Raw genomic sequence first — 144,179 nt, 5'->3', positions numbered from 1 at the left:
AACCTATTTCCTTTTTAGTCTGTGCCAAAAAGAATGACCACTTTCCTTATTTGGAAACAATTTACCTTTATGCAATGATTTATAACCATACAAAATATATGTGCCTCATTTTACACCACAAGTTCAAAAGTCTTCTCTCTTTTCTTAAACTCCGTGCCCAGTTAAATGAGTTCACATAAATTGAAACGGAGGGAGTATTAGTTATAGAATAAATAGGCTAGCTATACTTATTGAAGATAATTGCCCTACTTGGATTCAACACAATTGGCTTAGTTTCTTGCAAAATTCAGTCCAATACCCGATTTTAATATTACTGGAAATCCCAACAGCGCACGTCTCATCTTAACAAAACAACAAACTTTGTTTCTGTTACTAAAATTTATTTTTGTTTATGAATCAACTAACAAACAAAAAGGGGAATCCAAGTCATAAATATTTTAACTATTTCCCAAAGCAAATAAGCAGAGTATTCAAAATTTAGAATCTAAAGCTGCCAAAACCAAAGAGCAAATTAGTCATACAAGACCATATTAATACAGCCACCTTTTGTTCAAGCTTGACACTAACCAGTACCAGATGAACTGCAAAATGAAGATCCAAATTTAAAAGTTAAAAAAAAACAGACCTTAGTTAAACAAGAATGGAATTTAGCGCTCGGCAGACCATGCACAAGACCTTAACTGAAGCTTCGGCAAACTCGATTGACTCACCAAAAATTCGAGGCTCGTTGGCAAGGAGAACTTCGAATCCCGAAATTTAAAAGCCTCACTCGACTGAGATTTGCGTGTTTTAATGGGTAAAGGCTGTTGTGTTTCTTGGGAGTAGCTTTGGAGCTGAAATAGGGTGGTTTTGGGGTTGTCTTTGAGGTATTGTTTCACTATATTTTTTGGTGTTCGGGGACTGTTTCTATGGCTTTTCCCAGCTGTTTTTGAGGTGTTGTTTCACTGCATTTTTGGACTGTTCGGCAGCTTCTCTAGAAGGTTCTTAAACCTGCTTTTTGGATCGTTTTCAGATTGTTTTAAGGCTATCTTTTAAGCTAGTTTCAATGAGGTTTCTTGGCTGATTCCCCTACCTTTTTCTTTTGTGTCTTCTCTTTCTTTTTTCTCATCCGTGTGTATACGTGAAGGGAAGGGAAATATAGGGGTTGTGAGTGGGGGACAAGGAGTGGATGACATGAGTGGGGGAATGAGTGGGAAAGTGGAGCGGAGACATGCGTGGGGAAAATGAGAGCGGAAAATATGGAGAAGTGAGGTATTAGTGAGATGAGTGAAAATAATTCAAGCATGGTCAAAAATTAGGTGCTCACAGCATGCCCCTCTTTGCTTAGTAACATAAAGAGTTTTCAGGCAAAGAAAAGATGAGCGATATGACTAACTTTTTGCCATACTATTATTCAAAAGGGAAGAGATAGGAGAAAAGAGTGCAACCGAGTCCTAGTTTGGACGGCCTACATATCCCGAGTTATAAGGGAATCAGGTTATGTGTAGTTTAAGAAGAGTGATGGAATGATAAGTTGGAGAGTCGAGTAAGGTTCCGTCGAGGCTCCGGTCTGTTGTCTTGTTATTACATCAAAATCAAAGGAAACTAAACAAACCAATCAGCTATGAGTTACAAGATTCCTATTTATAAGTCTTCCAAAACTGGATCTTGAGTCTTGATTGGTTTCTCATGTAGACTTTTATCTGAAACTTGATGCTTACTAGCTTCATGTGCTAGTTCATTCTTCTACGACTTCTTCTAATCAAAACGAGAAATGCAATGCTCATGACTTCAGTCATGTCTCGAGCAATCCACATCTTTTCATTTGCTTCTGCATTTGGATTCACTTCTTTTTTCTTTTCTTTTATTCTGGATTGAGACTTCTTCTTTTGGTCATCTCGAACCCCGTACCTCGAGGTAAAACCTGCTCAGACACTAAAACAAATAAATGAACGAAATTTTTCTGCCCCAGTTTTCACTATAAAAATTTCGTGAGTTATTGTAACAAAATTCTAAACTACTTCTTTATTGAAAGCAATAAAAGGTCGGGAATGGTGTATCCTGAAAAATATCATGATGATTTTTTTATGTTTTTATTTTATTTTATTATTATTATTTGGATAGTGTTCCCTTATTGTCAAAAAAATATCTCAACTAAGGATTGGTGTACCTTATGTTGGGAAAATGTGGCTAGGGAATGGCATACCCTATATTGGCAATGATATCAAGGAGTGGTGTACCATGTATTTAAGATCAAATCAACTAAAGAGTGGTGTATCCTATGTTAGAAAACACAGTTAGGGATTGGTGTACCCTATACTGGTAAGGAGATCAGGGAGTGGTGTACCCTGTATTTAATCTCACATCAACTAGGGAGTGGAGACCCTATGTTGGAAAACATAGCTAGGGATTGGTGTACCCTATACTGGTAAGGAGACTAGGGAGTGGTGACCCTATGTCGAAAAATAAAACTAGGGATTGGGGTACCCTATATTACTAATATGAAATATAACCAGGATTGGCGCCCTGTATTACTGGAAAAAAAAATATAACCAGGGGTTGGTGCCCTGTATTACTGAAAAGGGAACGTAACCAGGGGTTGAAACCCTGTATTACTGAGAAGGAATGTAACCAGGGGTTGGTATCATGTATTACTGAAAAGGGAACGTAACCAGGGGTTGGAATCCTGTATTACTGATAAGGAATGTAAATAGGGGTTAGTACCCTATATTATTGAAAAAATGTTGAATCATCCTAGGCGAAAAAAAGGTTCTACCTCGTGTTAAACTACGAAAAACAAACTTGGGCGAAGAGTACTTCTACCCGGAAATATGAGCTGAATCCCACTAGGTGAGAAGGTTCTACCTAGGTTAAGCTATGAAAAGCAAGGCCGGGTGAAAAGTACTTCTACCCAGAAATATGAGCTGGATCCCCCTAGGCGAATAGGTTCTACCTGAGTTAAGCTACGTAAAATAACCTGAGCGAAGAGTACTTCTACTAGGAACTATGAGTTGGATCCCCCTAGGCGAAAGGGTTCTACCTGGGTTAAGCTACGTAAAATATCCTGAGCAAAGAGTACTTCTACCCGGAAATATGATCTGGATCCCCTAGGCGAATAGGTTCTACCTGGGTTAAGCTACGTAAAACATCCTGAGCGACGAGTACTTCTACCCGGAACTATGAGATGGATCCCCCTAGGAGAAAAGGTTCTACATGGGTTAAGCTATGTAAAACATCCTAAGTGAAGAGTACTTCTACCCAGAACTATGAGCTGGATCCCCCTAGGCAAAAAGGTTCTACCTGGGTTAAGCTACGTAAAACAAGCCTGAGAGAAGAGTACTTCTACTCGGAACTATGAGCTGGATCCCCCTAGGCGAAAAAGTTCTACCTGGGTTAAGCTACGAAAATTATCTGTATGAACAATAGTGATGCATGCTGAAAATAAAAAAAATAGAGATTTTGCGGAAACTTACCTTTGGTGACATTCGTCTTTTAAGAATCGCCATTCTGCACTACTTTGTTCCTGCTTCAAAATAAAGAAAAATTATGAGTTTTAAAAGTGGTGGTCGGTGTGTGGCCTTGATGTCTTTGGAAGCTTGGCTTTGTGCCCATCTTCTTTTGATGATGATTTCAACCTGCCACTAGATGTTTCCTGAATACCACTTGTATTTATGGCCCCGAAGAGCCTTTGACTTTTCAAACTTTTACATGACGGTTGGTCGCGTGGGACTTAACTTTTTTAACTTTATTTTTTCTTTGTTGCATTTCACTTTCGACTTCTTTCTTCCAAAACTTTCAATTTCTGAGCATTGGGGAACCTTTGGCTTTTCAAACTTTGCCAAAACGGTTAGCCACTTGGAACGTAACTTTTTCAACTTCATTTTTCCCTTGTAGGTACTTTCAATTTGATTTCCTCCTTTCGAGAGTTTTTTATTTCAAAGCATCAGCCACCATGGCCAGGGGGTTGACTTGATTCCCCTGTTGAGGCTGGGTGCCTCTTAAATATTAGATGGTATAACACAAAAACCTTGTAAATCAATCTTTGCATCCCTTCTTCGCCTTAGTTTTGGAACAGAGTTAGACCGAAAGGGATTCAAAGAACAACAAACAATGGAATGGACAATGAATTTAGACAAGAGGTATCCCTTTCGGGGAAAGGAAAGAAGGACTTATCTGGAGTACATGCGAACTTTAATGAACATGACATGCCTTTTGGATTGGATGCTTGATCTGTGTAAACCGTTCGACTCTCAGAAATTCATCACAACTTTTGCCTCAAAATCGAGAAACCTTGCCTAGGACTGTGTTGATGCCAATGGTTGTGAGGATCCTCTTTTAGATTAGCGGCGCCCTTTGTGGGTTTTCACCAGTTGACCTCTCTCATTTCTCCTTTTCTCTACTCGCCATCGCCCTATGGTGCCCGTGAAGGTTTTCACCAATAAGACTCTCTCATTTTATTTCTCTCATTTTGATTGCATCAGATCCAAGTGACTGTATCTTCCAATTTTGAACATTCTCGTTGATTGATCGGAAGGACTTGAAAAGGATTTGGGTAAAATGAATTTGGATTGAATTACAACTTTGGAACCTTTCAGGCAAAATCGTTGCCGAAACATTATAATTTGTGCCCCATTTTCAACTTTTGGGGGAATGTGGATTTTTATTTTGGTGTGACTGAACCCCAGAGAGAGGCTGCCTACGTATCTTTTCGGAATCAAGTCGGACGTAGTTCAATTACATGAAATATTTCGATTTGTTTTCTTCTGTTTTGTTTTGTTTTCTCTTTCTTTTTCTTTTTCTTTTTCTTTTTCCTTTTTTCATTTTTCATTTTATTTTCTTTTTGTCTTTTTTTTTTTTTTCAGGTTCCAAAGAGGGTAATCAAATGAAGGTAACATGCTCAAAGGGTTTGCAAAGGGTTGATAGTACTTGGATAGTGAGAAAGAAAGCCTTCTTCATCCCAACCGGAGAACATTAATGTTATATAGAGGATCAAACATAGTATCTTTTGATTGCACCTGCGTTGACAATTGTTTCAGGGACATTTCCTTCGATGTTTCCCAAGTACAACGCTCTCATTTGGCAGTACTCTCATTACAATGTATGAACCGTTCCAATCTAGAGCCAGTTTTCTTTTAGCTGTTCCAATTCTTTATTTTATTTCCTTAAACTTATCTTCATTGCATTCTGATTTTTGATTCATTATTTCAAAGTCTGACAGCGTTTTAGGATCTGGGCCTGAAGTCCACAAGCATGTCATGTCATTATAATATGCATTTAACAGAACTGAAAAAAGAAAGAAAGGTGACAAGATTAAGAAAAGAAATATTTCTAGACAATGAAATATTAATTTTATTTGATTTTTTTTTAAAATATTAAAGATAAAAGGGTTTACATCGGAAAGTAAGACAACAAAGTTAAACATCCGGATCACACCCAAAAATATCCGAACGCGGAAAGGATAGTAAGACCGGCTACTGAGACTCTCATCTGATAGGGAACTTTCAGGTTTGGTGACCGTTTTTTGGCTTTTCTTCTGCCTCGGAAATGGCTGCAATGGCCTTCAGTGCCGGATCAAATTCCTCATCTTCACAAATCATTCTGACTAATGGCCCAGTGTTGTGAGCAGGCAAGGGATTGTTTGTCACATCATGAGCCTCCTCGTCCTGAAAAACTATTGTCTTGACCTCGATGAGGTCTTCCACTACTCTTTTAAGAGTCCAACAATCTTCAGTATCATGTCCTACTGCTCCGGAGTGGTATTCACATCTAGCATCTACTCGGTGCAAAGGGGACTCAAGGTTTGACCGGTTCATGGCCACTGGCTACAGCAGACCTAGCCTAACTAGCTTTTGGAACATGCTAGAGTATGATTCACCAATAAGGGTGAATTGATTCCTTCTGAGGGGCTCTCTTGGGCGAGGATTGTATTGGGGAACATTTGGTTGGGTATTATATGGAGCTTGGTAGGGATATGCATTTATGGGAGGTGGAGCTCGGTTTTGTGTATAATGTTGTGGCCGCATGTAAGATTGCGCATTCATCACCGCATAGGGAGGCAGTGCCACGACATAAGGAGCATCTTGATAGGGATAATAGTGTTGTGGGACCTCAGGAAGCATATATGTTTGGTTGAATGCCCTGTGGGCCCCCTCAGGCTGGAAGCATCATGACTCTCTCTTCTCTCCCGTTTCTGTTCATCAAACTCCCCTAACTATTCTGAACGGCCTGTGATGCAGCCTTAAAATCAACTTGACAAAAAATTCGGCCCGTTTTCAAACCATTTTCAACCATCTCCCTAATTTTGATAGCCTCAGCGAATGGTCTACCCATAACAAACATCATGTTCTGGAAATAATCAGGCTCTTGCGCCTCTAGAAAAATAGTGATCAACTCATGATTATCCATGGGTGGCTTAACTTTAGCCGCGTGCTCCCTCCACTTGATGGCATACTCCCTAAAGCTTTCCGTCGGCTTTTCTTCATATTAGACAAGGAATTGCTAACTGGTGCAATATCAATGTTGTACTGGAATTGTTTGACGAAGACCTGGGCCAAGTCATCCCAGACATGCCAGTGAGAGATATCTTGGTCAATGAACTATTCAGAGGCTACCCCCACAAGATTTTTCCCAAAATAAGCCATCAACAATTCTTCTTTTACACCTGCACCCCTCAGCTGGTTGCAATATCTTTTCAGTTGGGCGATAGGATCGCCGTGTCCATCATACTTCTCAAATTTTGGGATCTTGAACCCTGGTGGCAAATGGATGTGAGGAAACATGCATAGATCACTGAACGAAACACTTTTGTGACCACCTAGTCCTTGTACGTTCTTTATGTTTTGTTCAAGACTTTTCATTTTCCTGGCCATCTCATCTGGCTCACCTGTCTTGGCAGGCTTTTCATTTTCCACTGGTGACTCGTACTGAGGAGTCTGATTGTATGGAGCCGAGACCCTGAAAGTCATATTTGGAGAGTAGTATTGGCCATCATAATCTTGAGGTGGTGGCTCGTTGTTTGGCCTCATCACAGGAGGTGGTGGCGGGATTGTATTTATCGGTGCGCCAGACACGACGAGAGGGGTGTTCCTGACCGGTGCGACTGGAGGTCGCAAACTAGAGGTACCAGGGGCAACATGGAGGCTGTAGTTTGGCACATACCCTTGTGGTAGAATGTGATCGCTCACTGCATGGCGCGGTAGTTGAGTAGCCCGGGGTACGGTGAAAGTTCCCTCTGAGGGACCCTGGGGTGGAGGCTGACCGGAAACCCAAGCTTGATATACATCAGACAGTTGTTGTCTTAAGTTTCTTATTTCCTCCGACTCTTGCTCAACTGACGGACCCTGGGGATTGTCACTAACCAACTCGATTTCATCACTGTTAACCATTACTACCGTTCCTTTTAATCTGGTGAAGTAATGATGTGTTGCCAGTTTCACCACAAACCAACCACCTTAAGCTTACTATATAAGAGACAGCAAACGCGTTAGAGTTAGACATTTTATAGATATGAATCACACGTAATATGCCAAGCTCCTAACATCATCACCATTGCTAACATGCTTTTGGAAGGCTTCATATTTCATTCCGGCTTATCAGGTTGCTTCTTATTGACGCTCTTATTTTCTTCTCTCCATTTTTTTTTCTTTTTACTCGCGCCTCATTTTTATCCCTCATCTTAGAATCGTTGAAAAATATTTTGATCGAACCTTTTACGGGTTGCCTACGTATCATGTCGCCACATGAATCAGATAATTACGTAGTTCAGGAAGATCGAGAATAGACTAACCCATTTTTTTTATAAAGACTTTTAAATATGTTTTTTTTGAGTTTTTGAATTTTTTCTTTTTTATGGAATTTTTGGATTTTTTTTTTTGAAAGAAGGAATTCTAAAGAAGGAAAATATTTTTGGATTTAGTTTTTTTTTGGATTTTCTAAGAAAAGAATTCTAAAGAGGGAATTAAGGAAAAGGAAAATATTTTTAGATTTTTTGTTTTTTGAAAATTAGGGGCCGGAACCGATGAGGTTTGCCTATGTATCTCACATCCGGTGAGAATCAGACCCACGTAGTTCGGTCCAAGACTTGATAGTTTTTTTTTAATAGTAAAAACAGATTATTTCTTTTAAAGTAAAAACATGACCAGTCAACAATGCAAGCAAGCCTTCCAAATGATGCATCAAGTAGCACCTAAGTGGACATGATGGTCTCAAAAAGGAAACCTGTCTTATACGGACCCGGACCCTGTGCCGAGTTTCGCTAAGTCAAATGCGCATGATGCAACAAAGCGATCCTACTAGGGATAACTAGGCATGTGGCTTGTTCTTCTAGGTTTTTTAAAAATCATAGAGGATGATGTGTATTTAGACTGGCCATAAAACGAGCGGACAACTCGATTTGGGAAGGGGTAGCGTACCGGGAGCAATACTTCTCCGGCTTAACTACTGGACCCTCCCCGTTCTTAAATATGGGTGACTAATAATCCTTCACGGGAGCCCAGGCCCACCGGTTTTATATCAAAAAAGAATGGGGCGCATATACGCGATTCCCAGGGTTATATTCAGAAGACTGAGAGGGGGTGCATGAGAAGACAGTTTATATATACAATTCAACAATATCAAAGCGGTAAAAAGTAGACAAGTAACATATTAGGCCCAAATAAATCACAATATATACAAAAATTAATAAAGTTAATATACAAGCTCGAATTCTTGAAGTCCCCAGCAGAGTCGTCAGAGCTGTCACACCATTTTTTATTACCCCAAAAGATATGTATTATGTTTTATGGATTGTGAGTTAAAGAGTTTTTACAATTAAAGTGACAAACTTGAGTAGGGATTATTTTATTTACAGAGTCTTCACTTGGAATTAATTTTTGGTGTTCCAAGTCACCTATTATTTGAATCCCTATTGGTCTGCAAAAATAAAGTCCGGGTAAGAAATTCTGTTGACCGGGGAGAAGGTGTAAGGCATTCCCAGAATCTCGTGGTTCTAGCACGATCGCTTTACTGACTACAACTTGGCTTGAATTAATTTTGGATAAATTATGATTTATTGGTTTTCATGTTTTATCTGTCCGCTTTTAGTTATTAAAATATGGAATTATCTTTGAAACGAATCACGTGTGTGAATCCGTTTTATTTATTGTGCCAAAATTATGTCACACATACGTGTACACAATTAATAGCATTTTATTATATTAAGATTGTTTTGACCAAAGTTGCGCGAACACATACTTTTGTTTTAATTTTTGAAATCAAAATTATGTCACGCGAACGTATACATAATCGCGATAAACTAATTAAAAGTGCGCCTAAAGCAAGCTACGATGTTCATGAGTTATTCATTCTAAGATTAATTTGAGATGGTTGTAAGGTCATGAATTATAAAATTATGGGATTATGGGAGAACATGGTATTTTTGAGAGATTAAGTTAGCTAGCATTTTAGAAAGTGTATAAACACTTATTAGTTATAGAATAAATAGACTAGCTATACTTATTGAGGCTAATGGCCTTATTTGGATTCAACACAATTGGCCTAGTTTCTTGCAAAATTCAGTCCAACACCCGATTTTAATATTACTTGAAATCCCAACGGCGCACGTCTCATCTTAATGAAACAACAAACTTTGTTTCTGTTACTAAAATTAATTTTTGTTTATGAATTAACTAACAAACAAAAAGGGGAATCCAAGTCATAAATATTTTAACTATTTTCCAAAGCAAATAAGCAGAGTATTCAAAATTTAGAATCTAAAGCTGCCAAAACCAAAGAGCAAATCAGTCATACGAGACCATATTAATACAACCACGTTTTGTTCAAGCTTGACACGAACCAGTACCAGATGAACTGCAAAATGAAGATCCAAATTTAAAAGTTAAAAAAAATATGGACCTTAGTTAAACAGGAATGGAATTTAGTGTTAGGCAGACCATGGACAAGACCTTAACCGAAGCTTCGGTAAACTCGATTGACTCGCCAAAAATTCGAGGCTCATTGGCAAGGCGAACATCGAATCCCGAAATTTAAAAGCCTCACTCGACTGAGATTTGCGTGTTTTAATGGGTAAGGGCTGTTGCGTTTTTGGGAGTAGCTTTGGAGCTGAAACATGGTGGTTTTGGGGCTATCTTTGAAGTTTTGTTTCACTGCATTTTTTGGTGTTTGGGGACTGTTTCTATGGCTTTTCGCAGCTGTTTTTGAAGTGTTGTTTCACTGTATTTTTGGACTGTTCGGCAGCTTCTCTGGGAGGTTCTTAAACCTGCTTTTTGGATCGTTTTCAGATTGTTTTAAGGCTATCTTTTCAGCTAGTTTCAATGGGGTTTCTTGGCTGATTCCCCTTCCTTTTTCTTTTGTGTCTTCTCTTTCTTTTTTCTCGTCCGTGTGTGTACGTGAAGGGAAGGGGGATATAGGGGTTGTGAGTGGGGGACAAGGAGTAGGGATTGTGAGTGGGGGACAAAGAGTGGGGGACATGAGTGGGAGACATGAGTGGGAAAGTGGGGTGAAGACACGCGTGGGGAAAATGGGAGCGGGAAAGATGGAGTGGGAAGTAAGGTATTGGTGAGATAAGTGAAAATAATTCAAGAATGGTCAAAAATTAGGCGTTCACATGAAGATCAAGCCCCCTCAATGGAGGATATTCCTACAGTAGGCACACCCAAGATGGTTCCAACACAACTTCATCCAACACAAAGTCAACCACATTCACTTTCATACAGATATTGTCATCCTCGATTGTGAAAAAGTCGGCATAGAAACTGCGCACCTCTGCCTCATACACCTTAGGGCTCTCATTTGTCAACAGATGTGTCCATTGTTGAAAGTTACAGATATCAACCAGTTGGCGCATCCCAGCCACGTCAAGAATATCAGGGGAAAATGTTCTGCCCCACAATACCTTCTGGTTTTTCAGATTTTCCCTTCCTCGATTCTTGGCCACACCCACCTTGGCCTTTTTGGAGGAACTAGGTTCCTCATTGGCACCAGCCTTCCGTTTCACTGATTTTCGCACACTCTTCTCTTTCTTTGTAGATTTCTCAGATACCTTCTTAGACACAGATTTCTCAAACACTTTCTCAACAGACTCCTCAACCACTTTCTCTCCAGACTCTCTCATTTCAATATTGCTAACCTCCATCACTCTCACAGATGACTCTTTCCCACACATTGGAACAGTAGGTTTCTTGGAGGACTTATGAACTAAGGGACTGGGTTCCTCCTCCACCTCGTCATCAACGTCGACAACAAGTGCTTTAGGAACTACCTCTTTATGTACTAACTTTCCACCATTTACCAACCTTCTCCTCTTCTTTTCTTTCTTACTTTTCTTCAAAGCTGACTAAAGAGCTTCCTTTCTTTGCAGCCTAGTAGTAGGTCTTTTAAGAGTGGGCGTTTTAGGAGTTTCCCTTCTACTCCTAGCACTAATGAAGCTTGCAAGGGCCACATTGTCATAGTCTTCTTCACTACCCTCATTCTCTTCCTCAGACAGAGATCTCATCTCAGGAGTGACAATGGTCAATGGCTCAGTATAGAAATGAGAGGAAGGAGCGGGATCAGTACTGACCTGGGGTTCCTTTGAAGAACAGAGGGTTTTATCCCAAGTAGGAGCAGAGGGCTCCTCTTGGGAGAAGGGATCAGGTCCCTCATGTGGTTCCCTAGTAGTACTTTCAGGTGCCAGATTTTTGGCAGGCACCAGTTCCCTACCCTTTCCCTATAGACTATCACCTCCCCCCTGAGACTCATTGGTTTCAGACACACCTTCATAACCACCAACCAAACATTCCTCAGAAGCTATTGATAACATATTCTCTATGGTCTCTTGTTCTTTTAACCCCAAAGTAAACTCAGAAGGCACAAGAGGAGTATTATCTGTAGGATCTGTAACATTCAAATCGAGACCTGGGTAGTCATTGCTGATTCATCATCAGTGCGAACCACACTTTTTTGTGCCTCAGAACTCTCTTCTAAATGCAGACTGGAAACTTTCTAATTTTCTTCTCCCTTTACTGTTTCTACCTCAGCCATTTTCTTCGGCAAGGCAGAGGGAGAGATTGTAGCCACAAACCTCTTGGGATTCGAAGTTTTACGCCTCCGATGAGAACCAGAACTTGATTGGGTTGGAGAAGAGGCAGTGGGTGATTGGGAATCTTGCTTAGGGTTTGGACTGGGTGGCGTAGGGTACTTAGACTCTGTCACTGGTGCTTCAAGAGATGAAGATACAGTGGGGATGACACTGGGGACATTTGAGGCTTTGAGATTCTCGGACATTATGGAGTGTAATGAGAGTTTATGAAAGAAGAGAGTGTTTAGTTGTTGAGAGGAAAGGGAAATTTTGGCTTTTGATGTGAACAGTTGTGAGAGTGACAGAGTTTGGGTTTATTAAAAGGGGATGAGGGACCAATTGGGAATAGGTATTGATTTTCTAGGTAGATGGGTCGTTTTGTAACGGGTAGGACGCTTGGGTTCCAAAGAAAAGAAACTGACAATTTAATGACGTGGCACCTTTTTTAACCATTTAAAAAGTTACGCATGAGAGTACAGAGGAACTACTAACCTGTGTCAAAGGAACCAGGTCCCCTGACAGATTTTGTAAATGTGAGCCTCATCCTTTTGCCAAAATTCAATACATTAGCTCCTTGTTTGCTCTGTAATCGCCATGCGTGTCTACCTGTAACGGTATAGAAATGAGTTAGACCTTGCCAGAAAATACTTTTTAGTTGTTTTACCTATACATTTATTTCATAGCCAATCATCGAGGGACCAGGTTATCAGCTTCATTTTATCAACCCAAGCGCCAGACGATTATTTTTAAAGTGCTCTCTGCTCGATGCTTTGGTGAAGATGTCTGCAATTTGATATTCTATGCTGCAAAACTTCATGCAGATTAGCCCTTTTTCAACATTGTCTCTGAGAAAATGATGTCGCACGTCAATGTGCTTTGTTCTCTTATGCTGAACTGGGTTCTTTGCCATGTTGAGAGCACTGGTTTTATCACACAATAGTGGCACACCGACCGATACTTTTTAGGTTTGTTTTGGTTTTGAATTTTAAAAACCGATCAAATTTGGTTTGGTTTTGATTTTAATCAAAAATAACCAAAAAACGGAACTAAACCGACTATAGAAAAAGCTATTTAAATTTATTATTACACCTATGTACATGTATATTTTTATATAAAGTTTCTAAAATATTATGGTACATATTAGTCGTTTGTATTTTAAGTCTAGTTTTTTGCTATTACAATAATCTAATTCTTTTCCTTTACATTCTAGTTTGATTGGTAGTTTGCTTCTGCTAAGTACAAGAATTATTTCATGTTAAAAATAATCGATTTTTAATTGAGTACTTAAATTATTCATCATTATTTAATTCAATTATCATCAATATATCATGGTAAATGATAGATTTCTCAAAGACCAATTGGTTTGATAGTGTTACGTTGAAAATGTAGTTGCCGGAATATGTGTTTGGTAGTGTATGTCTCATATTTAAGAAAAAAATAATAAATAACCAAAAAAACCGAAAACCCGATAAAAACCGACAAAAACTGAATCGCTAAAAAAACGACTTAATTGGTTTGGTTTGGTTTGGTTCTAACATTTTAAGAACCGACTTACTTAATTTGGTTTCTTTTAAGGGAAAAACCGATCCAAACCGAACCATGAACACCCCTAATTGTGCCCTTTGGAGTTTGCTTGACTTGTAGGCCTAAGAAGAAATTCAATTCCTCCATCATGCTCATTTCAAACTCACTTCCCATGATCTTTGCAAACTCCTCACACAGAGAATCATTTGTTGCATCAAAGATGATGTCGTCAACATAAACTTGCACAATGAGCAGGTTCCTCCCCCGTTTCTTCAGAAATAAGGTGTTGTCAATTTTTCCTCTTTAAAACTATTTTCTAGGTAAAATTTGGACAACCTTTCATACCATGCGCGAGGAGCCTGCTTCAGCCCATATACGACCTTGTCGAGTTTAAAAACATGCTCAGGATTCTCATGACATTCAAAGCCAGGGGGTTGCTTGACGAAGACTTCTTCTTTTAGAAAGCCATTCAGAAATGCACTTTTGACATCCATTTGGAACAATTTGAATTCCATATGAGATACAAATGCAATAAGGATTCTGATGGCCTCCATTCGAGCAACTGGGGCAAAAGTTTCATCATAGTCAATCTCTTCTTCTTGATTGTACCCTTGAACTACCAGCCTTGCTTTGTTCCTTGTTGTGTTCCCAAACTCATCAAGTTTGTTTCTTAATACCCACTTTGTTCCTATAACAGTTCTGTCAGCAAGTCGAGGAACTAGGTTCCATACGTATTTATTCTCAAATTGATGGAGTTCATCTTGCATAGCAGTAATCCAGTCAGCATCTTTCAATGCTTCCTTGATATTTTTGGGCTCAACTTGAGAGAGAAAGGCTGAGAAGGCAAGTGAGTTTCTCGACTTCGATCTAATTTGAATCCCTGAGTTGAGAGGAGTGATCACATTTTGAATAGGGTGTGAGCTTTTTTGCTTCGAGTTAGACACCTGAATATCATTATGAGAGGGTCCAGGTACTTCTGAATGTGACCCATGGTTGATGTGAGTCCCGCTTCTCAGATCAGCATCTGGGGTTCCTTGCACATCATCAGCAACTTTGCTCCCAGCTTCAGTTATTGTGATCGAGTAATCAGGTTCCTCTATATCAGCTGGAGATAGCGCTGCATCATCATCATTTGATTCCTTGACGTAGCTCATCATGTCAGCCTTTCCATTTTCCATATCAATGACTTCACCGAAGACTGTTGACTGCTCTCCGTCTTGATCAATCTTATCACGTGAATCTTTCCCACGTAGGTGGTGTGGTTCATCAAAGATCACATGTATGCTTTCCTCAACACATTAAGTTCTTTTGTTGTAGACTTTGTATGCTTTGCTTTGTGATGAATTGCCCAAAAAGATTCCTTCATCACTTTTGGCATCAAATATTCCAAGAGCTTCCTTACCATTGTTGAGGACAAAATATTTGCAGCCAAATGTTCTCAAATGTGTTAGCTTGGGTTTCCTTCCGTTCAGCAGTTCATACGGAGTCTTGTTCAGGAGGGACCTGATCATGCACCTATTCACCAAATAGCATGCAGTGTTAACTACTTCTGCCCAGAAGTTTTTAGCAATGCCACTGTCAATCAGCATTGTCCTGGCCATATCTTCAAGAGTCCTATTTTTCCTCTCCACAACACCATTTTGTTGAGGTGTTCTTAGAGCTGAGAAATTATGACTTATGCCATTTTCAGCACAAAATTTGTCAAATTTTGCATTATCGAACTATGTTTCGTGATCAGATCTTATACACGTAACATTGTGGCTCACCTTCACTTGAATCTTCTTTACGAAAGCAACAAACACTAGAAAAGTTTCATCCTTGGTTTTGAGGAATAAGGTCCAGGTGAATCTAGAATAGTCATCCACTATAACAAAAATATACTTCTTTCCTCCTCCACTTGGCACCCTCATAGGTCCACATAGATCCATATGGAGGAGATCGAGTGGCCTTGAGGTGCTAACATCCTTTTTAGGCTTGAAAGAAGACCTAACTTGCTTTCCTTTTACACATGCATCACACACCTTGTGATCTTTGAAACTTGACATCGGCAGGCCACGAACCAGGTCCTTCCTGACCAGTTTGTTCAGCAACGTAAAGCTTGCATGACCCAATATTTTGTGCCAAAGTTTAGCATCATCATCAACAACACTCAGGCAAGTGAGATCCCCATTTTGCAGGGACTCAAAATCAGCAACATAAACGTTCTTGTATCTTTTTGCTATCAGGACCACTTCACCAGTCACAAGGTTTGTAATTGTGCAGACTTTTGACATAAATTTCACTTTGTTTCCTTTGTTTCAGTAGTCTATATTTCAAGCTGTTCACATAGTACACATTTTCAATTGAGTGAGTGAGTGACTTTCCAATTCTTCCTACTCCTAGAATGTATCCCTTTTTGCCATTGCCAAAGGACACACTCCCTCCTTGCAGGGCTTTGAGTGAAAGAAAATCATCGATGCTTCCAGTCATGTGCTTAGAACAACCACTATCCTTGTACCATTTTTGGCTGCTTCCTTTCAGTGCTCCATGCATAAGAAAATCAAGGATTAGACTTAGGAACCCAAACAAGTTTGGGTCCCTTATAGTGAGGAAAGGGTCGAATTAAACTTCTTTTTGTCCAGGCAGGCAGTATACGTTTAAACTTTTTTTCAACAAACACCTTGTTTTTCTGTTGGGACTGAATTCTAGCCTTACAATTTTCTTTAAAGTGACCAGTGTTGCCACAGTGAGTGCAAAACCAGTTATCAGGGACAGTAACATACTTGCTATGTGGATTGTAGGGAGTTTTTTCCCTTTGGAATCCGACTCCCTGCCTGTTCCCACCATTGCTTGTAATATCAGAGGACCAGGTCCACTTTAGAGATTTTTCGAGGTCATTTTTAACTCTGCCTAGATCTTCTTGAAGTTGTCTGTTTCTTTCAAGTTCAGCACACAGACTAGATTTCACAGATTTTAGTGCATTTTCAAGCTTAATGTGTGCCTCACTTGCAACTTTCTTCCCCTTTTGGACAGTCCCAGAACTGTTTCCCCCTTTTAATTACTCTATTGTTTCTTTTAGGTCCATGATGACTACTAACAAGTCATCTCTCTCAGTCTCTATGTTTTCAACCTTTTTAATCAAAACATTTTTTTCTTTCACTAGATTCTCGATGGTTTCTTTTAGGTCGGCTACAACCACTACCAAATCATCTCTCTCATTTTCTACCTCTCCTAACTGTCACGACCCAAACTAACACCCGTCGTGATGGTGCCTATCGTGGAACTAGGCAAGCCGACTCATTTCCAAAACAAACTGATATTTTCATTTCAAAGATAATTTCAATGTTATGTAACACAAAAACCTTCGTAAGGGAATTCAAATCAAAATAAAAGTGCAGAAGGAAAAGCCCAACATCGAGGTGTCACTAGTCATAAGCATCTACTACAATCTGTATAACAATATCAAGGCTAACTCAGCCTGGAAAATAGCTAAATACAACTAGAGGAAGATAAGAGAGAGAAGAGCAGGGGCTGCGATCGCCAAGCAGCTACCTTGCTATCTCCGAGGAAAAATCTGCAACCAGAATAATCAACAACTACTACCGTGTCCAGCTAAACCTGGATCTACACACAAGGTGCAGGGAGTAACGTGAGTACTCCAACTCACTAAGTAACAACAATAAATAAAGACTGAGCAGTAGCGAAGAGCAATCAAGCATATAACGTTCATATCAGGAAAATCTCAGTAGAATATCTCATACTTTTAAAATCAGAATTTGAATCAAAACATCTTGTTTAAACCCAGTTCCAGTAAAATCATTTAAAGATATTTTTCAACAGAGGAAGAAATGCAAATGTGAGCAAAATGATGAAATCATAAACAGCCCCTCGGGCAAAACTCACAGTCACTCGTGTCACTCGGGCATACCTCACAATCACTCTTGCCACTCGGGCATACCTCACAATCACTCTTGCCACTCGGGCATACCTCACAATCACTCATGCCTCCCAGTCACTCAGTACTCGGCACTCGAAACTCGCACTCAGTAGGTACCTGCGCTCACTGGGGGTGTGTACAGACTCCATAGGGGCTCCTTCAACCCAAGCGCTATAATCTGTACGGATAACTCACGTGATGCACGGACAACTTACGTGCTATAATAATAAAGTATGCTGTAGGCGGGCAGCCCTGATCCACACTCATCCTCACAATCAGGCCCTCGGCCGATATCAACATGTTGCGGCGTGTAGCCCGATCCCATAAATATCCTCGCAAATCAGGCCCTCGGCCTCACTCGGTCATAAACCTCTCAAGCCACTCGGGCATTTCAGTAAAACAGGGCATTCGGCCCAAAACATTTATATGCATCAAAATAGAGTCATAAAACTGAGTTACGCGGTAAACAAGTATAAACATGACTGAGTATAGATTTTCAATCGAAACCAATGAGAGGATAGTAAGAAAAATCTCCTAAGGGTCCAAACAGAACTGGCGCAAGGCCCAAACATGGCATTCAGCCCAATTTACAAAAATTCTTTCTAAAATATATAAGTATCATATAATTTCCATAAAATATGCAACTTTACAGTTGCTACGAGACGGACCAAGTCAAAATCCCCAACAGTGCACGCCCACACGCCTGTCATCTAGCATGTGCGTCACTTCAAAATAGTTGGATGATAAGAAATCCGGGGTTTCATACCCTCAGGACTAGATTTACAATCGTTACTTACCTCAAACCGGCCAAATCTCTACCCCGCAATGCTCTTGTCTCTGGACTCGGCCTCCAAATGCTCCAAATCTATTTACAATAAGTACAATACCATCAATATACACTAATGGAATGAATTCCACAAGAAAAACTATCAAATTAGACCAAAACCCGAAATTGGCTCAAACCCGGCCCCCGGGCCCACGTCTCGAAATCCGAAAAATTTATAAAACTAGAAAGCTCATTCACTCACGAGTCTAACCATACCAAATTCATCAATATACGACATCGTTTGGTCCCTCAAATCCTTAAATTAAACTCTTAAGAATTCCAAGCCCTAACCCCCTACTTTCACTTCAAAATCCTACTAATTAATGATGAACAAGGCCATAGATTCACGAAATTTATACCATTATGGGTTAGAATCACCTACCCCAACGTTGCTCCTTGAAAACCTTCAAAAAATTGCCTCTCTCCCGAGTTTCTCAAATCCAAAAATGGAAAAATGAAGACAAAACACACGAGCTGGGGCATTCTGCCCAACACAGTCGCACATGCGGCCATATGTACGCTCCTGTGGGGACCGCACCTGCGAGAACCACTTAAGCCCTCAATCCCTCACTTGCGACCCCAGGTTCTGCACTTGTGGGCGCGCACCTGCGTAACACTTCTGCTTCTGCGGAACTGGCCCAACTCTTCCTTTCCGCATCTGCGCTCAAGGCCTCGCACCTGCGGGCTCGCAGATGCGGCCAATTCTTCGCACCTGCGTTCCCAGCCTTGGCCTTCCATTTCCGCATCTGCGGCTTCCCCAAACGCACCAGCGACCTCGCACCTGCGACTCCTCCTTCCACAGGTGCGGAAATAGCAGTAGCAGCAGCTTCAGCTGCATTTTCCAACTTTGACAAATCCTTTAACCACCCAGAATTACCCCGAGGCCCTCGGAACCTCAACCAAAAATACCAACAAGTCATATAACAACATACAAACTTAGTCGAACCTTTGAATCACTCAAAACAACATCCAAACACCAAATTACCCTCGGATTCAAGCCTAAGAACTTCTAAATTTCCAAATTCGGCAACCGATGCCGAAACCAACCAAACCACATCCGAATGACCTCAAATTTTGCACACACATTAAAAATGACACTACGAACCTACTCCAACTTCTCAAATTCCATTCCGACCCTGATATCAATTTTTCCACTGCCGACCGAAATCGCCGAATTTTCAACTTTCGTCAATTCAAGCCTAATTCTACCACGAGCCTCTAAATTACATTCCGGTCGCTCTCCTAAGTCCAAAATCACCTAACGAAGCTAATGGAACCATCAGAATTCTAATCTGAGGTCAATTGCTAAAGAGTCAAATTTTGGTCAACTCTCCCAATTTAAAGCTTCAACAATGAAATTCTTTCTTCCAATTCGATTCTGAAATACCTGCAACCCAAAACCAACGATTCACACAACTCAAAGTACATCATACGAAGCTACTCATGCCTTCAAACAACCAAACGAAGTGCAAATATTCAAAACGATCGGTTGGGTCGTTACATCCTCCCCCACTTAAACATACGTTCGTCCTCGAACGTGCCCAAAGTTGTTCCAAAAGCCATCAAATCGCTGTGTAACTTTCCCATGCACATACCCGGGGGTGATCCCACGTCACCCTATCCCATACAGGTCTGATAGCACAACATAACTGAAATTTCTAAATTTAACCTAGCCCACAAGCCTTCGAATCAAATTTCCAATATCCGAAATTTCCTATAAGATGCGAAGTTTGCATCTACACACCGTATAAGTCTGAACAATCTATACCAAAAGCCGTAACCATAACTCAAATACTCAAATTCAAATACCGCATAGCTCGAATGCTCAAAGCAATGATTTCTAATCATAGTATCGACTCAAATCAACCCAGTGCCGGTAATAACCTCATATCAGACAAAACCTCATTTCAAAACCTTCATACACTGCCGATGATGAAAGAAACATACCAAATTCATAAACATTCATTAGACCAACAGGTCATGGAGCTCTCGTTCCTTCTACAAGAACTATAGCCAATTTCAAAGCCGACTTCCGATATTATCCTCCCAACTATACCACAATCAAATCTGATAGCATCCATTCTAGGCCCAATGACCTCGTCTCATCCAACACGACCACTCTAGTGACATGACACATCAATACAATCTAAAGCCACAACCCGTGTAATCCGTGTACCAGATAGCAACATTCCAAGTGTACCCAATCGTAACAATGACCCAAATAGGAGAACCGTCCCGCAAGCTTGATGGGTACCACCCCGACGCAATGCTAAGAACCCATCACACACTGCAGACCCATAACACACGAATCTTACACAAAGGATCATATTTCCACATAACTCTGCTGCAATACGTGACCCTATCCAAATACTGGTCCACATGAAACACCTCAAGCCACCCTGCTAAAAACAATAACCATGCGCAATTCGACATCAAGTACCCAAAGTGCATTACCATAACCACGGAGAAGCAAACGACACTATGCCACATAAAACCCGAAAGAACATAACCAATACGTCATCAACCAAGCAATATCCAATACTATTCTTGCTCAATTTCCGCTATAAGGCCACAATAGAACCGCACCATATGTGCATGTAACCAACGAATCACAATAAATAACCTCCGAAAGTCCACAATGACTGAATCATAACACATTCTACCATCTGGCTAGCTCCGGCCACAACTTCACAGTCCACAACCATGAAACAACTTGCTCCTGAGAACTCCCAATCTCCAATTCCATAGAACACACGAATCACCATATTTGATTCCACCTCCACTGCCCAAATACCTAACACCTCTCTCATACACAATCATCCCATGAGAAATACTTTAAAAATTCTTCCATGCCACCTGGCAAAAATTTGAATATCAACAGTCGATCAACCGGGAAAGTGCCGCAATACAAGTGAAGTACCCATAAATCAAAACACACTGCCCCTTCTGAAATGTACACTCTCATCAAGCCATACCAAATAGTAATATCATTTAACTAGTCATCTGAAACTGTCCATGCTGCCTAAGCATTTATGTCCTTCCCTTCAAAACTGAACTGTGACCTTGTACATATAAATCCTATTCTCGCATAACTCACCACATCTATTATGCCATCATGTGACAAGCATAAGAATTCTATTATCAACTCTGAGTCACTAGCAAATTACATACCTTATTAGTCAGAAACCTCTTTCTTGCTTCTTTCTATGAGAAAATCATAACACACAACACGTTCCATACACCGGTAGAAAATATCCGGTTCAAACCATGGTAGAAAACATCATGAACACTTTGAAATCCATTTGCACATAACCAATCTATCTGAACCGAATTCCTCTAACTTTACCAAGCCACACAGGTTGCCAAATACGGGAGCATTGCAACGAAACACCTGTAGATACTAGCCACGTCATAAGTACACAAATAACATATCATACCCATTACTTTGCTACCCCAAACTACTACCAAACTGTCATATTTCTCCAAGTCCTTTCCAAATTGCCTTCAAATTGCTATTTTATTTCCTTGTTAGAACACTACTATCCTTAACTAAAACTTGCCCTACGAACTCTAGCATAGAATCACACTGCCCTAAGGCTTATAAGCCGCTGAATTCCCTTTTTATGTATCCCAAAGATTCCACAACCAAAATGCTTACTCCGATGTGACCTTATGTGAACCTAACACTGTTTCCTTCACCTTCTTGATACTGAAATGCATAATTCGCAATGATATGAAATGCCACGAGTCTCGACACCGTTAATGCAATTCCCAATTTTCTAGCCATATATATAGATCATGAAAATTCCAAATCGCTACATATAAATCTTGAATCTATTAGAACCATTCTTGAGAGTCATTCACTCTACTCAAATCTCGAATTAACCGACCAAACGGACCGAAACGACTTGTGCCCCATTAGCACACCAACACCCAAGGGAAATAAAGAGTAACCCACACTCCTACGCAACCGAGCAAATTTCCACTCCATGTACACTACATTCTTCGTGAATAACCACTCAATTATTTTATGGTCCTCCTATAACCATAGAGTGTAATACAACTTGTGTCCAGAAATTCCTTTACCCGAGTCATCCTCGATATCGACCTCTGCAAGTCATAACTGATTCACCAGTATACCCCAAACCAAAACTAATACGACACATAACTGTGCAATCAACTCGTCGATAGCAGACTCCCCCCACTTAGCCTCAAGCTGCAATTATATAAAATTAGAACCCGCAAGGATTTCTCCTTCTCAATTACCAAGATCTCGCACCTTTAACCCGCCAGACTTCTCGAAGTCTTTTGTTAAGCTTCTCATAAACATTCTGAATCGCCAGCCACAATCACACACGCGACCTCTTACTGAGTAGCTAGTAATATTCCTCACAAAAGCTTCATCAACATCACGCCACCGCTAGCTTCACACAGGAGATAACCCACCTGTGGAATTCCTTACTGACATCTCCCAATGACACTGCACTGAGTGCAACGACCACAAAATTCGTAAATTCTCCTGAGTTCATGCTAACCCACCATTTATATAAGTCTGCACTTTCCCTATTGACATTAACTGTACGTTCAACAATACCTTCGAACTCAAGTCATATTGCACCTGACACGATAATCAAATCTTCACGCCTCTCTTCATTTCAAAGACACTCATTTCTGCCATATTAAATCTTCCTTTGTAAAGTAACCATCACTCCAAATAGAGTCTGCAGGCCAAATCACATACTAACACGTTTCCAAACCATTCTACACTTTCTCAAGGCGCACGACTACCCTACCAGTGAATTCATATGCTAATCTGCCACTCTTACTTCGGTTAAATCATCTCCTTTAAGAAACTTCTCAACCTCTACTTCTCCTACTTGACCCGCTAGTACTTCAACCACCGCGAAATGCTTCCCGTCATGTCTTCCCTCATACTTTGCTGCCCAATTGCTGCATCAACTCGAAATGCATCTCTATCATACCAGAACCAATAGAAGGTTACTGACTCTAAGTCTCTTCAAAGATTATCTTTCCCGAGCTATCAACATCAAAATACCCCTTCGTAACCACCATTACTATACAACCACTTACTCTTCTTGAGTTCAAACTCATTGACAGACATGAGAATTTAATTTGCCCCAAAATTTAACAACGTGAAAGATCCTTCAAAACATTCACGCTAGAGACGGTACGTCGCATCAAAACAAAAATCAAGCACCCAATGGCCTTCCTTTACATTTCAAGAAAACACTTCTCGTGACATTCACAAAGTCTTAACACTTCCCGCAGTTACGTCATACTCACCACAAAGCCGATACACTGCTCATCAAGCCAAAATTCCACTCGTAGGGACATTATCGGACATATGAGTCCAAATGTATAGGTTACAACTGAAGATATCGAGCCTAAGCTGCGGTCTAACCATGGCCTCAAGTCCTCTAGACTGGCCCACCACCACAACACAGAATACACATCTCAACCTTGTTCATAGAATCACAAGCCAGTGATGCACAACTGATACCGAGCGCTCATATGCGCATACGAATGCGTGGAAGGAATTCAAGGAGTTATGTTCCAAGCTGAATAAATTTCGCACGATAGAATACAAGAAAGTGAAATTTTTCCTAAGGGTTCTGCAGCCTCTCAAAGATAAGTACAGACGTCTCTGTACTGATCCGCAAGACTCAACTAAACCCGCTCATGACTCGTGAGACCTATGTAACCTAGGCTCTGATACCAATCTGTCACGACCCAAACTAACCCCTGTCGTGATGATGCCTATCGTAGAACTAGGCAAGCCGACTCATTTCCAAAACAAACCGATACTTTCATTTCAAAGATAATTTCAATGTTATGTAACATAAAAACCTTTGTAAGGGAGTTCAAATCAAAATAAAAGTGCGGAAGGAAAAGCCCGACATCGGGGTGTCACTAGTCATGAGCATCTACTACAATCTGTCTAATAATACCAAGGCTAACTCAGCCTGGAAAATAGCTAAATACAACTAGAGGAAGATAAGAGGGAGAAGAGCAGGGGCTACGATCGCCAAACAACTACCTTGCTATCTACGAGGAAAAATCTGCAACCAGAATAATCAACAACTACTACCGTGTCCAGCTAAACCTGGATCTGCACACAAGGTGCAGGGAGTAACGTGAGTACGCAACTTCAGTAAGTAACAACAATAAATAAAGACTGAGCAGTAGTGACGAGCAATCAAGCATATAACGTTCATATCAAGAAAATCTCAGTAGAATATCTCATACTTTTAAAATCAGAATTTGAATCAAAACATCTTGTTTAAACCCAGTTCCAGTAAAATCATTTAAAGATATTTTTCAACAGTTTTCAATAGAGGAAGAAATGCAAATGTGAGCAAAATGATAAAATCATAAACAACCCCTCGGGCAAACCTCATAGTCACTCGGGCATACCTCACAATCACTCTTGCCACTCGGGCATACCTCACAATCACACTTGCCACTCGGGCATACCTCACAATCACTCATGCCTCCCAGTCACTTAGCACTCGGCACTCGGCACTCGCACTCAGTAGGTACCTGCGCTTACTAGGGGTGTGTACAGACTCCGGAGGGGCTCCTTCAGCCCAAGCGCTATAATCTGCACGGACAACTCACGTGCTGCACGGACAACTCACGTGCTATAATAATAAAGTATATTGCAGGCGGGCAGCCCCGATCCACACTAATCCTCACAATCAGGCCCTCGACCGTTATCAACATGTTGCGGCTTGCAGCCTAATCCCATAAATATCCTCGCAAATTAGGCCCTCGGCCTTACTCAGTCATAAACCTCTCAAGCCACTTGGGCATTTCAGTAAAACAGGGCATTCTGCCCAAAACATTTATATGCATTAAAATAGAGTCATAAAACTGAGTTATGCGGTAAACAAGTATAAACATGACTGAGTTTAGATTTTCAATCGAAAACAATGAGAGGATAGTAAGAAAAAGCCCCTAAGGGTCCAAACTGCACTGGCGCAAGGCCCAAACATGGCATTCAGCCCAATTTACAGAAATTCTTTCTAAAACATATATGTATCATATAATTTCCATAAAATATGCAACTTTACAGTTGCAACGGGATGGACAAGTCAAAATCCCCAACAGTGCATGCCCATACGCCCGTCACCTAGCATGTGCTTCACTTCAAAATAGTAGGATGATACAAAATCCGGGGTTTCATACCCTCAAGACTAGATTTACAATCGTTACTTACCTCAAACCGGCCAAATCTCTATCCCGCAATGCTCTTGTCTCTGGACTCGGCCTCCAAATGCTCCAAATCTATTTACAATCATTACAATACCATCAATATATGCTAATGCAATGAATTCCACAAGAAAAACTATCAAATTAGACCAAAACCCGAAATTGGCTCAAACCTGAACCCCGGGCCCACGTCTCAAAATCCGATGAAATTTATAAAACTAGAAAGCTCATTCACTCACGAGTCTAACCATACCAAATTCATCAAAATCCGACATCGTTTGGTCCCTCAAATCCTTAAATTAAACTCTTAAGAATTCCAAGCCCTAACCCCCTACTTTAACTCCAAAATCCTACTAATTAATGATGAACAAGGCCATAGATTCACGAAATTTATACCATTATGGGTTAGAATCACTTACCCCAACGTTGCTCCTTGAAAACCTTCAAAAAATTGCCTCTCTCCCGAGTTTCTCAAATCCAAAAATGGAAAAATGAAGACAAAACACACGAGCTAGGGCTTTCTGCCCAACACAGTCGCACCTGCGGCCATATGTACGCTCCTGTGGGACCGCACCTGCGGTCGAATCCTCGCACCTGCGAGAACCACTTAAGCCCTTAATTCCGCACCTGCGACCCCAGGTTCCGCACCTGCGGGAACCCACATGCGTAACACTTCTGCTTCTGCGGAACCAGCCCAACTCTTCCTTTCCGCATCTGCGCTCAAGGCCTCGCACCTGCAGGCTCGCATATGCGGCCAATTCTTCGCACCTGCATTCCCAGCCTTGGCCTTCCATTTCCACATCTGCGGCTTCTCCAAATGCACCAGCGACCTCGCACCTGTGACTCCTCCTTCCGCAGGTGCGGAAATAGCAGTAGCGGCAGCTTCAGCTACATTTTCCAACTTTGACAAATCCGTTAACCACCCGGAATCACCCCGAGGCCCTCGGGACCTCAACCAAAAATACCAACAAGTCATATATCAACATACAAACTTAGTCGAGCCTTCGAATCACTCAAAACAACATCCAAACACCAAATTACCCTCGGATTCAAGCCTAAAAACTTCTAAATTTTCAAATTCGGCAACCGATACCGAAACCAACCAAACCACGTCCGAATGACCTCAAATTTTGCACACATGTCAAAAATGACACTACGAACCTACTCTAACTTCTGAAATTCCATTCCAACCCTGATATCAATTTTTCCACTGCCAACCGAAATTGCTGAATTTTCAACTTTCGTCAATTCAAGCTTAATTCTACCACGAGCCTCCAAATTACATTCCGATCGTGCTCCTAAGTCCAAAATCACCTAATAAAGCTAACGAAACCATCAAAATTCCAATTCGAGGTCAAATGCTAAAGAATCAAATTTTGGTCAACTCTCCCAATTTAAAGCTTCAACAATGAAATTCTTTCTTCTAATTTGATTCCGAAATACCTGCAACCCAAAACCGATGATTCACACAAGTCAAAGTACATCATACGGAGCTACTCATGCCCTCAAACAACTGAATGAAGTGCAAATATTCAAAACGACCGGTCGGGTCGTTACACTAACTCTATAGTTAAGGCATTTTTATCGTTTATAAGATTGTGATAAGCGACAATTAAAATATTTCCCAAGGATATAAGATTTTTCTGAGAGTAAGACTTCAGATTTCTCTGAAAGTCTAAAAAGTTTACCTCATCATCATCATTATCTTCAGCATCGTCAGATTTTGCCATCAGGGCAAAGATGGAATCATAATCAGTTGCTTCACTTTCGACTGCCATCATGGAGGTGTCACATTATGCATCATCTTCTCTAGATTCACTGGAAAAGTCTCCCCATGCAGCAAGATCTTGTTTCACAACATTGTCAGCGACTTCTTTTCTTTTAAATCTTTTGTCAGGAACCGGGTTCCTCTTGGTTGCTTTATCTGTGTTGTGCTTGTACTGGTTTTGCTTGAGGAGGGGACAATCCTTGATGAAATGTCCTGGCTTCCCGCACTTATGACATAAGTCATATCCTCTTGGCTTGCTGGAGATGCCATTCTTTGGAATACCTCTGCGGACCATCTTCTAAAATCACTTTGTCAAGTAAGCCATATCAACATCCTCACCACTTGATTCATTGATGTATGTATTGAGGACCAGGTTCTTCTCCCTTTTGGGCTTTCTTTTATCATGATCCTTTTTCTTCTTCATTTCATAAGTTTTCAAATTACTAATGAGTTCATCAATGGTTAGCTTTTGTAGATCCTTTGCCTCCGTGATAGCATTTACTTTGCTTTCCCAGGCACTAGGTAATACGCTGAGTATTTTCCTGACAAGTTTGTTCCTTGGAATGATTTCTCCCAGGAAATGGAGCTCATTGATTATAGAGGTGAAGCGAGTGTACATGTCCTGAATGGACTCATCGTCCTTCATCCTGAAGAGTTCATACTCAGTGGTTAGCATATCAATCTTCGACTGCTTGACTTGAGTTGTCCTTTTGTATGCTATTTGGAGAGCTTCCCAGATCTCCTTGGTAGATTGGCAAGCCGAAATCCTATTGTATTCATCTGGCCCAATGCCATAGACAAGGATTTTCTTTGCTCGAAAGTTCTTCTCTATAGCCTTGCGGTCAGTATCGCTGTATTCCTTCCTAAACTTCGGAATTGTCACTACTGGTTCCCTAATGGTTTTCATAGGAACAAAGGGCCATCGCAGATAACATCCTAGATCTCTGAATCTTCAGTCATGATAAATTCATGCATCCTTGTCTTCCACCATCCTTAGTATTGGCCATTGAATCTTGGTGGTCTGTAGGTGGATTGACCTTCTTCGAAGTTTGGTGGAGCAGCCATGAGGATCCTTTCTAGTTGTTAGCCTGATATAAAGAACCTGCTCTGATACCAATTGATAAAAACTATGGGTCCACCAAACTATATAGAGAACCAGGTTCTCTATTAGTTCCCACAAAACACACACATTAGTTAATAATTTACACAATAGAGTTTTACGTGGAAAACTCCCAACTCACGAGATTAAAAACCACGACCTATACTCGTAGGATTTCAACGTCACTACTGAGCAAACTTTAGATTACAAACTATTGTAACCTAGGAATTAACCTCTTAATCCCTCAATAACTTGTAATAACTCTATTACAAGCCCCTTTGTAATAACTCTATTACAAAGCTTACAACTCGACTAACTTTAGCCAAGACACAAACACAAGGTTTATGGTTTTACAAAAGGTTTCCTACACAATGTTTCTAACTAAGCTAAGTAGAAATTACAAGTAAATCACTTTAACAAAGGTACAACACAACTAAGGTCATATAATGACTCAATGTAGGAAACAAGTCCTTCGTTATATTGTTCTTTGTTCTTGACGCCTTGAATATCACTAACAGATTGGCAACACACTTGAGAGGGAGCTTGATGAATTCTGGAATGTGCAAGTGTGATGCTTTTCCTTTGCTTCATGTTAATATTATATAAGTGACATCACTCGAATGATGTAAGCATGTTTGGTACAAGGGCATTCCCCATAAAGTGACTGGTGCACTGTATGCACTGTTGCGTGTGTGCTGAGGCACAGTTGCAGCCACTTTATAGCTGTGGGGGGTTGACTGGTACAGTAAGCAAGGGAATTGATGTCTATCCGTTCCCTATGTTTTTTCTTTGACTTTGAGTGTTGGAACATGTCCCAGACTTTAGACTTGTTGATCTTGAGCACTTTGAGGATGTGGAGCAAGTTCCTCATCTGGCTCTTGACATTAAGTTTGTTAGATCATCAAAACATAATAGAACACATAACTTATCATGAGAATAAGTAAGTTCAACAGAAGTTGAAATTGACAGAAGGCAAAGAATTAGTAGATTTGCTCAAGTCTAGTAGTCCAAACACAAGGGTAAAATTATAATTCTTGTTTGGGTCATCGGTTTAACCGTTAATAAAATTGGAAAAATCGAGTCCCGAACCGATAACCAATAGTCAAAATTAAAAATACTAAACCGTTACCGAATCATTAACCCAATACCAATAATCCATTAAGTTTTTCTTGTTCGGGCTATCGGTGTTACACGATATATGTGCATCCCTAATCTCAAGTTCCAGCAACAAGAATCTCTAGATATACAATACAGTTACAAACCAATGAATAATGAGACCATTCACCTAGCTTTCTTGAAATAAAAGAGTTGGAAATGAAACAAGTTAGGTGTACACGATGCGAATCTTGATTAGTCGGGCAGTAGGCTCTGAATACCAGATGATATATCCAAGTCAAGTTCATGACCAGTTAACAGTCTAAAGAGTCATGTGATATAGTACAAGTTTGTCACTTATGATTTCTGTAGCTAACGACGTATGTGTATGGAATTCGGAAGCAGAGAAGGTTGACACTTTTAGAGATATCATGTTCAATAAGTTGTCATCTATTTTTTAAATTTTTTTTTGCATGAGAGTTTTCTGTTTAAGATGCTGCTATGGAATGTGATCGTGGAATTTTGCAGCTGTTTGTTGAAGGAGAAAATATTTGCATGCTTTCAGTCAGAGGTTGATTCAAGATTTTAACTTTGTAAGTTCTGGATTTTAGAACGATAACTTCAAGTGTTAATAAAAAAAGTTTTAAATTTAATATTTGTATATACTTAATACATTTCTTAACATAAATACACTCTTTAAACAAAAGCCAATAGCTTTGCCGGATTCATATCAAGGCTTCTACCTTTGCATGCCCTGCTTTTAGTGATGAAGACTTCATAGATCTTATTTCCTCAAATCCATTTGAACATAAGCAACAAGCTATATGGAGATCAACCTATTTTAAACTAGCGAAAGTTTCATAACTATACTACTTAAAAAAGAGTAAAGACCGGAGATGGTGTAATATGTAAAAATTCCTTATTTATTCCTCTAGAAAAAAATAGGAAAATTACAAGAAACATGCTCTGAAAGTTCATGCTCCAAGCGAGAGGATTTATTTACACTTAACCATAGTTTCGAATTCGAATAATAGAAATAGACAACCTTTTGATAGATATTATTCGAATTCGAAACTATGGTTAAGTGTAAATAAATCCTCTCGCATAGACAACCTTTTGATAGATAGTACATTACCTTTTTTTTATACCAAATTCTGGTATCGAGAAGCAATGTAACAGTAATTACGAAGAAGAAAAGAAAGAGAAGAGAAAAAGGAGAAGAGAAGACGAGCTGAGAATAGAGAAGGAGAGAGATCAGAGTTCAATTGTCATTCAAAACATGTGTTCCTCTATTACAATTATCCTATTTATCTATGAAAATGCAAAAAAAAAATGCATAAGCTGAAAATTAGAGCTTAACTAACTTTCCCGCCAAATGAAATTTAAAAACTAGCAACAACAAACACGTGAATAGGCTTAGGTGTGTGCTTCCATGGCATCTGAGCTGGCATCCTAGCTTGCAGCAACTAAAATATGTGTATCAGTACCCCCCGATGTACAACACCCTTGTCCTCAAGGGTGAATGTGGGAAATCTTGTGCGCAGGTCAGAGGCAAGTTCCCATGTAGCTTGCGAAGCATCCAAGTCATTCCATTTAACCAAACATTGTGCAACAACTTTATTGCCTTTCATGATTAACCTTCTACCCAACACAGCTTTTGGGAGGGGGCACAAGGGACTGGCTAAGTTCAAAATTGGAGGATGAACAATATTTGTAGGTAGATCATAACAAAACTTGAGAAATGTGGAACGTGGGATGAATTTGAACCTCTAGGGAAATTAAAAGTTTATAAGCAACAACTCCTACTCTTTAAATAATATGATATGAGCCAAAATACATAGAAGTGAGCTTATGATAAGAAGAAATAGAGAGGGTAGACTGTATATAGGGCTGCAGCTTGACAAAGACCCAATCTCCCACCTGGAATGCTTTATCAGACCTGTGGTTGTTAGCTTGAGCTTGCATTCTCTGCTGAGCTCGACAGAGATAAAATTTAGCCAGCTGGACCTTGAATTCCCTAACCAACATGATGTCCTCAACAACACCAACAGAAGAATCTTCAGGAAGATAGGGAAGGTGTATAGGAGGAGGATAGCCATATAGGAGTTCAAAATGAGAGGTTTGAATAGCAGAATGAGGACAAGAATTGTACCACCATTCTGCTATGGATAAGAAGGCACCCCAATCAGTGGGAGAATCTTTGCAAAAGCATCTCAAGTAGGTCTCTAAACACCTGTTGAGCACTTAACTCTGACCATCTGTTTGAGGATGGTAAGTAGTTGAAGTATGCAATGTGACACCTTGAGCTGACAAGAATTCCTTCCAAAAAGAGTTGATGAATATGGGATCCCTATCACTAGTAATGGAAGCAGAGAACCCATGAAGTTTAAATATAGTATCCAAAAACACATGAGCAAGAGTTTGGGCAGTATAAGGATAAGAAATGGCAATGAAATGACCATACTTAGTGATCCTGTCTATAATGACCCAAATAACAGTCTTCCCTTTAGATTTAGGTAACCCCTCTATGAAATTTATATTAGTGTCAATCCAAGGCAATGAAGGTATTGGTAAAGGTTGCAACAAGCCAGGATATGTAGAAGTGTCATATTTGTTTCTCTGACAGACATCACATTTGTGAATGAAGTCCAAGATATCCTTCCCGATCCCTTTTTCCAATAGAAGTATGCCACCACCTTCCTTGTGATGGCATCAATCCCTGAATGTCCACTTGAGGGAGTGGAATGCCATAGAGTGAGGATCTTGTGTCTCAAGCCAGCATCATGTCCTATGACAAGCTTGCCCTTTCTCCTTAGTTGATCATTGATCTAAGTGTAGTGCTTCTGAGGTGTGTGTTGCAAGGAAGCAATGAGGATTTTTAACTCAGGATCAGAAGTACACCCAATTGTGATCTCCTGCCAAAGCTCAGCTTGAACAGAAGACATCATCAAGGACATGAGTTCAGCACCATGAATCTATAGCAACATTTTCCTTTCCCTTTTTGTACTGTATTTCAAAGTCAAAAGGGAGTAACTTAGCTAGCCACCTCAATTGTGAATCAGTATGCAACTTTTTGCTCCAACAAATACTTCATAGCCTTTTGGTCAGTTTTAAGAATGAAATGTTGACCAAGCAAATAATGGGACCATTTGATGGCAGCAAAAACTAGTGCAAGTAGTTCCCTTTCATAAACTGATAGTGCAAGATGTCTAGGGGCTAAACCTTTATTGATGAAGGCTATAGGATGACCATGTTGCATTAGAATATCTCAAATGCTTGTTTCACTGGCATCTATTTCTACTACAAAAGGAGTAGAATAGTCTGGCAGAGCTAGGATTGGAGCAGTTTTTAAAGCTAGCTTCAGTGCAGAGAAGGCATGAGCAGCACTTTCAGACCATTTGAAATTATCTTTCCTTCATAATTCAGTGAGTGGTCGATTGATGAGACCATAACCTTTGATAAATTTCCTATAATACCCTGCCAATCCCAGGAAGCCTCTTAGTTGTTTGAGTGTGGTGGGAGTAGGCCAGTGTTGAACAATTGTGATTTTCTTAGGATTTGTAGATACCCCTTCACTAGAGATGAAGTGTCCTAAATACTCCAGAAACTTGCAACTCCAAAGACATATTTAGATTGCTTAGCTAGCAGACTGTTATGCACCATGACCTCAAACATCTGCTGCAAGTGTAATGCATGATCCTGTAAATTCCTGCTATATATAAGAATATTATTAAAAAATCAGAATAAATTTCCTTAGAAAATGCTAAAATAGGTGATTCATGAGGCACTAAAAGGTAGAAGGAGCATTGGTTAATCCAAATGGCATGACCAAATACTCATAATGGCCTAAGTGAGTCTTGAAGGCTGTTTTGGGAATGTCAGTTATCACCATTCTTATTTGATGATAACCTGACCGAAGATCAATTTTAGAGAATACCACTGCTCTAGCTAATTCATCCAATAAGTCATCTATGATGGGAATAGGGAATTTGTCCTTGACAGTACATTGATTCAACTCCCTGTAGTCCACGCATAATCTCCAGAAACCATCTTTTTTGCCTACCAACACCACATGTGATGCAAAAGGACTGTTGCTATACTGAATTACACCTTCTTGCGGCATGTCTTTGACCAGTTTTTCAATGATGTCTTTCTTCATAGAAGAATACTTGTAAGGTCGTATGTTGATTGGTTTAGTCCCAGGTTGCAATGGAATGTTGTGATCAAAAGAACCTCTTTGAGGAGGTAAGGTGGTGGGTTCTGCAAACACCTGATGGTACTGAGATAGGAGTTCTTCAATGACAGCAGGAGTTTGGAACTCCTGAGGAAGGTGCAGTACATTAAGCTGATTGGTTGACTATAATGCAGGCTCAGTAAATAGTACTTGTAACATAAAGAGATGGACATCATCTCCATTCATTTTATTAACAGCCTTGGTGTTCGAGAACTTACACTCCTCATATACTCCTTTAAGTAGATGAAATTTGCCCTGATAAGTGAAGGACATAGTTAAGGTTGTATAATCCATAGTAGCTGGCCCCAAAGTTTTCATCCACAATGCTCCCAAAACCAGATCATCTTTCCCTACTGGAAAGACAATGAGATCAGAAGTGTAGGTTGTGCCTTGCAACATCCATTGAAAGTTTGTCACCACCCCAGAAGCGGCCTCCATAGAGTTATTACCAAGGCTGACATAGCCAACCTTAGTGGGATCAACTTGACAACCTAGCCTTTTAGCAGATTCACAATCTATGAAATTGTGAGTGCTTCTTCCATCCAAAGGAATTTGCAATGGACTCTTGTTGCTATAGCCAATCACATGTATAGTTTGTGCTCCTTGTATGCCACTCAGTGCACACAAGGAGATCATAGGAGGATCTCATTTAGTAACAGACCATTCCTCATTAGTAGCATCATCATTTGTCTTTGGTACTGCTTCTTCTGAGCTTTCATCATCTCCATACTCCAAGTCCAACACAAACAATTGCTTAGGGAGTGTGCACTTATGCCTAGGAGTGTATTTGTCATCACAAAAGTAGCATAATCCCTGTGCTCTCTTAGCTTGCATTTCAGCAGGGGAAATGGTCCTTCTATTCTTAGGAGCAACAGGAGCTCGAGGACTAGGTAGTGCTAATTTAGGTACTGGAGCAGCACTAGTAGGGTGTAGTTTGGACTGTGTAGAGTCATAGCTAGGCCTCTTCATAGCAAAATAAGAGTGACCTCTAGAGTTGGACCTTTGTGACCTAGCATTAGCAAGCAATGTTGCTTCTGCAAATCTGGCTAACCTATATGTTTTAGATAGAGTTTGAGGCTCATGCATCTTCACAGTATAAACCAACTCATCCTTAAGTCCACCTAGGAAACAAGAGATGGCTTGGCTTACAGATAAATCACATTGAGCTAAGAGTCGAGAAAAAGCAAACTGGAATTCCCTAACTGATGAAATCTGTCTCAACTATTTTAATTCTAACATCGGATCAGAGAATTCTTCACTAGAGTCTCAACCAAAGCAGCCAAATATTCATCCCAGTTAGGAAGCTCAATTGATTCACGACACTTCATGTAAGACTGATGCCATTCCAATGCCTTATCATCCAAATTCATTATAACTAAACTCACTCTCTGATTGAGAGGAGTGTTATCAACACAAAAGTAATGTTCAATTTGATACAACCAGCTTTTCAAATTTTCTCCATTAAAACGAGGAAAAATCAAATTATGACCTTGATTTGTATTAACACCATAAGGATTTGGACCAAGGATGCTTTATCCAAATTGTAGCACCTTATCCCTGGCAGTCGAAGTAGAAGCATTGTCCTTCGATTGCTGACTCAATTGAAAGCCATCGAATGAGTTTTTGAGGGAACTTACCATCTGAAGCAGCTCAGCATGGCGTTTGTCCAAGTCTTCTCTTAATTTTCGTTGTTTTTTATTCATTTCTTCCCTTAGATCTAGCCGCTGAGCTGCTAGATCTTCATATTGCTCCTACAAATTCATGGGTTGATTTTCCGTCACAACATCTACAGTTCTGTGTGGTCCCATCGTCTACGAGCTCTGATACCAATTGATACCAAATTCTGGTATCGAGAAGCAATGTAACATTAAATACGAAGAAGAAGAGAAGGAAAAGAGAAGACGAGCTGAGAATAGAGAAGGAGAGAGATCAGAGTTCAATTGTCATTCAAGACATGTGTTCATCTATTACAATTGTCCTATTTATCTATGAAAATGCAAAGGAAATGCATAAGCTGAAAATTAGAGCTTAACTAACTTTTCCGCCAACTGAAATTTAAAAACTAGCAACAACAAACACATTGAATAGGCTTAGGTGTGTGCTTCCATGGCATCTGAGCTGGCATCCTAGCTTGCAGCAGCTAAAATATGTATATCATTTGTATAGACTGTTTGATAGATTCTAGATTAAGTGCACATATATAAGTTTTCTCTTAAACTTATTCAAGATATTATTTCCACCCTTTAATCTTACGGACGATTTTTACCATTATTCTTAGAATTAACAGACCCACCTTCACACTGAAATTTACTTCCAAAATTACATTTTTCTCACTTCCAAGACTTCAAACCTTTCAACTCTTTCCTCTTCACCTAATGTTCAGTTCAAAATTAAATTAAGCGATAAATTTCTATATGAAAAATACTGGAGTACTTAATCTATATTAATTGATTTGACGTAAATATTTAAAATTTTACCTATATATAGCCATAGGCTACTTATTAGCTGATTCTACCAAAAAACTTCAAATTGGAAGTGAAAATCACACAAAATTTTCTTGTGCACCCTCAAAGCTTCAATGCTATTAACTCTCAAAAGAACCAAACCCACCTTTACTCTGCACTTTGCTTCCAAGATTAAACCTTTTTCACTTCCAAAACTCCATCTTTCAACCCTTTCACAATCAGAAATCAAGAACCTCATATTCTCCAATTATAACCATGGAAAATTTCACAACCTCCTCAAAAACATCATCTCTTTACCCTCTTTCCTCCTCACAGCTTGCCACAATCTCAAACCCCCAAATGACAATTACAAAACTACCCCCCAACTCACTCTTTATTCTGTTTCAACCCGTTTTTTCTCACTTCAAGAACTCTCTTTTCAGCTCTCTACAAACCAATTTGACATCAAAGATTGCAGCTTTATCATAGGTAAATCACTTGTGCTTCCTAATTTAAAGCTTAAAGTAGTTATTGAAGCTATTAGAATGGTTCTTGAAGTTATATATGATGATAGGTTTGTGACTTTTTGTTATGGTGGACGTGTTAATATGGGCCGACACACCGCTATTCGTTACCTTAAGAACTCTGTTGAGAACCCCAGTTGGTGGTTTACTGTTAATTTGAATCCTGCCAATTTTGAAAATAAGCATGTTCTTAAATTGTGTAATGTTATGGAAGAGAAAATTGATGATGTGGCATTGATTGATTTGATAAAAACGCTGTTTGAGTGTGAAATAGTGAGTATTCAATTGGGTGGTTGTTATTTAGGTAGAGGGTTTCCTCAAGAATGTGGGTTGAGTTCAATTTTGATTAACATTTACTTTAATAGTTTTGATAAGGAGATTCAAGATTTAAGACTTAAAACGAGTAGGGAGAATCCGAGAGTTGATGCTAATGAACTTGATGAGGGATATTCGGGGAACGCTTTTTATAAGCCATTGAAGATATATGCAGTTAGATATTTGGATGAGATATTGGTTATCTCGTCGGGAACAAAGATGATGACTATGGATTTGAAGAGTAGGCTTGTTCAAATTCTTGAGAAAGATATGGAATTCGGTATTGATAAGGTTAGAACTGTTATTCATAGTGCTACTTCTGAGAAGATAGAATTTTTGGGAATGGAGCTTCGGGCAGTTACACCGTCTGTGTTGCACCCACCGATGTCACAAAAGGCGATTAGGGCGAGGAAGAAGTACCTCCGACAGAAAGAAGTTAGAGCTATGGAGTTGAGAAATGCTAAAGAGACTAATAGGAAGAAATTGGGAATGAAGATATTCAGTCATGTATTTAAGAAGTTGCAGCGTGGTAATGATTTCAAAACTGATTTCCCGATTGAGAGTGAAGTCAACCAAATTTTTGGATCTTGGGCTGAAGAGGTCATGCAAGACTTTTTGGAATCTGTCGATGAGCGTTGGGAATGGCACCGGATGCTCTCTACTGGTGACTTCCTCTCTTTGAAAAGAATCAGAGATCAACTGCCGCGAGAACTAGTGGATTCTTATGACAACTTTCAAGAACAAGTTGACAGTTACGTAAATCCTGTCAAAGCAAAAAGAGTATTAGAGGAACAAGTAAAGAAAGCAGAGGAAGAAGAGGAAAGGAAATACTCTGATCAGACAGTTGCAGATCTGACAAAGTTATGCATCAAAGTCGAGGCCCCCTTAGAAATTGTTAGGAAGGCAGTTAAGCTGGTTGGATTTACAAATCATATGGGCCGTCCTAGACCGATTAGTTTACTTATGGCTCTTGAAGATATTGATATTATCAAGTGGTATGCCGGTATAGGGAGAAGGTGGCTTGATTTCTTTTGCTGCTGCCACAACTTCAGAAAGGTGAAGATTATAGTATCTTATCATTTGAGATTCTCGTGCATCTTGACTTTAGCGGAGAAGCATGAATCCACGAAGCGGGAGGCAATCAGACATTACACCAAAGATCTGAAAGTTTCAAATGTTAATGGGGTTGAAGAAATGTATTTTCCGACAGAAAGGGAAGTCAAAATGATGGGTGATAATGATCTTATTGATCCAAAGCCTGTGGATGTTTCTCTCGGAATGGCATTGATAAGATTAGCTTCTGATGAGCCCCCTTACCGATGTGCTGCTCATTTTTGCGACAGAAGAGATACGATTGTCTACAGGATTAGGGTACTTAAGAAACTTCTTAATTTGGATCCGTCGGATAGAAGTAAGTGGGTTCCAGGAATGGGTGCTATACATGAGAGTTTGAACAAGAGATGCATCCCTTTATGCTCAAACCATATTAGTGACTTGTACTTAGGTAGACTAACTTTGCAAGACACTGACTGTGCTTCTCTTTTGCATGTGGATTAGTTGAAGAATGCTGTAAACTACAGTTTTTATACAATGAGAATACACCCACTAAGTCGAAGAAGTATGGTTGATTACATGTTTTACTTCATATATTTCCTCGAGATAAGTTTGTTATCTACCTAATCTGCACATTATTGTTAATCATGCTTTAAAGTTGGAAGAAATTTCGAATATAGAAAGAAGTCATCACTATAGCACATGTACACCATAGGTGCTTAGGCATCAGCACATCATTGAAGTTTTTCCTCAAGAGTTGAATACATAGTTAACTGTTCATTGGTAAAGAAGGAAATGGCTTGATTTACATTTGTTACGTTCAGAACTTTGAAACACTAAATATTTGCTGTAAATATAATTACTTCTTCTATTAAGGAAAACAGGTGGTGGCTTGTAATAACAATGTTCTCGTAGTTGGCTTGATAAGAGAGCATAATTTCGAAAACATGATTCCAGCTATACGCCAACACAAGCATTTCTTCTAATAAAAGAAATGTCAAGATGATGTGATCTGGTACTTATAGATTTACAGCCTTAGCTCCATTCTTTGATTAGACGAAGTTTGATTATTTATCTTTGCTCTGCTCTATTTCTGTGAAAGAAGAACAATGACTGTTCAGTGATTAGGAGTTGATGAAAAGGGAAACATATTTGTTCTATTTTTTCAGTAGCTCAGTTGATGAGAAGGTGTGGTTCTGAAGATGTGATAGGTATCTCGGAATTTGAATTTCAAGTTATCTCTTTCTTTTTAGTTTGAATCTTTAATGTAAATCAGCTTTTCTGGTGCTTGTACCGGTTAGTGATCTTAGAATAGAAAGCTCCTTTTAAGTTACTTTTCTCTAGGTATGTGTTTCTTTCATGTTTTATTTGGAGTTAGAATGGGGTCAATATTGTGAAAAAATGACATATTTGGAACTTTGGATGCAAAACCCTTCTCTAGTATTACATATTTGGAACTTAGCTTTCAAAGCACCCTCCTCTTGTTGGTAATATTACTTTCATGTCTTTCAAATTTACCTTGATGGATCGAGAGGCATGTCTTAGTAATGCAATGGTCTTTTGACGATCAATAGTTTATATAGATAGACTAGCGGCAAATTTTCTTCAATGAAGAAATTAGTTCTTGGTCTCAAGTATCACATATAACTTGTAAATGCAGAGGCTGAAAGAGTTGATTGATCATGATCATCCTTAGTGTCCTTTGTGGATATCTCATGTACGGCACGGTTATTGTATCTTTTATGTTTTTTTTCTTTCTATCTCATCTATGGAAAGAGGGAATGATACATGGCGGGGTATACATGATCATCTCGACTGCAATTCGAGTTGCATTTAGTTGGCAATTCAGCGCCGGTAAGGACCCTCTCTGCCTTGCTTTTAGATCTTGAGTTGATCTTATGCTCTATGATAGAAGAAAAAGAGTTAAGTCTCATACTTTTTCTATTCCTCTTACTATGTCTATGTTTTTTCACTTCATATTGAAGTATGTTGTAATAGCATAGTCTTATGGGTGGATCTCTGTGTATGTGTCTAGTGTGTGCCTTGTGCATGTAGGTGAAACTTTTTTTTTCGCACCTAAGGGTGTGGCCTAGCGATCAATAAAGTGGGGTTAGAAATTTGATGGATAGAGTTATTTGGTACCTGTTGCTGGTGTGAGCTAGTAGGTATCCGGTGGAATTAGTCAAGGTGCTAGTAAGCTGGACCTGACACCGGGGTTATAGAAAAAAATGTAGGTGAAACTTTTTACCAGCAAACAAATTATTGTTCTCAAGTATGTCTTAAGTTTTACTTGGCTTCCAAACTATTACTACAAAAATACTATGTTATTATTTGATATAGACTTACCTATGCTCGAATTCACATTAAAAAAATTAGGTGCTTTGATTCTCGTACTCCATCTTCCTCTCATAGAGCAATCATAAGGCCAGTCACCAGCATCGTGGTTGATCTAATCAAAGAATATTTAACATTAAAAAAGAAACTCATTGTATTTCTTTTTCATATAATCCAACAATCCTGAATGCTGAAGAAGAAACCATATTTTATAGCAAGTGTTTTGACTTGAAACGCATAATTAACTCCTTTTTTCTTCTTTATATTTTACCTTGTATACGTTTTTACGAAGTCAGCAAGTTTGAGTCGACTTCTTAATTACTGCTGGTGTGAGGTAGCAAGTGTCTCATGGAATAAGCTAAAGTGCGCGCAAGGTAATTCAGAAATCACTCTTGTTAAAAATAAAATAAAAACATATGAAAATTGGTAGTTCACATCTGTTGTCATTTTGTTGTCATGTTGGCCAAACACTTAAAACTAGGAGTACCTTTAGTTGATAACTTTGCCAACTACTTCGACTGTACCATAGAAAAAACCAATCCAAAAAGGCCCCTCTTTTCTTTTTGGCATTTAGCATTTAAACTCATTTTCTAGATTAACTTGGATTAGAGCTGGGTATAATTCCGTTAAGGGGTAAATGCCGGGTAAACTCACTGAGTAAAAAAGGGAAGAGCGGCAACAAAGCATCTCGTGTTAGCTCAGGTCCGGGGAAGGGGCGCACCTCAAGGGGTGTAATGTAGGTAGCTTACATTGATGCAAGTATTTGTGGCTAATTTTACGGCTCGAACCAGTGACCTATAGATTACACAGATATAACTTGCCTTTGCTCTAAATCATCCCTCGAGCTGAGGACTCAAACCTTAAGTCTCGTATAACAATAAGGATGGAAGGATCCTAACCATCGTGCCAAACCCCTTGATCGCGACTTAAATCTTATCAATAAAAAGAAACATGTATTAAATCTTTGCACCTAAAACTGAAAGCAATTAATTTCCATGGAAATTTTGATTCCCCTAAAGTCCAAAATACACACTATTAGCTGTCACATCTTTTATCTTTTAATTCCAAGCCAATTGGTGAAGAAAAGTCTAGGCCATATATTGTCTTTTTACTAACTCCCTACGAAGTTTCATGGAAGCTAAAGACTGATCCAAAAACAAGAAACATCACAAAATTTCTCAATCAACGAGTTGGTTTTATGAATGATTACCCAATTTTTATTTTGTTGTAATAAAATAAAATTATTTTTATACTAAAAAGTTGCTTAATTTGACCCAAATATCATAAGAGTCGCTAAATAATTTATTATAACCTAAGAATTACTTTGACTTTACCTAAATATCCGTAAAGTCATTAGGAGGAAACAAAAGACAGATGATACTCAGGCAAAGTTAAGTGACTCTTTTGTTATGAAAAAAATGTTTACTGTCTTTTTGAGATATTTAAGCAAAGTTGAATAACTTTTTTATTATAAAAGTTATTTAAATGACTATAGTGCAATAAAGTAAAAATTAAGTGATCATCGGTGAATTTACCTAGAATAAAGATAGTAGCAGCCTTGGAAAAAACACTCCGTTTCTTGGAAAATAGTCTTGGATTTTCTGTCTGTTTGTTCAAACAAGGCTTCCCGATAATATCCTTTTTATGACTATATTTATGTGTTTAATTATTTGTTTTTGAAATGGTTGCCACAATTGAATAACGTTTACGTATAACTTGTCTGATCATATCCCAAATGTTAGAAATTTGTTTAACAAATTACTTAAAATCACTAACAAATGCATAATCCTCGAATTCTTCTTTGTTGTTAGGTAACAAAAAATAAAAACAATTCAGAGAAATTCTTTTTTTATGTTCTCTACCAATTATCTCGGGTTCGAGCCTGAAATTTTGGTAGGAAGTATTTTTCTTTAAATATTAGCATTATGCAGCGTGAAGTCAAATTAGTTGGTCTCTAAGGAGGTATGAAATACTGAGTGAGAAATCAAAAAAAAAAAATCTATTATTAATCAAAAAGAAAGTCTTCCGTAATGTAGCTTATTATTTAATTGAAATACTAATTATTCTTAGACATTCTCTCATTCATTCGTACGACCTCTTTTATCAGCATTAAAAAAATATTAAACCATGTTATTATATTATCACAGTTACGTATGGTGGCAGCATAGTCGGACATGCTAATAAAATATTTTCAGTTGTACGATTGGGTTCGAGTCACGCTGGAGGGAAGAGTGAAAACACTATAGATCTTCCTAATTTGGGAGGGGTTTAAAAAAAAAACTGTACGATACCTATAAACAAATTGATTAGGTACGTATAATCCTTATGGGAAATAATTGGAAATTGAGTTTAACTTCAGGTTACTTTAACGATAAAAGATAACCATATTTAATAATATTGATCGGTAACCTAAAATAAATAAAGTAGTAAATAGTAACATAAATATAACATAATTTACATTGACGTTGTAAAATATTTATTATGTTGTCAGTGAATATATTATTTGAGCCGATGGTCTACCCGAAACAGTTTATCTGTCTTCTCAAGATAGGGATAAGATTTGTATACACACTGAAAGTACGGGAGGGGGAGGGAGAGGATAAATTGTAGCCGATTTAAAAATCTTAGTTGACTAAGTATGAGTTTAGTTGACCAGACTTTGCTCAGTGATCGATTTCAGTAGAGATAAACTAAGGGAACGGGAAGGTAAAGAAGACACAACAGTTTTTATACTAGTTCAGTACTGGTGTGGCACCTACGTCCAGCTCCCTTAGGTCACAAAGATTCTCTTAGATCTTGATAAATATTTATAGCAGTGATGGTTTTAGTGCGTTCACCACCAACGATATACAACAACAGTAATTCTTTACAGTATTGACACAACTCTCGTTTTGTGTTCTAACTCTTCCTATTTTTTGTGACACTAGTAAACTCAAGAATACAGTGTTTGTACTAAAAACTAGAAAGGCTTAGAAATAGATGATGTAGTTGCGTGCTGAATCCTTGAGTTTGCCAATTTTCTTATAGGAAAGTTTTGAGTAGTCGTTGCAGATTGATCCTTGATTGAGGCACAAAAAATTCTAAGAGATTTGACCCAAGGGGTGCCTCTGAATCCTGCACGAGATGGACTGGATTCGTTTACGTATATCCATAATCAAGGGAGTGATTTGTGGCTTGACTTGATCGATCAATGTTGAGTATCTCTAGATTTCGAATCAATCCTTGAAGCGGCTGCACTTGATTTGTTTCCTTTTTGATAGCCTTGACGTTCTTTGATTTAGCATTGTTCTAACTTCTTTTAGCACCTGTCTTTGATTTTGTTTCCTTTTTGATGGCCTTGACATCCTTTGATTTAGCATTGTTCTTGCTTCATTTGATCTTGTTTCCTTTCTGATGTCCTTACCAAAAGGACTTCCTTTGAAGTAGTACTATCATTCTGATTTCCTGTAATTAACTGGATTAAATAGATACAGTTAGATTTGCACTATTGTCATTATTGAAACTTAGGTGTAACGCACACTACCATTATCAGACCTCACTCGTGAAACTATACTGAATTTGTTATTATTGTTACGGCGCATACAACTTAAATAAAACTTTAAAGCTATTTGCATCTCAATTCGTGGAAAAAAAAAAACTTCTCGTTTCTTGAGGTTCGGTCAAATTATCATTATTATATTGTTTATTTACGACGCTAAATGAAATCTCCAAGATCATTGCAGTTGTTCCTAGATATTTGCTTGGCCATTTATCAAGTCTTTTTGCTAATTGCAGAACATGCCCGCATGTGACATGGATCAATCTAGGAGCATATAATTTCCTAGTTAGTCCATTTGACCTCAAGTTCTTTTTGTCAAGAAATAGCACTCTTATTACTCGCAAACATCAACTGATACTTAATTTGAGGCGGATTCTGGATTTAAACTCTATGAGTTTAATTTTTAATGTTTTTGCATTGAACCCATTATATTTTTTAAGTTATGAGTTCATATATACTATTTTTATAATTTTAATAAATTTTTATGTATAAATTTACACTCTACGTCGAAAGTTATAAATTCAATTAAACAAGTCGTTAATGTACTACATCCGCCCCTGTATATGGTATCCTTGACAATGGGCGGGTCGAAATAAATAACGGACATATTTCTAGATTGGCAAGTTTTGAACGAAGTGGCACATATAATATCGCAGATGAATCCTACATTGTAAAGACTAAAGACGTAAAGGAAAGGAAATTGAAGCGCTATAAGATCAGTTGGACTAAAGTGGACAATATGTGTCTGTCGCAGCTCAAGGCTATAGCACGTATTATCTGCTTTGGTCTAACGGACCCTGTGAATTTGTTGATTGGACTATGCATTCCATTATTGAGCGCAAAATAATACAAGCTAAATATCAAATATGCTGACGTCGTTTGCGCAAAACTCTACATATACCAATATTAAAAATATGCATTGTCTTGTGATTGAACAATACATTAATTTAGTATATAGTTACCCCTCCCTTGTGGATGGTAAAAGATAAGAATGTGATTGTGATATGACAATTTTCTTTGATCTTATCGTTTCCCACACTCATCTTACTTTGAAAAGGGAATTCACAAATTAATGATCTATCCTTTAGACATAGAATTTAAATTACATATTCGTTTGGCTCGTAGTTAAAGTTATGTCGGGATCATGATGCTGAAACTTTAATATTTAGATTTGAGATTAATACTCCTAGAATTGTTTAGTGCGTGCAAATATATTTTTACTGATGTTATGCTAATATTAGTATCTCATGTTAAATCCCTATAAAATAATATAGTATTCTTTATATCGGAGATTATATAAAACCAACCAAGAATAAAATAACTTCGAGTTCTATACCGAAATTATAAAATAAATCACGGTAAACAAATGACCCTTATATATAAAGAACTTTTAAGGCATCAATATTACAATAATAATTGTGCATCATCCTGAACAAGTTGAAATTTATTATATAAATCATCATTTATTTTGCTAAGCTCAACTCATATCTAAGTTGTATGTATATTGTTATAATATAATATATTATTTGCATTATTTTCTAAATTAACAAATTATACTTACTAAGCATAATTATTTATTGTTGCAGGTTCCTTTAATTTGACAGTGTAAATTTTTTTACACTCTCGTGTATACAAATTCAAGGATCAGGATTACAAGAGACATGTTTTTAACACTCCATATATATATATATTTCAGTTTATGTAATACAATTTTCTTGTTATTTTGTATCAAACAAAGTATAATATTGAAAAAATAATCTAATTTAAATATTTTCCAGGCACACAAATAACTTTATAAGTTATATCGAGATAAGAAAAAATCTCAAAAAGGAACAATATTGTGCTAGTAATTATAGAATCTAAAGAGATATATATAGCATCCAGTGCTTAATATATCATGGGTTAAAAAGGATGGAATTTGTTCTCATTTTATATATAATATATAGACAGCTCGATAAAACTTCCAAATATAGATCAATCCTAGCCGTTAGATTAACCCAATCAAGAGTCCTATTTGATCCCAACCCTTGATTAAACACAAACCCATTCTCCCAAATAAAACAAAATAATAAAATGACTGTTTTTCTTCATCTCTGATGTTCCATCATAAGGCAAAAGTCCTCGAAGCACACGAACCCATCTCCATTTTTATCCACGCTTCTTATCATGCGCCTACAATCCTCTAACGTGCACCGCGCATCGCCGATCATTCTAAACACGTTGAACAATTCCTCGGCGGTTATTTTCCCGTCGTGATCGGTGTCGAAGAAATCAAACGCATCTCTCATCTCGTCTCCACCGTCTTCCGCCGTCGTCGCCTCCGTAAGCTCAAACGCCGAGCTAATAATCCCAAAATCCTCCAAACTTATACATCCATCGCCATTCTTATCCACTTCGTTCAGTAACGATATCAGCTCCTCCTCACTCGGCGGCGATTTACCACCAACTCGACTCAAAATCGCCTCGAGCTGTTCCTTCCTTATTTTACCATCTCCGTCGCCGTCGATGAGTGAAAATGCTTGGACTAGGTCGGAGTAGACGCCGGAGTTGGAAATCTCCTCCGACGACCAATCTTCAGCGGAGATCTCGTTGGATAACGTCGTCGGCAAGACGCTCGTAGGAGTAGAGAGGCCGTTGTAGGGCTTGTGAAGGGAATATTCCGAAGATGTTGTACCGGAGCTGAAAGACGGATCATCGGATCGGGAAATGGAGCGGGTTTTTTTGGACTTGAAGAACTTTTTGGGCAAGTTTTTGATAAGCTTCATAGTTAAGAATTTGCAGAGAGAAAAGAGAGTTGGTGTGAGGAAAGAAAGAGGAAGAAGCTGAGGTTAAATGGAGGGAAGGAGTAGGAATCCATAGTAAGCTTCGAGGAAGCTTCGTAGAGAGAGAAAGAGGGAGATTTGAAGAGTATTTATTGGAGGGTTGTTTTGTTTGGTAGTTTGCAAATACTCTCCTGATACTCAGGAGCATTTTTTGTTTTTTTTTTTAAAGATTTATTTTTGGATAGTCTGAAAAAAACAATTTGGATAGTACGAAGAGTATGTTTCGGAAATAGTATCTTTACTCTTTCGAGATAGGCATAAAGTCTGTGTACATACTACTCTAATCAGACTTCACTTACGAGATTTTAGTGAATTTTGAGATAGGCATAAAGTCTGTGTACATACTACTCTAATCAGACTTCACTTACGAGATTTTAGTGAATCGTTATTATTGTTGTATTTTTGGATAGTAATTATCTATTACCAAGATTTATGATGAGATTGATAAAATTAGTTCATCGTGAACCAGAGTTCTTGGATTTGAGATGGAAAAAATCTTTATAGAGAGCGTTTTTTCTCTTATGAGTCTTACGCAGCGTGAATCCAGATTAATTAGAACCCTAATGCATATACCGGATATCAGAAGGAAAACAAAAACATAATAATATTTACATATATAGTAATCTTATCTAGTAAGTTAATTTTAAGTTATAGACATTATCAGTATGTAACTAATACTATAATTTATTAATAATTCCTTTCATTTTATGTATGCGCAGAAAGTTTAGTAAATAAATAGAAATTTTGATATATAAGTCAAATATATACATAGCATCAAGATTATCCTTTCATACGAGCACTAATGAAAGTTTCCGTATATTTTCATTTTCTTTCCTTAAAAAAAAAACTGAAGTTTCAGACCTTGAATTTAATCATTCTTGTTGAAACGAAACTTGTTTAGAGGTTGTTTTGGTCAATTCTCTTCTTAAGGAGAAAGAACAGGTTCTGCCAAGTACATTTTAACTTTCCAAATTGAGTCAATTTTCTATTTAAAAACTGTGTTAGAATAAGATTCTATCGTTTTGTTTCTCAGTAAATATGGAGAAATAGTTATGTCATTGGTTCGGGTCACACTGGAGGGAAGTGTAAAAATACTATAGATCCTCCTAAATTGGGAGGGATTTTAATAAATTGAAAAAACAAATATGGAGAAACCGATACAATTGCATATAAGAAAAAACAATTAGTACTATATTATTGGAGTATTATCACTTTTAGCTCGCGCCAGAAACTATTTACGTCAGATAGCTGAAAAAGTGTATAAATTTTATATAATTTTTATATTTAACATACAGAATGTATATATATATACAAAAAATATACAAATTTTATACATTTTTTTCGACTATTATTTTTACAGCGGCTATATAATATCATTTTTCCTATATTATTTTCCACTAGGCCCATTAGATTGTTACAATTTACTTTTCTTCCACAAAAAGAACGTCGATCATTATACCTTAATCCCTAACCAATTTTAGATGGTTTGGAATGGTAACATGAATCTTCTCTATTCGATTTGATATAGAAAAAAAGAATAATTCAACAAAATATATCTTGCTTGCGTTACGATTTAAAATTTATCGTTTACTTTCAAAAACTTTATTTAGGAACGCGTGTCTAATCAGAGGCGGACCCACGATTGGAAAGTGTTGGAGTCACCGCTGTTGAATAAAAATTTGACCAAATGCTGAATTGGAAGTCGAACCTAGACAATGCATTAAAGTCAAATTGTGTCTCCCCAAATCAACTAATGCAACTGCCTAAACTTTGAGTCTTCGGATGTCAATCAAATATATAAATGTTATTAAGATATATATATACATATATTTTTTTCGAAATTACCAGGGACAATGACCCCTACCTTAAGGGTAGGTCCGCCTCTATGTCTTTTTTTTGGTTTCTCATCCGGTATCCGATACCCGCATTGGGGCTCGATTAAATCTGGATTCGCGCCGGAAAGTCCCACATTGGAAGTAAAACGCTCTCTAACAAAGGCGACTTCGTAATCAGGACTCGAACCCGAGACCTCTGGTTAAGAATAAAAGAGTACTTACAACTCCACCACAACCATTGTCGGTCGCCTGTAAGTCTAACTACACGTCTTTAAATCTCTTCCATGATCAATACAAGACAAGAAAAAAAATATATTAAGGTAAAAGGTGGACAAGGAATCCAAGAAACTCATCCATTTATAGTGGAGAGAAGAAATTCAGACCATGAAACTTTATATAAAAGTAAAGATTCTAGAAAGGGGAAAAAATAGGTCTATATTGATTAATTCAACGCCTTGGTGTCATGAGTATCAATTCATTCCCTCTCAATATTTTCTAGTCTTTCACTAATTTGTTTAATTGTTTGTTAGAATTAAGTACGTTGTTCCTATTATATTGTATGATTTATCAAATAGAATTCAAACCAATACTCATGTTGTTGTTGTAATTCAAACCAATGCTTATGCTTTCCTGAGCCGAGGGTCTATTGGAAACAGTCTCCTTATCCTCACAAGGTAGGGGTAAGGTCTGCGTACACACTACCCTCCTCAAACCCTACGGTGTGGGATAATACTGGATATGTTGTTGTAATTCAAACCAATCATGCCAATAATGTTCTTATATGAGAAATTCATTTGATTATTAAGAATGGTTATATATGTAGTTCTAAATGATGGACTAATCATGCAGAAAAAGTTATATTAAATGTATGACCTCTTAGATATGACCCTCAATTAGCACTAAACCTTATATTAAATGTTTGGGTTAATTCTTCTATAATTAATTATTGCATCCTTTCTCAACTCTAGAAGAGGAGTTTGCACTATCCAATATCTAAACGTTTTTCTTTAAAATAAAATTATCTCTGAAATTCAGTCATATTAAATGTTGTCCATTTTTTAACGACCTTTGGTAGGATTGAAACTCTGCACCTAAGTGATAATTCTGATGTCACCTGAAATCAATGTTCACTTCTTTTCAAAAGTTAAACTCTTTAAATTTGAGCTCTACAATTGGATAAATTTCAACTTACGAAGTATTTTAGTTCTAATTTCACATCAAATTTGGACAGGCTGATCTTATCTTTGTTTAAAAACTCCCATAGTTGCATGTATAAAATTTTCAAGATTGAGTATAAGCTCCTCTAATATTTGTTAAAACTGTAAATTATTAGTTGAAAATTTACAAATCAACTATAGACTAATACATCGTGTGAAAAATTCTTTCCTCTAAAGGCTTGTGTGTGAGAGAGGGAAACTAATCATAAAGTATAAATGCAGAGGTGAGAGTGTGAATAAAGTCTTATATTAACTACTTCAAATGTAAGACATGAAATTATAAGAAGCTTGTAATCAAATTGGAAGTAGTATAGTAATAAAGTCCAATTTATACACTGTCATATTGTGTTAACACTGAAAACATATTTAGTACCCAACCTTAGCTGTTCTACAGTACATTGAAGCAAATGAAATCATAAAATGGCAAACCCAAAATTTTACTGAGAAATCAATTGACCACCCTTTATCGATTGTAGCTCTGCCCCTCATCCTACCTCCTTTGTTAGATTTATTTTAATACGACGGGTTCTATATAAACATAAAGAAAATTTAAGTATAGTCTTAAGGCAATTTACTATAATCATCATTTCCACACGTAAAAAGCATATGTGGATTAATATATACTACTTAATGTTTAATATTTTAAGGCTCGTTTGGAATGAGTGAATAAGGGATAATTAATCCCGAGATTAAATTTGAAATGAGTTTATCTCATATTTGGTTAGACTAAATTGTGGTATAACTAATCCCGAGATTGTAGTATTTTTTTTAATCCCTATGGGAGGGTGAGATAACTAATCCCAGAATAACTAATTCCGAAATAATTAATTACAGGATAACTTGTTTTCCAACCAAACGGCCCTAAGTGAATGTAACTAATAGTCTAATTACACATTTGCACTATCAACCTATCAGTAGTACTATCTTTCTTTGTAAAAATACTATAGCATGGATAATTAAGTAGAAAAATCATGGGTAAAAGATCAGTTTAATTGCAAATTATCTTTGATTTTGGAACAAATTTATATATAGTTCACGGCTCCAGAAATATTTTAATCTACTTTAATTTCTGTTATTATTCTGTATTGCTGTAATAAACAATTAAACTTTCTGAAAAAACAAAACAAAAAGTTAATAATACTTGTTTAACGAAATAGATTCTGGAAAACAAAAAAACAGTATAGGAATAAATCGAGCACATTGAATACACAGTGTGTCCTTAAGAAAATTATTCCCCTCAAGTACCCGAGGTGGTGGAATATATCCTTCCAGGATAGAACGATTTAACTCACCAGTATATTTGTACCAAAAATTCTGATGAACTGCGAATCACTCAATGATTGTAAAACACAATGCAAAAGTTTTTTCTCATTTGACAAAGTTCTTTAACTTTTGGCCAACATATATAATGGCACTCCGTAAAAGGTCATAGCACACTTCTGAAAGCAAGAAAGAATTTCGTACATATACACTAACATATCAAAAGTACAGTAATGGGCATAAAATAATCTTGTGGTCCTAATTTAAATCGAAGCGAATTTTCTTAAAGAAAAGGAAAAATAAAAAAATAAAAAAAATTGAACTTTGTCAATTACAAGTGCATTAACAATTTAACATCGTTCTTTTTTCTGTTAAAGGAAGGTACACAGCTACTTGCAATAAATAAAATTACTGATCTTTTCAGAAGTGAATATTCCTGAATTTATTCCAGATTGATAGAAAAGGTTGGTGATTATTTCTATGTGGATATCTTATTATGTTTTTTTAAGAAAATCTAATCAGGTAATTATGTAACCAAATTGTTCATCAACTACTTTGATAATAATGCTTTGACTTACTAAGAGGCGGAGAACATGTACCATTATCATTAACTTCGTTCATAATCAATTAAGAATTTAATACGACTTCAAAATTGGGGTTGGGGGGGGGGGGGTTGCTAGAGCATTAAATATAGGTTTGGATGACCTTATTAGTTTTTGCTTAGATCTTATATTAGAATATTCATTAAATATGTATGTATACTTGACTGTAAATCCAATAACTTAGATGAGCTATGAGTTCAATGTCAAGTTCAGAACTCATAAACTTCAAATTCTGACTTCGACTTTGCTTCAAACGTTGATTGTGTAGTGTTTTAGCTTTGAGGACCGCGGTTTATATTTATTTTGGGGATTAATCTTCGACTTTTTAGAATTAAATTCCTTCCACACTTTATTTTCTTCGAGCTCCATTATAGAAGAGAAACCAGTTACATTCAGCTAGATATATCCTACAGAATGAATATCCTACTTTTAGAATGTAAGGTTGACAGTTGCGGATCTAACAACGGTTTTACAACTTTTGTTTCTGGATCGAATTTTATATATTTATGTGTGTGTGGGCGCGTTATACATTTTTAAAACTCACTAATTAATTTCAACTCAAAATTCACAGCGTCTAAATTTTGAATTTACTCGATGGTGGACATGGTGGCACACACAGTTGTATAATTTTGTTAACATGCTTCATGTAATGTGATACCAAAAGTCAATGATACAGTTTGTAAATACTAGAGAGATTTAGTCGGTTATATCATGAGAATATTGTTTAATCATTTCCAATCATTATGCAGAAGTTTTAGGTGCAACGATCATAAGGCAATTGAGCATCTTCTACTTACTATGACTTCTCTTTCTCTCTTTTTTTTTCCCATATCCAATATTTGTATTAAACTCCGATTAATTTGAATTCGTGCGCCTGAAACCTCAAGACTTAGCCGAGCGTCAGCGAAGCTAGATTCTCATAGTGAGACACTTCGAGTTAGCGAAGAGCTGTAGTAGCGCTGAAGCCTTATGTGCTATAATGCTATAATGCTGAGCCAAGGACGCTCCGCCTTCTATACAGAAGCAGTCAACTGAGTTCTGAACGGAAGGAAAGAATGAGACCATAATTTGGAAATCGCCCCCGACCGAGACCTAGATGTCAACCTAACCGAGTACGTGTGATTAAGGATGGAGGGATTATCTATCCACCACAATCATCGGTGGTTACTATGACTTCTCTCATAAATTCATTGCACCAAATCTTTGCTTTGGATTGTACGATCTTCCTTCTGTCAATCTATCATCTTGCAATTTGCAATTTGCATCCACATGGTGTTTCAATTTTGACTAACTTATTAAATATTGACTCGACTTGGAACTTGCATAATTGTCTAACTTGCTCCATTTGGAATGAGTTTAGAGTTTTTTTGTTACTGTGGTAACATATAGAATTCAAGTATCACACTGTTTTTTTTTTAAACCCTGCAATACTACTCGGGCAATTCAAAGACTATAATATGGAATAGTACTTGTGGAAATGGACCTCTGAATTCAGTATAGTTGTTGTATGATGAGTCTAATCTTTAATTTAAGGTTCTTATTATTGAATTAATTGCTAAATTTTAAAATTAAGACTTCATGCAAAATTTTATTTTTATTTTTTTGATTTTTCACATACGTAATATATTACTTCATAGAAAACAACATCAACAATTACAGGTCCGAGGAAGAGGAAGGAGAAAGCAAAGACCTACAAAAAATTGAACTTTGCACAATTTGTATGTAAAATCGCAACTCTACCAGGGAAATTTTAAATTTGATTGTTACTTAATATTAATAATATTACTTAATAAGTAAAAAAGGAAAGTATTAAATAAAAAGACAGAAATCGGAGGGAATTAGACAACAACGAGAATACTAATAATTGAAATAGGAATATGCATGAACATTTTGACTTGTCTGTATCCATTCCTTTTCGGCTTTTGGTATTGATTCTTCCTTAACTTATTCAAGTGCCCCACCAACTAAAAGTTCTTTCCAATTTAGAAAGGCCCACAACAACAAGTTGTTTCGGTTGTCTCTTGCTGCTGAGATATTATTATTAACTAACTAATACTTGAAAGGAGAGCCCTGCAGCAACATGTCAAGGATTTGAGCGGTGGAATATGCTTGGTAGGCTGCCTACATCACACTCCCTTGGGGTGCAGTTTTCCCCGGACCTTGCGTAAACGCGAAATGCTTCGTGCACCAAGCTGTCCTTTAATACTCATAAGACAAGATAGGAACAAGACGTACACACGATTTTCCAAGAGGTGTCAATATTTGAAAAAGTGAACAAATGAATAATTTACTATAGTAATAAGCGGATCATTTTCTATATGTATGCGTAATATTTTAACGAAGCAGTGTCCCATGAGACAATGTATATTCGTCCTGCATAGGACTTGTACAGCCTTGTTACATAGAATCCTGTTTTGTGTGCTAAGGTTGGTGCATGGTGATCCCCTCTACCCCTCCATGATTTCGAGAATATTGGATTATTTGTTTGAAAACTTACATTTTAAGATGCACAATGGATATATAGCAAACTTCATTTGTAGCCATGGAAAAACTAATGACAATAGGCAGAGGCGGATTCAAGATTTAAATTCTATGGATTCAATTTTAAAATTTTTAGCATTGAACCCATTAAATTTTTAAAGTTATGGGTTCAAATCTACTATTTTTGTAATTTTAATAAATTTTTACTCCGCGTCGAAAGTTATGAGTTCAGTTAAACCCGTAGGTAATACATTACATCCGCCTTAAAGGGCTAGCCCAAAACCACTGCCACTCTTCCCCCTTCAAATTTCAAACTTTTCAACATTGTAACCTACTTTAATTCATACTTTCCCCTTACCCTGCCGCCTACTTAGAGAAATTCGAAGTAAATTGTTTGGGCATTTTCAGACATCCCCTTTTGCCGCCTACTTAGAGAAATTCGAAGTAAATTGTTTGGGCATTTTCAGACATCCCCTTTCGTTTTACAGTTCCGTTAGCTACCAGTATTAATTTAAAAATGAGTTTTCTTCCCACTTGGCACTTGAAAGCTACTCCTATCTTGTTTTTATTTTTATCGCTACTTACTTGTTCACTTTCGTAAATTGGAGTTCACAAAATTGTGGAGAACTTTTCATTACGGAGCAATGACGAGTTCCTTTAATGTGATTATGATATTTCAAATAATCCTGTGTTAGGCTTTTTGGTTCAGCAATTTTTTCAAAAATGAAAATATGACCTTTTTTATTTGCTTGTCTTGAATTTTGATGGATCTGCTATATACTCACATCTGAAAGGTGTTGATTCTACCAGTCATGTGACAAACTTGACCTTACTGACTACCAGCAAAAGCTTTTCAACATGGATTTTTTTACAAGAGAAAATGGTCAAATTTATCCTAGAACTATGCAAAGTGATATCAGATTTTGCTCTGAAAATCGAATAACAAAAATAGTAACGCATTTAAATTAAGTTTGGAATAACAAGTCTATTGTATATAAATTGTATAGTAATAGTCTATTTTGTATAATTTTTGTATAGTGACAGTCTATTTTGTATATATTTTGTAAGAGTGGCAGTGAATTTTTTAAGTGTCACTATACAAAAATATACAAAATAGACTGTCACTATACAAAAGATATACAAAATAGACTGTCACTATACAAAATAAATATTTCGAGCTACTAGATGTAATATGTTTGGGCCGGAGGGCCATTTCGTGTAAATGGAGAAAGAGGAGCTACGGAGGCTAGTTTTCTCAATAAATGTTGCAAGTGCAGACACTCACAGATTCAAGCAGCGTAAATTGCACTGACACAAAAAATAGAACGGGCTTACATTCTTAGCCACAGAAAGGAAATGAAACCAAGTAGTAATATTTACAGTTTTTCATGATCGAAAAGTGAAGGTCTTAGAATGACACCAAGTACGCTCTAGAATGAAAAGCTGCGACCAACTAATCGAAGTAATTCAATGTTAAACATTATGTTATCTCCTCGGCTTACCATTTTTCGCTTCCAAAAGTTTTGGATGGCCAACTTCTTATGCTGAAATGTTGTCTACACGAACTATCCTTGCTTCTTTTACAACTTTGTACTTTGAATATGATCCAGAACTCTCACCTGCAAAAGCACCATAATTTAGGAAACAACACAAGGAGAATACTTCAAGGCAAGACACTTCCTAAATTAAAATTACTTCCCTTAGGTTCTAAGTATCACTTAAAGCAGGAAATAAGTCAAACTAACAGGAGAAGACAACCAGCGATCAGGTAAGTTTTGCAAGAGTTCAATAAGCTCAAGACAGGACAGTTCCTAATAGATCATCTCATTCATCAAATCTGCAAGTTTTTTTCTAAAAAGTTAGAGAAAATCCCAACAATCAACCATTTTTTCCCTATTTGAATAGCTCCTTTATCTTTTCATTCTTTTTCCCTTTCATTTTTATGAAGTAAGTCTTTTTTTAATGAGCATCCAGAGGATGCAGAAACAGCGCTACTTGAATATATCCATAAGACAACAAAGTCTATGAACAGCAAGGAGAAGCGAGCATGTTAATGAGGATTAAACACCTGCTTGCATCTTTGACCACATGACAAAGTCTCAACAAATAAGTAATGGACAAATTTTTCTGCTGAGTGTGGTCGACCAAACTAACGAGGAAGTCAACTTTGGTAACCACAGTTTCAAATAAGGAGACAGATTATAATGAGGAGACCTACCCATTACGTTGGCACGGGCATAAGGGACGCTTTCATTCAAAATGGAACATGGCAATATTGCTGGGCATTCAATTAGTTGCTCGGTAGTTTGATCTCTCAAGCAACCGCTTAACAGGAAGTTGATGGAATGATGAGAAGTTTCTATTATTTCTTGACTTGAGAAAGTATTCATGACCGATCTTTCATCAACAATACCTCTTACTTCTTGCATTGAGAATTTCTTGAACATATCAGGCGCCAAGAGCTTAGCAACAGCAATGGTGCACTCCTGCACATGAGATGGATTGTGAAATTCAGAAAATACTGTCCCTTGTTTACGAAGAACTTGTCAAACCAAAATAATAATTAAAAAATACCTTTTCATTAACATATATATATATATATATATATATATATATATATATATATATATATATATATATATAAATTAAAGCTTTTGATTTATAAATAGAAAGTAAAATCTTTATCTGAAGGCACTTCTGACATCAGCATTTTTTCATATATGTTCAACTTATTGTGCACTTATGCTAACATAAATGTTTGAGTTGCACATTGAGTCATGCAAAGATTGTCAAAGATCACCTTCCATAACAATTCTTCCACTCCATTGCCCTGGGCCAGTAGTGAAATGATTGACTCCAGCTTAATTTTGATGCAGAGAGCCACAGAATTTGTCACCATATCACACAAATATGGCTTTCCGACAAGAGCCTCATATAGACCTAAAATACTTCCTCGAGCATATGTTGAATCCACAGGACAATGAAAAGGAAACGGGCTCCTTTTCGACTGGAGAAGAAAGAAGGCAAGCTTTTTCAATGATCAAACAAAGATACAATAATGCTAGCTATCTGGAAATATAGTTACTTGAATAGATTCCTTATGCTGCCTTTACTTACCGTAACTGATCCATTTCCTATCAGCCAGACACTCGTCAGCTTGGAACCCTTCGTGTAGAGTGTACAACCTGGTGTCTTCAATATGACCTTCGAGGAGCGTTCCAGATCATATCGAATAGCAGGAGAAAGGTTTAAAAACAAAGGATGGATACTTATGACATCTCCTAGCTTTGGGAATCTTACTGAAGGAGGACTTCTCGAGAGCTTTTCAAGGTCATTCTAGTTTGGAGTTGAAAAACATGTATACATACAACAATAAGCATACAACAAAAAATAATGCTACGGCGCTGGAAATTTCACATGCAATACAGTTACCTGAAGCAAATCATGTATATGCAGCACAACTTTCTCAGTTAAAATCCCTTCTTTCTCCATATCATTGAGACATTCATCCAGACACTTCAGCATTGAAAATGTAACTTGCCTTGATTCCGCTTGATGTAAGATCTAGAATGTTCAGAATTCAATGGCTTAATTCAGCTGAACTTGTGTGATAAGCTTACATAGAGTTATATTCTAGCAAATAAAAGTTAATTTAAGAAAACTGCTAAGAAAACCATGTTGCAAACTCTTGACAATCAAATGGTCAATGCGCCATTTAAACAAGAGCTTCAACGCATGATTTCACACAAAAATGTTCACAAACCTCAGGCATTGAATTCTTGACAGATTCTAGAAACTTCCTTGCTTCTAGTTCTTCGGCTTCACTTTCAGCAATAACAATTGCAGCATTTCCATTGTCACCTTTAAAATGTAGAGGGATTGTCAAATGACTTCATGAGTCAACTCCCAAAGAAAGACAAAGAAAAAAGTGGGGAAAAAAGAGCCCTTATGAACAGGAGGCACAATTCTCAAAGAGCAGGAGTTCAGAATTCAATGTTACGAAAGAAAAAGTACACATGAAAACGCATTGCTTTTAGAACCTGATTTACATATAAGATACTCCACAAGGACCGAATGCATCAGCCATATTTTCTTTTTATCTAAAGCTGGTACCCACACTTACCAGTATAGTCAAGAAGAAGCTGTCTTGCGATTCTGTGAGCATGGATAAATGCAGAGCATATATGACAACTATCCTGTAATTTCTTTAGCACAAACCACCTTGTTAGCCTCGGAGGACAAACATTTGTGAAAAATTTACAATATCCCGGAAACTTGAGGCGAGTAGAAATATAATTCCAGTCATGCAATCCCTGAGTAGCCAGATCAATTGCCTCATCCACTGATTCCATCAAAACACTGATAGTGGATTCAGTTGTCCTCCCCTCATTGAATGTTGACCAGTACGCCTCACGAGTAGCTGTAGTAGAAGAAATGCAAATAACAGAAGTAAGGCCATGAATAAACTTGTTAAGGCATTTAGAATGGAAGACAAAAGGAGAAAAGAAGAGGCCGCCTTGAATAAGGTCCACAGGGTGAATATTTAAATGAAGAATAAAAAGAAGTCACGCATACAGCTTCACACAGCTATTAAAAATTTTAAGTTGGCAAAAATTCAAGGCTACACGGATGTGTTTCGAGACATTTGGATAAGATGGAATTTCATTCTTACTCATATTAGCAAAGGAAAATAGAAGACACGAGTTTTTAATGAAATGTTACCAAGGAGGGATGCAAAGCTATGGTAAACAAGAGAGATGTCCTAGAAGCAAATTTCTGCATGATGTAAGCTCACAATATCACATACCAATCGGGTTACAGGTGTAAAAACTCGTGAAAATAATGAATGCTGACGTTCAGCTCACTAGAAAACTTCACATTGCATTCTAACTCTTCAGTTCCTTATATTCCTCGGATTTTAGAGGAGAAGAACATGCAGGTCTTTTATAGGAACAAACTGAAGATATGTCAAGGTAACTCACAAAAAGAGGACCACAGTTCATGATCAAATATGGCATCAATAATCTGTCAATCAAATAGATGAGAGAAGCAATATCTGATCTTGCAACACTTACAAAAGAAAGTAAGGGGAAAGCTGAAAGCCCAGATGAGAAATGCAGGCGCCAGACACCAGAAAGGTTGTAAAAGCAAACTATAGACCAACTAGTCCAGGCGCAGTAACTGACCTTTCAGAAAGCATACTCTCATAGTCTTCATATCATCTATATCTAGATAGCTATTGTTGGTGGTACAGGGAGGCCAAATTGTGTCTTCACAGACATCCTTTATGCATGTGGCATAACCTCCAACAGTGATCCAATCGAAAGGATTATCGCGTCCACTACAGATTCTAGAAAACTCTTCAGCCTTTCTCAATAGTTGATGTTTTGCATAATTGACCATGGTTTCCTGAAACAAATTATACTATAAGAAGGATGGCTCCCTCAACAAAAAGACCACGTCTCAAATACGAAATACAAGCAGTGGTTGAGTACACCGGGTATGTTTCCTGGTTATTCGCCACATATTTGAAGTTAACAAGGACCAGAATGACTTAGCTAATTCTATGCAGATATTTCTTTCTAGATTTACACGAAAATATTTTATCAGGAAATAGGACCAATATGAGTTCAAGCTGATGATCCTTATGCATTGAGAAGCTTACAAAGGCCATAAATAAAGTGACAATGTAATGGTTTAAAGACAAGCAGGTAACATAGCAACACTCATTTTTTTATAAGTAAAAGCAATCTTATAGAATTAAAAAAACAATCAATAAGCTGATGCTCGGATTAGTACAAATGAGGTGTAGGTTAGGCAACATTCAACTTCGGTATACACTTCATATAACTTTTGGAGAATTAAGCACAGAATTACTAAATACAGGAACTTGTATTTCAAGTTATGTAAAAATGCTCCTTTTCCCGAAACATCATTGATTCCTCTCATTCCATAACACTAAGAAGCTGATTGATAAGATTGAATATACACAAAAGGTATAGATGTCCTGCAAGTCCTAGGGCAGGTAGGATTTTCAATGAAAAGGGTACTTACTGAAATTTAACATGGTTGAGCCCTGACTAACAAGGTGAAACTACATAAAAAGACATACATGGATCACAATTTCTTGGGCAGGTAAGTTCCTCAAAACAAAGGACATAAATTACACCAGAATTTTACCTCACTTTTTGATAGAGCGTCCATACCAAAGAGACTTAGAAGTAATTGTGCAGTAGATCCATTGATAATGAGTGTCAGTAACACACTTCCACCAGTAAGGAAAACAAACTGTACGATAAGAAAGGAGTTTCAGTTACATGTCAAAGAAAGTTGATAGCTTAAGCTTCAGATGCCAAAAAACTACAAGGTAATCATGGCAATGAATCAATGACTTCCAAAAGTAGGGCATATGAACTGCAACTAAATTGCAATTGTTTGTCAATAAAAACATACCATAGCTCCAGTTTCTGCACTGAGATACTTTGGATCGCCACTAGCACTCTGGAAATTTAGAAAGAAAACCGTGTGTAAATATTATTAAGTAAAAGAAAATCTATCATCCCTCTTCCAGCGCCTACATCATAGATATGCTTCATAAAGCTTTGACACACAAGTGAAAAAAATGATAAGCTTTTTATTCAGTTATAAGTTGTACTGCTCGTACTCTAATTGCTGTAGGATATCAAATGGAAGCTATCTTCTCCATAGATAGCGAATTTACCTACTTAGTCTGTCGCTTGAAATCAAACTGGTGGGCTGATTAGCAACGAAGTGGAAATAAAGAACTACTGAAGTTGAATGAGAGCGCTCAAAGTGTTATGAGCTTTTGACAAGTACTTAAATTATAAAGACTAAGGAGTGCCTGATCGATGTGCAAGAAAAACTTACGCAGTTAAATTCAGGATCTAGGAAGAGAAAGCCTTCTTTTTTGGTTTGGGAGGGAGGAGGTAACCAACCAATAAAAGCAATCAAACCTAAAAGTGCATCAGTACTTAATGAAGCTCACAGGTTTTCACATTATCTCTCTTGGACTGTTTTATTTTAGCAAAAAGCTTACCAAGTACAAACTGACTTTCTTTCCTAAACTAATTACAGGCAACAAAGTTGTTACATACTTACATTTAGGATATAATACTGTTAGGTCCTACACATTATACACTTTCGTATATTAGGAGTATATTTCACACCAGTACAAAACATTCCTAGACATGCAAGTTAGATAAGTAAAAATATTTTTTTTTAGAAAAAAAGATAATACTGTATCTTCTGTGATCATTTGTATCTAAGCTTCAAGAGTAAATGATACACGAAACCATATGAATTACAAACTTAGCAGAAAACGACTTACTTTAACAGATAAGGAGAGTGCCAAACCGACAGCTCCTCTCAAACCAGACCATATGACAATGGTAGCTTCTTTCCAATTCAAACCATAACCAAAGTAGCGAAGGGCAGGGTAAAACACAAAAACAACGATGGCTCGAGATACTTGAAGAATGATGTAGATAAGAAAGATATAGCCCCAAGATCTCCCTACAATATAAATTCGTAAATATAAGAATTTTTCTTGATATCCGGGAAATTTAGTGTAGTGGAATAAAATCTAAGAAAAATTCACAAAAATTCTCCAAAGAAATAATAATAATAATATGTCAATAAGAATACATCTAAGTTGAGGGATCTCAGAAACTGGACAGGTGCTCAACAATACCCAACCTGAGGTGTGATGCATATGAGCATCAATGGGTGATTCTCTGCATCTTTACCTTTCCCCCCTTTCTTATTTCTCCTGAATACACTAAATCTTCATGTTTCTGTTAAATATAAATAGTAAATAATTGGAGACCTAAGTTTATGCACCCATTATTTTATTCCTCATTGTAAATAACTCAACAACTAATATAATTGGTGTAGAGAACCTAGCACAATAAACAGGGGTTTCCACCATATCTCTGTCATCATAAGATATCATAGCCTAGTGTTTGTTGTTTGCTAAGGTTGTCCCCAGCATTCGTTGTTGGTTGATCTGAGGCATTGCATTGGTTGCTGCCTTTATGTTTTTTTTGTACTCTTTGTTAGTTTCCATAGTCGGTTTTTGTCATTGCTGTCACATGCCTATGGCTTTATCTCCGTCTCTGGTTCTCTACTCGGTCGTTTTATCACCAGTATTAATATTTGGATCTTGGTTTGTTCTCTGGTGGAAGAAGATCACACTATTTGTTCATTATTAGTTTTCAGTGATAATTTTGAATTTTGGTTCGTACCATGGGAAGGAGAGCTCTCTATTTTGGTCTGAAAGATCATCATCAGTGACTGATCTTAATCTGGATTTTTATTTTTTAGCATTCTGATCTATGGAAGTTAGCTATTAATCCATCTTTGGCTTGTGACATTATCTTTGTGTCTGGTTCCTTTCCATCTTGAGCTTTATATTTATGAAGTTGCAACTGCACTTAGTAATTGGCCTTTGGTCAGCACTTTTCTTTGATACTGGAATGTTCCACCTTTTGGTCTGGTCTGTTTGTTATGCTAATACTTTTTGGACTGCCAATCTGCTAATTCATCCATTTCCGTTATGTTTCATTTGCTTTATCTTTTCCGAGGTCAGTTCTCTCACAGACCATACTCTTGGTGCTGATCTGTGGTTCTGGCAATTTGTTACTTGGTCAGCACCTCGAAGCTTCAGTTAAGCTGGGTTTGTTTCTAGCCTTTGTTTGGTCAGTTTGAAGCTGGTTGTCAATTGAGACTGGTTCAATTAAGATCCTAGTGAAGTTTAGATGAATTTGTTCATATGTTAGCAGTTAGTTCGTCGGTCAACCTAGGAAGCTAGGTACTGATTTTGTTCCCCGTTGCCTTAGGGATTTGAACTATTGACATTTATTGAATTCTATTCAATTGAAACATGTCTGGTAATTTCAATAGAAAAATGTGCTCCAATATACTCATCTCCTAGAGCATCCAGTGACAAACATTTCAACTTGCTGCTTATCTTGCTGTCTCCCTACAGCTTCATCAATCAGTGGCTTTCTCAGGATTTCCTCCTGATTGGGTCCTAGATTTTTTACTCAGGTGCATCTGGTCACATGTCAGACAACCAAGGCTATTGTACCACTTTTATACTCCTAGTTCTTTACAATCCAAGTCTCAGCACTTCCTAAGGTGCCAACTACTTGTGTTGTTGCTGCATCCATACAGCAGATGCATTGATTCTCAAAAAAAAAGATTTAAGAAAATGACTCTGAGACTTTTAGTTACTCAATTGGGTGGAAAATCAGGTTGCCCAACTTATTGTGCTGTACAGCATGTACCACACACTTCAAGTAATAGGAAAACAGTTATTATCCATCTACACAAAGTGAAGTATCACATAATAAATAAAGGGTGAAGAACTACCTGTATTGTCGTCGAAATTTCTGATACTGAAGATGCTTTGAGCTATGATAACTCCGCTGCAAAAAGTCAGTGTTTGTAAGCAACATCATTGATTCAATAACAATAAAGGAGGATAATAGCCAACCATGCACCAAGGGGTCCTTCAGTTACGCTCAGAACAGGAAGTGGATTAACAACACTATCTAATAGATATAAATATATGGAAAACGGGGCAATACAACTTCGTGAGAAAGAACAGAACAATTACAATTGCAATAAGATATATTTCTTTGATTGGAGATAGAACAGGACTAGAGAAATCTCCTTAAAGATTATTTTGTAATTGTCTAGTATGTGTAGACTCTTCCATAAAGTAACAATTCTACAGCATACGGGCAACGAGGAAGAAGAAAACTATAGCAAGGAAGGACTTTGAATGAAACATGTCTAACCCTATCAAAAGAAGAAAAGGGTTGAGAAATAGATTTGACTCGTGTTCAGATATAAGAAAAGCTTTACTCAAATGCCTACAAAGGAGTAAGTACATATTCAGATATTCTAACTTCGAGTTAGTACAACATCAATAGAACATAAGAAAGTGATAAAGTGGGACATCTCAGACCAACCAAATCATCGCAAATGAACGAAAGCAAATAAGAGCGCCATAATAACAGATTCAGGAGAACAGTAACTTCGCATAAAAGGCAGCTGGTGGAAGAAATTGAAAGAAAATAATGAACCTCTCAGACGCAAAAGCGCAATTAGAAATAGGCAGGATACTCTAAATAAGCTTTTCCATAGCGAAAAACTTACGTCCAAATCAAAAGTAAGTACTAATAATACTTCAACTGCTACTAAATAAGAAGACCAAGATGGTCACAATGTCATCATAACAAAAATGTACCATAGAAATGGAACAAAATGATATTAAGACAAAAGGAAAAGAAACAACATTAGTTTGTATAATAGACTGTTAACAAGTCTAACCTCAAGATGAATATTAAAGTATTCGCAATGTAGGCAATCATTTCCCTGCGAAAAAAGTTGGTGAGAAAAAGTTAGTGTGAAAAATAGTTCAAGCCATCTCCAGTCCAACCGCCTCCCATTCCCCTCTCAGAGTAAAGCAGTAAAAGAAAATGGAGCCAAAACAAAATGATGACAGAGTTCATATCTTTGGTTATGGTTTTGAACAATAAGCAAACTATTAAGAACCAAATCATCTAAACATGATGTTTTAGGCAGTCCTATAACAAAAATACAGATAACAGACAGGACGAGAGCGACAATGCACTAAAGATCCTAAAAGCACAGAGCGGGAGCACCAATGCTGGAAGAAGTCACAAAAGACAGTTTCAAAAACCTGTAGCGCATTGTTTAGGAAAGCCAAAGAGTTCATGAAGAGAGTAGTTGTGGGAATGGTACGGTAGGGTTGTTGTAGCAGTAGCAGTAGCAGCAACAGCATTTAGTACTGGCAGTAGCACTAGTACTAAGTAGCAGAAGAAGCATACTAAGCATAGTGATAGTAAGAGAGTAATGTATCAGCAGTAGAAGTGGAATGGCAGCAGTTACAATGTATAAATTTTGGCTCGTCTGTAGTTAGAAACACTTCAAAACAAAGATGACATACATTAGTTAGCAACACTAGAAATAAAGAAATACTTCTTGTGTCTCATTTTATATGACACATTTTCCTTTTCAGTTTGTTCCAAGTACCATTTAATCTTAGCATCCCCAATTTACCCTTAATTTACCCGTAATGACATGACTTATTTAATCTTAGCATCCCCAAATCTTAGCGCCTATGCGCCGCATGCGGGCCTAGATGAGGAGGTTAAACAGCGTTTCTGGGAAGGGTTAGATGAGATTGTGCGCCAGGTTCCGCCTGCTGAGAAGCTATTCATAGGAGGGGATTTCAATGGTCATATTGGGTCGACCGCGGGTGGTTATGCCGAGGTGCATGGAGGCTTCGGTTTTGAGGAGAGGAACGGAGGAGGTACCTCGTTGTTGGACTTCGCTAAGGCTTTTGGGTTGGTGATTGCGAACTCTACCTTTCCGAAGAGGGAGGAGCATTTAGTTACTTTTCAAAATGCAGTGGCGAAGACTCAAATTGACTATCTCCTCCTCAGGAGGTGTGACAGAGGGTTGTGCAAGGATTGTAAGGTGATTCCAGGTGAGATACTCGCGACACAGCATGGGCTCTTGGTGATGGACGTTGGTATTATGTTGAAGAGGAGGAAAAGGTCTGCTCGAGGAAGACCGAGAATCATGTGGGGAACCTTAACTAAGGATAAAGCACAACAGCTGGAGGGGCGGTTGTCGGCTATGGAAGCTTGGAGGAGCAGTGGTGACGCGAGCACTATGTGGTCAACGACAGTAGACTGTATAAGGGAGGTTGCGAGAGAGGTGTTAGGGGTCTCGACGGGCGTCGTTGGCGGGCACAAAGGAGACTGGTGGTGGAATGAAGTGGTCCAAGGTAAAGTGGAAGTGAAAAAGGCGGCGTACCTGAAGTTAGTGGGGAGCATAGGTGAGGAGGAGAGGCGTGCGTGCATGGAGAGGTATAAGGTAGCTAGGAAGGAAGCTAAGCTGGCGGTCACAGAGGCTAAGACTGCAGCTTATGGTCATATGTACAAGGAATTGGGGGAAAAAGGCGGTGAGAAGAAGCTATTCCGGCTGGCCAAGTTGAGAGAGAGGAAGGCTCGGGATTTGGACCAAGTGAAATGCATCAAGGACGGCGATGGTAGAGTATTGATGGAAGATTCCCAGATTAAGAAGAGATGGCAGACCTACTTTCATAAACTTCTGAATGAAGAAGAGGATCGGGATATCGTGCTAGGTGAATTGGAGCATTCCGAGAGTCACCGCGACTTTGGGTACTGCAGGCGCATCAAGGTTGAGGAGGTCATGGGAGCTATGAGTAAGATGAGTAGGGGTAGGGCGACAGGGCCTGACGAGATTCCGGTGGAATTTTGGAAGTGTGTGGGGAGAGCCGATTTGGAGTGGTTGACTAGCTTGTTTAATATTATATTTAATAGGAAGAGGATGCCGGATGAGTGGAGGTGGAGTACGGTGGTTCCATTGTATAAGAACAAAGGTGATATCTAGAGTTGTAACAATTATAGGGGTATCAAATTACTGAGTCATACCATGAAAGTGTGGGAGAGGGTGGTTGAAGCGAGGGTGAGGATGTCGGTGTCTGTTTCCGACAGCCAGTTCGGGTTCATGCCGGGTCGTTCTACTATAGAAGCTATACACCTTGTTAGGCGATTGGTGTAACAGTACAGAGATAGGAAGAAGGACCTGCACATGGTTTTTATTGACCTCGAGAAAGCATATGACAAGGTTCCTAGAGAAGTTCTCTAGAGATGCTTGGAGGCAAAAGGTGTGTCGGTTCCTTACACTATAGTGATTAAGGACATGTATGATGGGGCTAAGACTCGGGTAAGGACAGTAGGAGGCGACTCTGAGCATTTTTCGGCTGTTATGGGGTTACACCTCCGTTCTTATTCGCCCTGGTGATGGACGCATATTCAAGGGGAGGTGCCATGGTGCATGCTATTCGCCGATGGCATAGTTTTGATTGATGAAACGTGAGCCGGTGTTAACGAGAGGCTGGAGGGTTGGAGACAGGCTCTTGAGTCTAAGGGTTTCAAGCTGAGCAGAACGAAGACGGAATACCTGGAGTGTAAGTTCAGCGCAGAGCCGGGGGAAGTGGGCGTGGATGTGAGGCTTGACTCACAGGTCATCCCAAGTAGAGGCAACTTCAAGTACCTTGGGTCGGTTATCCGGGGGGAGGGGGGAGAGATCGACGAGGATGTCGCACACCATATAGGGGTAGGATGGATGAAGTGGAGGTTAGCATCTGGAATCCTGTGTGACAAGAGTGTGCCACCGATACTCAAAGGTAAGTTCTATAAAGCGGTGGTTAGACCGGCCATGATGTACGGGGCTGAGTGTTGGCCTGTTAAGAACTCACATATCCAGAAGATGAAAGTAGCAGAAATGAGGATGTTGTGGTGGATGTGCGGGCACACTAGGATGGATAAGATTAGGAATGATGATATTCGGGAGAAGGTGTGTGTGGCTCCAATTGATGACAAGATGCGGGAAGGCTCAGATGGTTCATGCATGTACAAAGGAGGAGCCCAGATGCTCCGATAAGGAGGTGTGAGCGGCTGATTGTGGAGGGCACGAGAAGAGGTAGAGGGCGACCGAAAAAGTATTGGGGAGAGGTGATCAGGCAGGACATGGCGAGGCTTCAGATTTTCGAGGATATGGCACTTGATAGGAAGATGTGGAGGTCGAGTATTAGGGTTGTAGGCTAGGAGGTAGTTGAGTCTTGCCTTACTTCGTACCGTTGCGAGACTAGTATGGTAGGGTTTTTGTCTAAGCTAGCTAGTGGCAATGTCGTGTCTTACTATTTTGCGTTTCAGTGCCGGACCTATTTACTAGCTATCGCTTTTGCTTTGTATCTTTCTTCTGGATTTCATGTTGTTCCTATTTTTCCTATGATTTTTGTGGTGATACTGATATTATCTCCTTTTGTCTTTTTGTCCTATTGAGCCGAGGGTCTTCGGAAACAGCCTCTCTACCTCTTCGGGGTAGGGGTAAGATCTGCGTACACACTACCCTCCCCAGACCCCACTAGTGGGATTTCACTGGGTTCTTGTTATTGTTGTACTTGATGCAAAAATTCATTATCTTATAAGGAAAGAGAAAATGAAAAGACATGTGGAACTCTCACCACCACTTATTTAAAAGGATAATTCAGTACTTTGCATATACTTGACAAACATGTAGAGAGTCTTCGTTTATTTCTTAAAGTTTGTGCCCAATAAAACGCCTTCACATAAGATGGGATAGGAGGGAGTGCTTATTACTCCCTCAGTTTCATTTAGCAGAAAAGCCTATATTTAGACGTGTTTAAATTGTGACAGAGAAAGTCAGCTCACACCATCCTACCTTTTTCCTGACATGCTCAAACCCCTTGAACTTGAGCACCAGCAATTTACCTCCTAGAATGTTTTTAGTTATCACCATAAAAGGCCATAGGAAAGTTAAATTTCACCAATGAACCTGGATAAGTGCCATTTTACATAGTCTTTTTTCTATTTTCAATAGACTTTCTTCACACCCTCACTAATGGAGCTCCGTATTAATCACAAAAGGGTATACATTTAAATATTAAACATTGTTGAAGTGTGGGACAATCTCATCTAATAGTTTAAACTGCTATAAAGAGCACTCTTTTTAATTACTTAATTATGCCTTCATCACGCCCCCTCATGTGCAGGCCCGATCCTTTGTCATCGGCCACTTGCAGATTCTGTTTCTGGTAATGCATGCCAGTGAGACTGAACTCAGGACCTTTAGAAAAATGGATTTTGGATCTAACTCAACACCAAAGCTAGCTCACGAGGACAGGGATTGCACAAAGACCATATAAGGAAACAACACTCCATTTGTATCAGCACCCTCTCTGCACATCTGAGCTTGGATAATCTAACATGGATCAACCAAAAATTGAGATGGGTCTGGCTCTGATCCAGTGTAAAGGTTATAGACCTTAGGTTTGACTATGAACCTTCCCTTTTAGCTTAAAACCATATGTACTCCAACCTTTTGATTTTGACAAAATATTCCCCTAGATACATCTGTTAACTATGCCTTCACATAGAAGACATCATACGTAACACTATCTCAACAAAAGAGAGCCACAGCTAGGTATTGGCAATGCTTGAATCTGCACAATAATGATCACACTATACTTTGGTTTGTTACATAAATCTATATTCAGCTAACATGATATTACAATGGGAAGAAACATACCAAAACTCATGCAAGCTCTGCTTTCCACCAGCTGTATGGGTATCCTTTGACATTGCGAAAACCCTATCCATAAGTTTCAGTATCAGAGACTGAAACACGCTTTACTGCTGAAACGTCTGAATGTGAAAGAGGAGTGAAGTACAGAACTTACATCCCAAGTGCTACAAGAGTCAAGATACCAGAAGCTTCAGCTTGCTCTTGAGCCTATAAGCAATAATAAGGCATTAAAGATCCAGTTAAGGTCAGTAAGGATGGCATTGAAACAAACACATAGGACTTCAATGGAGCTAGCAAGAAGCTAAGGCAAAAGCAGTCATACAACATAGTACAGTGTCTGCTTGAATTAGCAAGTAAACAAGTTTTGGAATTTGTCAGCCTTTCTAGTATAGAGTAGTAGCGAAGATGTTTCTACTACTGAAAAGATTTGATGACACCATTTACGTGGTAAATTTACCAAAATATGTAGAATGAAGCAGGACAAAGATCTTAGATTACTGAAGATGTCATCACATATGAACTTGGATCACTTTTTTTAACTCTTGAATCACTTAAATCAAGTATGTCAAAATGTTATCACCGAAATATGATCATTATCATGCATGCATAAATGTTGTCAGAAAATATGATGATTCTACAAGGTCGCGCTTCGGAATCGTATGTCAAAGAATTGAATGCATGTGTATAAAAAATGATCTAAATCAGGACGGAACATACTGTGTAGTAAGCAATGTAGCTCACGGTAAGAGCCAATGAAAAGTCTATCAATGTATCATTGTATACAAACCGAAGCCAGAAAAGAGATGCCATTCCAAACACAAGTCCGATGATGACACTGTAACAATAAAAGATCTAGTTAAGTTCACCCAAAACAATACAAAAAGTTATCAGCCAACCAGATAATGATCCTTACGCTCCAAGTGAGCCTTGTGCAAGATATTCCAGCACTGCAACCCAGCCAAAGCTTTTCCCAAGAACCATTCGATAGAAAAGCTGGTAAACCACAATAGCTGCCCTGGCAACATGGTCAGAGGAAGAGAGGTGAACAATAAGAATCAGTGTATACAAAAGAGGAAGATAAACTGCAAGACAGAATAAGGGGCTGATGGCACTTTTATGTGGAAAAATTGGCCATCCAAAAATGTGGACATGAATATGAAATTATAGGGAAAACCAAGAGGATTTTCCCGAAGAAATGAAAGGAAAATGGATTTATGTTTATACCCATCATTCATCATAGATTCTCCTTCAACAATTGTGCTCAACTTTTTACTAGCTCCCAGATCTTTAAGCAGCGCGACAACAGCCACAGGATCAGTAGCACTAAGAATTGCCCCCAACAATAATGATGTTTTCCAATTCCAGTCATATGGAAAAGCAAGCTGCAGAAACATATGAATGTTTGAGCAAGTACGAAACCACTTCCAGAAAACAGTGTTTCCTTATACCTTCACAGCAGCACCGATCAGAACAGTTGAAATCAGTACACCAGGACCAGCAAGCAAAAGCATTTGTGCCATACATTTCTGTCAAAGCCAGCTAAAGAAATGAACAGACATATTCCATTAACTCATAAAAACTGACAAATGGCATACATAATTATTTAAAGCATACATTCAGGCTATCAAAGTAAGAGCTACCTGCTTTCCTTAAGATGAAAGGCGTCATTATTTCAGCATATCTTTACATATATCTGCTTTTTTTTCTTAACTATGAAACAAGACCATGCTATTGATGTTATAAACTTATGTAGCAGTCCAATTGTAAGAAGATATAACGTTCTCAATCATCTTGCAGATGAGGGATTCAGTCCCCTATATATTTATGAGCTTTGATCAGAATTAATAACTATTTAGCCACACTACCCCATTTCACCAAGAACTCTCGTTTATCTTCCTTTTTTCTTGTCTTTTTTTTCTTGATTACGATGGTGTCTGGGCCAAATTGAATCCACCTCGACTATTCCACTAGAGTACCTCTATTCCCCCAACATAGGTACTTGATAACTCTACCACCAAGACTTAGTGGGAAGACACCACCAATCTTCTTTATTAACAAATATACTAGAAGCTTGTTTACACTTCTCCATGATTTCTCTCCAATATTAAGAAGAATATGGAGTCCAGTAAAAAGACAGACTACACCGAATTACTTCTGAATTCCTGGTGGTGGTATTATGACCAATAGTAAACCATCCTATACATTCAATAACTAGGCTTGAGGTTTTATAGAATAAAAACTAAGGAGAAGAGAACCTTTATTTGGTGCACCTCCATGGAGAATGCGCCTTCAAAAATCAGTATAGGGAGGAATACAGCTAATAGAAGATCAGCATCTATATCTGCACCTGTTGCAGCAATTCAATAAAGCACATACCTTTATAGGATAATGAGAGATAATCCCTAATGCAACAATTTTAAGTCAATCCTCAAAATTGATAATTTCAAGAAATTTGAGAGATAACTGAATTATACTTACATATTCGAATTCCATTCCCAAGCTTTCCCAGTGGATAATTACTCCCAAATTCTAAATTTGCAAAAGATTAAGTAAAGAAATAAATAACAAAAATATGAGAACAGCTAGATGCCACAACATTCCAGTAGGCATTCAAACAACAAGGACATTTGAGAAAAGAGAACAGATCTAAAATTTTAAAAGGTCCAGAAATGCTAGTTCATGTCCATAAGAAAATGTTACATGCCGTTGGAGCAGTAATAACAATCAGGGAAAGAATTGCACAAAGCATGCCCTCAACCACAATAACAAGACCATGAACATATTACATGTATGAAAAAATCTATGCCAACGGTTGACATAGAAGACAAGGAAAATATTAGTCAGCCACACCTTGCAAATGAGATATGGCCAATAGTAATTTCTACTTTTTGCTTTATGACCGTGGTGCTCGAACCAGCTTGTGCGAAGCTCGACTATTCCACCGGGTGCTTGCTACCTTCCACCAACATAGGTACCGTGTAACTCTATCCACTAACGCTTACAAGCAGATGGAAAGTAATCGCTTACTAGGAGTAGTACTTTTTGCCTCCGCTAGTATTTAAACTTAGAACTCATACAATTTAAATACTGTATCCGCATATGCAATACATACATACATTTATACATAAAACATACCGAGAGAGCCGAGGGCGGTGCCAATGATGAGCAAAACGACAGTGTAAGGAATAAAAGTACGGCGAAGGAGAGTTCTGCATGAAACTCCTATTAACAAACTGATTCCCGCAAATATAACTGCATCTGTTGGATTCGAATTCGACGAGCTGCTCTTCTCCCCTTCCCATAAATTGTATGGCAATGGACCTTCCTCCACACTCGCCATTAATTGCAAATTGCTGAAGAAATTAGTTAGTTTAGTTTAGTTGAGTTTCGCAATTCACAAATATATCATGCTAGGTAGTGGTTCTGTACAAATTTACCCCTGTTTTTCGATATTCTTACATTAACTGCCATCACACAATAAAGGGAACTTTTGAGGCATTTTCAAAGCCTACTTTCTCTCCACTAATGCACAGTACAAAACTTGGGACCCACATTTTAGTGAACAATTTGAACACATATTTACCCAAGACTTTTCCATGTATGGGAAGTACAAATTTTTCGGCTCGTTTGAGCACTATTATACATTGTGTAATAACTTGCAAACTATATATCTCACGGATTAAATAAATCTCGTACAACAGATTCAAACTCAGAGGACATTGAATGGTATCGAACCCTCGTCACTCGAGTGGGACAACTCCCTCCAAACCCAACTAGGTCGTCCCTTTGGGACATATGCAAAGTACAAATTGTCATACCACTATTCCTTGAAAATTGCATCTGTTTATAAGCACATAATACAAATACTTCAATCAAATCTAAGATTTTCTAAATCAAGTATATTTGGCAGCTCATTTATCTCAAGCACAGAAATTGAAAAAAAAATGTATTTGAATTCAATTAAATATGTAAGTTTTACGCAATAGGACCTAATAGATAACTAATTGCTGAGTTTGAATAGCAAATATGTTAAATCAATAGTTAAGTTTGAAGTAGCAGAATAAATTCACTAAATAAAAAAATCTAGCAGAATAAATTCACTAAGTAAAAATAATGTAGCAGAATAAATTCACTAAATAAAAAATATAACATAATAAATTCACTAAATAAAGAATAATTTTTACATATAAATATATGCTAGGTTTAAGTTCAAATTATGTCAATAAGTTAATAATTAATATTTATATTCATCTAAAACTTTAAACATTATAAATTCATGAAAGAAACTAAATACAATATTATAACATTTTGCAATTTAAGTAGTTTGTAATGCTTTCAAATAGTAGTACAATTATTTGGGCGCCAATTCTTTCAATATGAAGGAATGTACATACCTTTTTTCTAATAAAAGTAATATCATGTAAATAAAATTTATTGTAAAATTTTACATTAATTTTACAACTTTAAAATTAGTTCTAATTTAACTTTTATGATATTATCTCTAACCTATTAACCCTTACATTGTAATGAGTTTATTTATTTTTAAATACTAACATTTAAGCTAAGTACTAATTTAGTTATTAATTTAATTTTTATTTGCTATTTACCCTAAATAATGGACTAAATCACTAGAATATATATTATGGAAAAACTCGATAATTTACACATTTTAATTTAGTTACTTCTTAAGTTGCAAGTATTATGTCTATTTGCATTACTACCGTTTGAAACTGATTTGGCTATCCTGCAAAAATAAGAAATGATGGAAACTTGTGTTAATATTCCGTCGAAAAATATTTTTTACACTCACTTATTATTTATATTTTTTTAATATCATACGCAAAATTTAAATATAATAACTATATCTAAAAAAATAGTTAAAATTATTGAATTAGAGATTGGTATATGATGTTCAATCTCGAGGAAGTTGACTCGTTAAGGATATTCAAGTAGTAGATATTCAATAGCTAAGCAGATAAATATTTTGAAATTTTTCCTTAATACTTGAGAATATTGATTAAAAATAAAAATTATTTACAGGATATATTCTATGAAAATACCAGTTAAAATATTACTATAATATTAGAATATTCTTCTTTCATAACAATTTTTATTGCAGTGTTGGGCCCGTGCGACAGTACGGGCTTTACTTCCGCTAGTATATATAGAAGCTAGATGTTCAGTACCAACAGGGTTAAAATTGAAAATAACACTCCTTATTATTACTCTTTGATTTCCTTTTTAGTATATTTCATATAAAATGACTCATTTCTAAAGTCCGTTTGGCCATAAAAAAAATCCTTTTTTCCAATTTTTTTTTCTCTTTTTTTCGAAATTAGTATTTGGCCATAAAATTTTCAGTTTTAACTTGAAGATAATTTTCAAAATTTTTTGAAAATTAAAAATTCTAAAATGCTATTTTTAAAATTTTCACTCCAGATCACTAAAAAAATTAAAAAACAACCCAAAATTATATTCATATCCAAACAAAACTCTAATTTACAAATACCATTTTTACTTGAAATTGTTTTTCACTTTTTTCGAAATTTTACAATTTTTATATCCAAAAGCCCACTAAATTTAAAAATAATTTAACTTAACTTTTTTATTTTATTACTAACCATATATATTTATAATTTTATATTTATAAATGTGAGGTGTTATGATAAACAGGGTTAAAAATTGATAATAGATCCTTACTCTTTTAGAGTGTCGTCGTATGTTTATTTTTCAGTTTATGTAACCATAATAGTTTAATTTAAACTTTTTATTTTATTTTTTTACAAACAAAAAATAAAGCAGAAATATTGTAGTACAATATAATTTAAAAGTTTTTATTTTTTCTTTAAACTTGTGCCTAATAAATCAGATATGTGGCTTTTAATTCTTATTGTGACAATATTTCAACTTTGACCATGCAAGTAGGGACACGTGTGTCTACCCTATATAAAAATGAAGATAAGAGACGTGACTCGTGAGGGATTCCGAATCCAGTGCCAGATATTCTTTGGGGTTAATGGTTGAATTAATTAATTCTAGTAAAAATCTTGCATAAAATATATACTAACAAGTGCCCACTAAACAATAATCGTCACATAATTAAAATAGTATTTTAATTGATGGCACTAAATAAGAAAAGTATATATATCTACCCGTTCTAAAAAAATAATAGCTGACAAAATGTATATTTTTTTTATATATGTGTATTTTTTTGCTAGCGAACAATCAGTTTCGGCTGACTGGCCAATTTTGTATGTTGTCCATCAAGTAATGCTTGTGTTTTTAAGATATTCGAAATTCTATTTATTATCTATACGATAGAAAATGTTTTAAAAAAAAGTATATTAGCAATGCTTAAAATGTGTAAAGATAAAATGTTCTTTTGAAGTAAGTAATTTATATATAACAATCACTTCATATTATCAGTGTATAACAATCATTTCATTATTAATTCCTGCGTAAATATCTTTGCATTATAATTCATATACTTAGTCTCTAAACTAAAGGATCCCCAATATTTCTTAATTAGAGAAGGAATGGAAGTATAACTCTCTCAATTAAAAAATAAATAAACTAAAGATACCATTTGGATCTCTTCACTTCATGTAAGCACGTACAACGGAAAACCACGAAACACCAACATTTAAATAATATTTTTTCCCTCTGATTTCGTCAAATTTTAACTATTTTGCCTTTCTTTTATACTTAATTTCGTCCCAAATATTAGATAATATCAACTGCTTACAAAATATTCAGTTGTAAGTTGTAAAGAAATGCCTGTTCTTATAGTCTAAAAGAAGAGTTCAGATGATAGTAGCATAAAGTCAAACACATCTTATATTTTTCTTAATCTCAAATGTTGTAACGAGTCAGCCAGTCGTTTTGAGTTACATCCATGTTCCCTCATTTACTGCTTATTTTGTGCTTTACAGTTGTTATGTGACTTGCCGGGATAGTTGGTTTGGTTCCGGAATGAATTGAGACACTTAGTCTCAAGGATGAAAACTTAAATTGAAAAGGTTGACCGGACGTTGACTTATGTGTAAACGACCCCGAAATAGAGTTTTGATAATTCCAATAGCTTTGTATGGTGATTTTGGACTTAGGAGTGTATCTGAAAAATTATTTAAAAGTTCGTAGTTAAATTAGGCTTGAAATGGCGAAAATAGGAATTGAAAGTTTGGAAGCTTGACCAGCAATTGACTTTTTGATATCGGGGTCGGAATCCAGTTCTAAAAAATTTATAGGTTCGTTATGTCATTTATGACTTGCGTGCAAAATTTGAGGTCAATCGGACTTGATTTGATAGGTTTCGGCATCGAATGTAGATGTTTGAATTTGTTAAATTTTATTGGGGTGCGATTCGTAGTTTTAGCATTGTTTGATATGATTTAAGTCCTCCACTAAGTTCGTAAAATATTTTAGGACTTGTTGGTATATTTGGTTGAAGCGGGTTTGATTCGGATTGAATTCGAGTTGAGAATTTGGACTTAGGAGATGATGAAGCTTTAGTTCTTGTGCAATCGCACATGCGAGGGTTTTTTTCGCAGGTGCGATCATGCAAAAGCATCTAAGGCATCGCATATGCGAGTTTGGATGGGTACTGGCGATTGCAGGTACGAAGGGGGTGCCGCATTTGCGAGCTCGCAGATGCGGAAGGTCTATCGCATAAGCGGAAGGGGGATTTGGAGGTTGGACCGCAGAAGTGAGTCCGCATAAGCGAGTCCGCAGAAGCAGACTCTTGTCCGCAGAAGCAGACTCTTGTCCGCAGGAGCGAAGGAGGCACAAAAGCGGAAGAAAGGCCGTAGAAGCGGTTGCGCAAAAGTGGTTAAAATTTCGCAGATGCGAAAACACTAGCAGTGTTAAAACGAGGGGTTCTGAGGTTCTTTCTCATTTTTTGACTTCAAACACACAGTTTGGGGCGATGTTGTAGAAATATTTCACGAAAATTCTTGAGATAAGTCACTTGTGATCATTGTTAATCAATAATATTGAATTATCATTGATTATTCCAACTAGATTACGTGTTTTTGAGGTGTAATTTGAGGATTTGGGCCTAGGGATTTGAAAATAGGATTTGAGGATTTGAAGGTCGAGTTGATGTCGGAATTTGGTAAATTTGGTATGGTTGGACTGGTGGTTGAATGGGAGTTCATATTTTATAACTTTTATCGGGTTTCGAGACATGGGCCCCACTAACGATTTTTGAGTTGAATTTCGGATTTTATTGGAAAATTAGTATTTTCATATGGAATTAATTCCTATAATTTGTGTTGAATGTATCGAATTATTTGTGACTAGATTCGAGACGTTCAGAGGGCGATTCGTGAGGCAACGACATATTGGAACAAAGAACTTGCACGGTTTGAGGTAAGTAACACTTCTAAACTTGGTTCTCAAGGTATGAATTCATGAATTACGTGTTATGTGAATTGTTTAGAGGTGACGCACATGCTAGGTGACAGGCGTGTGGGCATGCACCATAGAAATTGTGACTTAATAAATTCCGTAGAATTATATAATTAAAGAATCATGTCATTATCCACATATCCTCCACGTGTTGGAGAAATTGAGATGAGACTCGTATTAAAGATCATGTTTAAGTTACATGCCGATATTTTTGGGACCCACATGGGAATGTGTTGCTGTTGGATTATTTGTTTAAATTGTAACTGTGTACTCAGTCACATCCAACATTTGCATATCATATCTCAGTCTCTGTTGTCATTTATTAATACGTCATATCATCATGTGTTGGGTTTTTTAAGCTTAAATGTAGCTTAAAAGAGGGTGAATGGGAAATTGAAAATATTTGAGTTTTCCTCCTTGACAAAGGAATATTGTCCCATATTGGAAGAGGAAGAGATTTTGATGGGTATATATACAATTGCACTTCTTCTAGCTCTTAAAGAGTTAAGAAGAAGGCAAGCCTCGCGCCGTCGTCGTCGCTCGCTCGCTCGGCTTCGGCTTTGGATTCGGTCAAATAATCGATTGATTAATTTTTTGGACCAAATTTATTTGTTAATAGTAAATATTAACAGAATTGTTATTAAATATCCGATTTTTTGTAAACGGAATATTAATATTAAATCCAAACGTAATAGTATATACCCTTCGCTTTTTGTAAAAGACATTTACAAAACAGTTTGCACCTCTTCAGAAGAACAGTTTGTACCTCTTCAAATCTGAAGAGTTGAAGAACAGTTTGCACCTCTTCAGATTTGAAGAAACAGTTGGCACCTCTTCGGATTTGAAGAGTTGCACCTCTTCAGATTGAGCTCAACATTGGCTATAAATACCAGTCCATTCTCTCAGATTTTCCATACGAATTTCTGACTTCTCCTCCTTTCTTCTGCATTATTTTAACTACAAACAAAGCATCAGTAAGTGTGATTTGCTACCGATTTTGTGTTCGCTGAAACATTGGTGTTTGAAGTATCGCTACACCAGTGTGTAATTCGTTCTATCCTGGGAGGAAATAATCCACAACCTTGGATACTAGGAGGGGATTAAATTCCTTAAGGAAACACTGTGAATTCAGTGGGCTCGGATTAAATTTTGTTTCTTTTACATTTATGTTATTTTATCTTCTCCATAATTGTTTTACAAATACAGCTAAACAACATCATGTTGGGTTGATTTTCATGTCATTGAGAGCCCGAGAGATTAGATATTTTGAGTGATATTTATAGGATCGGGCTGCATGCCGCAACATGTATTTATGCCTGGATCTGGCTTATTATAACGCTTGGGCTGAAAGAGCCCCTCCAGAGTCTGCACCCATACAGTGAGCGCAGTTTTTTTATATTTGGGACGGAGTTCCCTAGGCATGGAGTTGCCTTATTTATTTATATTCGGGATGGAGTTTCCTAGGCATGGAGTTGCCTTATTTATTTACATTTGGGATGGAGTTCCATGGGTTGAATTGGCCCTGTACAGTACTGAGTGACTGAGTATTGAGAGAGTGTGAGTACACGAGGTTTCCATTATGGTATATCACATACAACATATATTTTGGCATGTAGATATAGAGATATCATATTCCCCATATCATGCAGAATTTATCTATTTTACTTGTACTGAGTTTAACTATTGAACTTGAAAGTATGCCTACATTTTTGTACTGTTATTTCTATACTGGAATGTACCTGTTGAGCTCGTCACTACTTTCATCCCAAAGGTTAGACTTGTTACTTATTGAGTACATGGGGTCGGTTGTACTCATACTACACTCTGCAATTCGTGTGCAGATTCAGGTACTTTCGGATACGGCAGTTGCTAGATTTCGGAGCTTTATCTGTTGGAGACTATCAATGTAGCTGCTTGACGTCCGCAGACCTTGACTATATTTCCTTTCAGTTGTTTGTACTGTTCTATATTTTCAGACAGTATTTGTATCAGTCAGACTATGTTATCATTTAGATACTCGAGTACTCAGTGACATCGGGTTTTGGGAGTGTATTTGTATCTATATTTGGAAGATTTTCTATTGAATTTAAATATTATGTTTTCAAACTTCAAAGAATTTGTGGGTTATTGAGGTTGTCGGCTTGCCTAGTATTAAGATAAGCGTCATCACGACAAGTGTGATTTTGGGTCATGACAGATCTACTAATTCTTTTTCTCTTATGATTCACTTTACTCTTATTTTAAATTTTTCTTTAATTTCTAGCCGGATGATCATGGATCAGATTCCTTCGATGAATATGGCAAGAAAGCCATGATTTTATTTTATTTTATTTTTTTCGTAAAACTTAATGTAGCGTGTTGACATTGTTTGCATCAATTTTAGTGGTAGAGTTATAATTTTTCTTTAGGGGGTAAAATATAAAAAAATAAACAAATGAAAAAGCTAAGTGATTCAATATATTGCCTAGATATATAACGAAACCGTGATGCACAAAGTATCATGTATTTACACAGGGTCCGAGGAAGGGCCGCACCCCAACGATTGGGATGTAGGCAGCCTACCTTAATGCAAGTATCAATGGCTAATTCTACGGTACGAACCTGTGACCTATAGCTCACATGGAGACAACTAAATATCACACACCAAACATATAAAAGAACTAAATCAAGAAAAACCAAGTGAATTGGCATAAATCAACGATAATCCTAAAGAATATGGAAGCTCTATTGATGCCATTTGATACTGTTTCAGTTTTAATTGAAATAGCTCATTGTTTTACGATGATGTTTCTCTATTTAAACACAAATAAGCACAAGGAAACAATCAACTAAGGGGTGTCAATTGACACAACGATAGTTCCGCCCTGATCAGTTTGGTTTTTCACGAAACTGCAGTTATAATGCGTTGTCATTTTCATTTTTGGGCTATCTTTGTGTTTGTTTTTGATACCTTTTAAGGAAACCTGGTATATAATGGCAACCGCGTGAGAATTAGTTAGGTCATGGCTAATAATTAACAATTCATTTTATAAAAACTTAGTTCAAAATTAGCATAAGCTTGTTGCATATCAGTACAGTAATTAAATTCTAGTTTCACTACTGTTAATACCTAGTAATTGGTGTCAAACAAGAGAATATCTCCTGCTAGATCTCATACTAATTCAATTTTATCACAAAATTGTGTGGCAATATATAATGTAAAATGAGATTATACCAACGTGGATATCTTTCAGGAGCCAAAACAGAAGATATATATTAAGGCTCGTTTACCAATGGATCAAAATATGTTGCCTACTTATCATGCAAAGGGCACTGCCGTTAGATATATATACCAAAGATGTCCTGACTCTAAAGTCTAAACTGGATTCTTGAAATGCTAAAAATAATTCTTATGGTCCTCAACCACCCCTCCTTCTCTACCTTTTTCTTCAAAAACTTAAGCTACTTGTACAAAAATAATTAAATATCATATAATGCTGGTTATGCTGGTTAAATAAGGAAGTAAGAATACGGCAACATTACTTTATAGAATAAACCTCAATAGAAAATTGAAGGAATATATGTAATTATCTAAGAGTTCAATAAATTAGTTATTTTAGAGATATACTATACATACATATATATGTGTGTGTGTGTGTGGGGAAAAGACAAAATTGTTTCTCGCAAAACCAACTGCATAAAGATTTCACTAACCACAGAAGATAATTCTTTTATTATTAATCACTGAATTATATTACAATTTTTACATTAAAATTATTGCATAACGAGCATGTGAACCATAGAAGTTAATTAAACTCTATGCATGGAAACTGGAATCACCTCAGAATATTATTTTGTGGTGATTTTCGGCATTTATATCATTTCCCGTTACTTGATATTTTTCTAGTAGTTTTCGGAATATTATGGTGATTTCATGTTTTATAGTTTCAAGGGATCCCTAGTTTCAATTATGTTATCCACTACTGGAAACTGAAATTATATTAATTAAAGTAGTGGTCTCTAGTGGATGTATCAGACTCTCCACCATGCATATATATATATATATAGTTCTCCAAAATAGAGGGGCCTATGCAGTGTATAAATGACATGTTCAATTGAATCCATAATTTTCGATGCAGAGTAAAATAAAATATATAAAAATTATAAAAATAGTAGATATGAACTCATAATTTTAAAAATATATAATGGATTCAATACAAAAAAAAATTTAAAAAATGAACCCATAGAGTTTAAATTTTAGACAGCCAAAATAATATCAATTTGATGGTGCTAGCTAGGAATATGATTGACAAAAGTATCCTATTCTGGGTTCGCCTGTAGGAATGGAACTTTTTTTCAATACTGTCAGATTGAACAAGCAAACATACATATATCTATCTATATATATAATTAATGTGGATGCAAATCTAATTTCGCTTTTCTTACCATTGCAGATTTAATTTATTATTGAACTTAGTAAAATTGATTATATTCACATGCCATTCTGATGAATTATTTAGCATAAACATTTGAAAACCATTTTGCATGTAAGCAAGTTAATAGTTTAATTAAGAATATGAATAATTTTCCACGTGGTATTTACGAACGAAGTGAAATACATTAATTTTGTTTTTTGAAACGACATCCACCAGATGAGGGTCTTGACTTTCTTGGTTTTGAAAGCTTTTATAACCTGACATGAATTATAAGAGGATTTCACAATATATTCTGCATGTCTGTGCATGTGCTTGAGTTTTGCACGTTCCCTTTGTAAAATCATGGTTTCTCTTTTAACATCGTCCATTGGTTGCACATTAATTTGCTATTTAATTGTGCTTCAACAAATTCTTTGATAGCTACGAATTTTGGACCTTTATTTCAAAAATGGAAAATGATGGTCTATCTTTTCCTATAAGAATAAAGCGTGTGTGTGTGTGTGTGTGTGTGTGTGTGTGTGTGTGTGTGTGTGTGTGTGTGTGTGTGTGTGTGTGTGTGTGTGTGTGTGTGTGTGTGTGTGTGTGTGTGTGTGTGTGTGTGTGTGTGTGTGTGTGTGTGTGTGTGTGTGTGTGTGTGTGTGTGTGTGTGTGTGTGTGTGTGTGTGTGTGTGTGTGTGTGTGTGTGTGTGTGTGTGTGTGTGTGTGTGTGTGTGTGTGTGTGTGTGTGTGTGTGTGTGTGTGTGTGTGTGTGTGTGTGTGTGTGTGTGTGTGTGTGTGTGTGTGTGTGTGTGTGTGTGTGTGTGTGTGTGTGTGTGTGTGTGTGTGTGTGTGTGTGTGTGTGTGTGTGTGTGTGTGTGTGTGTGTGTGTGTGTGTGTGTGTGTGTGTGTGTGTGTGTGTGTGTGTGCCATGAGCTAGCAGCCTTAGCTCGAGCTTCCTCTCCAATGGAGTCTACATCTCACAGTCTCTGAATTTCCACATGGTATCAGAGCAGAGCTCTGTTTTCCGCTTTAGTTCTCACTCAATCTTCAATCGATTTCACTGACTCAATAAATCTAGGATTTCCCAAAATCTGGAAATCAATTTTTCTCCCTTTTCTGCGTCAATTTGATTCATTATTTTTCTGTTAGAGTATAATTTCATCTCTCTCTTTCGATACTACAAATCATGGTCGGAGAAGAGGATATTGCTGACCCAACTGTTCATCAATTTGAGAATAACGGACCCAATTTGGTAAGAGATGTCATGGATTCAACTAATCCTCTATGTATGCATCCATCAGAAAATGCCGGATCGACCTTGGTACCAATACCTTTTAATGGAGTAGGATATAGATCCTGGAGAAGAGGAATTCTGCGAGCCCTCTCAGTGAAGAACAAAATAGGTTTTATTAATGGTAAATGTAGAAAGCCTAATGTTGATTCTGTAAATTACGGACAATGGGAAATGTGTGATGATATGGTCACCTCATGGATTTTGAACTCTCTCATTGAGGGAAAAAGAATGAATGCGGTATGTCACGGTTAACTTTACCATAACAGAATGTCCGGAGGTATGACCAAACCAACAGAGCTAAGATGTATCAATTTCAAAAGGAAATCAATGACTTGACTCAGGGCTCACTGGACATCACTGGCTATTACACAAAGATGAAGAAGCTTTGGGAGGAATTACACACGTTGAATGCGAATACTCAGTGCAATTGCCAGTGCACCTGCGGGGCAAAGGAAAATATGCACAAGACAGAATAAGATAGGAGACTCATTCAGTTTTTTTATGGGCTTAAATGAGGTATATAATGTAGTAAGAGGAAGTATTCTGATGATGAACCCACTGCCCACGATAGCACAAGCCTTCTCTATTCTAATTCAAGAGAAAAAATAACGCGAAGTTAGGCCACACAGTCAGCTAAGTTTAGAATTTATGTCATTAAACGTTCATCGACAAGCAAATAGTGGTTTTAGAACAAATTACAATCAAATGGAAAATAATGCAGGAAATAATGACTATAGATCAGAGAACAGAGGTCCACATTTGTTTTGTGACTATTGCAAAAAAGCCAGGCCACACTAAAGAAAAGTGTTATAGGTTACATGGTTTCCCACAGAACTTCAAGTTCACAAGAAGCAGGAATACAACATCTGCTGCAAATGTTCATCGAGGATCTCAAGAAATGTTGCGTGGAGAGTTTGATGTAGCTGATAATCGAGGTCAGAATCAGAACCACAATGCGCCCAACTTGACGAAAGAACAGTACAATCAGTTGCTGAACCTACTGGAAAAACTTCACTTTGGGACTGTAGCTGAGACCTCAAACAATATCACAAGTGGAGCTGTGAACTTCGCAGGTATATTGGCTTGCTGTACTTATGATGAAATTATTGGTGATCTTTCATATAAATGTTCCCATTTACCTGCTAATTTTTGGATTTTAGATTCTGGAGCCTCGAACCACGCGTTATATAACAAAAATCTACTCACTAATACTAGAACCTTGCCATACCCCTTTTTAGTTACTCTCCCAAATAGATATAGGGTTAAAGTGACAGAGATAAGTGATGCAATTCTTAGTCCAAAGCTGACCTTGCACAGGGTGTTGTTTGTTCCCAGTTTCAAGTTCAATCTCATTTCCATTTATTCATTAACATCACAACTCAAATCCATTATTAATTTTTCTGCATACACATGTGTATTGCAGGCCCCTTCAATGAAGAGGCCTCTGGAGATTGGTAGAGCAAGGAATGGTCTGTATTTCCTCTGCTCAAAATGCCAATCAATTAGTTCAACTTCTTTACTCAGTTCTGGTAGTACTAATTCATGTCACGATGCAAGTATTGTGCAGAATCATTCACCATCTTCATTTCCAATTGTAAATAATTGTCAGTTAAGCAATAAAAGAGTCTATTTTTGTGAGAGCCTCAGTAGTGATTCTGATGTTGTACAAGCTTTCAAATTACCTTCACTTCCTCTTGTAAATAACTACCAATCAGATAATAAGAGAGTTTGTTCCTATATTACTTCTTTGTCTGTCTCAAATCATGAAAATTATGTTGATTACTTGTGGCACAACAGATTAGGCCATGTACCTTTTGTGAAAATGAAGGGGATGTGTTCTATACCAGCTAATTTTGCACCCAAACAACCTTTCCTTTGTTCAGTCTGTCTCATGGCTAGACAGGGCAGACTTTTCTTTCCACAAAGAACCATATCTTCCACCCAAGTATTTGATCTATTATATATAGACCTTTGGGGTCCTTACCACCTTGCCACACATGATAATTATAAGTATTTTTTAACTACAGTCAATGACTGTAGTAGATCTACTTGGACACAGTTATTGAGTTGCAAAAGCAATGCACTAGAAGCTATCAAAACCTTTATTTGCATGGTTGAAAACCAGTTCCAAATGTTAGTCAAGACCATTAGATCTGATAATAGGATGGAATTCACCAGTAATGAAGCCCTGAACTTTTACCAAACCAAAGGGATTATTCACCAAAGAACTTGTCCCTATACACCACAACAAAATGATGTGGTCAAAAGAAAACATAAATACCTTTTAGAGACAGCAAGAGCTCTATTGTACCAGTCTAAATTGCCTTTGAGGTATTGGGGAGAGTGCATCCTAACTGCAACATACTTGATAAATAGACTCCCCTCTACAATACTAAATAACAAGTGCCTATTTGAAATCCTCTACAAACAGAAACCCCTATATTCACATCTGAGGAGCTTTGGTTGTCTATGTTATCCTACCACCCTTAAAACTCACAAAGACAAATTTGAACCAAGAGCCAACCCACACATATTTGTAGGATACCCCTTTGGAATAAAATGTTACAAGGTACTTGATTTGATTAGTAAAAGGATACACATTTCTAGAGATGTACAATTTTATGAACACCTTTTCCCATTTGCTAATTCTCCTAATCATTCCACTTTCCCTTCAGTTTTACACCTGATAACTTACAGTCCAAGTTATGCATCCCCTCTGCCCAACATCATAGATGACTGTGATCAAACTAATACTTTGGATAGTTGTAGCTACAGGATAAGAATCACACACACAACTCTGTCACTGATTCTCCTATATCTATTGATCATGTTGTACCTACTTCCCCACAAAACATAGCCCCTGCACCTTCATGTGAGTCACTCATAACAGATGATCTGAATATTGCCACCAATCATGTACCTGATCCTCCCATCATGTTACCAGAACCTAGAAAATCTACCACACATTGAAGAACAACTCTCAACACACACATTCACTCAATTCCTTTTTCACCAAAAACCAAGATGTCTCCCTGAATACCTTGAGCCAGAACAGTCAGCAGGTTATGAGGAATATTTCACATGACAGTGAACCATGTTCATATGAGGAATCAGCCATAAATCCTTCTTGGTAAGCATCTATGACACAAGAATTTGAGGCTTTGTATGCTAATTATACTTGGGATTTAGTAACTTTGCCTGCAGGAAAGAAAGCTATCGGATGCAAGTGGGTGTACAAGATCAAACACAATACAGATGGAAGCATAGAGAGGTTCAAAGCAAGACTTGTGGTTAAGGATTACACACAGCAAGCAGGGATTGACTACACGGAAACCTTCTCCCCTGTTGTCAAAATGACAACTGTCAGAACATTAATAAGTGTGGCTGTGAAGAAAGTTTAGGACCTTTTCCAATTAGATGTAAATAATGCTTTCCTACATGGGGATTTGCATGAAGAAGTGTACATGGATGTTCCACAAGGTTTACAAGTTGACATACCAGGTATTTTATGCAAATTGAAGAAGTCCTTATATGGACTAAAACAAACAAGCAAACAATGGTATGACAAATTGACAGAATCTCTGTGTTCAAAAGGATTTGTGCATTCAACTAATGATTACTCACTTTTCTATAAGAAGAATGGTTCCTTAACTGTATTTGTGGCTGTGTATGTGGATGATGTAATCCTCACAGGGACAGATTTGGAAGAGATCAATGGTTTGAATAGCTTCCTACATGACAAATTCAAGATCAAATATCTGGGCAAGCTACATTATTTCTTGGGTCTGGAAGTGCTCTATAAGAATGATGGAGTACTTATTTCACAAAGAAAATTTGCTACAGATTTGTTGAAAGAGTATGATTGCCTGGGATATACTACAGTCTTTTTCCCTCTTGATTGCACAGTTAAATTGAAGGCAACTGAAGGATCCATGTTGACAGATCCCACATATTACAGGAAACTTGTGGGGAAGCTCAACTTCCTCACAAACATAAGACTTGACATAACATACAGTGTGCAACATCTAAGTCAGTTTATGCAGTCACCAAGAGAACCACACCTTAAAGCTACATTACATATTCTTAGGTAACTAAAAGTTGATCCCACACTTGGTGTTTTCTTGTCCAACAGTCTTGACTGCACCTTAAAAGCATATTGCGACTCAGATTGGGCTGCCTGTCCTGATTCTAGGAGGTGTGTGAGTTGCTATGTAGTTCTTCTTGGAGAGAGTGCCATCATCTGGAAATCAAAGAAACAAGACATAGTTTCTCTGTCGTCTGCAGAAGCTGAATATAGATCAATTCGAAAGGTAGTTGGTGAGTTAATATGGATAAAGAGATTGTTGGAAGAATTAACTGCTACATGCCAAAAACCTATTCCTATTTTCTGTGACAGTCAAGTTGTTGTACACATGGCAAGGAATCCTGTGTTTCATGAGCGTACAAAGCATATAGAGGTTGATTGTCATTTCGTAAGAGATAAGATACAAGATGGGTTGATCACTCTTCATCACATCTCAACAAATGATCAACTGGCTGATATTCTAACTAAGGCTTTGACATGCATCAAACATACCAGCATCCTTGGCAAGTTGGCAGTGAATTCTTCCCCACCAACTTGAGGGGGTGTTAAGATTGACTAAGCATATTTATGTATATGTTGTTAATCTGATAGTTACGGTTAGTCAATTAGCTTAATGGTAGTTTAGTTGCTAGTTGTTTATGAGTTGTTGCTGGCTGTTAGGTTAGTCACACTTCTCCACTCACGTGTATATATTGTAATTGTTATAGTGAATGAAATCACTTTTTGTATTCCTACATTCTCTCTCAAATTCCAGAACGTTCTCCTCAGCCATGAGCTAGCAGCCTTAGCTCGAGCTTCCTCTCCAATGGAGTCTACACCTCACAGTCTCTGAATTTCCACACACGAAACTGCAATTATAAAGCGTTTTCATTTTCATTTTGGGCTATTTTGTGTTTGTTTTTGTTACCTTTTAAGGAAGCCTGGTATATAATGCTGACTGACTGCGTGAGAATTAGTTAGGTCATGGCTAATAATTAATAACTCTGCAACTCATTTTATAGAAACTTAGTTCAAGATTAACATAAGGCTTGTTGCATATCACTACAGTAAATCAGTAATTAAATTTTAGTTTCATTATTGTTAATACCAAGTAATTGGTGGTGTTCAAACAAGAGAATATCTCCTGCTAGATTTTATACTTATTCAATTTTATCGCAAAAATTGTGTGGCAATATATAATATAAAATGAGATTATACCAACATGGATTATCTTTCATGAGCCAATCAGAAGATATATAATAAGGCTCTGTTACCGATGGATCAAGATATGTTGCCGGCTTATTAGGGTTGTTCATTCGGATCGGATATCTGAAATCCAAAACATAAGATATATATATATATATATATATATATATATATATATATATATATATATATATATATATATATATATATATATATCAAAATATGTATACTTGCCTGCTTATCATGCCAAAGGCGCTGCTGGTGGATTATACCAACGTGGATTATCTTTCAGGAGCCGAAACAGAAGATATATATTAAGGCCCTGTTACTGATGGATCAAGATATGTTGCCTGCTTATCATGCCAAAGGCGCTGTTGTTAGATATACCAAAGATATCCTGACTCTAAACGGGATTCTTGAAATGCTAAAAATAGTTCTTATGGTCCTCAACCACCCTTCCTTCTCCACTCTTTTCTTCAAAAACTTAAGCTACTTATACTGATCCTTTGTTTTGAAAGAACTCTTCAAGGACCAAGCGATCCCTTTTCTTCATACTTCATATAAATAAATCTAAAACCCCAGAGTAGTAAATGTCATATGATGCTGCTTAAATAAGGAAATAAGGATACGACGACATTACTTTATAGGATAGACCTTAACAGAAATTGAAGAAATATATGTCATAAGTTCAATAAATTATTTATTTTAGAGATATAATAATTGTTTACCCGAAAAATTGGATAACGTTAAATTTAGATATGGTTCTAAGGGTATGCAAATTCCTTTGATACAAAATGACAATATAAGTATTTTTGCTGTAAAATGAGAATGATGGACGGGAAGATTGAAAAATGTATTAGAAAAACAAGCACAATAAAATCTTAATGTATCTTGGAGGACCTGCGTCTATTGCAGTTTATCCCCCTTTTATAGTAGAGGATCACTGCTTTATCTATAACAACATAATAAAATAATACATATAGTGAAGGACCCATGATGGTTTGTCTCTTCCTTGATTCTCGCCAAGATTCTCTCTCTCGGTGCGGTTGTAACGGCTCTTGTCTGCGAGCTTGGCACCGGCTCGAGCTCGGTGTTAGATCGAACCCCCAGTCTTGGTTCGAGCTCAGTTCCACCTTGGGTCATCGATATTCGGGGCCTGTGTCGATCGGTGTTGTCCCGTAGTCCGATTCGGACACGGGCTCGATAATGATATCGAGTTTTCTTGTTGATTGGTCTTATAGCTCGAAGCTCGACATCCCTACTTTGGGATTCGTCTGAGCTTGTCATGTGGATACCCTTCGATTGAAACATCATTATCTTGAACGGTCTTTATGACTGAGAATAGGTTTTGACCGTACACAGATAGTCCCCTCGTTTCTCGAAAAGGATGTGGCGAGGAACGATATGATTTTCCTGCGGCTCGATCAAATTTATGCTGATGTTTCTATCAAACCCGATCTTGACGTATGTGATAGCTGTCACGTCGGCTCGGTTTTGCCGAAGCTTTTGCGCCTTCTCTTCTTCCAAACTTTCTTATTTGTCCTCTCTATTTCGCTGCTACGGGGCCGTCCATACCAGAATTTTGGTGCTATCTATTTCTTCACATTCCTTTGCGTTCTTCCCTTTCATATCAATGGCAAAAACTTCCAAAACCATACCTCAGAAAGAGAAAGCTTCTTCCTCATGGCCGTCTGATGATAAGGCGCCGATGGAGCCGTCAGTTCATGACTATGTTCCTGGCCCGTGCAGTTTGAAGACCGATTTTAAGGTGGAGAATCCTTCCTCCGTTCCAGGTCGATGTGAACACGTATTGATGTATACGCGCTCTATAATAGAGGATCACCTCGAGGCCGTCAGAAACGACTGCAACTGGGGTTCCGAGGTAGTGTTGCAAATTCCATCTTCCGATGAGAGTGTTACCACTTACGTGGAGGGTTTTTTAAGTGTTTATACTTATCCCTTCACATTGGGACCCGTCGACTCGGTGATTATTGATTTCTGCAAAAGGTATCAAGTCACCCTTGGCCAAATTCATCCCTCTTTATGGCATATAGTGATCTTATCGCGCTTCTTCTCTATCAAAGCCGGGGGGTTGGGTTTTTCTCTGAACCACCTCATATGACTGTATCGGCCTCAGATCTTTCGAGGACTAATCATACTTCATCGTCGGGCATCTAAGGCTTTGATGTCGAGCATCGATGAAGATAAGGATCGGGGTTGGATGGGTCGTTATATTCGAGTGAGGACCCGTGATCTCATTCCGGAGGAGAAGATGTCGTTCCCTGAAGAATGGAATTTTGACCGTAAGTGATTTTTGTTCACTTTTCATGTCCTTTTTCGATTTTTTCTGATGTCCTTCCATGATGTTCAGCTGCCCCTTGGATGCCACACGCGGTGCCTGACCTCGAGGACTGGGTTCGGAAGTTAGCCTCGACCTCCTCTTACGCCGAGCGCGCTTGGCGTGATTTGGCAAAAGGTAGATGGGAGGCCAAGAACCATGGTGAGGTTTGCTTTCTTGTTTCCTTCGAAGTATTCTTTGCGTTCTACTCGTTACCGATTTCCTTTTGTACAGGCGTAACCAGGGATGCCGCTTTGAGGCCTTTGAGCGGTGAAGAAGGAAATAAGTTCCTAGTCCCTAAACAGGGGGAAGATAAGAAGCAAAGAGCTTCCTCTCGATTAGAGGACCCCAAGCCCAAAACTCGAAGAGTGAGGAGAAAAGCAATTGCCCTTTCGATTGACTCGGTCCACTGACTGAGAGAAGAAGAAGAAAAAGAAGAAAATAGCTCCTCGGCTTTGGTAGTCCGATCTACGGAGGCCATCGAGGTTGCCAGAGCTCCTGAGCCGATGGCGGTTGTGCCTGTCGGGATTGTTTCCGAAGACCTGAGTCTCGACCTGAGTACCCCGAGTGATTTGCTCGGGGCTATGACAATGGGTCATTCACCTTCTCTTCCATCTTTTTCTGAGGAGGTGTTGAAGGAAGCTAGAGAGTTGAAGATGCCCGATATCGGCACAGGCTCTGGTGCAGGGGATCCTTTTAGGGATTATTTTACTAGAGTCGACGATGGTTCCGATAATGGTGACGCTTCTCTTTTATTAGAGGAGGCTCATCATTTCATTACTCGGGTAATGATTCTTCCATACTTGGTTTCTTTGTTCATTTCCATACTTGACTCGTGTTTCTTACTGTGCAGGCCATTAGTAGGTTTCGAGTCGATCATAGCCAGTGTGAGGCCGAGCTCCGGAAGGTCTCAGGTGAAAGAGATGCCATGCGGCTTATTTGCAGCCAAAAGGACGAGGCTATAAAGGACCTCCAAGCGAATTTGGCTAAGGTCCGTGAAGAAGGGGTCGAGCTCGATAAGCAGGTGAGCCTCGTTCTGTTAAAGTATGGGTTTGACTCAACCGTGGAAGTTAACCCTTCGTTGTCTCAGTTACAGCAAAAGATTGAAAAGATCGAGTTACTTCGAGAAGAAGTCGATCAAATCCGAGCTGAATGCAAAAGGTGGAAGGAGACCCTCGACCGCCTGGTAGCGGAAAAAGAAACCATCTTAACAAAATTATTATCGGTGGATGTTCAACTTCGAAGTGTCAAGCAAAAGGGCTCAGTTCAAGCTAAGAGGATCGATGAGCTTGAAACACGACTTGCTGAGGCTAAGGCGGAGGTTGAGTCATCGAAAGTCTTGGCGGATAAGTCCATTACTGTATATCGGGCTGATGCTGAGGCTGCTCAGATGGAGGCCCGAGAAGCGGCAAAGACCGCCGATACTCAAGCTTATTGGGTTGCCGAACTTGCCAAGTGTAGGTATCGGAGGGAGACCGTCGAGGAGATACACGCTCGAGGTTTCGACCTTACCGAAGAGGTAAAAAAGGCCAAAGAGCTCGAAGCGGAAGCTGAAGCCTTGGCTTCTGATGATGATGGTAGCAAAAGCGGATCTAAGGACAGGGAAGAGCTTGACCAGGAAGCTTAGTTTCTAATTCTTCATGTTCATAAATTAATCATGTAGGAAATTTTTGTATATATATGTATAACGAGGTCGACTTGTTTTTGTTTTGTGAAGACTTTTAATCGAATGTTGACCTTATAGTCTCTCTGATCGATCAGATTTGTATCCCCTGGGTTTGCTTGTTGAGTCGATGATTCAAACTTTGAAGGAAAATAATCCGTAGGTGTAATGTAATGGTTGAGTTAATGTAAACTCAGAGTAAAAGTAGCTTATTAGCCGTTGAGTGAATGTTTTGAACTTGAAATATTGTAGCCCGTAGGCGTAATGGTCGAGTGAGTGCTTGCTCGAACTCGGAATAATAGTAGCCCGTAGGCTTAATAGTCGAATGATTGTTCCAAACTTGAAATATCGTAGCCCATAGGCATAATAGTCGAGTGAGTACTTGCTCGAACTCAGAATAACAGTAGCCCGTAGGCTTAATAGTCGAGTGAATATTTTCGAACTCGAAATATCATAGCCAGTAGGCATAATGGTCGAGTGAGTGCTTGCTCGAACTCGGAATAATAGTAGCCCGTAGGCTTAATGGTCGAGTAAGTGCTTGCTCGAACTCGGAATAATAGTAGCCCGTAGGCTTAATGGTCGAGTGAGTGCTTGCTCGAACTCGGAATAATAGTAGCCCGTAGGCTTAACAGTCGAGTGCATGTTTCGAACTCAAGAAAACGTAGCCCGTAGGCGTAATGGTCGAGTGAGTGCTTGCTCGAACTCGGAATAACAGTAGCCCATAGGCTTAACAGTCGAGTACATGTTTTGAACTCGAGAAAACGTAGCCCGTAGGCGTAATGGTCGAGTGAGTGCTTGCTCGAACTTGGAATAACAGTAGCCCGTAGGCTTAATAGTCAAGTGAATATTTCGAACTCGAAATATCGTAGCCCGTAGGCGTAATGGTCGAGTGAGTGCTTGCTCGAACTCGGAATAATAATAGCCCGTAGGCTTAATGGTCGAGTGAGTGCTTGCTCGAACTCGGAATAATAGTAGCCCGTAGGCTTAACAGTCGAGTGCATGTTTCGAAGTCAAGATAACGTAGCCTGTAGGCGTATTGGTCGAGTGAGTGCTTGCTCGAACTCGGAATAATAGTAGCCCGTAGGCTTAATATTCAAGTGATCATTTCGAACTCGGAATGAAAGTAGCCCGTAGGCTGAATCTTAATTCTGGTTGCACAATAAATCTCAAGTCATTGCACTTGTGTTTATGTTTGGTCCAATCTATATGAGCATGGTTCATTTTGACTATTTGGCTCTTATAATTTTTTCTGTTGGAACCCTATTGTTGTGATATGACTTTCTTGCATCTGAACTCGATATATTTGAGGGTCCTGATGCCCTCCCCCCCGGTATTCGAGGTCGGTTGCAAAGAGGGCTCGAATATTGTTAAAGTGCAGCACGATCGATGGTTGCCTCATTAAAAACCTTGCCGAAAAACCCATTTGGGAAAAAACCGGTCTAAGGGAAAAAGAGTGCAACACGTGCTTTTAAGCGAAAGATCTTCTTCAGCTCTTGTCCGGACTTCTACATGGGTCAGTTAGATGAATATGGAAAGGTCGTACCTTAGCAGTAGTACCGTTTTAGATGTGATACATTCCAACTGCTTGATAGCTGTTTGCCGTTTATGATGCCGAGCTTGTATGATCCTTTTCCAACGTTCTCGAGCACCCGGTACGGTCCTTCCCAATTTGGTCCTAATTTTCCTTCGTTTGGATTCCGAGTATTGATGGTGACTTTTCTTAACACTAAGTCCCCGGGCTTGAAATGGCAAAGTTTAGTTCTTCGATTATAATTCCTTTCGATTCGTTGCTTTTGGGCGGCCAATCGGATGAGGGCAGCTTCTTATCCATTGTCCGATAATTCAAGGCTGGTGTTCATAGCCTCGTTATTTGATTCTTCTGTCATGAATTAAAATCTGGGACTAGGTTCACCGACTTCGACTGGTATCAATGCTTCAAAACCATATACTAAGGAGAATGGGGTCACCCTCGCACTGGATTTTGACGTTGTTCGGTATGCCCAAAGGACTTCGGGCAGGATTTCTCTCCATTTTCCCTTCGCATTGTTCAATCTCTTCTTCAGGTTTTGAAGAATAGTCTTGTTCGTTGATTCGTCCTGACCGTTCCCACTGGGGTGGTATGGTGTTGATAATATCCTTCTTATTTTGTGATCTTCGAAGAATTTTGTGATTTTGCTGCCGACGAATTGCTTCCCATTATCGCATACTATTTCGGCGGGTATCCCGAATCGGCATATGATATAATCTCAAATAAAGTCTATAACTTCTTTCTCTCTTATTTTCTCGAACGCCTGCACTTCAACCCATTTAGAAAAATAGTCAGTCATAAATAAAAAAAAAATTAGCTTTACCTGGGGTCGATGACAGAGGGCCGACAATGTCCATTCCCCATTTCATGAATGGCCATGGGGATAGGACCGAGCGAAGTTGCTCTCAGGCTTGATGGATCATTGGCGCCAACCTTTGACATTTATCACATTTATGAACAAATTCTTTCGCATCTTTGCCCATATCAATCCAATAATACCCCGCTCTGATCACTTTTCGAACTAATGTGTCGGCACCGGAGTGATTGCCACAAGTGCCCTCGTGTACTTCCCGGAGGATGTAATTGGTATCTCCCGGACCCACGCATACCGCTATTGGTCCATCAAATGTTCTTCGATATAGTGTTCCGTCCGCAGCCAACGTAAATCGAGCAGCTTTAGTCTGTAGGGCCCTGGAATCTTTAGGGTCTGAAGGGAGCTTTCCATTTTTTAAGTTTTCAATATACTTATTTCTCCAATCCTAGGTTAAGCTAGTATAATTTATTTCGGCGTGCCCATCTTCGATTACCGATCTTGAAAGTTGAACGACAGTCCCCGAGCTCAAATCATCTACCTCGACCGACAATCCCAAATTTGCAAGAGCACCGGCCTCATTATTCCATTCTCGTGGAACATGCCGTAGGGTCCATTATTTGAAATGGTGTAAAGTGATAAGCAGTTTGTCCAAATACCTTTGCATCCTACCTTCTCGGACTTCGAAGGTTTTATTTACATGACTCACCACCAGCAAAGAGTCACAATGCGCCTCAATGACTTCTGCTCCCAAGTTTCTAGTTAGTTCTAGACCTTCAATCATGGCTTCATACTCGGCCTCGTTATTAGTTAACCTGATAGTTTTAATAGCTTGCCTAATAATGTTACCCGTGGGGGGTTTCAAAACTATGCCTAACCCAGACCCCTTTATATTCGAAGCACCGTCCGTAAAAAGGACCCATATCCCGGACGATATACCTGATTTCAAAAGGAGTTCCTTTTCGACTTCGGGTATGAGGGTTGGCGTGAAGTCAGCCACGAAGTCTGCTAAAATTTGAGACTTGATGGCCGTACGGGGTTGATATTCGATATCGTACCCACTGAGTTCGATGGCCCATTTGGCCAATCGGCCTGATAGTTCGGGCCTATGTAAAATATTACAGAGTGGGCAGGTGGTTAATACGCTTATGGGGTGACATTGAAAGTACGGCCTTAACTTTCTAGATGCGCTTACCAGCGCAAGTGCCAATTTTTCTAAGTGCGGATACCTAGTTTCCGCTTCCCCTAAGGTCCGACTTACGTAATAAATGGGAAATTGCGTACCTTGCTCTTCTCGAACTAGGACACTGCTTACGGCGACTTCCGATACCGCCAAGTACAAGTATAGTTTTTCATTGGTTTTTGGAGAGTGAAGCAGTGGTGGGCTCGATAGATATCGTTTCAATTTTTGTAACTCTTGTTGGCATTCCGGTGTCCAGGCGAAGTCGTTCTTCTTTTTGAGTAGGGAGAAAAATTTGTGACTTCGATCTGATGATCTTGAAATGAACCGGCCTAAGGCTGCAATTCTTCCCGTTAACCTTTGTACAGCTTTTACGATGTCCACGATGGTGATGTCTTCGATGGCCTTGATTTTGTCGGGGTTGATCTCAATTCCCCGATTTGACACCATGAAGCCGAGGAACTTGCCCGAACCGACCCCGGAAGCATATTTTTCGGGGTTGAGCTTCATGTTGTATTTCCTTAGAATCTCGAACATTTCCTGCAAATGGGCCAAATGGTCCTCTGCGCGCAGGGACTTAACTAGCATGTCATCAATATAGACTTCCATTGTTTTACCTATTTGTTCTTCGAACATTCTGTTTACTAGGCGTTGATAAGTAGCTCCTGTATTTTTAGCCCGAAGGGCTTTACGTTATAACAATATGTTCCATATCGGGTCACAAATGAAGTCTTTTCCCGGTCGTCCAGGTTCATCTGAATTTGATTATACCTGGAATAGGCGTCGAGAAAGGTGAGGATCTCATGGCCGGCCGTGGCATCGATCATGCGATCGATGTTGGGCAGTGGAAAGGAATCTTTGGGGCATGCTTTGTTCAAATCCTTATAGTCCACACACATTCTAAGTTTGTTCCCTTTTTTAGGTACTACCACCATATTGGCTAACCATTCGGGGTATTTTACCTCCCGAATGGACCCTATCTTGAGAAGTTTGGTTACCTCCTCCTTTATGAATGCATGCTTTTCCTCGGACTGGGGCCTTCTTTTTTGCTTCACCGGTCTGAACCTGGGGTTCAAGCTTAGCTAGTGCGCCATTATGTCCGGCGGAATCCCTGTTATATCTAGATTGGACCAGGAAAAATAGTCGATGTTATTGATAAGAAATTGAATGAGTTTCTTCCCGAGTTCGGGGCTCAAACCCATTCCCAGGTATACCTTTCGTTCGGGCCAGTGTTCGATCAGTATGATTTGCTCCAGTTCCTCAATTGTTGATTTGGTGGCATCAAAATCATCGGGGGTTACGAAGGATCGAGGGATCCATCGATCATCATCATCTTCTTCAATGCTCTGCTTACCTGGATGGGTCGAAGCCGATGTCTGTGATTGCTATTTGGCGCTTTGCTCTCCGATTGTGTCTCCTTTTGAACCTGATCCTTTTATTGGCAAAGACGAGGATATTGATTTTGCTTCTTCGACGGAGAACATTTCCTTTACGGCCGGTTGTTCTCTGTACACTATTTTGACACCTCCCGATGTTGGGAATTTGAGGACCTGGTGTAGGGTCGAGGGTACGGCTCTCATGTTGTGTATCCACGGCCTTCCAAAAAAGGCGTTATATCTCATATCACCTTCGATCACGTGAAATTTTGTTTCCTGGATGGTTCCGGCCACGTTTATCGGTAGGGTAATCTCGCCTTTGGTGGTTTCACATGCCATATTGAATCCGTTTAGAACCAGAGTTGCGGGTATGACCTGATCTTGCAGGCCGAGCTATTCTACGACCTTCGATCTGATGATATTGGCCGAGCTACCTGGATCAATTAACACACGCCTAATCTTAGTTTTATTCATGAGTACGGATATTACCAGTGCATCATTATGGGGTTGGATGATTCCCTCTGTATCTTCATCACTGAAGGACAAAGTCCCTATGGGTGTATAATCTTGAGTTCGAGATCGCTTTTCCCTCACAATCGATGTTTTAGTGCGTTTAAGCATCGGTCCCTGAGGGGCATCGACGCCGCCGATGATCATATGAATGACGTGTTGTGGTTCTTCTGGCTCGTTTTTCTTGCCGAACTCTTTGTTCCTAAAATGGTTCTTCACCCTATCACTCAGAAATTCCCGAAGGTGTCCTTTGTTAAATAAGCGGACCACTTCCTCTCTTAGTTGCCTGCAATCTTCCGTTCTGTGGCCATGGGTGCCATGATATTCGCACATTTGATTGGGATTCCTTTAGGCAGGATCAGTCTGCATGGGTCGAGGCCATCCGGTGTCTTTGATACGTCCGATGGACGATACGGTGGCGGATGTACCAACGTTGAAATTATACTCCGATAATAGAGGGACTTCTATAGGATCGGCATATTTATCAAAGCCGCTCTTGCCCATAAGTCCCCGAGAATTTTGCCCCCGATCAGTTCTTCGGTTGTTCCAAACCGTATCACGTGCTGAACCGTTGTTCATCTGATCTGTGTCATACGGTTGCTATCGGTCTCTGTTCGACCTTTGTGCTCTGTTGATTTCCCTCTGATTTTTAGTGGTTGTGTGGTTCTGACGTACGGGCCCATACGGAGCTCCCAATTGATCATCTTCGACCCGGATTTTTGATTGGTACCGGTTGTGTACATCTGCCCAAGTTATTGCTGGGTACTCGATCAAATTTTGTTTCAGCTGACGTGATGCTGTCGAACTTAGCCCGTTCAGTCCTTGGGTGAAAGCTTGTACGGCCCAATCGTCTGTGACCGGTAGCAAGTCCATACGTTCCATTTGAAATCGGGATATGAATTCCCTTAGCATTTCGTTACCCCTTTGTTTTACTTTGAAGAGGTCCGATTTCCTTGTTGCAACCTTTATGGCACCAGCATGTGCTTTTACGAACGAATCTGCTAACATGGCAAAAGAATCAATGGAATTTGGTGGTAAGTTGTGATACCAGATCATTACTCCCTTTGCGAGGGTCTCTCCAAACTTTTTCAACAACACGGATTCGATCACATCGTCCTCCAAATCGTTGCCTTTGATGGCTTATGTGTAGGAGGTGACGTGTTCGTTAGGATCAGTTGTACCATTATATTTGGGAATTTTGGGCATACGGAATTTTTTGGGGATTGGTTTTGGGGCCGCACTCGAGGGAAAAGACTTTTGTATAAATTTTTTCGAATCAAGCCCCTTTATCATTGGTGGAGCCCCCGGGATTTGATCGACCCTGGCATTGTACATTTCCACCCTCTTGTCGCTGGCTTCAACTCATTTTGTGAGTTCCTCGAGCAATTTAGTAATTCCAGGAGTAGTCCTCGATTTTTGCTCGTTAGATTTCACTATGGCGGGCTCTGTTCTGGGGGTGACTTCTCGAAGTGGATGAGAACGCTGGTTCGCCTCCAAAGCTATTTGTGAGTTGACATCCAATGGTATTTCGGCTCGAATTTTAGGTACTTCGATTCGAGTCTCGGGTGCCAAGTTGTTGGTTTCATCTTGAAGGCCAGCTTCGAGGCCGATAGGTAGAGCCATTGCTGATTTGAAGTTGTAAGCTGGAGTGTACTGTAGATTTATATCAAACAATCACTGTTACCCTTATCCCCACGGTGGGCACCAAACTATTTACCCGAAAAATCGGATAACGTTAAATTTAGATATGGTTCTAAAGGTATGCAAATTCCTTTGATACAAAATGACAATACAGGTATTTTTGCTGTAAAATGAGAATGATGGACGGGAAGACTGAAAAATGTATTAGAAAAACAAGCACAATGAAATCTTAATGTATCTTGGAAGACATGTGTCTATTGCAGTCTATCCCCCTTTTATAGTAGAGGATCATTTCTTTATCTATAACAACATAATAAAATAATACATATAGTGGAGGACCCATGATGGTTTGTCTCTTCCTTGATTCTCGCCAAGATTCTCTCTCTCGGTGCGGTTGTAACGGCCTTTGTCTGCGAGCTTGGCACTGGCTCGAGTTCGGTGTTAGATCGAACCCCCAGTCTTGGTTCGAGCTCGGTTCTGCCTTGGATCATCGATATTCGGTGCCTGTGTTGATCGGTGTTGCCCCGTAGTCCGATTCGGACACGGGCTCGATAATGATATCGAGTTTTGCTGTTGATTGGTCTTATAGCTCGAAGCTCGACGTCCCTACTTCGGGATTCGTCCGAGCTTGTCATGTGGATATCCTTCGATTGAAACGTCATTGTCTCGACCTGTCTTTATGACTGAGAATCGGTTTTGACCGTACACAATAATATATATGGAAAAGACAGCATCGACAAAATCGAGTGCATAAAAATTTCTAACCACCGAAGATAATTCTTTCATTATTAATCACCGAATTACAATTTTTACGTTAAAATTATTGCAGAACTAGCATGTAAACCATAAAAGTTAAACTCTATGCATGGAAACTGGAATCACCTCTAAAAATGAATATTAGAATGATTTTCGGCATTTTATATAATTTCCCGTACTTGATATTTTTGTTGCAGTTGCAGGTGATAATTCATCTTTTATAGTTTCAAATTTTTTGGTTGATTCGCTTTTGATCAGCCAATTACGTTATTCTACTGGAAAATGAAATTATATTAATTAAAGTAGTGGTGACTGTCCACCATGTATCAAAACTGAGTCCAAATGGATTCTCAAATCCCCAAATTTTTATTTTTTACAATATAGTAAAAAGAATCCCAAAATTCTCGTCCAAATTTTATAATTTAGGTGTAATAATCCACGAAAATAAAATATAATATCAGAATCAAGTAGAAATCACTTACGCTCTTGCCTTGCGTGAAAATCCTCTCTATATATATAACAAATGTTCAGGCGCTTATCATTAAATTCCATTCTAACATATATAAAAAGTTAAAGGCTTAATACATAATTTGCCTCAGAAATTTGTAGTCAAATTAGTTCGACACGCTCCTTCTTTACGCTCAACTTTTCACACACCAAATGTTTCACGAAATACTTCTAATACACATGGCTATTAGTGTATAGGGTAAAATATGCTATGAAAAGTGGCCGTCCAAAAAGGGAACACGTGTAACCCAAGATCGGAATGACTAAAGACCGAAGACAACTGTTTGGTTTGTCACCGAAAAGAATAACGCTCATAAAGATGTGATAAATGCTCTTCGTCCGGTCGTATTTAATAGAGAATATTCTATGGCATTAAGAGAAACTACCCGTTATAGGAAATTTGACATTTATGTTCACCGTTACATCTTCATCAATGTCCCTCATAATTGACATTAAAGAATGGTACGATCCTAGGTCCTCCTTCCCTAGACATAGCTATAAATAGTGAGCTCAATTATCATTGTAAAGGACACGAATTTTCTCGCAAAGTTACGCTACATTCTATACAACGCTTAATACAATCTTACCTTCTTACTTTTTGATTTCGTTGTTATTGTGCCCGAAAACCCTATTCCCGAAACTGTTGCTTTTGCTGTTTCATCTACATCCTAAGGCTAAGTATAGCATAATTCTTCAATTATTTTATTATTTCAGGATCAAATTAATTCATTTGTCTAGAAATCATGTATAAATTTAACTGTACCGTTTCACAGGTAAACAGTTTGGCGCCCACCGTGGGGCCTAGAGAGCCGTGTAATTAAATTGATCCTTGCCTTTTTACTAACGTGTTTTGATTATTTTTGTCTTAGAAAAAATTATAAGAAATGGCAGATAACAATGTTAACAAGATGCACAACCCCGAGATTCGAGGGGATCAGCCTCATTTCGAGGACTCAATCAGTGACACCCACAATGAGGGAAATATTGTCACACCAGTGCATGACATGCAATATCCTCGACATGTTCGGGAGACAACTCCCTATGATGCTGATGAGGAACATGTCGTTGATGCGGTAAGGGTCTTGCAAGAGCAACATGCGATCATTCGAGGCTACCTCACGCGATAAGATAAGGTTATGACGGAGTTGAAGCAAGCGTTGCCGGGGAGCTTCAAATAATGCAAACAGACGAGATCGGATTCCTCCCGCGACTCCCACGAATCAAAAAATGCAGAGAGTCGACAACAACACTCCCAAGGGTGAAATTGGCTCTGATGGGGCAGGGGTAACGAATCTGGCCTCAATAACGAGAATGATCCTTTCAAGAATGAACTTTTTCGATTTATGAGGGAAGTGAACGCCTGCATAGACCATATCCCGAGTGCGCCACCAGTACTGAAAGGTTCGGACTCGAAAAGGTATAATCAACATGCAAGTCAAGTGCAGTACCAGAGTTAATCCCGAAGCAGTTCAAAATACCAGAAGTGCCAAAGTATGACGGAACTTCAAATCCCCAGAATCATATTACCACCTACACATCGACAGTAAAGAAAATTGATTTAGCTCCTCACAAAATTGAATCTGTGTTGCTAAAGAAATTTGGAGAAACCCTCATGATGGGAGCCTTGACATGGTATTCGCTGTTACCCGAGCATTCCATCGACTTCTTTGCAATGCTTGCAGATTCTTTCATCAAGGTTCATACCGGGGCTAGAAAAGTAGAGGACCGAAAGGCCGACATATTCAGGATTGCGCAAGGAGAGTCCGAGATGATACGAGAGTTCGATACCTGATTCCAGAAGGAGAGAATGTTGGTCCTGGCTGTCCCGGATGAATGGTTGGCTGAAGCATTCATCAAGGCATTGAATCTGATGAGTTGAGACGCTTCCTAGAAATTAAAGGAAAACTTACTCGAGTTTCAAGCAATGACCTGGGCGGATGTCCACAATCAGTACGAATCAAAAATAAGGATCGCAGATGATCAGGTTGGTTTTCCATCGTCGGCCAAAGGACGAGAAAAAAATAGAGAAAAATCAAAGAATGATTATGACGCGGACAAATGGACTTCGAGGGGACAGTTTTTGCCCTACGAACGGACCGAAGACTGCAGCTGAAGTTTCTGGACAGCGGAAAGGTTTGCCATTGATAGGAGGACTGATCGCGGTTGAAACAATCGATCACTGCAGGATAAAGAAGTGTCAGGGTCACGAGATCCTTCTTACCCCAAGTTATCATAATACAACTTCAACATCAGTATATTGGAGTTGGTGTTGGCTATGAGAAACATCAAAGAAGCACGGTTCTCAAAACCAATGAGATCTGATCCCAGCCAGAGGTATCCCAAATTATGGTATGAATACCACGGGACGAATGGCCACCGGACAGGGGACTGTCGACACCTCCGGGAAGAAGTGGCAACATTATTGAAGAATTATCACCTCAGAGAATTACTGAGTGACCAAGCTAAGAACAATTATGGTCGTAATCGGGATAACGTGAAACCCTTGAAAGAAGGAGAAGATCCCCCACATCAAACAATCAACATGATCTACGGAGGGAACGAGATTAACGGGATCACCTTTTCAGTAGCAAAGAATATGAAAGTATCAATAACGCATAGAAAAGGCTTCGGGAAGACGATATCACTTTTACGGAGGAGGACGCAGACGGATTGCCACTACCATACAACGACGCACTGGTACTTTCTTTAAATGTGCTAGATTTTAAGATTAAACATGTTCTAGTGGATCCAAGAATTTTGGCTAATATCATACAATGGAGAGTATTGGAGCAAGCTAAAATCACAGGAAGCATTATTCCGGCCACAAAGCTCCTCGTCGGATTTAACCTCGCAAGTGTGACAACCTAGGGAGAAATTTTATTACTTACGAACACTGAAGGAGTAATGAAAATAACTCTATTCGAAGTAGTAGATGGTGATATGGGATACAACATCATTCTGGGAAGGCCATGGTTGCACGAAATGAAAGTTGTACCATTAACGTATCATCAATTTCTAAAGTTTCCAATGCCCGAAGGACAGATAAGGGGTGATCAACCAGCGGCAAGGGAGATGAGTGATATTTCGGTCTCTAGTAGCAAAGGAAAGGAACACGTAGCATAACAATTATAGGGACCGACACCTACTCCCGAATTAGATGAAGTTAGCCTGGGTGCAGAATAATACCAGGTGTCGAGATATTTCTAAGTTCCGGAAGAGACCAATGCAACGAATTCCACAACGGAAGAGTTGGAGCAAGTGGCATTGTTCGAAGAATTCCTAGAAAGGAAATTCCACTTAGGGACAGGACTGCACCCAGAACTCAGGTCTGACTTTATTCAATTCCTTAAATCTAACGCTGATAATTTTGCATGGTTGCATGAGGATATGACAGGCATCCTGATAGAGGTAGTCGTACACAAGTTAAGCTTGGATCCCAACATACCTCCGATAAAACAAAAGAAACGCTCTATTGCGAAAGCCATGAATAAATTCATCAAAGAAAAGGTAACCCGCTTACTTAATATCGGTTCAATCCGAGAGGTAAGATATCCAAACTGGCTAGCCAATGTAGTAGTAGTTCCTAAGAAGAACAATAAGTTTTGCATGTCTGTACATTATAAAGATCTTAATAGGGTGTGCCCGAAAGACTTGTTCCTACTGCCAAACATCGATCAAATGATTGATGCCACAGTCAGGCATGAGTTAATGAGTTTCCTCGATGCTTATTGCGGGTACAACCAAATTAAGATGAACCTAGAGGATCAGGAAACGACTTCGTTTAGAACAAATTTTGGTATATATTACTACAATATGATGTCCTTCGAGTTGAAAAACATTGGAGCTACTTATTAACGGCTCGTGAACAAGATGTTTGAAAATCAAATAGAAAAAACTATGGAAGTTTATATAGACGATATGCTCGTTAAGTCTTTAAATATATGTGATCATCTTAAATATCTGCAAGAAACTTTCAACATCCTAAGGAAACATAATATAAAACTTAATCCCGAGAAATATGCATTCGTGATCAACTCTGGTAAGTTTCTAGGATTTCTGGTATCACAAAGGGGAATTGAGGGAAACCCCGATAAGATCAAGGTCATAGAAGAAATCCCAGACCAACTATCAAACGTGAAGAAAGTCCAAAGGCTTACGGGGAGATTGGCAGCTTTGAGCATGTTCATTTCCCGGTCATCAAAAAAGCGTCATCGTTTCTTTGCGCTGCTTAAAAAAAAATTCGAATGGACCTAGGAGTGCCAGCAGGCTTTGAGGGATTTAAAGAAGTACTTGTCAATCCCTCCATTAATTTCAAAACCAAAAGAAGGTGAAACGTTGCTATATTATCTCGCGGTCTCAGGAGTTGCAGTAAGTGTTGTTTTAGTCTGAAAGAATGAAGGTACGCAATATCCAATTTATTATGTTAGTAAAATTTTAACGGGAGCAGAAACTCGCTACCCACATTTGGAGAAACTGGCCTTAGCTGTCGTAGTCGCCGCTCAAAAGCTGAGGCCCTACTTCCAATGCCACCCGATAGTCATGGTGACTACTTTCCCTTTGTGGAACATCCTCCATAAACCCGAGATCTCGGGTAGATTGGCCAAATGGGCTGTCAAAATGAGTGAATTTGACATAGAATATAAACCAATGACTGCAATTAACTCGCATTTCTTGGATGACTTTGTGGCCGATTTCAATCCGGGATTATTGCCTCTGGCAACCAAGGAGGTAGTAATGGTGTCAGAATCAACATTAGGGGTTGGACCTTATTTACGGATAGGGCTTCCAACATAAAAGGGCCCGGGCTCGGTATAGTCTTAATCACGCCTTCGGGGGAAACCCTAAGGCAATCCATTAGAACGATCCATTTAACCAACAATGAAGCAGAGTATGAAGCTTTGATTATAGGGCTCTAATTGGCCTGGGGACTTGACTCTGAGGTCATCGAAATCAAATGCGACTCACAACTGGTGATAAATCAGGTCTACATGATCTTCGAGACCAAAGAGGAGCGCATGCAACAATACGTGGTAAAGTTTCAGGCTTTGGTGCCACGATTTCAGGAATGGTTAATTACTCATATACCAAGGGAAGATAACGCAGAAGCAGACATATTGGATAACCTAGGATCATCGACAAAAATAATGGTATCGGAGTCCGTGACGGTAGTACAACTGATGAACTCAGTCCTGGATACAGATGGTTACTATAAGGTAAATTCGACTAATTTGGTATGGGACTGGAGAAATAAAATCATCGATTATCTCGAATACGGGAAGCTACCTGAAGACCCCAAAGCATCTTGGGCACTGCGTGCCAAAGCAACGCGATATAGCTTTAAGAGAGTCCAATTGAATAGAAAATCTTTTCAAGGCCCGCTGGCCCGATGCTTAGGGGCATCCGAAGCTAACTATGTCATGAGAATGGTTCACGAAGGGATATGCGGCAACCACTTAGGCGCAGATTCCTTAGTGCTGAAGTTGGTAAGGGCAGAATATTATTGGGCTCCTATGGAACAAGATGCAAAAGACTTCATACGAAAATGTAATAAGTGTCAACGCTACGCACCACTGGTGCATCAACCGACAGAACCCTTAAATTTGGTTCTGTCCCCGTGGTCATTCTTGAAATGGGCGATGGACATCGTCGGACCACTACCACCGGCTCCGTAAAGGTAAGATTTCTTTTACTTTTGACTGACTATTTTTCTAAGTGGTTGGAAGCAAGTCCTTATTAGAAGATCGGAGAACGCGAAATGTTGGATTTCTAGTGGGAAAATATAATTACAGGTTTGGAATACCAAAAGAGATAGCATGAGACAATGGACCACAATTTATCGGTGCAAAACTTATAAAGATCCTAGAAGATTTAAAAATAAAAAGTATCACATCTTCACCCTATCATTCGAGCGCAAACGGTCAAGCGGAGTCAACGAACAAAGTGATTGTTCAAAACCTCAAGAAAAGGTTGGAAGAAGCTATGGGTAACTAGTCCGAGGAATTACCCGGAGTTCTATAGGCATACCGAACTATGGTCAAGTCGAGCATAGGGGAAACCTCTTTTTCCTCGTGTACGGTGCAAAAACTTTAATCCTAGTGGAAGTAGGGGAACCCACCTTGAGATATTTCCAGGCAGATGAATAATCGAACAACAAAGCAATGTTAGTCAACTTGGAACTGCTGGATGAATGTAGGGACTTGGCACATGTAAGAATCGTAGCTCAAAGATAGAGAATGGAGCAGTATTATAATCGAAGATCCAACCTCCGTTATTTCAAAGTAGGAGACTTGGTTCTAAGGAAAGTAACTCAAAATACCCGGGAGCTCAACGCGGGAAAGCTAGGTCCAACGTGGGAAGGTCCCTACTGGGTTTCAACTATTACCGGGAAAGGTTCATACGGGTTGGAAAACCAATATGGAGAAAAGTTGCCCAGCAATTGGAATGTGGCACACCTCAAAAGATATTATTGCTGATGAGCATTATCCGATCAGAAAATATGTGCTGCACTCTTTTTTCCTTCGTTTAGTTTTTGTCCCAATTGAGTTTTTCTGGCAAGGTTTTTAATGAGGCAGTAACAGAAAGCATACTACGAAGACAACAACAATAAGACCTTTAATAGCAAGGCACACAAGCAAAGATACACTCGGGGATGGTTAGATAATCTTTTGCTCTATAGCAAATTCCCACCGAGAAGTTAAGTTTGCTATTGAGCAAAGGTTGCACGGCCGTTCACGAGCACAAACCACTAGAGGGTTGTTATATAGTCCTTCGCTTGATAGCATAAATTCCTAAGGGGAAGTAAAGTGTGTTACCAAGTTAAGGATTATCTAGCAATGCATTAGTGGAATCTTCGAAGATACAAGATTTCCAGTATTCCAATTCGCACTCTTCGCATATGAACACATGGGGGGGAATGATATGAGGATACAACAACAATGACTGCCACGTCGACCAGAAAATAAAAAATCGAAAATATAATTACATCACCGGGATCGGGGACTGCGCGGCCAGCCCCGTAGAAACAATTTGTACAAGTTAGCCACAAGTAATGGTAATTTCTTTTCAGCATAGCAAATGCTTATGTACTTTTTGAAAAAAGAAGGAATAAAATGAAATGAAATCCTTTTATTTTTATCTTGTTTCATGTCTGAACGATAAAGTAAACTTGCGCAAACACTTATCACAACCCTCACGAAAAAGGGCTAATGCCCAAAGCCAAAAATGCTTTCGGGGAGAATACACCCAAGGCTTCACATAATAAGACGTAAAACAGAAAGCTTGCGCAAAATTCTTAAGAAAAAGCAAGAAAATGCAAAGATTAAAGGCTTGCATGAATATACAAACGAAAGGAAGACTCAAACAACACTTGAGCAAAAAATATTTTTATTTATGTTAAAATGACACAAGTACAAGAATTGGGAAAAGAAAAGAAAAGAAAAGCTAAACTGCAGTATCTCCGAAACCAGGAGGAAGAGAAGTGTCCGCGCCCCAGGGAGAAGTAGATGGACCCACCGATGGATCAACATTTTCACCAGTTTGGCCTTCAGCATCATCATCCTCCCGATTCTTCTTCAGTTCCCTAGAACTCGAAATCGAAACCAGAAGGACTAGGTGCATCAGACCTTGCTAAGAGTCCACTTTTAGCAGCTAACTCAAGCTCATGGGCCTTAGCAATTTCAGCATCAAAATTAATAACACCATCTTTGTCCTCTTCTAAGGTTTTTCTCCTCATACTGTACATAGCTTAAACTTTCTCAACAACGAGGGAAGTCTCTCGGCACTGAAGTTCTTCTTTGAGTTGGGTTACCTCGGCATAAAGGTTTTCCCGAGCGGGCCTAGCAGATTTGAAGCTAACATCAAGGTCACTGATAGTTGAACAAAAAAGCCTATTATGCTCGATAGTTTTCCTATACTTCCCTTCCAGCTAGGCGTGTTTCGCCCTTGTAGCTGCAAGCTCTTCAATTTTGGAGTTCAAAGCTGCCTCTAATTTGGTCACTCTTTCAGCAAAGGCGGCTTCGTGTTCGATTGCAGCAAGAACGTCGTTATGGACTTCAGCCCATTTGGCCCTAGCTTCATCAAATCTAACCCTCATCGGGCCAATTTCTTGGCTCAGGGTTACCACTTCTTGCTCGCTTTACTACAAACAAGCCTCCAATGCAACAACCTCAACAACCTTGGCTTCCAGTTCCGAAAGGCGAGCGACATGTTGCTTCTGCTCTGCCAAATCTGATCCCGTGAGAAGGTAATCTCTTCCTATTCACGAATCAACCTCTAAAGACCCTAGGAAGCAAGAAAGTTAGCCTACAAAGTAAGACAGGTAAAATTGAGGATTTGTTCAAACCTAAATGTCACGGCCCAAAATCTCACGTGTTGTGATGGCGCCTATCTCAATACTAGGCAAGCCAAAAATCTCAATAATCCACCATATCTTTTAAATTTGAAAACAAATAATTAAATTCAGCAAAAGAAATCTCACAATTTCAAATATAACACTCCCAAAACCCGGTGTCACTGAGTACATGAGCATCTAATATGAGTACAATGATTGACTGATAAAAACCACTGTCTGAAAATATAGAACAGTACAATAACTGAAGGAAAGAGAGACAAGGTCAGCGAATGCCAAACAGCTACCTTGATAGTCTCCAACTAATAGTACTCTGAAATCTAACAATCTCTGTGTCCGAAAGCACCTGGATCTGCCCACGAGGTGCAGAGTGTAGTATGAGTACAACTAACTCAATAAGTAACAAGACTAAACTCTGGGCTGAAAGGAATGATGAGCTCCACAGGTACAGTCCAGTAAAAGTAATGGTACAGAAATGTAGGCATGCTTTCAAGTTTAACAGTTAAACTCAGTACAAGTGAAATAGATCAATACTGCATGATATGAGGAATATGACATCTCAGTAGAAAGACCTCATGTCAATACTGGTCATAAATTATCCGGTCACTCGGTACCGTATATGGATAATCCTGCCCAGGGGTGTTCCAACTCGTATATAATTACACATCGACTGACAGTCAGTCACTCAGTACTGTATAAGGCCAATCCAGCCCTGGGATAATTTTTCCCTATATATAGATGATACTGACAAGATCCATGTCCAGATAACTCATTACAATATAATTAAGTAAGTCAAGTCCATGCCCTGGGAAAATCCATCCCATTCCCATATATATATATATATATATATGGGAAAATCCATCCCAAATATATATATAAGCAGTAAGTAAGGCAAGTCCATGCCCTGGGAAGTCCATCCCGAATATCGATGATCATCTACGCTCACTGGGGGTGTGTACAGACTCCGGAGGGGCTCCTTCAGCCCAAGCGTAATACAAAGCCAATGTGGCCTACTGCAGGCGGGCAGTCCCGATCCGTATAATAACAAAGCTTATAAGTTCTGCTGCAGGCGGGCAGCCCCGATCCATAAAATTGTAAAGCCCATAAGGCCTGCTGCAGGCGGGCAACCCCGATTCATATAATAATAATGTATAAAGCCATTCTGGCCTGCTGCAGGCGGGCATCCCCGATCCATTTATTGATAACATATATAAAGTCAATATGGCCCACTGCGGCGCGCATCTCGATCTTATAAATATTCTCACAATGGACAATTATTACTGAGTGTGAAATGTATATTTTAGAATAATTAATTCAACAGCATCATGACCCCATGAGTCCAAAAATATCTGCACATAGCCTAAACATGATCCTTATTACTAGCCTCAACTTAATTCCTCTAACACGTGCCACATGTTCAGATAATAACATGATTCTTTAATTTTACAACTTCATATGATTTATTCAAGATAGACTTTCTGTGGTGCACGTCTACATGTTCGTCACCTATCATGTGTGTCACCTCCAAACAATTCATATCATACCAAATTCGGGGATTCATACCCTCAGAAACAAGTTTAGAAGTGTTACTTACCTCAAATCGTGAATTTCTTTACTCCGTTATGCCTTTGCCTCGTGAATTGGCCTCCAAACACCTCGAATACCGTTGTTTTCCTTGAAAAACTCCCGAAAATTGCCTCTTCCCGAGCTCCAATCTGTAAAAAACTGAAAATGGGATGAAGTCCCATTTTCAGAACTTAAACTCTCTGTCCAGACCTCTCTTCTTTGCGAACGCGACAAGTCCCTCGCGTTCGCGAAACACAAAATGTGATGCCCAACATTTATTCTTCGCGAACATAAGACACTGCTCGCGAATGCGATGCTTTACGGAGCCCTTCTTCGCAAACACGAGATCCCCTTCGCGAATGTGAAGGCAAAATACCCATGCCCATAATTTTTCCCTTCGCGAACGCGATACCCTATCGCGAACGCGGTGAACAACCTCGTATGACTCCAGCCCCTCTTCGCGAATGCGAGACCCTCTCGCGAATGCGAAGGGAAAATCTTGCCTGCCTCAAATTCCCCTTCGCGAATGCGAAGGCCCACTCGCGAACGCGAAGAAGGAAACCAGAAAAATACACCAGCAGTCTTCAGCCAACATGCTAAGTCCAAAATCAACCCGTTAACCTCCCGAAACTCACCCGAGCCCCTCGGGACCTCAACCAAATATACCAAAAAGTCCTAAAACATCATACAAACTTAGTCGAACCCTCAAATCACCTAAAAGAACGCTAAAACCATGAATTACACCCCAATTCAAGCCTAATGAACTTTAAAATTTCTAATTTCTACAAACGACTCCGGAACCTATCAAATCATGTCTGATTGACCTCAAATTTTGCACATGAGTCATAAATAATATAAAAGAGGTATTCCAATTTTCAGAATCAGATTTCGACCTCGATATCAAAAAGTAAACCCCCCGATCAAACTTCCCAAAATTCAACTTTCGACATTTCAAGCCTAATTCCACTACGGACCTTTAAATAATTTTCCGGACACGCTCCTAAGTCCAAAATCACCATATGGAGCTATTGGAATCATCAGAATTAAATTCCAAGGTCGTTTACACATAAGTCAATATCCGGTCAACTATTTTAACTTAAGCTTCCAACATGAAAATTCATTCTTCCGAGCTAACTCTGAAATACCTTAAAACTAAAACCGATAATTCACACAAGTCATAATACCTCGTAGGAAGTTATTCAAGACTTCAAATAGTTGGAAGGAGTGTAAATGCTCAAAACGACCGGTCGGGTCGTTACACTAAAAATAGAAGGAGTAATAAATGAAGAAAGGAACGTACTGCTGCGGCTTTGTGCATGGAGTTGTTCAACAAACACTCTCCCGAGAGTGCCTAAATCCTTTCCCAGTCTTTCTTTGAAGCCAAAGGCTTCAGATAATTAGCAAGCTCCACCACCCGGGATAGAAAGTTGCATCCGGTAGAGACCGAAAGAGTAACATTACTCCTTCTTTGTAGATCTTCAGAAGGGGTAGCATAATTTTGCCCCAAATTCTCATGAATTAGGAATTGTGGAAGAGGAACACCTTCTTCATGGTCAGGTGCGGCCGGTGAAGATGATATAGCAATTGCTGTGGAAGAGTGGATAAAGATGGAAGTGATGTAGCAGTTGCTGGTATTAGTGAAGATGGAGATGAAGCAGATGGAGTTGAAGAGTGAGAAGCAGCTGCATCAAATGCAGTGCTGGTTGTTGGATGCTCGCCAACCAAAGACGGTAGGAACCCGGTACTCAACCCCGCAGTACCGGGCATAACAATTAGGGACCAAAAACGGGAGTTGACATTATCTACCAAATCAAACTCTCTCCAAAGTGTCGAGGCATCGTCCTCGGTTGGTGTAACTATCTCAACAGGTCGAGCATCCTGTTGAGATGATGAGGATCGGCATCTTCTATTTAGAGAAGCTCCCTTATCACTAGCTTCTTCATCATCATCATCGATCGTCACTGTGTCTATGACTGGCCCAGGAGAAGGGCCTGTCACCATAGCTACTGGAGATGACTCGGGGGTATCGGTCCTCGCCCTCTTATTCTTTTCCCCGGTTGCGGAGGAGCGTCTTCTATTTGGTTGTTTATCTTCTGGTCGGGGACTCCGTAAAGAAACATTTGCTCCTAAAGCAGGCCCGGAGACACCTGTTTGAGTAAGCGCCTCCTGAAGCAGCCTCGTCGCATCAGCAGGATCAATAAAGACATCATCCTCGGGAGCAACAACAGAGCTCGCGGGGAGACCTAATTTCTTAGACAAGTTAGAATGGATCAATCAAGTTCTTCACATGAAAAATTGAAACAGGGTGAGTTTGAATTACCATGATTCTTGGCCTTCCACCCATATTTAGGGGTCAATTATTTCCACAAGCGAGTCTCGGGCGTCGTAACGTCCAAGATATTTTGTACACACCGATCCAAACCTTTAACCACCCATGGGATCCATCGAGTTGTTGAAACATGCGAAGGATGGAGGATAAATATGGCTATAGAAAAATATTTAGTAAAAGAAAATATTAAACAAAGAGCTTACGCGTGCGGTTCCAAGCGTCCGGAAAGGATGAAGTCGTTACCGGAATGATGTTGTTGGTGGCAGCTGCAACTAACCGTTCCATCCACCCATGGTCGTTGTCATAATCCATGCTTGACAATAGAGCATGGTGGCCACACTTAAAGAGGTTTATCGTTCCCCCGTGGAAGATTTTGGGAGAATAGAGATTTATCATATGAACTAAGGTTAGCTCCTATCCGGTCTCATGGCACAAACGTGAAGGCAAGCAATCGTCCTCCATACAGAAGGACTTACTTGTGCCAAACGCACTTGTTAGCGTAGGCAAAACTCCGCAATCATGGAGTCAAGCTCTTTGTTCAAAGAGAACACACCCAAAGTAAAGGGATACATGTAAAAATATGTAACTTGCTCATTGAAAAATCGGTACGCTTTTGAGGAAGAAGCCATTGTATGGAAGAATGAGAAGGTTTTTTGTTTGAAGAGAATTAGAAAAAAGATGAAGAGCAAGATGCAAGTTAGATAAGAGAAGCTTGAAAAATTATGAAGTATAAGGGAGAAGGTTGATACATATAAGTAAAAATTTTGGCGGCTAAATACATGGCCATGATTACCTCGATAATCAGCAAAAGTTGTGCTGAATCATGAGATGACACGTGTTCGGGGGATTAGATGCGGAGAAACGTGTGTCTAATCAACCGTTAGAAGCCTTTAGAGGGAATTATAGTAATTTCTGCCAAAAGAGTATTTCTACCAATTTTTCAATAACATAAAGTTATGTCACCGAAAAGCATGGGGACTATCTGTATAGGGTAAAATATGCTATGACACGTGACCGTCTAAAAAGGGACACGTGGAACCCAAGACGGGGGGATGACCAAAGACCGAAGGCAACTGTTTCATTTGTCACCGGAAAGAATAACGCTCATAAAGATGTGATAAATACTCTTCGTTCAGTAGCATTTAATAGAGAATATTCTATGGCATTAAAAGCAATTACCCGTTACAGAAAATTTGACATTTATGTTCACCGTTACATCTTCATCAATGTCTCTCATAATTTACACTAAAGAAGGCCACGATTCTAGGACCTTCTTCCTTAGACATACTATAAATAGTGAGATCAGTTGTCATTATAAAGGACACGAATTTTCTAGCAAACTTACGCTACATTCTATACAAAGCTTAATACAATCTAACCTTCTTACTTTTTTGATTTTGTTGTTGTTGTTGTTGTGCCTGGAAACCTTGTTCCCGGAACTGTTACTTCTGTTGTTTCGTCTATATACTAAGGCTAAATATTGCATAATTCTTCGATTATTTTATTATTTCATGATCAAATTAATTCATTTGTCTAGAAATCACGTAAAAATTCAACTGTACCATTTTACTGGTAAATAATTAGGTGTATTAGTAATGCAAGGATTAGTAATGTAGAGAATATTTCTTATTCATTGTTTGGTGTAGTGTACTAATAAAATTAAAAAACATTGCATAATTTTTAGAAATATTAGTTGTTAACAAAAATGCCCTTCATACTCTTTAGTTTTAAGGGACATTAAGGACAATTTCATCAACTATGCTAATGCATTCTTTAATAGCCTTGGTATTGCTAATACCATGGTTTGTTATGTATTAGTTATACATAGGATAATACCAAATAGATTGTATAACTAATACTTGCATTAGTAATACATAGGTTGAAAAAGTGTACCAAACAAGGGATTTAATAATATCAAAAACTAATGCATGCATTATCTTTTCTAATGCATCCTACCAAACGACCCCTTAGTCTTCTAACACTTGCGTGTTCTACACACAAAAAGGGCAAGTGAATTCAAAAAAGAATTATGTTTGAAGCCTTATATTAACACTTGCGTGTTCTACCAAACTTGTGCTTTCTTTTCCTTTGTTTTTTTAGGTAAAATGAAAACATTTTTCTCCCTATTATAAAATAAAAGCAATTTAGTAAAACATGAACAAGAAATGAAGATAGAGAAAAGGAAGAGATTTTCTTCTTCAATTGTGTGTATTTTCTTATCTATTACAAGGCCTTTATATAGGCATGACAAATGAAGAAAAATATATCATTGAATATATCACTAATAATTTGAGAAGATCATGGAGGAAGAGTAGACATCCACCATAATTTGATTTTTCTTATAACACTCCCCCTTAGATGTCCATAGATAATGTGCCTCGTTAAAACCTTATTAGGAAAAAACCCTATGGGAAAAAAAATCCTAGTGAAAGAAAAAGAGTACATATGTTTAGAAATACGCCTTTTGGTTGCCTCGTTAAAAACCTTACAAAGAAAAGCCCAATGGAAAAAAAACTTGTAAGGGAAAAAGAGTGCATCGCGTATTAAATCCCCCTGATGAGAGCATCAATTCACATCCTTGAGCCTTCACGTCCCAATCTTGTACACAAGTTTCTTGAAGGTTGACGTCGATAGAGATTTGGTGAACAAATCCGCCATATTATCACTTGAACGGATCTGTTGCATATTGATATCACCATTCTTTTGAAGATCATGTGTGAAAAATAACTTTGGTGAAATTTGCTTTGTCCTATCCCCTTTTATGAATCCTCCCTTAAATTGGGCTATGCATGCTGCATTGTCTTCATACAAAATTGTAGGTAGTTTGTCACACTTCAAATCATATTTGTCTCGAATAAGGTGTATTATAGACCTCAACCATACACATTCTCGACTTGCTTCATGAATAGCAATTATCTCAACATGATTAGATGAAGTAGCCAAGATTGATTGTTTAGTCGATCGCCAAGATATGGCAGTGCCTCCACATGTAAACACACAACATGTTTGTGATCGAGTCTTGTGTGGGTCAGATAAATACCCAGCATCGGCATAACCAACAAGATCGGGATTGCAATTATTGCCATAAAATAATCCCATATCGGTAGTCCCTTTTAGATACTGCAATATGTGTTTGATTCCATTCCAATGTCTCCTTGTAGGAGCAGAGTTATATCTTGTTAAGACATTAACTGAAAAAGTTATGTCAGACCTTGTAATGTTAGAAAGATACATTAGTGCACCAATTGCACTAAGATATGGTACTTCGGGACCAAGAAGCTCTTTATTATTTTCATGGGGTCGGAATGGATGTGCTTTATCCATATAGAATCGCTTTAAAATCATTTTAGTGTATGTTGATTGATGGACAAAAAATTCCATCTTTCATATACTCAATTTGTAGACCAAGACAAAATTTTATCTTTCCAAGAACTTTTATTTCAAAATCTTTCTTTAAATAGTCTACTGCTTTAGGAAGCTCCCTAGGAGTTCCAATGATATTTAAATCATCAACATATACGGTGATTATAACAAATTTAGATCCAGATATTTTTATAAAGACACAAGGACAAATTGAATCATTCTTGTACCCTTCTTTCAACAGGTACTCACTCAGGCGATTATACCACCGCACTGATTATTTCAACCCGTATAAGGATTTTTGAAGATTTATTTAATAAATTTCTTTTAAACCTTAATATGCTTCAGAACAATTTAAATCCTTCAATGATTTTCATTATACGCATATCACAATTTTCTTGTAGTGCCAGATTAAAATCTGAAATGGCGACATCCACCACATGAGAATATATCTCTATATAATCAATGCCAGGATATTTACAAATCTTCTTGTGACACAAGTCGTCTTTATGTCTATCGACTTGACCTTCTTTTTTCCGCACAAGAATACATTTATACCTTCACTGGCTTTATACTTTTAGGTGTTGGGACTATCCGTCCAACTTCATATTTTTCAGATGAAATCAATTTTCATTGCGTATTTTTCATTTGGCCAATCATTTATCTGTCCTAATTTCATGACAGATTTGAGCTCAAGATCCTCATCAATATTAATAATATTGAGCGCTACATTTGATTAGCAATATCGTCGACGATCATTTTGTATCGGTTCTACTATTACCCAATAAAGACATAACTTATTGAGATCTCTTTATCTTATTATTTTCAGGTACTTGAGCCTCTCCCATGAGGTCTTATGAAGTGTTATGTCGTGGTCCTCTTCTAGAGCATTTGCCTCCTTATTATGACCATCTTGAATATTTGTTTCTCTCCTTCTTCAAGGAGTTTTATCTTTGGAACCTATTGGTCTATTATGCTTCATGCATGCCATAGACAATATTCATTATGAACTTTATTTTATTTGGAGCATTAGCAGCTGAATATGACATTTAGCTCTGGGTCAGCAAATATGCCTATCAATATTTTGCAAATAAATTATCACTTGAACTTCAAGTTCACATTTTCTCGTACGAGGATCTAGATATACTCATAATAATTCATTACATGCATTATTTTTTCAGTTGCCCATTTTCTCCCCCTATTGTTGGGATCACCAACACATATCCCTAGCCTTATTTGGGGATCCATCTTTATGTATTGTGGTGGAATAATTAAATCATATAGCACATTCATATTTTTAGATGGAAATTATTTGGTTCCTGACCCTGAACTGATTGTGATAGGGAGAACTTATCATAACTTGGCTAGATACATACACGTGATGTTGTATATTAAATAATATATCACATACCAAATTTTATTTTGGCAGTTTTGTTCTCATAATCAGTGATTTAGATATAATTAGAGGCATATAATTTCTGCTAAACCAACTTGGATTTAAACCAGTATTATCAAGATAAATCATCATAATTTATATTCTGGAACTGTGCTCTAATAATTTGAGCAATCAATCTTGCAAAAGACAAACTGCAAGTTGATACGCATGTGACCATAGAATATATGCATCTATTAAAATCATATAATAGTAAACGGTCCACATAGAAAGTGACTGTACCCATATATTTATCACCTTTTATTCGTTCCATAAATCAAGGGATTCAATCCCAGCCTTAACTGGTATATCAAGAGAATAAGCAGTAGAAGAGAATTCTTGAAGAATCTTATATTTCTTCAATATATGCCAATGTAATTCTCAATTAATTTTTTCCATCATAATTGAACCGAGATGGTCAACCTGTCATGCCAACTAATATTTATTTCAATAAACCTCTAGTTTACTTGTGGATTGTGATTGCATCATCATGCTTATACTTGTGTAGTACAAATAGAAGAAAAGTCAGGCTACCTTCATATTTACCCGGTATAGTTATAATAATATAAAGATATTCAATCTTCTTTTCACTTATAGTCTCAATATGCCAGCCACTTTGGCTAATATATTTGTAAATCAAAATGTTTCTTTTGAGACTTACTACAATATTAATGTCATGAACAATTTTATTCATATAGGTAGTAACAAATTAGTTCTTTTAGAGCTCTTAACTGCCTTTGTACTACAAGATCTTTTGTCACACCATCCATATAATGAATGTCTCCTTCACAAAGAGAATCATATCATAATAATTGTCATGTTCAAAATCATCATAAGCAAAATAATTTCTTGCTTTAATTTTACTTTTAATAACTTTCATAAGGCTTGACAAAATATTTTTTGGCGTATCACATGTATGCGACCAATGATATATTCATGTAACTACACAGTAATATTCATTATCTTTCTTTGTCTCAAACCTCCCTTAGAGGTGAGTTGTAGTATTTATCCAACCATGCACAAGTACATTATTATGCATAATCTTTATCACATATATATTTTTACATTCACTTTCAGGAATGAGTATGCATTCTCAATCTTTATCACAAGTCACATTCTCTTCAAAGAATGGAGTATAATCATACAATGTGCTTTATTTTATTTATTTTTTCATTCCAATTTGATGGTAAATATTGTCTTGTTCTCCCTTTTTATAATTACCATAGTGATAACTATTATTATTTTGGCATTTCGCACGCCCACGTTCATTGGTTAACCACTTGTCTTTATTTAGACTTATCATGCACTGCTATCACATTCACTTCAAGAATGGAGCAAATCAAGTGGGACAAGCTTCATGTTTTTTCATGAAAAATATATTATTTTTTCTTTAGTTGTTGTTGTTGTTGTTATTATTATTATTATTATTATTATTATTATTATTATTATTATTATTATTATTATTATTATTATTATTATTATCATTATTATTATTATTATTATTATGAATCAAACTCAATGTCTTACCCATATAAAGGTATGCTAGGCCATAATGCGTTGGGACTTGAATCCAACGTCCTTTCATCAACATAGTGCGTTGGGACTTAAACCCATCGTCTTACCCTCAATCTTTGGCATAATAGGTCAAAATTCACTAGGACTCGCACTCGAGCCTTTAAAATATTATTACTTCATAATTATAGGCATAAGTAAATTAACTTTCAAGAAGACATATATAACTATTTCAATCTTGAAACAGTTCCTCTGCAACAAAAATGCTAGTTAGGATATATGCCAAAAAAATTTTAAATGATACAGTCACTTTTACATTTTAATAAATTAATTAGGAAAAATGTGCAGATAACCTACAACCACTTACATTTCAAAGACTATAAGAACTTCACCAAAAAAATTCAATACGGAGGAATGAGCCTTATGTTTCCAGCAAAAATGATTGTACATTTGAATGCCAAATTTGCAAGGTACTGTAAAATCTCCTACATATTTGATAATTTTGCTTTCAATGAAATACATCATGTGATGGTAAAAATATTATTACTAAATTACCTTAATAATCATCTATCATAGTATGTAAACGGTCAGAACATATATATACATTGGAATATTATCTTTGTCCTATAAGAGATGTAGCAAATAAAGACATACCTTTCCGGTTCTTTATTTCACTGGATATAATTGAAAAAAATATTTTAACTAAATACTGCACATAAAGTTAATGCAAAGATATGAAAGTATGAATGGGTTTAGATGGATGTAAAACTTATCTTTGTATTATCATCCAAAATATTTTTCATTGTACTTGATCTCATTGTCTGCTTATAATTTACATAGTCTTGACGTAGAAGATCATGAAATGAGCAATTCGTACTGATAACGTGTTATAAAATAAAAGCAATTTAGTAAAATATTAACAAAAAATGGAGATAAAGAAAAGAAAGAGATTTTCTCCTTTAATTGTGTGTATTTTCTTATCTATTACAAGGCCTTTATATAGGCATGAAAAGTGAAGAAAAATATGTCATTAATCATTTGAGAAGATCATGGAGGAAGAGTAGACATCCACCATAATTTAATTTTTCTTATAACACTCCCAAAAGTTATTAGCATTTTTTGCTTTTCCAAAAGCCATGGCCTTTGACAGGATTATTGTTAATACAAGGGTCTAGCTTCAACCTTCTTTCCTAAGCCTCCCTAAAGTGAACGTTTATAGTGAAAATAGGAAGAAGATGGGGTAAATTTGTAATTGTAAGTGTTTTTTAAAGTTAAGTACACATGTCACGACTCTAATAGTGTGTCACATACACTTAAAAGGTTTGGTTGGTAAAAGATTGTGTATAAATAAGGAGCGTGTCAAAAGAATTTGGCTACAAGTTCTAAGAGTAAACTATGTATAAAGCGTAATTAAGTTTAGCGATAATATAATATTACGTATTCCGACCGACTATATTTTACTAATTTGAAGAATTGAATAGTTTAATTCAAGATTCTAAAATATTTATATTGAAATAAATTACCAAATTTGAAAATGAGACCTACTATATTCTTAATGTAACCATATAAGAAAATAATGAATCTTTTTATATTAATAGTTTTTAGATATTGATTGTAATTTTTTGACAGAGGTGGAAGCTTTAAAGATCCAAAGGTTAATTTTAATAGGAAAAAATAATTTTTAAAAAAAAATAGAAATAAGATTTAATGCATTTCTAGTTCTAGAAAATAGTGGAATTTCATATGAACTAAAAAGACTTGTGAAATGGTATTTAGAATTTTCCTAATATGACTATAAAAGGCAGAGATAATTACTTGGAAATAAGATTTAATTATTTTTTAAAATTATTATGACAAATATAAACTCGAAAATAGGAGTATATTTTTTCCTTCATTTAAATTCAAAGGAGCAGCCCGGTGCACAAGCGGAGCTCGGGGAAGAGCCGGATCATAATGTAGGGCAAGACTCATTAGAGTCTTAACCTATATTTTTACAAGGGCCTGTTTACATGGCTTGAACATGTGACCTCCTCCCCTTCCTTCATTTAAATTCAAAGAAAGACGGGAAATGAAAAATAAAAATAACAACAAAGAGAGTGATCCTGGACCACAAAAAGATACCAACTTGTCACGACCCAAAATTCCACCACAGGCGTCGTGATGATACTTAGTCTCTAAGACTAGGTAAGCCGATTACAATTTTATTTCGAGTCATTTTTTTTAATTTCAATACAAGTGTCAACACTAACAGCAGAAATATCAAACAACCTCCCAAGACTGGTAATACGGAGTCACGAACTCTAACTGAATACATGCAATAATCTCAAGGATAGAATATACAATACTATTCGAATAAGAGTTGATAGTACAATATAATGGAAAGTCTCCAAGGGACTGCGATGACCAAGCAGTCCTACCTTGAATCCTTACGAACACACTCTAATCTCTATCTGAATCCGATATCTCCAATACCTGGCTCTGCACAAATTTTTTTGGTTCGGAATCACTCTCTTTGGTGTTATTTTTATTTTTTCATTTCCCGTCTTTCTTTGAATTTAAATGAAGGAAGGGGAGGAGGTCACATGTTCAAACCGTGTAAACAAGCCCTTGTAAAAATGTAGGTTAAGACTCTAATGGGTCTTGCCCTACATTATGGTCCGGCCCTTCCCCGAACTCCGCTTGTGCACCAGGCTGCTCCTTTGAATTTAAATGAAAAAAAAAATATACTCCTATTTTCGAGTTTATACTTGTCATAATAATTTTAAAAAACAATTAAATCTTATTTCCAAGTAATTATCTCTGCCTTTTATAGTCATATTAGGAAAATTCTAAATACCATTTCACAAGTCTTTTTAGTTCATATGAAATTCCACTATTTTCTAGAACTAGAAATGCATTAAATCTTATTTCCATTTTTTTTTAAATCAATTTTTCCTATTAAAATTAATCTTTGGTTCTTTAAAGCTTCTACCTCTGTCAAAAAATTACAATCTCTGTCAAAAAATTACAATCAATATCTAATTTTTTTAATTATTTTCTTGTATGGTTACATTAAGAATATAGTAGGTCTCATTTTCAAATTTGGTAATTTATTTCAATATAAACATTTTAGAACCTTGAATTAAACGACTCAAATTAAGATTTCCTAGTACCACCTAGGGATGTGGTGAATAATTGAGATTCCTTTAACTTTAAATAGATGTCTCGATTTCGAACCGTAAAAGTTGAGAAGTTCTTGGTAGAAAAAGTTTTACGTCTCTTACTTAGCCTACTTGGTAGCGAAATTCAGATAAATCCAGCTATTGAGTTCTGAATATCGGATAAATAAAAAAATAGATAATACAGCGGTAGCAAGTTTTTCGATGAGAAATTAAATTATATTCTGAAGTACCATGACAAGAATTTTCTAATTGCCCAATTATTGAAGGAATCTTTACACAAATAGTCGGCCATAATTATTTTTTTACATTTTCTAGTCATATACATAGTTTATACATTAATTATATATAATTATATACATGTAATACATAAATTATGCATAGATTATATATCCACCGGCTAGTTTTAGTTTAAGCGGTTGAGTGAACGACTATTTGAGTTAATTCTTCTATAAATGGCTAGTTGTAAGTCTCTTTGTAGTAGTTAGGTTTGACTTTTTCACACTAGTTCTTTTTCTAGGCAAGATAAAGTAAGTTTCATCTTTTAGACACACTAGCAATTTAAAAAGTTCATTCAAATACAAAATTTAATCTATGTGTTTATCCTGATACTTATAAATCAGCTATAGTAGATAGTCATTGCGATTTTCAAAAGTATTATATGGATTTAGAATCAAATTAATCATATAATTAGGGAGCAAAAAATCAATAATAGTGATGTAGATGTGGAATCCACTTACCACTAATCATGGCTCCTCAAATTTTTGGCATTAAAGGAAAAGGAGATATCACTTTATTGATTTATTCTAAGCTAATACCACCGGCGATAATGACTTTTCTAAAGTGTTTTTCTAAAGTTGAATATTTATTTAATATGATAATAGTCAGTTTTGATTGTAGATATTTTTTAGGACAATAATTTTTTTGGTGGTTTGTTGGCCAGTAAAAATTATTTTTTAAATATATTTTATATTAAGGTTGAAGGCGGGGAATTTTGGAATATTTGTATGACTTCGAATCGTGAAAACAACCATTAATACTTATATTACGATAAGTTATCTATATCACACCCCTTGGGGTGCGATCTTTCCCTGGACCCTTTGTGAACGCTAGACATTTTGTGCACCGAATTACCCTTTTTAGTTTATACTAAGGTTAATAGCAAGTTATACTAGACAATCGGAGAGTGTGTTTTGATACTCAGAATTAATAATAATGTGTAAGTGTTAGTTGGAGCAAATATTTTCTGTAAAAATGACTTTCGTCCTACTAAAATAGCTGTTCCATCCTTCTTCTTTTTTGTCTTCTGCAAATTGATGCCCATTATCACCACTTTTAGTAGGCAAGAGTAGGTTGCTCTAGTGGTGAGTACCCTCTACTTCCAATCAAGAGATTATGAGTTCCAGTCACCCCAAGAGCAAGGTGGGGAGTTCTTGGAGGGGGGAGTCGAGGGTCTATCGGAAACAACCTCTCTATCCCTAGGGTAGGGGTAAGGTCTGCGTACACACTACCCTCCTCATACCCCACTAGTGGGATTATACTGGGTTCTTGTTGTTGTTGTATCTATCACTTTTAATCCGTGTCAAAAATTATTTAATTACATTCGATAACCGAAAAAATGTATAAAATTTGTATAATTTTTGTACATAACATAAATATATTTCGATTATTATTTTAAAAATGACTATACAACGTGATTTTCCTAATGAATAATTAAGGCAAATGAACAAAAAATGGCTATTCATGTAACATGCAAATACGAGACAATAAGATATCGTTGATGCTACTTGTTGAAGAAATCATTAAATCATTTATTCATTGACGTTAAACATAAGATACAAACAAATTGAAGGACACATTATTGATCCAACATCCTCTGTGTTGTAAAATCCAAACCAAAAAGTTTGAACGAATAATGGCCCCAGAGTAGGGGTAAAGTCTGCGTACACACTACCCTCCCCAAACCCCATATATAATGCTTTAAGTAAAAAAAATGCCATTTTTGGAGAAAAAGTGAGCTTGGTAAAGAAACGGAGGAGTTTCTGTTATGACCCCAGTTTCACTTCATAAAATATCGTGATGACACCTAGTCTCTAAACTAGGTAAGTTGATTTCTATAACAATTAAGCCTATTTTTTTAATAATGAGGATTCGAAACATGATTTAATATAAATGCCGAGATAAAAGTGGAATAAGCCTACGTGGCAACAATCATAACAACCTCCAAGACTGGTAATACAGAGTCACAAACTCTAGTTAAATACATGTAATGATCTCAAGAATTGAAATAAAATATTGTTCAAATACAAGCTGACAGTACAAAGAAAGAAAGAACCCTAATGGACTGCGACGACCAAGCAGCTCTATCTCGAATCCTTACGACCAACAAGCTAACTTTGCCCGAGTCCGATATCTTCAGTACCTGGCTTTGCACAAAAATATGCAGAAATATAGTATGAGTACACCACGGTCGGTGCCTAGTAAGTATCAAGACTAACCTCAGTGGAGTAGTGACGATATACAGTCAAGACACTCACTAGACAAAATAACGTGTGCAGCATAACCATAAAAGGGCAGCCCGATGCACTAAGCTCCCGCTATGTGCGGGGTCCGGGGAAGTCAACATGTGCATATAGGAAGTAAAGCAATAAGAATACCGAGAAAACATTGTTTAAAACCAAATAAGGAATACAAAGGACAACCAATAATCACGTTGTCTAACGCAAATTGCATAACGAAATCGCTCTATGATATCTCATATAATGGTCACAAGTCCCGGGTCTTAACCCACCATTATATACTCACGACACCTCGTGCTCACATCTCAAAATCACAACCATACGGATAACTCACGTGCCAAACTCGTGTAGGCCCGACAATAGTCACAGGCTCACAGTCACAATCCGCCCGACATGATCACATGCTCACAATCACAATTCGCCCGGTATAATCACAAGCTCAATAGCAACATGAAACGGATAATACCATAATACATGGACATTATCAATAAATGTCAAGTTTCGTACTCATGAGCTAGTATAAATGGCATGCTACAGTGTATACGTGTGCAAGTGTATTACTGCAGCCCAAATCAAAATGTAATAACAAGGACATCGAATCAGGATTCGAAACAGACTGTCAAATGTGTGAAACACCTAAAAAAAAGATGTTTCAAATTTCTCGAAAGATGTTTGACTCATCACCCAAGGAGTCAATTTCAATGATGAGAGGATGAAGCTGGTTATTTTAGTCATTTTAACAAAAGAATAGCTTATCAACACTTTTTTACTAAACATATCAACCGCTTATTATCCGTTTTAGCACATCTATCCAAACACGTAACTTGCAAATATCATATCAAGAGGCATGGCATTGTTAGCAATAATAGCAAGTGGTGTACCAACAACGATTTTATTTTAGGTCACCCACTTTAGATTTGATATACCTCTCGAAATAACTTAAATAACCATCACAAATATATCAAAGCAGAGCAATGGTGCTAAATTTATAAGGAAGGCAAAATTAATAATATGGGATGAAGCACTTATGGCTAAGTATTAAATGATTGAATTAATTATCCAAAGTTCTAGAGATATATTGGATATTAATGAACCATTTGGTGGAAAATTAATGGTTTGAGATGTGATTTATGTCAAGTACTACCAGGAGTTCCAAAATCGACAAAAGTAGAGACTGTAAAAGCTAGCTTGTCAAAGTTGTACTTATGACCTCAAATGAAAAAGATTCAACTAACAAGAAATATAATGTAAGAATAGATCTAGTAATTAGTGTCTTCTTGCTTCATGTCAGAAACGAACAATAACATCCAGTAAAAAAATGATTTGGTTCTTGAAATTTGATTATCAATCCCAATGATAATAGTAGTGCATTTAATAAAAGAAATATTTCTATCATTAGACTAAAATGTAATTTGTGTAAATCGCATGATAGAATTAAAAAGACATCTTAGCTAGCAGATATGAATGTGTTGATCAACTAAATAAAAATTTGATTGTAAAATTTTATAGTAAAAACAAAATATTTTTCTGTTTTTACCTAGCAAAAAATGATATCAATAATTACTAGCAAGAAGAATACTTAAATACTTTAATACCAAATGGCCTTCTACCATACATGTTTGTTGTCAAGTTTATTATTTCTTACGTATGTTAGTGTCACCGTTTATATAATAGATTAAGTTAAAATTGATCTTCCATTGTATATAGGTTAATTTTGAAGAAATATGCTCGTCATGCTACTGAAAAATTTAGATACACTGAATAGCTTATGTTATAGCACACATATGGTATATAGAAGTTTTGATAATAACATCATACATGCAAAATTATGATATTGGTCAATTTGCTTCTAAGTATATTCTTATCCCCGAATTCAACTTTCGTCTTCCGAAACTAAGAAATATCCTTTTAAATTTGTATGAAATAATTTTTACTATGTTTATGTTTTGCAAATATAATAAATAAAGCACAAGGATAAACATCCTAAATATTGGACTATATTTACCGCAATATATTTTTTTACACGAACAACTGTATATTGCACTTTCAATAAAGATATCAAGATCGACAACAAGAGTTCTGGTTAAGGAAGAGCAACCAAAGCATTAGGGGGAAACATACACATAAATATTGTCCACAAAGAAGTGTTCGTTAATATACCATCACATTAAACACTTTTAAACTATAATACATAATTATCCAAATAACATGACAAAATTGATAATTTGTATAAGATTTGATGATATCCTTTTATTTTAAATTCATGTATTATGCTAATATAATAATATTTTTCGGCATTTAATTAGACGATTGTTGTATTATTATACATAAGATTTCTCTCATTAATTAATTTTTTTTATTCATTTATATAAATAGATGTTTAAATCATCACGTGCCATTATTAACGTGCAACGCACGTTCATAAATACTAGTTTATATATACACAAGAACTTCATTTTCGTAGCTACCTATATAAATTCTGGTAATTAAGCATAAAACTTATATGCTTTATAATATTACGGCACATATTATATTTATGACACATGTCTTTATTTTTTATTATTACTAAATTATAGTTAATTAAGGAAATGGGTTCGCACTTGCACATAATATTTACATTAACCCAAGCAATTTGATTTTAACAGCTAAAATTAAGTGATCACAATTAGTCTACGTATATGTCGATTTTTATTTGGATTTCAAAAATTAAGTGCCTTGTATAAAGTTTTAAATCTTCTTTTTCCACAAATTATGGGCTCAATCTATATCTCTAAAATTTGTAGCCCAAGTAAAAATTATATATATATATATATATATATATATATATAAGGGTAAAATACAAAATTAGTCAGTCGGCCAAAACTAATTGCATTCGGTAGCTAAAAAGTATATAAAATATATATATATTATATTGACTATATATAATTATGTACATATAATATATAAATTATGCATATATTATACATCCAATGATTATTTTTAGTTTAAGCAATTGGACGGCGGCTATTTGGGTTAATTCTTTCATTATTATATATGGAAGTAAGTATAAGTGGGCCGAACTCATCTTGAAAGCTTTCTCATTGAGCTTCTTCTACGGGCTTCGTTCAATATCAAATTTTACAACTCGAGCCCAACAATAAGTAAAACCACCAAAAACAATATAGGAGTATGATGTCGTTGTAAGGCTAATTATTTTAAGTGATGTGAAAATGGTATGACAAAAACATTTAAATTAGAGCGATTCATAAATAAAACTACACACAATTATATTTAGGGTATTTTCTTTCACAGAGTTAATAGGGAATAAGGGATGACCCAATCGATAATATTAGGAAGTAAATCACTAAGTTCGAATCCTTACGCACAACTATCAAAATTCATCCTGACTTGTTCATTTGCCATCACTAATTATAGCCATACAAGATACGAGATTTATAATGGCCATGAAAATTATCTTGAAATCATATGTAGTTCAACCCTAAAAATGACAGGATTTACTTGTTTATTAATCAAGTAACATAATTCTAGATTCAAAAGACTTAAAATCAAAACGTTAAGCGTGGAGAATATGATCTTCCACCACATCTTTACATGTTTAAATTGATAATATTAGTAAGAAATTTACATTATATTCTTCGAGGGTGAAGGCGTTTGTTTATATTTTCTCATTTGGGAATTGGGACAAAACATGATTACTTGGTACCATGTGCGTATTGTCTGGCAAATCAGTGTAGCAACAGTTTAAAAAATTGATGAGAATAAAGTGGAAAATCCATTTATTAAAAATTGGAAAGAAAAATAAATGTCAGCTTCAATTTAATAATTAGTCGGTGCTGAGTGTTGACTTAACTGGAAATTTTAATCAGCAGTGACCTCTCAAACGCGTCAAACTGGAAATACAATAATACCCTTATATAATAAATTAAGGTATAAACGTATATTAATTAACTATGATTTATTAATAACTATGTAAATGGTATATATTCATTGATATATGTAATATGTACTTCGTCATTTGAAAATCTCTGAAAATTGTATAAAATAATACAATTTTCACATTTGAATGCCTTAAATAAAGGAATTTTAAGTTTTTGTACAAGTGGTGCAAACAATCATATCATTTAAAAATAATTACATATAACTTTATGTAAACTAATAGTAAGTAACTTGCTATACTATTTTAAATTATAACGATGGTGTTAACTTAAATCTTTAAAGGAATAGGTTGAGATTGGCTACGAAATAAAAAATACATTCACACTCAAAGGGTGTGGGAATCAAATGGAAAAGGGAACAAAAAATGGAATAAATTCAACAATTTTTGGCAGATAGACCTCCTTGATTGGTTCCATTTGACAGACAGAATTTCATTCATTTAATTATGATTTGACAAAAAATTTACAAAGATTTTACATTTTATACTCCGAAGTAAAAAAATTATTCACACAATCAGGTTCTTATAAAGTCATTACAAGTAAATCTATATTGATAAACATTTATTATAACTTGATAAAAATAATAGCAGACCTGGTATCACAAGTTAAACTATAGACGATATAGAAATATTTGCACTGTTAGTATACATAAAAAATAATACAGTCAGACCCCTCTATAATAGTATCCATATATAACAATCATTCACTATAAAAGTCAAGTTTTTTTCGGAATCGATTTTTATATTATATTATAATATATATCTTCTATAACAACACTTTACTATAATAACCAAAAAACATCGGAACAAATGAACTTGTTATAAAGAAATTTGACTTTATTAATTATTCCACGAGCCGAGGTCACCCACACAAAAAGATAAGTAAGAATCAATAAGGCCAAGTCAAGAACACCAACTTTGTACAAGTCAAAAAAATCTCAACCACATTCTAATAGAAAAATCAACTATATGATGCCAATAGGCAACTTTTCCAATCTTGACAAGTCAAGGTACAAACAGAACAGCACACAGTATAATCCACATAAAACACATCTCACTTGCATCATCTAGATCTAATTAGCTAGTTAACTTCTAAATTTTAATGTATTGTCCATAGAAAAAACAATCATTTAAATCCAATTACAAACTTTAGAATCTATAGTCTTTTATGTCAGCCACTAATCGAAAAGGATTATTATTCTCAACCTTTTTGACAAATGGATTATTATAATCCAGAAACAAGAATCACAACAATCTCATATATATAAGAAAATTTCTAACTTCAAAACACATAAAAGATAAAAGAACTAGTAAAACAATTTTAAAAAAGAATTTACCTTCTTACCATCCCAAAAGTGAAATTTTGAAAAAGGGTGAATGGAAGTTGAATCAACATTAACACAAACTTTAGACTCCAACAAGAAACCAAACAAGCTAAGATCTATCAGATTTCCAAGACTGTCTTTCTTGAAAAAAACATCCTCAAAAAAGAGCTCAAAATCCAGGTTTTCTTGTCTCTCCATTGATACATCAAGTGATAACTTGAGCCCTGAGCAACTAAGTCCAGTGAAAATGCCAGATTTATCACCAAATTATATGAAGGTCACAACTAGCTATGATGCAAAGAAAGGAAGTACTTCTCAGGTAAAATTAAGTGTCTGCACTTTCTTGATTCTTGCATTTGATCAAACAGTACCAGTGTCAAATCCTTCAAAAATATATTACTTTTGGAGGATCTGACACGCACCCATCGGTATTTTGAAGAGTCCGAACAACATAGCATAGAAGTGTTTGACTTAGTCCTAGTAGTCTATCAGTATGAAGAATAAAAATATTTGTTTGATAATGACATAATATTACAATATGAATTTTCTTACTTGTCAAAGTTATGAAAGTTTCATTTCTTGCTTGAATTGATCATTGTTAAAGAAGGCAAAATACCAATTCTCTCTTTTGTGTAACACCCTTTTTCATGTTTCAGAAGGGGATTGGATCAGTAGATGAGATCTCAATTCATTCATCAACTTTAAGATCATTAGCAGCTGAATTATCTGCACAAAATGATGACAAAATCAAGAACAGACCAGCATTAAAAAAGATAATGAAGAATTTTGGAAGTACAAGGTCATTTAGAAGAAGGTCAAGATCAGTAATCAAGAATCCTACTAAATCACTATCTGATTATGCTGCAAGTTCAGTTGAGGTTTCAGAATCATCACCACCACATTATAGGAAAGCAACAAGTTGTTCTGAAGGTAAAGGTTATTCTCATTCAAGTTTACATAATAGCTATGAATCTAGCTTTGATAGTAGTGATCAAAGCCGGAGTCCGAGGAAATATGTGCAAACTTTGTCAAGGACAACTAGTATGAGAAGTGTCAAGATTTTGATAAATAAGGCTAGTCTTAAATCCAAGAGGGGTTCCTCTAAATGCTGTCAAATTCCGGATAAGGCAACGTGTTCTTCGACTCTTAAGGATTCCAAGTTCCAGGAACATGTGGTGTTTCAACCTGGACAAACTGAATCAGATAGGATTTCTAAGTTTAAAGTTTGTTCATATCATCATTGTTCTCTGCATGGAGGACATTATGATGATCCTTCGCCCCCAGTAAAGCGCGTATATAGGAGGAAAAGATTGCTGAAATCACAAAAAAGCATCAGAATGAAAAGTAAGCCAAGAAATGGAGAGAAGTTTTCCGAAATGACTCGATTGATCCCTAGTGTAGATCCTTCTTTTTGTGTAGAAAGCAATACTAAAGAAGACGCTGGATTTTACGAGGCTATTGAATATGCTGATCTTGCTGAGATTGCCTTTGGTGAAACATCATTTCCAGAACAAAGTTACCAGGAGACACTCAACATAATGAGAAAATATTCTACACAAGAGAAAGACACTCATTTTACAGCTTCAACATGCTGCAATTGTATGGCGCGAGAGCAGATTGAATCTGTTTCTGTTACTGATGCTGTAGACTCAAAAGATGATAGTGTTACAGCATCACCTGTTTCTGGTCACCAGGAGAGAAATCTTTCACTTGTCTTAAAGCAAGATGATAGTGTCTCTACATCTGGTAAGGATGAAAATAACAACAGAACGAGATCGGTGTTGGATATTTTTAATGGAGCAAAATGTAACAGTGCAAACACTCGGTCTGAAGATGGACTATTCACTAATAGAACGAGATCGGTGTTGGATATTTTTCATGGAGAAAAATGTAGCAGTGAAATCTCTTCAGTTTCAGCTAGAAATATCCAGCTGGAACTTGGAAATATCCAAGAAAAGGATGGCAAAGCTGATCTGGACGAGGACTTTGATAGCACATCAGGTTCAGCTGTGGATTCTGAATCCAAGAATTGTCTTCCACTTGAAGTTGCTGAACCAAAGAAGAAGCATATGAGCATGTGGAGTATGATTCGTAGGCATATGATTCCGGATGGATCTGCAGAATCTGAGAACAAATCGTCTAGTGGAGTTAACGAAGAAAGTTCTGACTCATGTTTGGATTTTGTTGAAAGAGAATTGATACCTGCAAATGAGGATGCAGAAAATCAAGAAGTTGAATTGCGGAAGCTTTTCGCCATCAAGCTGGTACGAGAAGCAATCGAAAGAATACTCCTTCCAGAAGTTCAATCTGATGACCAATCAGTTACAAGCGAGTCCGGTGCAGATCAAGAATCCTTGGAAATGAATCACAATGAAGGTATGAAATTAGTACTACAACTTATATTTGTCTTTCATTTGTTTAATGAGAGTTTTAGCATGAGTAGATGTAAGTTTTATCTGTTCTCACTATAGGAATTATCCTGAACAATTGATGTAAGTTTTTTCAATGCAACAGTGTCGTCTACCAAAGAAAACTTCAAAGAGTCAAAAAGTCTGAACACAGAAGACATTGTTGGCTCAAAGAAGGAGACAACACGAAAAGAAGTCAAAAACAAAACCGAGAAGAGAGCACCAAAACACTGGAGCAATCTTAAGAAGTGGATACTTCTCCAACGATTCGTTAAGGAATTGGAAAAGGTGAGAAAGATCAATCCAAGGAAGCCGCAGCATTTGCAGTTGAATCCTGATCCTGAGGCAGAAAAGGTTAATCTAAAACCTCAAACAGCGGATGAGAGGAAAAGAGGAGAAGAATGGATGCTTGATTATGCACTTCAGAAGGCGATAAGTCAACTTGCTCCGACTCAGCAAAGAAAAGTGGAATTGCTTATAAAAGCATTTGAAACTGTAGTTCCACCCCAAGGAGACAATAGCCAGGTTGCATTTCCTAAGCTCCGAGCCAGCAGTGAAGAACATTTGCAGATCACAAATAAGGAGAATGAATTTGTTTCTAGAGCAGGCGATACGGGGATTAAGGCAGAGAAAGTTATTTCAGGCATAGACAGTAAGTGTGAAGAAAAAGACTGCTCTAAGTACAAAGATGACGATATTCAACCGTCTATACCAAGGCAGAAGTTGGACGAAGTGACAAGCGCTTCGAAAGATGAGGTTTTGGTGGAAGCAAAAGCTCAGAAAGAAGATCAGGAAGATAGTTCAAATGATTTTAATAAAGAAACATCCTCTGTTGTCTCAGCAAAAGAATGTGAGAAAGCACCTAAAGCTGTTCGGGGATTTTCTCTCCTATTAGCAATGTCCGATCCAAAGAAAGATGATGCAGCATCCCAAAAGCAGGTGGATAAGCGGAACTACATCAGCATGTGGCACATGATATCACAACATGTGCTATCAGACGTTGCGTCAAAAGTTGGAAATGAACTACTTGATGGAACTGATGATGAGGTGGAGGACAGCAATACACCAACTGGAACGAGAACCTGTAATTCTCGCCAGGATTTCACCGACACAAAGGATGAGCCAGACACAAGCAGAGAAGATCATAATCCAAGCCACAATGGGAGAAATTTTTGCAGAGATGATGCTGTCAAACTCATACGAGAGGCAGTTAACGAGATCCTTACAACGCCAATTCAAGATGATTCATCTGATACACAGTCGGTCACCAGTGACATAACCATGGACCAGGAGTTCTCAGAAATGGAAGGTGAAGCAAAGAACAGCTCAAATTCTACAGAGGAGAGCTTGACAAATCATGACATGAGTGAAGATGGAAAAATGTTTGATCAAGAAACAAAGGGTCCGGAAGCTAATACTATCATCACAGAAGAAGAGAGAGCACTTCCTTTAGCCAAGAACAAACCTGAGCCACAAAAGTCAAAAAACTGGAGCAAGCTGAAGAAGTTGATCCTCCTCAAGAGATCAATCAAGGCACTGGAAAAAGCTAGGAAATTTAATCCACGAGCACCTCAGCTTCTGCCTCCTACACCTGATCAAGAACCTGAAACAGTGGATTTAAGGCACCAAATGACAGATGAGAGGAAAAAAGCAGAAAAATGGATGCTTGATTATGCAATGCAGCATATAGTCACCACACTAACTCCAGCCAGGAAAAAAAGAGTGGCGATGCTTGTGGAAGCATTCGAAGCAGTTGTTCCACTCCCAGAAATATGAATCCAACAAATTTTTTGACTACTTTCCTATAGGAATTATGAAGGTAAGCATACTTTCCTGTATTCTTTGTAATTCACTGATTGTGAAATAACAAAAAGGGAACTCAAAGGTAACCTATATAATTAACAGATGTCTAGGCTAAATAGGACTATAGAAACCAATTTATGCAGTTCTGAATGTTTTTACTACCAGTGAGGCTACAAAGAAGAATTAGCCAGTCAGTAAAAGTTGAAAACGAGAGTAAAAGGGATGTCCGGTGCACTAAGCTCCCGCTATGTGCGGGGTCCGTGGAAGGGCCGGGCCACAAGGGTCTATTGTATGTAGCCTTACCCTGTATTTCTGCAAGATGTTGTTTCCACGGCTCGAACCTGTGACCCCGTGGCAACAACTTTACCAGTTACGCCAAGGTTCCCCTTCAATGAGAGTGATGAATGATAAATTCTGACAATGTTTACTGATTTTATTCACTATAAGAGAATTCTAATCTGTGGTCACTAATATGCAGGTTATAACTTGAGAAGTTGTGCATTTGTATTGGAAGAGATTGTTTCAGCACATAAGTGATCAATACAACAAGCTTTCATTGATTTATTAGGCAGCAATTGCTAGATAGAAGTTTGATGTGAGGGTGCATATGAAGTTTTGTATAAAAGTAGATAGGAACAATTATACTTTGTGCTACAGAGTGTATTCTATATTTGTTTTTTTTGGCAAGTAAAACATTTTTTATTTACCAAATAGAGTTATGTACCGATAACAAAAAAACTGATAGTTGGACAGCAAGCCCCAACTCCAGCTATCACTCTACACTACAATCGCCTCAACTACTCTCATATTGACAATCCTAGCTATAATGGATAGAAATTTAGCTGCTCCAGCCATTTTGCAATCCCCTGCTTCATTGCTCCTCTATGATGCACCTCTTGAACTATCTTTTTGATGATGGCTTCCTTTCCTTGTTGTTTGTTGGTGAATACTTCTTGATTTCTTTCATTCCACATATAGTAAACTGCTGCAGATAACAACATTCTATATACTGCAGCTCCAGGGCTCTTTCCACTTGCATTCTGAACATCCCACATTAGTTCCTCATCCCAGCACATAGGGTCTTCTCTGTTAATACCCTGTCATTGTAATAGGTGTTTCCATATCTGTGCAGAAATCTCGCATTTAAAGAACACATGCTCGATACTTTCATCTTCAAGGTTGCATTGAGGGCTGGTTTTGTCTACTATCACTCCCCATCTCATTAATCTATCTCTTGTGAATAATCTTCTGTGTGCTGCCTTCCTTAAGATGAAGATCCATTTGAGTAGGCCTTGGTTATTGCACACCAATTTCCTCCATGTTACCTTTGGAAATTCCCCTCTTAAACTGTTGTAAAGTTCCTTTGTGGAGGCCCTCTCCATATTTTGTATATCATGCACCCCATAACCTGCCTCAATATAGTATCTCTTGGCTTTTAATCCATGATGCTTGTTGGGGAACATCTTCAATCAAATTTCTGTTTGTCCCATAGTACACATGAATCCACTTTACGCATCGCTTGTCTTTCTTCTGACAAAGATTCCACAACAGTTTGCACATTGCAGCTTTATTACACACAGAGATATCAAGTATATTTAGGCCACCAGCAGATCTAGGCATACAAATTTTATCCCATGCCAATAAAGCTTTTTTGGATAGTTCAATACCTCCGGTCCATAAGAATCTTTTACAGTTAGCTTCAATAAGTTTTATCACCTTCTCAGGTAGCACAAAAATCTGGGACCAATATACTTGAATGGAAAACAGGACAGACTTAATCAATTGGGCTCTACCTGCATAAGAGAGGAATCTATTAGTCCATGACTTGATCCTTTCTATCATTTTATCCAGCAGGGGTTGACATTGCATCACTGAGACCCTTTTTGAACTCAAAGGGACACCCAAATATCTTATGGGAAGTTCCCCTTTAGAGAATCCCAGAATAGCCAATATTTCATGTTGTTCTACCCTCCAAAAAATACTGAGCTTTTGCTTAATTTTGCTATTAGTCCAGAAGTTATTGAAAAGCTTTGAAAACATCAAGAGCATTTTCACAAAAGTAATATCTCCCCTAGAAAACAAAAGTAAGTCATCTGCAAATCTCAGCTGAATCAGTTTTAACTTAGCACTTTTCGGATGAAAGTTGAAATTAGACTGTTGTGCTAATGTCTTTAGCTGCCTGCTGAGATATTCCATTACCAATACAAACAAATATGGGGATAAAGGGTCTGAGAATGGTCATGTATGTATTAATGGTCAGTTACATAGAATCAAAAAGATATTTTCCCTCTCTTTCTAGACTTCTTCTCCAATTGGAAATAAGCTCTCTGTCTCCACGAGGTCGGGTTAAGATATGCGTATACACTATCTTTTTCAGACCCTGTAAAGGCAGATCTAAGATTTCTAGAACATGGTGCACCACTAAAAAAGGAAAAAAAAAATATTAAGTGAGAATTCATCCCAATCATTTTGTTAAATAATTCAATATTCAACAAAGTGCACCATTCAGCCATTTTAGACTATGATTCACGTGTCCCATAATCTAGCTTATAAATCCGCCTCTACCGACCCAACTACGTGAGGTATGTTGTTTTTGTTGTTGTTGTTTCTAAACCTTTTCCACTTCTCTCTCTACTCTCAGGATATTAATCCCAAGATAGAATAGTTGAGAGATCTTAAACAATAATATTTTTCAATTAAAAAGAGAACATGAAAAATCAATTGTTATAGGAGTACGTACATATTATGACCATTCTGTTGCGCAAAAAGAAGTAAAGTATATTCTATGCAGATAATATATATTATATTCTTGATTCCCAAGTACTTCTAGGTTCGATAAAAGTCATTTTTCTCTGATGGATATTTAATTTCAGCCAAAAAAACTGGGTAAATATCACTTTTAGCTTACAGTCAAAAACTATTTATATCCGATAGTCACAAAAGTGTAAAAAAATTGTAATATCTTTTGTATATAAATACAGAAATATATATATAAAGTGTAATAAAAATATATATTTTTACGCCTATTATTTGGTTATATAGTGTAATTTTTCTTTTCCCAAAAATTTTCTAGAAAACACGTTGGGAGACATAAATTGAATAGGAAACTACTTGGAGAACAAGGCAGTCAAGGTTATGCACTTTCCTTCTCCTACTTCAATTTGGAATACTTCCCTCTCTCTATAAATACACAACAAAAAGGCAAGAAAGGAAAATATCAACACACACAAAACGCAAACACAATATCACTAAGAAAGTTTAGAGCAAAACAAAACACAATGGCAGGGCTTCAATATTATTTCTTCCCTACTGATTTCTACTATCCAAGGCCACCAAAAATCAACGGAAACAACAACAAAAATATTTCTACTGATGATGTTGCTGCGGCGGCGCCAGCTTCTGTGTGTGGCGGCGTTCTTGAAACGCCAGCGGCCACCGGCGCCACCTTGGACCGCCGTGACATGTTGTTCCAAGACAAGATTCTTAAAGTTTCAACTCCATTGTCAATGAAGTTTGTTAGATACCATCCCGTGTTGGTTTCCAAGAATGAAGGAGCTTGGAGGAGGACAGCACATTACTAAAGAGCTAACTTTACAATTTTTTTATTTTTTCATTTACTAATGTATTTTTGGTATTATTAATTCTTGTATAACTTGCTTGAAATTTGAATCAAGATTTGATTCATGTTGTTACTTTTGATGATTTAAATTGAATATATAATCCCTTTTACTGATATATTATAGTTCTTGCATTTAACTTAGTTGTACACGATTTGTGGTGCGTGATATTTTGGCTTAATGTTTTACTTTTATTAGGTCTTGTTTAGGGTAATTTGTTACAACATTCATTTACACGTACTCTAGCTAGGTTTTGTAACTGCAATATTTGTGGGTTAAATTTTTATTGTTCCCTTGCACCTTTCCCTTTGCCCTTCCCTAATTTCCATGATATATGAAAATAAGTTATCCCAAAATTAATTATTTCGGAATAACTAATCTCGGGATCAGTTATACCGCGATTTTATCCCAATCAAACGTAGAATAATTAATTTATCTCAAATTTAATCCCAAGATTAATTATCCCTTATCCCTCGTACCAAACGTGCCCAATGTATTAGTTTTTTTTCAAGAAAAAATAGCAATCTCACTAAACTATTATTTAATTATCTCTTTATAGAAGATTTGGTCTAATCTGTTGCCACATGAATGAATTGAAACAAACGAAGTACCTTTTAATGGCTTTTGAGATTGGTACACTCTTTAGTCTATGCCATGATTTTGGTTCAAATTAAATATTTATGCAAGAACTAATTAGTATACTACGTTTAAATTACCAATGAGAAGCTTCTAATGTGCACACTTTCTTGAACCAGACAAATACATATTCTCGAAGCCCATAAGGCAATTGATTCCTTGTATTCCAGAAGGTCTTTGCTAGATAACGTAAAACTCAAGTCATATGTCATTTTTTCCCTTCTTATTTCTCTGCATGCCTAATTTAAATTTACAATAGCTCGCGAAATATGTATAAATATTTAAGTTTTAAATCCCAATAATTAAAACGTGTTATGAAAATAATGACAAGTAGAGAGTCCATAAACTTCAAATCTTATCTTCGACTCTGATTGCAACAATACATAAAACAATTTATGAAGTAGGTTTAATTTATGGATGGATAGACTTTATGAAAATCTTACTTTTGGTATAGATGAAGTAGGTTAAATTATTTAATCATGTTACTTCTTTTCCCTTTATCAAATTCCTTTGCTACAGATGAAGTAGGTATATTTAAATACAACGAATAGCTGACATTATAATAAAAGGCGTGAAATAGAATATGATAACCTCTTGAAATTTTTTGCTGTAGTACGTTTATAATATGGCCAATATTGGCAACTTAATAATAAACTCTTGATTAATACAACATCGGCTTAGAAAGTTCTTTTGGGGGTAAATTTTTATTTTTAATAAAATACTTATTGATATACTTTCATCAAAGAACAGAAGTATATTCTGAGGATATATTCTAACATGCTTCGATCCCCAAGTTTACTTCAAGTTCACGATAGTTGATTTAATTTGCACTTTGGGACACCGACGCATACAATATCTCTCTCTCTATATATATATATATATACTAGTCTCTATGTTCTTGCGATGCACGATGCAAGAAATATCTTGTGCCAAACATTAAAAAATGTATATCAAAAGTAATAAATTTTCACGTTCATATATATTCTAAAACTATTTGTTACTAAATATGTGTGAATTTCATAATCAATTAAAACAAAAAAAGAAGAATATATAAAAGTCATTCAATATTTAATCTTCCCTCTGTTTCCATATAATAAGAAAAATACCACAAACGTGGTCAAATATGTAATGCAATACTATAAAAAAAAAAAAAAAAAAAAAAAAAAAAAAAAAATTGTATAAGATTAAAACCGGGCTCACCCGATTTTACTATTTGACCAAGACCGGGAGATTGTATCGAAGGATGGTCTCGTAACGGAACAGACTAAATCACGAGGATAAGGTACCGAGTTCGGAATTAAGGTACCTGTCGAGATCGAGGCTAATAGTGATCGAAACCAAATGAGACAGACATCGAGCAAGATCGAAGATAGCACAATAACGGAATGGCGAGATATTCGTGACTGATCGAGGATCATGGCGTAAATCTCGGCGTAAATCTCGGAACGGATCAAATCAGAAACAGTTAATTAGCTAATCATGGGATTTTCTTCTGTAATTAGAATTATACCATGAGTGAAATTTCTCTACTATTTAAAAGGGGGTTCTAATCATTTGTAAGACACATGGTTCACAGATATCAAAGCAATATAATTCTCTTTCTCGTTTATACTATTGTTCATCAGATTGTTATACTTTAATTGTTCTTGCATCAACCAGTTCGAGGGTATCCAAACTCGAGGGCTGAGTTCTATTCTAACACTGGTTTGCTTTACTTTATAGTTCATCATATTTATCAATCTTTATATTTATCAATTGGTATTAAGTGAAATCATGTATCCTTAGAACCACATTATAAGTTTAATTGTTATCCAATTTTAAGGATAAACAGTTTGGCGCCCACCGTGGGGCCAAGGATAATAGTGATTGCTTAATACTTATTCCGATAACACACACTGCTTTACACTTGTTCTCGTAAGAATTTTTGTTTTCAGGATAAACATGTCAAACTCACAAGCAGCGCCTACACATGGTGACAACGGCCTCGGATTTCATGGGAAAAACGACAATATAGCCGCCCCAGGGATCAAGGTGCCTCAAGCTGACCTCGATGGAGCATCAATTGCAAATCTCATCGATGTCAGTTCATATGTCACCCTAAATACAAATTTGGGTGATGATCCCGAAGGTAGAGTACGCAGGGAAGTTTGATCAGGTGGTGGAGTTAGCCTCCAATTGATATTCGAAATGTTACAGGTTCAACAAGCCGCTATAGCACAACTACAAAATCAGCACCGAACACCGAGTAGGATCGAACCAGAAGTCGTTCACACGACCGAGCCTGTGCCGGAAAGATCAAACGCCAACGAATCATGGACTAACCCCGCCATTATGAAAATGCTCGAGGAGCTCACTAAACGGATTGAATCGGGAGAAAAGAAAATCGAAGCAAATGACAAGAAAGTAGAGACATACAACTCCCGGGTTGACCAAATACCGGGGGTACTGCCGATTTTAAAGGATATGGATTCGAAGAAATTCGTATAGAAACCTTTCCCCCCAAGCGCGGCACCGAAACCCATTCCGAAGAAATTCCGAATGCCAGAAATTCCTAAATGCAATGGGACCACCGACCCTAATGAGCATGTCACTTCTTATACATGCGCAATAAAAGGGAATGACTTGGAAGACGATGAGATTGAATCTATTCTACTGAAGAAATTTGGAGAAACCTTGTCGAAAGGAGCAATGATATAGTACCACAATTTGCTGCCTAATTCCATCGATTCCTTCGCCATACTTGCAGACTCCTTCGTAAAGGCACATGCCGGAGCGATAAAGGTTGTGACTAGGAAGTCAGACCTCTTCAAGGTAAAACAAAAAGACAACGAAATGTTGAGGGAATTTGTATATCGGTTCCAGATGGAAGGCATAGAACTACCACCGGTCACAGACAATTGGGTTGTTTAAGCTTTTACTGAAGGTTTGAACGAACAAAGTTCGGTGGCATCACGACAGCTAAAGCAGAATTTGATTGAATATCCGGCGGTAACTTGGGACGATATACATAATCGGTACCAATCAAATATTAGGGTCGAGGATGATCAATTGGGGACCCCTTCCAGTTCCGTTTATCCAAACAGGTCCGTCGGCAGAACTCAAAGGGATATCAACAGAGAACCTCGGTCGAACAGAGATCGGTATCGACCATACAATGCAAATCGTAGAAACAGCGGCCAGGATGCAATCTCATCCGAAATGATCGAAGGAATGATTGAGGATAGAGCTCTCGAGGGCTCATGAGCAAAAGTGGCTTCGATAAACATGCCGATCCCACAGAAGCACCACGATTATCAGAATATAACTTCAGCATTGACGCATCAGGTATTGTGTCAGCCATTGGAAGAATCAAAGATACTAGATGGCCGAGACCTCTACAAACCGATCCATCCCAAAGAAACCCCAATCAAATATGCAAATACCATGGCACGCATGGTCATAAAACTGAAGAGTGCAGACAACTAAGGGAGGAGGTGGCATGTCTATTCAACGAGGGTCACCTTCGAAAATTCTTGAGCGACCGAGCTAAAAACCATTTCAGAGACAAGGATGCAAACAGAAAAAACGAGCAGGAAGAACCACATCACGTGATTCACATGATCGTTGGTGGGGTCGATATTCCACAATGGCCTGTGTTCAAACGCACTAAAGTATCAATCACCAGGGAAAAACGAACTCGAAACTATGTGCGAGAAGGCACTTTATCATTCAATGATGAGGAAGCAAAAGGGATCTCACAACCCCATAATGATGGTTTGTTAATCTCTATCCTTATGAATAAAATTCAGATTAAACTTGTTTTAATTGATCCAGGAAGCTCGGTCAATTTTATTCAATCGAGGGTCGTGGAGCAGCTCGGCCTATAAGATCAGATCCTACCCGCAGCTCGGATTCTCAATGGCTTCAACATGTCGAGTGAAACAACTAAAGGTGAAATCATCCTACTAGTAAATATAGCCGGAACTATTCAAGAAACAAAGTTTATGTGATCGAGGGCGATATGAGATACAACGCACTGCTCGGAAGACAAAGGGATCGGAGTCCAAAGGAGAACTGGAAGCTAAATAGCAATCACAATCACCAGCCTCGACTCAGTCGGAGAAGCAGGAAACGGACGAGGGCGATGAATACTGGACCCCTCGATCCTTAATAATCCCCGAGGGTTCCGATGCCACCAAATCGACAGTCGAAGAGCTGGAGCAAGTCATACTGATCGAGCATCTACCCGATCGAAAGGTATACCTGGGTAGGGGTTAACCCTTGAGCTCAGGGAAAAACTCATTAAATTTCTTATCAATAATATAGATTATTTTTCTTGGTCCCACCTAGATATGACAGGGACCCCGCCGGAGATCGCTACATATCGACTGAGCTTGGACCCGAAGTTCTGCACGGTAAAACAAAAGAGAAGGCCTCAATCCGTGGTATAACATGCACTCATCAAGGACGGGGTAGCCAAACTTCTCAAAATAGAATCCATTCGTGAAGTAAAATATCCCAAATTGTTAGCAAACGTAGTCGTAGTCCCTAAAAAGGGAAATAAACTTAGAATGTGCGTAGACTATAAAGATTTAAACAAAGCATGTCCTAAAGACTCTTTTCCTCTGTCGAATATCGATCGCATGATTGATGCCGCAACCGTCCATGAGATCCTTAGTTTTCTCGATGCCTACTCCTGGTATAATCAAATACAAATGAACCCGTAGGATCAGTAAAAGACTTCGTTCATCACTAAGTACGACACCTATTATTATAATGTAATGCCATTTGGACTAAACAATGCTGGTGCCACTTATCAACGCTTAGTAAATCAAATGTTCGAAGAACAAATGGGTAAATCAATGGAGGTTTATATTGACGATATGCTAGTTAAGTCCCTACGAACAGAGGACCATTTGACACATTTACAGGAGACCTTCGATATACTGAGAAAATACAACATGAAACTCAACCCAGAGAAATGTGCATTCGGGGTCGGCTCGGGCAAGTTCCTCGGCTTTATGGTATCAAATCGGGGGATCGATAAGATAAAGGCAATCGAATACATCGCAGTCATGGACAATGTTAAGGTCATACAAAGATTAACAGGGTGCATAGCCGCCCTAGGCCGATTCATCTCGAGGTCTTCAGATAGAAGTCACAGGTTCTTCTCACTTCTCAAAAAGAAGAACAATTTTGCATGGACCCTGGAATGTCAACAAGCATTGG

At 37.6% G+C, this 144,179-nt stretch overlaps 4 protein-coding genes across 8 annotated transcripts; 2 read left to right on the top strand and 2 right to left on the bottom strand.

Annotated features, from left to right (window-relative positions):
- The first annotated feature begins 36,256 nt into the window (after nucleotides 1–36,256).
- LOC107766291 (nuclear intron maturase 3, mitochondrial-like) lies at nucleotides 36,257–38,960 on the top strand. Its single transcript, XM_075246506.1, has one exon. The coding sequence runs from the start codon at nucleotides 36,308–36,310 to the stop codon at nucleotides 38,567–38,569; it is 2,262 nt and encodes a 753-aa protein (XP_075102607.1). The 5' UTR covers nucleotides 36,257–36,307; the 3' UTR covers nucleotides 38,570–38,960.
- A 6,879-nt stretch (nucleotides 38,961–45,839) lies between these two features.
- On the bottom strand, nucleotides 45,840–47,023 carry LOC107766292 (putative calcium-binding protein CML35). The gene has a single exon (XM_016585046.2). It carries the CDS (start codon nucleotides 46,700–46,702, stop codon nucleotides 46,025–46,027), a length of 678 nt encoding a protein of 225 aa, XP_016440532.1. The 5' UTR covers nucleotides 46,703–47,023; the 3' UTR covers nucleotides 45,840–46,024.
- An 8,436-nt stretch (nucleotides 47,024–55,459) lies between these two features.
- LOC107766293 (sodium/hydrogen exchanger 8-like) lies at nucleotides 55,460–72,746 on the bottom strand. 4 transcript variants are annotated; one of them, XM_075245971.1, is made up of 22 exons: nucleotides 72,485–72,746; nucleotides 71,828–71,878; nucleotides 71,605–71,696; nucleotides 70,798–70,875; nucleotides 70,574–70,731; nucleotides 70,263–70,364; nucleotides 70,067–70,184; nucleotides 69,504–69,556; nucleotides 69,353–69,415; nucleotides 64,514–64,558; nucleotides 63,548–63,603; nucleotides 61,503–61,687; nucleotides 60,608–60,655; nucleotides 60,335–60,442; nucleotides 59,341–59,563; nucleotides 58,278–58,574; nucleotides 57,918–58,015; nucleotides 57,587–57,718; nucleotides 57,272–57,490; nucleotides 56,955–57,161; nucleotides 56,373–56,640; nucleotides 55,460–55,773 (listed from the first exon to the last, which is right to left on the bottom strand). In XM_075245971.1, exons 1-22 carry the CDS (start codon nucleotides 72,687–72,689, stop codon nucleotides 55,694–55,696), a joined length of 2,886 nt encoding a protein of 961 aa, XP_075102072.1. In that variant the 5' UTR covers nucleotides 72,690–72,746; the 3' UTR covers nucleotides 55,460–55,693. The 4 variants fall into 4 exon arrangements, with proteins under 4 accessions (XP_075102072.1, XP_075102073.1, XP_075102074.1 ...); XM_075245972.1 differs by having other exon boundaries at nucleotides 57,272–57,358; nucleotides 72,485–72,734; XM_075245973.1 differs by lacking the exon at nucleotides 72,485–72,746 and adding an exon at nucleotides 72,200–72,315.
- A 57,680-nt stretch (nucleotides 72,747–130,426) lies between these two features.
- Nucleotides 130,427–135,429, top strand: LOC107771634 (uncharacterized). 2 transcript variants are annotated; one of them, XM_016591060.2, is made up of 4 exons: nucleotides 130,427–130,826; nucleotides 131,164–132,883; nucleotides 133,022–134,734; nucleotides 135,197–135,429. In XM_016591060.2, the coding sequence occupies exons 1-3, from the start codon at nucleotides 130,560–130,562 to the stop codon at nucleotides 134,689–134,691; spliced, it is 3,657 nt and encodes a 1,218-aa protein (XP_016446546.1). In that variant the 5' UTR covers nucleotides 130,427–130,559; the 3' UTR covers nucleotides 134,692–134,734; nucleotides 135,197–135,429. The 2 variants fall into 2 exon arrangements, with proteins under 2 accessions (XP_016446546.1, XP_016446547.1); XM_016591061.2 differs by having other exon boundaries at nucleotides 130,476–130,826; nucleotides 131,167–132,883.
- The last annotated feature ends 8,750 nt before the right edge of the window (nucleotides 135,430–144,179 follow it).

This window comes from Nicotiana tabacum, chromosome 23 (genome assembly GCF_000715075.1).
Source record: "Nicotiana tabacum cultivar K326 chromosome 23, ASM71507v2, whole genome shotgun sequence".
Classification (NCBI taxonomy): domain Eukaryota; kingdom Viridiplantae; phylum Streptophyta; class Magnoliopsida; order Solanales; family Solanaceae; genus Nicotiana; species Nicotiana tabacum.
Note: the sequence above shows the minus strand (reverse complement) of the source record. Positions and strands in the feature narration are given on the sequence as shown.

Coding starts and splice junctions, on each gene's coding strand:
- LOC107766291 (XM_075246506.1), top strand. CDS start 36,308: ATGCTATTAACTCTCAAAAGAACCAAACCCACCTTTACTCTGCACTTT.
- LOC107766292 (XM_016585046.2), bottom strand. CDS start 46,702: ATGAAGCTTATCAAAAACTTGCCCAAAAAGTTCTTCAAGTCCAAAAAA.
- LOC107766293 (XM_075245971.1), bottom strand. CDS start 72,689: ATGGCGAGTGTGGAGGAAGGTCCATTGCCATACAATTTATGGGAAGGG. Junction 57,719..57,917: donor TCAAGAATTCAATGCCTGAG/GTTTGTGAACAT, acceptor TGAACATTCTAG/ATCTTACATCAAGCGGAATC. Junction 56,641..56,954: donor TGGAAGAATTGTTATGGAAG/GTGATCTTTGAC, acceptor TCTCATGTGCAG/GAGTGCACCATTGCTGTTGC.
- LOC107771634 (XM_016591060.2), top strand. CDS start 130,560: ATGGAAGTTGAATCAACATTAACACAAACTTTAGACTCCAACAAGAAA. Junction 130,827..131,163: donor AGAAAGGAAGTACTTCTCAG/GTAAAATTAAGT, acceptor TTCATGTTTCAG/AAGGGGATTGGATCAGTAGA. Junction 132,884..133,021: donor GGAAATGAATCACAATGAAG/GTATGAAATTAG, acceptor TCAATGCAACAG/TGTCGTCTACCAAAGAAAAC.